General features: G+C 38.8%; 2 protein-coding genes across 2 annotated transcripts; one reads left to right on the top strand and one right to left on the bottom strand.

The window, feature by feature from the left end:
• Positions 1–14,145: 14,145 nt before the first annotated feature.
• On the bottom strand, positions 14,146–15,088 carry LOC126470018 (gem-associated protein 2-like). Its single transcript, XM_050097495.1, has 2 exons — positions 14,442–15,088; positions 14,146–14,353 (listed from the first exon to the last, which is right to left on the bottom strand). Exons 1-2 carry the CDS (start codon positions 14,810–14,812, stop codon positions 14,284–14,286), a joined length of 441 nt encoding a protein of 146 aa, XP_049953452.1. The 5' UTR covers positions 14,813–15,088; the 3' UTR covers positions 14,146–14,283.
• A 23,515-nt stretch (positions 15,089–38,603) lies between these two features.
• Positions 38,604–115,014, top strand: LOC126470019 (vang-like protein 2-B). Its single transcript, XM_050097496.1, has 9 exons — positions 38,604–39,095; positions 39,175–39,292; positions 50,421–50,615; positions 61,381–61,641; positions 67,366–67,518; positions 72,995–73,204; positions 94,606–94,813; positions 105,175–105,383; positions 110,334–115,014. The coding sequence occupies exons 1-9, from the start codon at positions 38,983–38,985 to the stop codon at positions 110,550–110,552; spliced, it is 1,686 nt and encodes a 561-aa protein (XP_049953453.1). The 5' UTR covers positions 38,604–38,982; the 3' UTR covers positions 110,553–115,014.
• Positions 115,015–144,179: the final 29,165 nt, after the last annotated feature.

Genomic DNA, 144,179 nt, shown 5'->3' on the forward strand with positions numbered 1-144,179 from the left:
AGTTTGAGCTTGGTGTGCATATGTCCAAAAGAAAAGGCCCTTCAGTGCAGACGCACACCAAGCCCAAATTCTTACAGGAATCAGTGAGATGCTGTGGGTAATGAGGAATAATTTGGAAGGAGCACTACATTAGTTGCTTGTGGATAAGTTGACAATTTGGGTCTCAAGGGAGGCATGCTGGGGTAATCCATGCAGTTGCGTGATCACTCTATCTGGATGGCGCAGTGGTCAGTGCACCTGTCTAGTAAGCAGATGACCCAGGTTTGAATCCCGGTCCGGCATAAATTTTCAACTTTCTCCATTGATTTAAATCAGTGTCCACTGGCAGCTGATGTCTTTAATTCTTTGTGTCCACAAAGTTTAATTAGAGTGCAGTTGTAATAGAAAGCTTAGTTTAGGACTATGACATGACAATGGATTTAAATGGTATCTCCAACTTCTCCACCATGGCTACAATTTTCCAATTATGTGTCTCATAACAACACCATCAAACAAACTAATCTCCGAACATCATTGTGATAAGATATTTTTTGGTATCCAAAACAGGCTTGTCATATCACATCTGTTCTTGACACCTTACTATACATTTCACATTACTCATCAACTTTGCAGCAATACATTTCCTATGCAGTCATGGGCCACTGTTTACTCTGCTGAATTTAATTGTATTATCTATTAAACTCTTTACATCTCTCGGAATGTGGTGAAAGGCATTTATGGCCGGATGTCTCACTCCTTTCTGTGTCACACTAATGCAGAGTGATGGATAGTGTAAACTTCATAGTGGAGGAAATGTACTATGAGGCTGCTGTCAGCATGCCAAAGTTTAAAGAGCTGTATACAACATGTCGTAGAGTGGACATCACATATAATCCTTATTATATGCTTCTGTGCAACACACACTGCTATTCTCAATGAAGAATTACACCAGATTTTGCCAAAATCTTGTATTATCCAAAACACAAAAGTTGCATTGTGTAGACGTTTAAGATTGTCTGCAACATTTGACTTCCAGTTCAAATACTTATCAATTTATACACCTAAGAATTTGGAGTATTCTATTTGATTTTCTGATTTACCTCCAAACACTACTTATAATGATGTGGTCAGGCCTTGTGCAGTACTGAATTGTGTGTATTGTAGAAATAATATCATGTAACACCTTAAGCTGCTGTTCACATTATTCAAACAATGGAAAATCCAGGATGGAATGACGACAATATTATGTACAGGATAGAGTGCTACTCATCTAATAGTGGACATGTTGAGCAGCAGACTGGCACAACAAAAGGCTTATAAACAAGTGAGCTTATGGTCAAAAGGCCTTCTGTCATTGCTTATCACAATTTTCATGTTTGAGAGGTTCCAAATAAAGACTTTGGTAGGTCATATTATATTTATGGTATGGCCATGGCTGTCTGTACCTGCAGTAAACATAGATTGGAGAGTGTTGAATGTGTAAATCTGTGGTTTAACGGCCATGGATGTCATGAAAATTTTACTGTAACTGGTGATTGTACTGTTTATGAGCATCATCATCATTAAAGGTGGCCTTGAACCTCTATCCCTCCCGTGATTAGTCAAAACACATTGATCTTGCCAAACCTGAGAAGTGTGTGTTGTCTTATTTCAGATTGTCTTTTGGCTGAAAACTCACTTGTTTAACAGGCTTTTTGTTGTTCAATTTATTCTTTATTGTGTGACTGGTTTCAATCAAAGACTATTATCCAGCACACAAAAGGTGGGTAATTGCTATCAACTGGATGAATTCTCACCAATTCACAACTCTTCAGCATTCTAGCGTCTTATTTGATGTCATTTCTACAGTTTATAAGAGCTGTGAAACACAACCAACAAATAAATTTTTTCACATATTGTGTTCTATATGAATTTCGTGACAGTTCATTTGCAAAGCAGCACTTATTAATTTTCAGCTGTGGAACACAACCAACAAATAAATATTTTGCATGTATTGTGTTTTATAAGGATTTTGTGACAGTTCATTTGCAAAGCAGCTTTTCTTAATTTTCAAGAACATGTCGTATGTTTTCAGGTATTGAAGTTACTCAAGTAGGCTTGATTCTAATAATAAATTCCACTACAGTTGTAAAAATTATTTGTTACTAAAAAAGGAAAGCACTACCCAGTTTCAGGACATGTGTCCCATCTCCAGGTGCACATTAAAATGCGAGTCCCCAAAGGATGCATAACTAAGGGTAAAATAGGTTAAAGATTACATCACTTTTCCATGATGAATAATTTTTACAACTGTAGTGAATTTTATCATTGACACTGAATAACAGTTGTGGATGTCCCATCAAGAGAAACGTGTGTTGATTATAATACTTGCATCATCAGCAAAGAGAACTGTTTTTGCTTCTTGGATATACGATAGAAGATCACTTATACGTAACAAGAGTGAGTCAGTATCTGTCCCATTGGTAAACATGTATTGATTATTTCCCCCTTTTGTAGTTGTTGTTTCATTGTGAACACTTCCAGAGTTTCTTAATGGACACATTGTGTCTTTTCATTAGATACAATGAAAATCAGTTAGCAGCAAGATCTCTGATACCACAATATTTTAGCTTCTCTGTATAATGCTGTGAATTATACAGTGAAATGATTTTACAAGTCACGATTAATACCAGCTGAATAATCATTAGTGAATTAAAAATATCCTATAGTAAGATTCCTTAGAAGTCAAAATTGGGACCGATTAAGTACCTTGTTTCAAGAGAGATGTGTTATGGTTTCCTGAATACATATTTTTTCCAATATCTTCAAGGAGGGGATAAGTATACTTTCTTTCTTTTAGAGGGATTTGACTGTAGCACATTTCTGTCCATGTGGAAATATAACCTGTGGTAGTGTAGTGTTGCATGAGTGACTGAATACACTGCATATATGTTTAGAATTGTGTTTTACTTGAGATATTGTTAACTCCATGTGAGATTTTTGATTTTCTAAATCACTTCCCTTTAACACAGCATAGACTTTTTCTTCTAGCATGTAATCACTCCTATTTCTCTGTTTTTACTGTTTCAAACAATTTCCTTTTTGTTGCACATAACATTTTGATTCTTTCTTTTAATCCAGAGGGTGTCTTACCTGCACTTAAAAGATATCCTTATACAAATACATTAAATTTTGAATTGACATTGCCACATTACACGCATCCCTCTAGTCAGCTTCCAGTAAGGCTGCCCTGAAATTTTGTTGTCCATTAATATTTGTATTCCATCTCCACAATGAATTTTCACTCTGCAGTAGAGTGTATGCCGATTTGAAACTTCCTGTGAGCCACACTGGATTTGAAACCAGTTCTTCATTATAATGTAAAAAATGTTAACAAACACACTGGAAGAAGTAATACTGAAAGGACAGTCTTCATTTGTGTTTGGATAGCTCAGTTGGAAGAGTCCAAAAAAGGTGAAGGTCCTACATTTGAGTGCCAATCTGGCATATCATTTTAATCTGCCAGGAAGTTTTGGTAATCTGTTTTTCGTGACACAACAACATTATCATCAGATAAGTTGCTTGGTATGGCTAGTCATAGAGGTCATTCAGTTTTGGATTGATATTTATGTCACTAAGTGTTTACTTTCAAATTTTTTTGTGTATTAATGTAGTACTTTCCTGTGTAACTGTGGCGGGAAAGTTGACAAGACACCACAGCTTTTAAGTATTAAGTAACATTTTCAATTCATTCCTTTTATCTTAAGTTTCCAGAAAATTAAGATTAAAAACTCTGCAGTCAATCATCTGCGTATTTTTGTTTGTTATGAGGTATAATGTGTGAAATTTTTGTAGGAATGTTTGTTTGCAAGTTTCTCAGTTGGGGTCTATATGTTGTATGGCCATAAATGAACTACAGGTAGAAAATGTATTTGAGAATGAAGTCTTTTGTGATGGCACTGTTGCAGAAAATGTTCTCAGACTTCTTGCCATGTCAATTCAGGGTAGAAACTCATGCTTTTAATTATCACATTTATCATCTTCATAAGGATCAACTGACTATCTGATTAGCTAAACTTCTGCTGTAATGGCCATATACAGGGTGTTACAAAAAGGTACGGCCAAACTTTCAGGAAACATTCCTCACACACAAATAAAGAAAAGATGTTATGTGGACATGTGTCCGGAAACGCCTAATTTCCATGTTAGAGCTCTTTTTAGTTTCGTCAGTATGTACTGTACTTCCTCGATTCACCGCCAGTTGGCCCAATTGAAGGAAGGTAATGTTAACTTCGGTGCTTGTGTTGACATGCGACTCATTGCTCTACAGTACTAGCATCAAGCACATCAGTACGTAGCATCAACAGGTTAGTGTTCATCACGAACGTGGTTTTGCAGTCAGTGCAATGTTTACAAATGCGGAGTTGGCAGATGCCCATTTGATGTATGGATTAGCACGGGGCAATAACCGTGGCGCAGTACGTTTGTATCAAGACAGATTTCCAGAACGAAGGTGTCCTGACAGGAAAACGTTCGAAGCAATTGATTGGCGTCTTAGGGAGCACGGAACATTCCAGCCTATGACTTGCCACTGGGGAAGACCTAGAACGACGAGGACACCTGCAATGGACGAGGCAATTCTTCGTGCAGTTGATGATAACCCTAATGTCGGCGTCAGAGAAGTTGCTGCTGTACAAGGTAATGTTGACCATGTCACTGTATGGAGAGTGCTACGGGAGAACCAGTTGTTTCCGTACCATGTACGGCGTGTGCAGGCACTATCAGCAGCTGATTGGCCTCCACGGGTACACTTCTGCGAATGGTTCATCCAACAATGTGTCAATCCTCATTACAGTGCAAATGTTCTCTTCACGGATGAGGCTTCATTACAACGTGATCAAATTGTAAATTTTCACAATCAACATGTGTGGGCTGATGAGAATCTGCACACAATTGTGCAATCACGTCATCAACACAGATTTTCTGTGAACGTTTGGGCAGGCATTGTTGGTGATGTCTCGATTGGGCCCCATGTTCTTCCACCTACGCTCAATAGAGCACGTTATCATGATTTCATATGGGATACTCTACCTGTGCTGCTAGAACATGTGCCTTTACAAGTACGACACAACATGTGGTTCATGCACGATGGAGCTCCTGCACATTTCAGTTGAAGTGTTCGTACACTTCTCAACAACAGATTCGGCGACCGATGGATTGGTAGAGGCGGACCAATGCCATGGCCTCCACGCTCTCCTGACCTCAACCCTCTTGACTTTCATTTATGGGGGCATTTGAAAGCTCTTGTCTGTCTATGCAACCCCGGTACCAAATGTAGAGACTCTTCGTGCTCGTATTGTGGACGGCTGTGATACAATACGCCATTCTCCAGGGCTGCATCAGCGCATCAGGGATTCCATGCGACGGAGGTTTTTTTTTTTTTTTTTTTTTTTTTTTAGGTGCGCAAAACTTCTATGGTCATTAGCGCCCAGCCCGTGACGTAGGAAACAGGAAAAAAACGAAATTTAAAATCAGCAGCAATGGGAACAAAGTCAAAAAATTTGAGAAACTAAAGGCAGAAGGAATGCTTAAAAATCCACTCTAGAAAGGGGTTGGTTGTCCCCAAAAAAAAAGCTTCAAATGACTGACGTCATTTCACTGTCACTAATAAACTGTAGAACGCGGTCAGCTGAGCGCGTGTCATCTGCTAAAATCGACGATAGATCAGGCGATAGCTGTAGACGGGAGCGTAACGGATTAAAATAGGGGCATTCAATTAAAAGGTGTCTGACCGTCCACAGCTGAGAGCAGTGGGGACAGAGTGGGGGAGGATCACCGCTTAAAAGATGTCGATGGCTAAAAAGACAGTGCCCTATCCGGAGTCTAGCTAAAATTACCTCCTCCCGACGACGCGTTCGGGAGGAAGAGGTCCAAGTGCAAGGAAGGGCTTTCACTTCCCGCAATAACGCGACGGAGGGTGGATGCATGTATCCTCAATAACGGAGGACATTTTGAACATTTCCTTAGGACATGTTCTGAGGCATCAAGGGATCACCAATTTAGTATTGGAGGGCAGCGTGGAGGGTAAAAATCGTAGGGGGAGACCAAGAGATGAATACACTAAGCAGATTCAGAAGGATGTAGGTTGCAGTAGGTACTGGGAGATGAAGAAGCTTGCACAGGATAGAGTAGCATGGAGAGCTGCATCAAACCAGTCTCAGGACTGAAGACCACAACAACAACAACAACAACAACTGTAACAAAGTGTTTGAAGTCACGCTGGTACGTTCTGTTGCTGTGTGTTTCCATTCCATGATTAATGTGATTTGAAGAGAAGTAATAAAATGAGCTCTAACATGGAAAGTAAGCGTTTCCCGACACATGTACACATAACATATTTTCTTTCTTTGTGTGTGAGGAATGTTTCCTGAAAGTTTGTCCGTACCTTTTTGTAACACCCTGTATAGCCTGTAGGCAGCTTGTGACTGATCACTAATTACGTAATGCTGTCGCAGATCTTGTTAACATCTGCATTGGTGGTACCACCGCTCCCGTAGTAGTGTTAAAATTGTGATGAATATCTCTGCCTCTTCTCTACATGTGTGAGTTCACTACCATGCACCACTAAGATTATATCCACTGTAACAGTTTAATCTCTTCTCATGTGTTCTTATTTCTACAGCCCCATCAATTACAGAATCCAAGTGTGTAGGAGCCTGGGACAAAACTTTTTTTTTTTTTTTTTTTTTTTTTTTTTTTTTTTTTTTTTTTTTGCCTTCCTGTGAAACCACATTTTGTGTTTGTTTCTAAGGCTGTACTCAGCAATGACAGATTTCTCCAGTTCTTGATTTTTAATATGCCTTTTTTGTTCTGCACAGTAGTTGGAAATGGGATGGACTGACCAACATAATTGCTACCACACCCCAGGAATCCTGAGGCTTAGCATCTTTATCTTCTTAGGAAGTCAGAAAATAAGTCTTATACCTCACCTTGTCAGGACTCGGCCTATTTTGCTGGATATAACTCCACAGAAAGGAAGGAATACCATTGGTGGTTCAATATGTGAATGTACAACATTTTCAAGTTTTCTTTCCTAGGAGAACGCTGACCTCATATCACAGGAGCCATAGCGGTTCTTTTGGAATGTGTACTTCAGATGATTAATTTTGGAATCAAAGTGGTCCTCATCAGAAACAGTTTTGCTCTGTGTACCAATGTATTTAAAACTGGACTCTTCTGGACTGTATGAGAAAACGTTTGGTGCTACGATCTAAATCAGTGTGCATCGACCTGTGGTACATGGAGTGACCAAGATGTCCATATGACCTTTGTTGTACCGAAACTTCTAAAAAGGCAACCTTTCTTTTTTCCTGTCTTGACAGTGAACTGGATGCTTTGCTGCATGCTGTTCACATGCTCAAGACCTTCTATACCGTGTGGCCAGAACATAAATGTGTCATCACCATAACCATAGAATGAAGATGGGCGAAGGGAAATCAAATGTAATTCACACTGTTCAAAATGCTCCATATTAAAGTTGGATACTACTGGAGACACTGGAGAACCTTCTGTCATTTCATAAAACTTACTGCCATACAAGAAGTTGGTGGTCATCATGACATGACAGAACAACTTTATCATTTCAGGTGGAAAATGCTCTGCCTACAGTTTCAGTGCATCCTCCACAGGAACTTTTGTAAATAGTGAGACCACATCCGGTCTGACTGAAATATCATTTGCACCAAAACTACTCTGTTTTATTTTCTCAATTAACATGTGAGATTTACTGACGTGTGACGTTCACAGAAGCCAATTATTGAAGTCATTAAATTAGTTTCGTATTTGGCAAGCCTGTATGTAGGAGACCCAATAGTGTAAACAATTGTCTTCCTTGTGAACTTTAGGTAATCCGTACAGTCTGGGAAATATAGGGGCACAGGCTCTAAGATTTTTCATGACATCCTCTGATAGACCAGAATTCTTCAGGAGATTCACCATTTTTCTGCTTTAGGACAGAGTTGGGTTCCATTTCATGGATTTGATCCAAATATTTACGAAAGTGCCTGAGGAGGACACAATGAAACTGTAGAGCTGAGAATTTTCCTCCTGAAATGATAAAGTTGTTCCATCACATTATGATGATACCTATTTCTTTACGGCGGAAGGTTTTATGAAATGACAGATGGAACAGCTATTGGTTCTCCACTGTCTCCAACTTTTTATAGAACATTTTGAGGCATGTGGATTAAATTTGGCTCCCCTTCATCCATCTTAATTTTATCGCTATGTTGACATGTTTATGGTCTGGCCACAAAACGGTGTAGAAGTTCTTGAGCACTTCCTTGAATGTATGAACAGCACGCACCCAAACATCCAGTTCAATGTAAAGACAGAGAAAGAATGAAAAAGGCTGCCATTTTTAGATGTTTTGTTACAATGAAAGGTGGATGGCATTCTCGGCTACTCAGTATACTGCAAGCCGATGCACACTGAGTTGGATCTCAGTGCCCAGAGTTTTCATCATCCAGTCCAGAAGAGAGCAGTTTGAAATACATTGGTACACAGAACAAAAACTGTTACTAATGAGGACCAGTTGGATTCCAAAATTAATTATCCGAAGCATATGTTCTGAAAGAATGGCTATGGTTCACGTGATATAAAGTCAGCAGTCTCCAAGGTAAAATTTAAAGAAAAAGAAAGTGAGAATGTTCAACATTCATGTGATGAGCCACTGATGGTATTCCTTTCTTTTTACAGTGCTATCCAACAAAATATGCAGAGTCCTGGTAAGATGAGGTATTTTCTGATTTCCTAAGAAGGTAAAGGAGATGATACATTCTGTTATGGTCAGTCTTGGCCTCAGGAGCCCTGGAATTCATAATATCCCTTGTGGTGCAAAGGCAGTTACATCTGGTCAGGCCATCTGTATTGTTCCTGACAACTGTGCAGAACATCAATGGCATATTAAAAAGCGAGACTTGGAGAATTCTGCAGTTTCTGAACAAAGCCTTAGAAAAAAACACAAAATATTATTTGAGATAACAAAAGTTTTGTTCCAGGCTACTGCGTAATGGGATTCTGTAATTAGAGAGGCAGTAGAAATAAGAATGTATGAGCAGAGCTTAAACTGTGACAGCAGATGTAATCTTATTGGTGCATGGAAGCAAGCTCTTGATGGTGAGAAGAGGCAGATATTCGTCACATTGTTTACACTATTACAGGAGATGTGGTGCCAACAGTGCAGAGAGTGACACCATCGGTGACAGAATTATATAATTACCAACCAATCATAAGCTGTCTACAGGCTATATAAGGCCACCACAGCAGCAGTTTAGACAGTCAGTTGCTCCTGACAAAGATAATGGAAGCAATCATCAAAAACTTGAGGTTTTACCATGAATCTATGTGGCAAGAAGTCAAAGAATGTTTTATTCAGCAAATATATTTCATAATCATTTCTTGAATATAGCAGAAAAGTATTGGGACAAATGGTTCCAGAGAAAAATCACAGCAGTATGTTAAAAAAGTAGCTCTCACAAATTTCAGTCATATGAATGTATTACCAACTTCTCCTTCTGAAATTAAGAAAGTTAGATATTCTCTCAAAAATAAAAACTCATCTGGTTTTACTGAGTACAAAAGATTTGTTCCCAAATAATAAGTTCTGTCTTATCTGAACTATGTAATGCATCACTAACTCAAGGCATTTTTCCTTGGAGACTGTGTTGTCAAACCCCTATTTAAGAAAGGTTTCCAAAATTTTTGAGGAAGTGATGTATTCTAGAATATTATCTCGCCTGAGCAACAATAATATCTTCAGTAAATCACAATTTGGATTTCTAAAAGAGTAGCTGCACAGAGAATGCCATTTATATGTTCACTCACCAAAGTTTACAAGCAATAAATAATAAAATAGTGCCAATTAAAATTGACAAACTGAAGTTTTATGAGATTGATGGTATAGCCAACCAACGAATGTCATACCTAACTAAAAGAATGTAGGAAGTTTGGATATGACATTCAGATTGAGCCTTGGAAAACTAAATTGATTTATTTGTCAATGGACAACTGTGATGATGTATAAGGCATCATCAATACATATCTGGTTATATAAAGATTAACCTATATAAATTATATTACATAGATATTGCGTATCACATGTTTTGTTACACAGATTATGTAGGCTACATATAAGGTTGTATTCACTGGCACATTAATAAAAGTTCACCTTTTTTTTCATTTGTGTTATAAACTGCTTTTTCTTTCAGCCATATATCAAGCAACATTTAAAATTTATTTTCATGTAATTCCCTTGTGCTATAAGGTATACTTTCAAAAAATGTTTTGTCAGCATGTAAAAAATTATTTTTGGCTTTACTTAACCGAGTCTAAGGAATGTCCAGTAAGTTCACATTCCTGGTACCAAATAAGTGCACATCTGAACTTCCCTACTCATGGACATTCAGTTTAGCATGCATAAGTACCCGAGTATGTACCTGTGTTCAACAAAGTATTGTTTACAAGAAGTTAATTTGCTTAAGCCAAATCTGATGACCTTTTTCTACCAGATAAATAGCTCTTTTGCTCCAGCAGAGTTTCCCCAAAGAAGTATCCCATAATGTAAGTCCATATGGAAAAAGACATATAAGCATGAGCTCTTTATTCACACAATCCTTCAGTTTCCTTAAGAGATACCCAACTCTTGGCACTTTACTTCAGAGCTTTTCTGTATGGGTAATCCAGCAATTTCAATTTCTCCCTCGTATATCAAATGCTTGTGATCTATTATCTTAATTGTATAGGTCACTTTTCATCAGTATCGATACCCCACCTTTTTCTGTATTTGATCTAAAACAGCCAGTTAAAATTTTATAGTGAGCTACAATATACATAGTATGTTCATGTTCCTTCAGCCAGTGCTCATTTAGGCACAGCACATCACACTGAAATTCTTCTAAAAATAGTTAAAGTGCTTGAGGTTTATTTCCCATTGACTTTATATTTAAATGGAAGAAAGACAGACATCCACAGTCTTTAGCTGTTAATTGTTGCACAGATTAATAATTATGTGACTGTGTAGTTAATGATGATGACAGTAATTTCACTGATCAAAACTTGGCTGTACATGGCTTGATCATCACTGTAAGTTTTCCTGGGACAGCCATTCATGTTCCATACTACGGATGGTGTACATAGATTTTAATTTGTCACTAAAAACTTTTTCAATTACATTGCATAAAGCAAGTTTCCCCATTGCAGTTAAGGTGCTGGCCAAGTTTTGTGTATTGGTCCCTTGTAGTAGAGCTTGTACTGTTTAGCGTCACATTATTGAAATGGTCACAGATTTCTTTTTCCATCAAGTCATGTTAATTCCACTGTTATGGCATTTGTATATGTGAGGCTCTCTAGTGTTCTCTTGGGGGCAGAAGTCACATCACATGCACGATTTTTAAAGACATCATTTGATCCTCCTCCTATTACAATAAAATTTTTAGATGACAATTTACATAAGCCCCTCTTTTACCCACAACATTACTCATACAAACTGCAACTTTTGTAAACTCTTCTACTTCAAACTTCAGGGGAGAAACTCCATACGCGATTTCTCCCCAATATTAGGTCCACTATTGTTCCTCGTATATGTAAACGATCTTCCACATAAACAACCAGAATAAGTTGTTTTTGCAGATGATGCAAGTATTGTAAATCCAAACATACATACAGAAACAGTAGAAATGGTACACAGTGTTGTTAAAAGTATCAGTGATGTTATTCTGCAAATAGTCTCACCCTCAATTTCAGTTCTGCATATCTAGGGGCAATACACCAATGATAAGTGTAACACATGGTGAGGAAATAATAAATAGGGTGGAAACTTCAAAATTCTTGTGTGTCCATAACGATGAGAATTTAAAATGGAAAAAAACACTTTTTTTCAACTCCTAAAACAACTTAGCTCAGCCACATTTGTGTTTGGAATAATTGCAAATCTTGGAGAGAGACAAACCAGTCAGTTCACATATTTTTATTCAATAATGCCATATCGAATAATGTTCTGGGGTAACTCATCTTAAGAAAGTCTTCATTGTTCAAAAACATGCTGTAAGAATAATATATGGTGCTCACCCACAATCATCTTGTAGACATATGTTCAAGGAGTTGGGCATTCTGACTATTGCTTCATGATACATTTATTCCCTCATGAAGTTTGCTGTAAACAATCCCCTCCAGTTCAAAAGGAACAATGATGTACACAATTAAAATACCAGAAGGGAAAATTACATTTATTTCTCCACATAAAAGTTGCCTTTAACACGAAAAGGGGTGCATAATGCTGCAATTATAATTTTTTTATAACTTAGGCAGTGATGTAAAATTCCTGACAGACAGCAAGTAAAAGTTTAAAACAAACTGAAAAATTTCTCCTTAACAACTCCTATTATGTAGAAGAATGTCTACTGTTGTAATGTATAAAAGGCGGCAGGTAGAAATTACAAACTCTGAATTTTTTTTCAATAAATAAAACAAAACTTTATAAATGCTCAGCATGTAGCCATATTTACAAGTTAATTTGCAACGTGAATGTAAAATGACTCATCCCACATCATTAAAATTTACTGTGCAAAAGATCCATGGAACATGAAACTAATAAACAACTATAAATGACTTTTCTGGTAGTAGCAAATAAGAAGCATGGGCTTCCAATTTTTGATCTAACCAAAAACCACTGCTACCATTATATTTGAGCCTGATTTTATGTACATTATGATTTCTCTTTTGTCCATATTTTACCAACAAAAATAGCTTGCTAATTGTTTGTCTTCAATGTTTACAATACAGATTCCTGTATTTAGATGGTGTCCAGACACATGTAATATAATCTAATATATCACCTTCCTTTTGATCTTCTAAATCATTTTAACAGATAGAAAGTTTAACTTTTTTGTCCATTTTACATTATGATGTAAAACAGTGCAGTTACTTTTGAGTATGACAATTTATCTGGACCTCTTTTGCAGCAGTCTGTCTAACTGAAGTATTTAAACCTCTCACACCTATAATCAGAGGGATTCTATCACTGGTGACAGTGCCCCAACCTCCTATATTTTTAGCTATCAGTCCAGCCCATTTATCTTTCTCCTTCCTATTTAGTTTACGTCATGACACGTATACACCTATCTCCAAATACCAGCAATTGGCACAGCACCAATCTGAGCTTCATCCAGCCAGCAGCAACTTGGTCAGTTCCTGGTTAACAGCCATATAACACATTTTATTACGAGTCAAGTGGCAGAGTAAATACCAATCTGTCATAGTAACAGTATCCCTGAAATTTATAATGAAAATTTGCTTTGTTCCCAGAACCCATTTAATAACATGGGCTCTATATAAAACGAAGTGTGGTGAGCATAAAATTAATTGGTATTTCTATCTAATTACCAATGCTGTGATCCAACAAAAATAGTATGTAGTAATGCCCTGACAAACTCATATTAATTTGGAAAATTAAGAGAGCTGCTCACTTCCTTTCACAAGACACTATATTATGCTGGGCACAAAATAATATACATGGTTGCAAGGGGAACTGGCAAACACGATAGTATTCATTTACTGAGTCCCTTAAGATTTAAAATTCAAGCACTCTCTTGTCATGATAAAACTGGATCATCAAATGCATTGCATTGCACATTACATTAACCACAATGTCTCATTACATAAAAACGATCACAACAAGTTATTGAAAAATATCTACAATGACTGACTAAACTAATAATGATATTTGCCATTTAAAACGGGGTGTAAAACAGTTCAGTGTTTAAATTTGTTGCCTTAACAAATCATCAGTACTCAACTCCAAATGTCATATGTCTCGGTTGGGATCGCACTTTATACGAATGCACAGAGCGCTTCCTTTCAAAATTTAGTACAGCTAGCTTCGTAACAAATCAACACTAACGACTATGACTATGACTGGCACCTGTACACCTTATTACACGCCAATAGAAAAACGTTCCGATTTACAAATATCTTCACTTGCCATGTAGACCCTTGTCTGAATAACACTCTTCCTCTTTATTTACACTGAAGTTCACTTTTAGTTCTGGAAACGTGTGCAAATTACAGTAAATTATTATTCATTTATTACGTCTGCAAGATCCGATTGCTGGAAGTATTTGGCAACTAAACAGATGAAAAGATTTAGTGGTGTTACTGCAGGCTCTTCGGTATGACTTACTTCATAAGCACGAATTCTTGCACATTCTCGCGCTATCGCGCGAAGGCTGCTGCAACTTTCTCTAGTGAGTGGCAAATCTATGCATGCCATTAAAGCATACACCCACCTTCCTTGATTCTTGGACAGTTGTTCCGAATTCGATAACCATTCCGCGTTGCACTGCAACAGCCACTCTATCAGAAGTTGCGGCAATGGCAAAACGACACTCAGTAAAGGAGGTATTTTGTATTCTACACAGATAGCGTACCAAGCTTTCTCGTCGCCTATTTCTGGTACACTTTCTTGCGTATTGCTGGTTTGTGGTGGATCTTTGTTCCTGTATTTTGATACTCTCTTTCTCACTGCTGAAAAGTGCTCAACTTGTAGCTGTTGCCATTCCATATCTGGCAAGAATTGTGAAGGGACCTTCTCACACTCAGGCAATACATTGACAACACCTCTGATCTTCCGTTTCTCCTCATCAATAACTGCAGTCACCACGGGGGCACATTGCGAAGCTTCCCAACGAACCTGCTGCAAATAATGCACCCCATCTACTGGGTCTGCAGAAGGATCGAAGTCTTCTGGAATATCGTCAACAACGAAAGCCCTTCTAAGGAAGTTCCAATTATCGCCCATTTCTTAACAAAAATAAAACTAGTTTGGCATCTCTCACAGAACTACACAACACCCAGGAAACGTATCTTCTAAAGTTTTGACACGCACACTATGCAAATCTCTAGGTAGCTGAACTTCGTCGGGAAACGCTAGATTGACGCCGACGCCGGTATGCCACTTCTCATAATAAACACTCCTGTTCTACACTTCTCCGTGACGTCACTATGGCGTATACATACGCATCTTCAATCGGTGAAGTCTATCGATTTTCATGGTCGTACCGAGTGCTGAGATCTGTGTCTAGGGACAGCCGATCGGTGGCGCTCGGCTGGTCTCGGGTCTGCAGCTCGTAGAGCATCCTGGTGGTCAATGTCTGCGCCAACGAGTTAAAATTTTAACTCGTTGGTCTGCGCACATCAGATCTGCGCAGACAGATCGTTGCGTGTGGACAGGAGTTTTGCACCAACCTGTGTGCAAACATGGAAGTTGGAGTTGGAGGTTTGAGCGAAACCTCTCAAATCTGTGGGTTCAAACCACATCTGCGCAGACAAGTTGGAGCGTGTGGACAGCAGATCGCCTCAAATCTGGCGCGAAACAGCTGTTTGCTCAGTCTAGTGTTTGTATTTGTGCGCACAGGGCATTAAAATGGCTGATACTCGTCAGTGTTCTCGAGAGTTTGTAAGTGAATTCATTGAAATATATATAAACCACCCATGTTTGTGGAAGATTAAAAGTAAAGAATATAGTGACGGAGACAAAAAGACAGCAGCATACAATGCTGTAATTGAAAAATTGCCGGCAGTTGCCGCCACTGCAAACAGAGAAACAGTAATAAAAAAATTCGTTGCGAACTCTGTCTAGAATTCAAAGTGGAGTTTTGCATCCTGTAACAAAAGTTTGTAACAGGTTGCTTCTACACAGTAGCGAACTGAAAATGCCTACTCAGAAACAAAGTAAACCATAGCTCATTGGTCATGTAGGTATATAATCTCTAATAATATAGGCCTACTGTGTTTCAAACACGTCTACAACATTAAAAATATTATCTGTAACTTTGCAGACTTAATTTACTTTACTTGCCTTCATGAACTCATCCTACAGCACAGCGTAAATAGCTTCACATGTGTTGGGTATTATTTCACTCAACGCTTGTTTCGATATTGCCGTTGAAAATTCCAAATCATTGTAGCTCCTTCCTGTTGCTACAAACCTTAACGTTACTGCCAACCGTTCATGAGGAGAAATTGCCATTCTCATGAAGTATTTTTTCTCATAATATGAGGAGATACAAGCTTTAAGAGATAATTATAAGTTTCGACATCCATCCGCAAATAATTTCGACAGTCGTTAGGTTCGCCCTGCAACTCTCGCAGTAAATTTACGTGAGAAAACTGCTTTCGCTTTAGCAGCCACTGTCTACACCATTTTTACCGCTTTCTGTTTCCTGCGGTTGGTCTGAATGTTTTTTGCAACACAAGTTGCGAACACAGACCACAACAAAACTTCCTCCATTTCTATATTTCAAAATAACTGAATTAAACTTTTGACGTTTACGGAGAGCGTAGTCGCTTGCCACTGATATTTCTTTTCTACACCGACAGATGGCGGGCGAGTAGTAGATTGGGGTTTGTGTCGTGTGAACACACCACATTTGCAGCGATCTTTTGCATGTACAGACACGTGCGCACGTGCGTCTCGCGGGCCCCGAGGAATCGCTTCATGACGTCATCAGTAAGGCTGAAAGCGTGACAGCGCTGCCTGGTGACTAGACCTGTAAACAACTCTGTTGTTTTTTCCGTGATTGAAAAGCTTTAACGCACACAAATCCCGCCATCATACACAAATCCACAAGGCATCAGCATGCCATGTTCAAAGAATATCCGCGTTTCGAAAACTACCAGCGATATTGGCTTGCATGAGAGACGACGTCATGCCATGATATGACGTCATGATTCCTCGGGGCCCGCGAGACGCTTCTGGCGCACGTGAGAAGCGTCTCGCGGGCCCCGAGGAATCATGACGTCATATCATGGCATGACGTCGTCTCTCATGCAAGCCAATATCGCTGGTAGTTTTCGAAACGCGGATATTCTTTGAACATGGCATGCTGATGCAGAAGCGTCTCGCGGGCGCCGAGGAATCATGACGTCATATCATGGAATGACGTCGTCTCTCATGCAAGCCAATATCGCTGGTAGTTTTCGAAACGCGGATATTCTTTGAACATGGCATGCTGATACCTTGTGGATTTGTGTATGATGGCGGGATTTGTGTGCGTTAAAGCTTTTCAATCACGGAAAAAAATTGATAATACTTGCTGCAAAAGGACGTGTTTGCAGACGAGAAAGGATAGTTTATATTCCAGACAATGGACGGTAAGTAACTTCCGTTAGTAATCTTATCATGCGCAAGAAAAGTAAAATGTATGGTAAATCTACAGAAATTTCATTCTTTGTGCCTATAGTATTCTGATGCATTATGTTACTCAGTAAAGTTTCTTTCAATGCATCTATGTGGATTATTTGTGGTAACGGCGTATTCTCATAACAAATGGCTTCGGTATTTAAGTTGCAATCATCGTAACTTTTTCCTGATCAAAAATTGTGTAGTAACTGTATTCTAACAGTAACCTGCACATTTGAAAACTTTTGAATGTTCACAATTAATCATTGTTCATAGTCAGTATTTTTGACAGTAAAATAGATATGAATTGCAGTGACTGAATCCAGTTTTGTGCGTGGTGTAATGTGTTTTTGTAATGGATGTTTCAGAGTTTCTGAAGTGAAAGTCCAAGGAAGAGAAGACAACGCAACGAGAAGTAGCTTTTTTGTCTGTTTCATGGTTTATAGGCCTACTGGGGAAACTCGCCATGTAAAAAAACGAGTAACGCATCCAGCTTGGTACCTCCATGGTGATGTGGAAATCCGAGCATTGTTAATAAAGAAATTAAATCTGTGTGTGTCTTTCTTTTGATTCCTTTATCATGTTGCTTATAGTAGACCAAATTTAATTAAAATACCCAGGTGATAATTTCAACATAAATTGGACTATGTGCGTAGCTGCTTCTCACAGGCAAAGTATAAATATTCACCATCCTATGGCATGCGTGTTCACTAGTCAGTTATGGCAAAAGAAATCACTGACTCAAAGCATAATTTGCTTGGTAGACATAATTGGACATGGCCTTTTTAGTTGTAAGTTTACATTATTAGATTATAGTACTCCCTGAGAGATTATCTTCTGCATTTCTTGGCCCTGACATGATTGGGTCTGGAATACAGCATTAAGTGTGCTGCTCTGCTGTCAGCAGCATGGTAGTCAATGTGTTAAGCAGTCGTTTAGGAACTAGTGTGAAGTATATGCGTCTGTACAGCCTTGGCTAAAAAGATACAGCTAGAATGCTAATTACTGCTTCAGGAATTATCCTTTACACAATTAAATATATTATGTTAAATATGTATCTAAAACTGAATTCATGGATAACTTTGTAGTCATTTAAATAAAAATACCGCAAACCGAAAAATTGTCTTGAAATGGTAAGGGATATCAAATATAAGTAAATATTTTTCCTCGGTAAGATTAAAGTTTAAATTGCTGATACCTGGTTGTTACCATGAGATCAGTGCTGGCCCCGGCAGAGCAATCTGCTGTGACCACCGGCACCTTCATGCCAGCCAACGGGTTAATACACAAAACAGGGCAGTGCAAGACTTGGTCCGTAATTGTCATTGGTTGAAGCAACTAAAATTAAATTTCTGAGGTATGCTGCAACTGTGTTATTGGTATATTCCCCAGCATGATTTAAAATCTTTGCATTGAAATGGCACTGACAGTGTGTAATATATTTTGCAACCGAGAATAGATAAAAATTTATGTGGGAATATATTTCAAGAACCCCTTTCAAACCAAACCTGACGATTATATTGACACACCAGTAAACCCACCTGAATGGCACATTGGGTTACACAAGCATTAGCTGCAGAATAGGTAATTTACACAGAAAACTTTTCATACAAATTTTATTGTAAAGCACACTGAAGTTAAGGGAAAGATGCAATGCCTAGATGAGATAAGTATGGACACACAATAACTCGTTTTGCTCAGATATATGGAAAATTAACTGTAGTATTATATGATGTATGATATATATATGACATATAACACATCTGAGGTGCAAATTTGTGGAGAGGAGAGATTACATTGAACCTGTTGTGTATGGTGCATATTTTGTTGCAGTGCTGGGATGATGTCATCCAGATTTCAAAATTAGGGGTCTTGTAATGAAACTCTCATCAGTTTTAATATTTAAAAATAAACACGCCTGAAAAAGGAAGCTGAATAGGACTTTAAATTAAATAGTAAAAATTTTCTTGTTTTGCACATTCACTGCAGCTGACAGTTAAAAGCTCTCATTGACCTTTGTGTCAGCCACAGTGAACATGTTGAAGATTTTTAAGTAACAAAGTAGTTGTTGACATTCTGGTAATAATGGATGGCAGCAGGAAACACAGCAATGAAATAATGTGAATGACTTAAACCAGGAATTAAACAAGTCTACATAGCTTTGAACACAGTCATTTCACACTTCTTAGTCACTGCATATTTGTGTGCTGTAACTAATACAGCAACCTTTCATTTTCTCATCTTTGATCTGGGACACATGTCACATCTTACTTATTTTCCTAGAGCAACTCTAGGTTTACTAGATCCACATTTCAGAGTTCTGGTAATTGTAGTCCTACTTCATGCTGAAAGTGTGGGTTGATAGCTGTCTCTTCAGATATGATCTCATCAACTGCCACTTCAGAAACTTGAAGGAAAAATTTGATTATTAAATTTTCTGTCAGTGATGAATATATCACTAATGTATATACCACACAAATATTCATGATGCTATAGAATAGTGCAGGGCCATCTTCTGGAGCACCTGCTGGGTAGACTAAACAGTGCACTTCGCATCCAGTGCATCAATTTCTTCATAGGTAGTATCATAGTACACTACTATCTCAGGCTTGATTGTTGCGATGCTCAATGAAACAGCATTATGCCTTGAAGACACTAAACTAACAGCCTTCTTAAGTTTTTGAATGAAGGATATAAGTAAGTAATATATCCAAAAACAATTAAGTTTTACATTTTGCTGTAAGAAACTCGTTTTGAATCTTTCCTTTTACTATTTTGTACATGTGTGACCTTTTTGTGTCCTCTTCCCAGTTTGACAAGTACATCTGATTTACTTAATGAGGATATTTATGGTTATAAACAAAAAAAAGAAAAAACATGTGGTGACAATGCAACCTGCGACCAAAGATCATCTTCCAAAACTTTACGAGCCTCCTGCGAACAAAGATCATCTTCCAAAACTTTACGAGCCTAGGAAGTAAGCACAATGATTTGGACATAACAGCATGTTTTAATAAACCAGATGTTTCAGTTATTACTGAGCACTGGTATACCAAAAAAGAACCTTATTATGCACCAATTAACAAAAAATTTCTGCTCGTCTTTCAGTAGGGATATCAAACCTTATGGTGATGTTGCAAAAGTGCCAGTAGTTGGTGCTCAATTCCTTACATGTTGAAGGTATTACTGAACTTTCTGCGATAAGCTATAGATGGGAAAGCTAATCTCTATCAATTGCTTGTAGAGAGAGATAGTAAATACTCTGGGAAAACGGCTGGGTAATAATGCTGATAATTGTTCACAGTTTAATAAAACCTTATCTAACACAAATCAGTTTTCACTCTTAAGAACGGCGAGTGGGATACACTGATCTAAAATTACTGACATGTAATACAGGGTACCCAGGACTTTGTACTGGGATACTTTCTTTTGTCGATTTATGTAAATGACAAAATACTGCTCCCCAAATTCAAGGATAGTTCTGTATGCTGATGCTACATATATTGCATGCAAGTGTAAAAGTCATGAGCAACTACAAAAACTATGAAACTGTATTACAAATGAAATAATTCAGTATTTCTATGAAAGTCATCTCATTGTCAGCACAAGATAGCAGCAGTAATGGATTTTCACCCCACAAGACAGATTTTGAAATTCAGTTGTGCACTGGAACTGATATTGTCATCAAAGAAAACTACTGCTTGGTTACAGTTAAACTTTCTATATTTAACATGTTATTACATGGAAACTAATTACTGTACAAGAACACAACTTGGTAGCATTAATGTCAAGGACATGAGCAAGAGAAATAATGCAGAATCAATTCAATTGAAACACTTTTAATGTTTCCAGAATGAGAAACATCCCCCAGGCTGTGGCTAAGCCATGTCTCCGCTATATCCTTTCTTTCAGGAGTGCTAGTTCTGCAAGGTTCGCAGGAGAGCTTCTGTAAAGTTTGGAAGGTAGGAGACGAGATACTGGCAGAAGTAAAGCTGTGAGTACCGAGCGTGAGTCGTTCTTCGGTAGCTCAGATGGTAGAGCACTTGCCCGCGAAAGGCAAAGGTCCCGAGTTCGAGTCTCGGTCAGGCACACAGTTTTAATCTGCCAGGAAGTATCACTTTTAATGTGCTGCTACAGTACACCACACCAGTACCATTACTGGTGACGGTGATGGTGGCTGCTATGAAAAGCTTGCGATTTTATTCAAATCTGATGTGGCAAGTTAACAAAACTTTTTATCCATGTGAGTAAAATTATTGTGTAAAATTGAAAGCGCAGCTTCTTACAAAAGTCTTTTCAGAGCCCTTCGGAGTCTTTCACTTACATGTAACATATTTACTCCCTAAAAGTATTTGTTGTTCATAATAGGGGTAATTTTACTCTGTTCAGTGAAATGAACTTGCAAAATACTGGAAGTAAAAACAATGTCCATGTAGGCTATACATCCCTGCCTACGATTCAGAATGGAATATCACATTCTGATTGAAAGTCTTTAACAAGTTGCTGCTAGATATCAGGCAGAAAACTGAAAATCCTAAAGTAATAAAAAAATACAAAGTAAAAAAAATATTTTATTAGCTTCTCCTTCTATAAATATAATTAAACATAATGTTTCGACTCACGAATGCAATTGCTAGTTAATGTTAACACTAAGGTTCAAATTAACAGGATTTTAATGTTACCATTATATGAACAGCTGACAGTACTCATTGTCAAATTATGAAATGACTTGTATAAAGTATGAGAGAAAAACAGCACTTAAAAAAAAAAAACCTTTCTAGCTTTCAGGGTTGTTACTTCTTTCCTCTGGGAAGATGAATATAGTTTGTGACTGGAAATGAGGGGAAGATCACTTACACCACCCGTATGGAACAATTATGTGACACATTCATGAGTACTGCACCAATGTTTGAGATTCAGATCAGATTTAAGCAACACATTGAAGCAACTCAGAGTCTGGATGCTATATAAGTTATCAGTAGTTTCAAACTATGTGTGAGTATAATGAGAATCCCTGGAGGGAAAATAATGTTCTTTTTGTGCAACACTATTGAGAAAATTTAGAAGGCATGAGAAATCTGGGTTCGGATGGTAGATAGCCTTTCTTCCCTCTCTCTGTTTGCGAGTGGAACAGGAAAGAAAATGATTTGTAGTGGTACAAGGTACCCTCCACCAGGTACCATTTGGTTGCTTGTGTAGTATGTATGTACATCAAAATACGGAAGAAAATTGTGACTGCCTACTACATTAAGAAGTAATAGTTGAACTAACCTAAGCTTTGTGATTTACTTCAAATGTTTTGTCCCACTGATACACTCTGACAATCAGTGACTTGCATTTATAGCAGTCTGACAATTTGGAGATGTCAGTAGGCTTACTGCTGGGATCTATTAATATTCCCTCATTGAGCTCTTTTTATCTTAAGATCACATAAACTGGATTTTTGAGAAACTACATACAGGGAGATGTGATTGGCATATAGCCGTTTGTTTACAGAAAAACAGCGATCAAAATTTAAGCATATCGGTAACACACACTGGGCAAGAGCACATATCTGGGCTAGAGCAGTATACTGGATTTCGCCCCCTTCCCCCCCTTTCCCTAGAAACCTTGGCTGGAGTAATAACTATTTGTAGCATAGTCTGAGGTCTACATTAGGTTGAAAAGCGATAATTTCGTCGACAGTTGTGGAACACAGCGAATGAGAAATAACGGTTGCGATAACAGACAGACGTGTGGCTTTGCCTAATATTTGTTTGCGGCGTATTTAAATGCACTTTCCCACATTTAATGCATTTCTCATAATAAGAAAATAAAACTACTGGGTCATCCCAAAAAAACATATATTAGAAAATGAACAATCATCCGACGTGTTTTGATGCATATTACTTACAGATATCGTACACAAACTGGAAAAATGGAATGCGCGTTCCACTACATATTTAAAGACAAATTCGTGCTGCAAACGTCTCAGTGGTAGTTAGCCTACATTGTAAAGCTGCAGTTAATGCGTTAAAAACATTTATACACATTGTCCTCAATGCGTAATATGTGTTTTGCCTTTCGACCAATAATTTGTTATCAGTTGTTATCACGTACGACTCTAATATGTAACTTTGACTATGCTGCGGATTTATCATGTCACTATAATCCAGATTATTCGCATTCAAACCTTCTTTCTACATTTAATTATGTTAATGGAAGCTTCATTAAAACAATCTGGATTGATTTGACGTTCCAAAACGACAGCTGATGGCAAGTCTGTATAAACGCTGTGGCCAACGTGTGACGTCACTTACGTCAACAGAGTTGTTTACAGGTCTAGTCACCAGGCAGCGCTGTCACGCTTTCAGCCTTACTGATGACGTCATGAAACGATTCCTCGGGGCCCGCGAGACGCACGTTGCTGATGCAGAAGCGTCTCGCGGGCCCCGAGGAATCATGACGTCATATCATGGCATGACGTCGTCTCTCATGCAAGCCAATATCGCTGGTAGTTTTCGAAACGCGGATATTCTTTGAACATGGCATGCTGATGCCTTGTGGATTTGTGTATGATGGCGGGATTTGTGTGTGTTAAAGCTTTTCAATCACGGAAAAAAATTGATAATACTTGCTGCAAGAGGACGTGTTTGCAGACGAGAAAGGATAGTTTATATTCCAGACAATGGACGGTAAGTAACTTCCGTTAGTAATCTTATCATACGCAAGAAAAGTAAAATGTATGGTAAATCTACAGAAATTTCATTCTTTGTGCCTATAGTATTCTGATGCATTATGTTACTCAGTAAAGTTTCTTTCAATGCATCTATGTGGATTATTTGTGGTAACGGCGTATTCTCATAACAAATGGCTTCGGTATTTAAGTTGCAATCATCGTAACTTTTTCCTGATCAAAAATTGTGTAGTAACGGTATTCTAACAGTAACCTGCACATTTGAAAACTTTTGAATGTTCACAATTAATCATTGTTCATAGTCAGTATTTTTGACAGTAAAATAGATATGAATTGCAGTGACTGAATCCAGGTTTGTGCGTGGTGTAATGTGTTTTTGTAATGGATGTTTCAGAGTTTCTGAAGTGAAAGTCCAAGGAAGAGAAGACAACGCAACGAGAAGTAGCTTTTTTGTCTGTTTCATGGTTTATAGGCCTACTGGGGAAACTCGCCATGTAAAAAAACGAGTAACGCATCCAGCTTGGTACCTCCATGGTGATGTGGAAATCCGAGCATTGTTAATAAAGAAATTAAATCTGTGTGTGTCTTTCTTTTGATTCCTTTATCATGTTGCTTATAGTAGACCAAATTTAATTAAAATACCCAGGTGATAATTTCAACATAAATTGGACTATGTGCGTAGCTGCTTCTCACAGGCAAAGTATAAATATTCACCATCCTATGGCATGCGTGTTCACTAGTCAGTTATGGCAAAAGAAATCACTGACTCAAAGCATAATTTGCTTGGTAGACATAATTGGAAATGGCCTTTTTAGTTATAAGTTTACATTATTAGATTATAGTACTCCCTGAGAGATTATCTTCTGCATTTCTTGGCCCTGACATGATTGGGTCTGGAATACAGCATTAAGTGTGCTGCTCTGCTGTCAGCAGCATGGTAGTCAATGTGTTAAGCAGTCGTTTAGGAACTAGTGTGAAGTATATGCATCTGTACAGCCTTGGCTAAAAAGATACAGCTAGAATGCTAATTACTGTTTCAGGAATTATCCTTTACACAGTTAAATATATTATGTTAAATATGTATCTAAAACTGAATTCATGAATAACTTTGTAGTCATTTAAATAAAAATACCGCAAACCGAAAAATTGTCTTGAAATGGTAAGGGATATCAAATATAAGTAAATATTTTTCCTCGGTAAGATTAAAGTTTAAATTGCTGATACCTGGTTGTTACCATGAGATCAGTGCTGGCCCCGGCAGAGCAATCTGCTGTGACCACCGGCACCTTCATGCCAGCCAACGGGTTAATACACAAAACAGGCCAGTGCAAGACTTGGTCCGTAATTGTCATTGGTTGAAGCAACTAAAATTAAATTTCTGGGGTATGCTGCAACTATGGTATTGGTATATTCCCCAGCATGATTTAAAATCTTTGCATTGAAATGGCACTGACAGTGTGTAATATATTTTGCAACCGAGAATAGATAAAAATTTATGTTGGAATATATTTCAAGAACCCCTTTCAAACCAAACCTGACAATTATATTGACACACCAGTAAACCCACCTGAATGGCACATTGGGTTACACAAGCATTAGCTGTAGAATAGGTAATTTACACAGAAAACTTTTCATACAAATTTTATTGTAAAGCACACTGAAGTTAAGGGAAAGATGCAATGCCTAGATGAGATAAATATGGACACACAATAACTCGTTTTGCTCAGATATATGGAAAATTAACTGTAGTATTATATGATGTATAACATATATATGACATATAACACATCTGAGGTGCAAATTTGTGGAGAGGAGAGATTACATTGAACCTGTTGTGTATGGTGCATATTTCGTTGCAGTGCTGGGATGATGTCATCCAGATTTCAAAATTAGGGGTCTTGTAATGAAACTCTCATCAGTTTTAATATTTAAAAATAAACACGCCTGAAAAAGGAAGCTGAATAGGCCTTTAAATTAAATAGCAAAAATTTTCTTGTTTTGCACATTCACTGCAGCTGACACTTAAAAGCTCTTATTGACCTTTGTGTCAGCCACAGTGAACATGTTGAAGATTTTGAAGTAACAAAGTAGTTGTTGACATTCTGGTATTAATGGATGGCAGCAGGAAACACAGCAACGAAATAATGTGAATGACTTAAACCAGGAATTAAACAAGTCTACATAGCTTTGAACACAGTCATTTCACACTTCTTAGTCACTGCATATTTGTGTGCTATAACTAATACAGCAACCTTTCATTTTCTCATCTTTGATCTGGGACACATGTCACATCTTACTTATTTTCCTAGAGCAACTCTAGGTTTACTAGATCCACATTTCAGAATTCTGGTAATTGTAGTCCTACTTCATGCTGAAAGTGTGGGTTGATAGCTGTCTCTTCAGATATGATCTCATCAACTGCCATTTCAGAAACTTGAAGGAAAAATGTGATTATTAAATTTTCTGTCAGTGATGAATATATCACTAATGTATATACCACACAAATATTCATGATGCTATAGAATAGTGCAGGGCCATCTTCTGGAACACCTGCTGGGTAGACTAAACAGTGCACTTCGCATCCAGTGCATCAATTTCTTCATAGTACACCACTATCTCAGGCTTGATTGTTGCGATGCTCAGTGAAACAGCATTATGCCTTGAAGACACTAAACTAACAGCCTTCTTAAGTTTTTGAATGAAGGATATAAGTAAGTAATATATCCAAAAACAATTAAGTTTTACATTTTGCTTTAAGAAACTCGTTTTGAATCTTTCCTTTTATTATTTTGTACATGTGTGACCTTTTTGTGTCCTCTTCCCAGTTTGACAAGTACATCTGATTTACTCAATGAGGATATTTATGGTTACAAACAAAAAAAAGAAAAAACATGTGGTGACAATCCAACCTGCGACCAAAGATCATCTTCCAAAACTTTACGAGCCTCCTGCGAACAAAGATCATCTTCCAAAACTTTACGAGCCTAGGAAGTAAGCACAATGATTTGGACATAATAGCATGTTTTAATAAACCAGATGTTTCAGTTATTGCTGAGCACTGGTATACCAAAAAAGAACCTTATTATGCACCAATTAACAAAAAATTTCTGCTCGTCTTTCAGTAGGGATATCAAACCTTATGGTGATGTTGCAAAAGTGCCAATAGTTGGTGCTCAATTCCTTACATGTTGAAGGTGTTACTGAACTTTCTGCGATAAGCTATAGATGAGAAAGCTAATCTCTATCAATTGCTTGTAGAGAGAGATAGTAAATACTCTGGGAAAACGGCTGGGTAATAATGCTGATAATTGTTCACAGTTTAATAAAACCTTATCTAACACAAATCAGTTTTCACTCTTAAGAATGGCGAGTGGCATACACTGATCTAAAATTACTGACATGTAATACAGGGTACCCAGGACTTTGTACTGGGATACTTTCTTTTGTCGATTTATGTAAATGACAAAATACTGCTCCCCAAATTCAAGGATAGTTCTGTATGCAGATGCTACATATATTGCATGCAAGTGTAAAAGTCATGAGCAACTACAAAAACTATGAAACTGTATTACAAATGAAATAATTCAGTATTTCTATGAAAGTCATCTCATTGTCAGCACAAGATAGCAGCAGTAATGGATTTTCACCCCACAAGACAGATTTTGAAATTCAGTTTTGCACTGGAACTGATATTGTCATCAAAGAAAACTACTGCTTGGTTACAGTTAAACTTTCTATATTTAACATGTTATTACATGGAAACTAATTACTGTACAAGAACACAACTTGGTAGCATTAATGTCAAGAACATGAGCAAGAGAAATAATGCAGAATCAATTCAATTGAAACACTTTTAATGTTTCCAGAATGAGAAACATCCCCCAGGCTGTGGCTAAGCCATGTCTCCGCTATATCCTTTCTTTCAGGAGTGCTAGTTCTGCAAGGTTCGCAGGAGAGCTTCTGTAAAGTTTGGAAGGTAGGAGACGAGATACTGGCAGAAGTAAAGCTGTGAGTACCGAGCGTCAGTCGTTCTTCGGTAGCTCAGATGGTAGAGCACTTGCCCGCGAAAGGCAAAGGTCCCGAGTTCGAGTCTCGGCCGGGCACACAGTTTTAATCTGCCAGGAAGTTTCACTTTTAATGTGCTGCTACAGTACACCACACCAGTACCATTACTGGTGACGGTGATGGTGGCTGCTATGAAAAGCTTGCGATTTTATTCAAATCTGATGTGGCAAGTTAACAAAACTTTTTATCCATGTGAGTAAAATTATTGTGTAAAATTGATAGCGCAGCTTCTTACAAAAGTCTTTTCAGAGCCCTTCGGAGTCTTTCACTTACATGTAACATATTTACTCCCTAAAAGTATTTGTTGTTCATAATAGGGGTAATTTTACTCTGTTCAGTGAAATGAACTTGCAAAATACTGGAAGTAAAAACAATGTCCATGTAGGCTATACATCCCTGCCTACGATTCAGAATGGAATATCACATTCTGATTGAAAGTCTTTAACAGGTTGCTGCTAGACATCAGGCAGAAAACTGAAAATCCTAAGGTAATAAAAAAATACAAAGTAAAAAAAAATATTTTATTAGCTTCTCCTTCTATAAATATAATTAAACATAATGTTTCGACTCACGACTGCAATTGCTAGTTAATGTTAACACTAAGGTTCAAATTAACAGGATTTTAATGTTACCATTATATGAACAGCTGACAGTACTCATTGTCAAATTATGAAATGACTTGTATAAAGTATGAGAGAAAAACAGCACTTAAAAAAAAAACCTTTCTAGCTTTCAGGGTTGTTACTTCTTTCCTCTGGGAAGATGAATATAGTTTGTGACTGGAAATGAGGGGAAGATCACTTACACCACCCGTATAGAACAATTTTTCCCGCGGGCATGCGGCTTTACTGTATGATTACATGATGATGGCGTCCTCTTGGGTAAAATATTCCGGAGGTAAAATAGTCCCCCATTCGGATCTCCGGGCGGAGACTACTCAAGAGGATGTCGTTATCAGGAGAAAGAAAACTGGCGTTCTACGGATCGGAGCGTGGAATGTCAGATCCCTTAATCGGGCAGGTAGGTTAGAAAATTTAAAAAGGGAAATGGATAGGTTGAAGTTAGATATAGTGGGAATTAGTGAAGTTCGGTGGCAGGAGGAACAAGACTTCTGGTCAGGTGACTACAGGGTTATAAACACGAAATCAAATAGGGGTAATGCAGGAGTAGGTTTAATAATGAATAGGAAAATAGGAATGCGGGTAAGCTACTACAAACAGCATAGTGAACGCATTATTGTGGCCAAGATAGATACGAAGCCCACACCTACTACAGTAGTACAAGTTTATATGCCAACTAGCTCTGCAGATGACGAAGAAATTGAAGAAATGTATGATGAAATAAAAGAAATTATTCAGATTGTGAAGGGAGACGAAAATTTAATAGTCATGGGTGACTGGAATTCGAGTGTAGGAAAAGGGAGAGAAGGAAACATAGTAGGTGAATATGGATTGGGGGACAGAAATGAAAGAGGAAGCCGCCTGGTAGAATTTTGCACAGAGCACAACATAATCATAACTAACACTTGGTTTAAGAATCATGAAAGAAGGTTGTATACCTGGAAGAACCCTGGAGATACTAAAAGGTATCAGATAGATTATATAATGGTAAGACAGAGATTTAGGAACCAGGTTTTAAATTGTAAGACATTTCCAGGGGCAGATGTGGACTCTGACCACAATCTATTGGTTATGACCTGTAGATTAAAACTGAAGAAACTGCAAAAAGGTGGGAATTTAAGGAGATGGGACCTGGATAAACTAAAAGAACCAGAGGTTGTACAGAGATTCAGGGAGAGCATAAGGGAGCAATTGACAGGAATGGGGGAAATAAATACAGTAGAGGAAGAATGGGTAGCTTTGAGGGATGAAGTAGTGAAGGCAGCAGAGGATCAAGTAGGTAAAAAGACGAGGGCTAGTAGAAATCCTTGGGTAACAGAAGAAATATTGAATTTAATTGATGAAAGGAGAAAATATAAAAATGCAGTAAGTGAAGCAGGCAAAAAAGAATACAAACGTCTCAAAAATGAAATCGACAGGAAGTGCAAAATGGCTAAGCAGGGATGGCTAGAGGACAAATGTAAGGATGTAGAGGCCTATCTCACTAGGGGTAAGATAGATACCGCCTACAGGAAAATTAAAGAGACCTTTGGAGATAAGAGAACGACTTGTATGAATATCAAGAGCTCAGATGGAAACCCAGTTCTAAGCAAAGAAGGGAAAGCAGAAAGGTGGAAGGAGTATATAGAGGGTCTATACAAGGGCGATGTCCTTGAGCACATTATTATGGAAATGGATGAGGATGTAGATGAAGATGAAATGGGAGATATGATACTGCGTGAAGAGTTTGACAGACCACTGAAAGACCTGAGTCGAAACAAGGCCCCCGGAGTAGACAATATTCCATTGGAACTACTGACGGCCGTGGGAGAGCCAGTCCTGACAAAACTCTACCATCTGGTGAGCAAGATGTATGAAACAGGCGAAATACTCTCAGACTTCAAGAAGAATATAATAATTCCAATTCCAAAGAAAGCAGGTGTTGACAGATGTGAAAATTACCGAACTATCAGTTTAATAAGTCACAGCTGCAAAATACTAACACGAATTCTTTACAGACGGATGGAAAAACTAGTAGAAGCCAACCTCGGGGAAGATCAGTTTGGATTCCGTAGAAACACTGGAACACGTGAGGCAATACTGACCTTACAACTTATCTTAGAAGAAAGATTAAGGAAAGGCAAACCTATGTTTCTAGCATTGGTAGACTTAGAGAAAGCTTTTGACAATGTTGACTGGAATACTCTCTTTCAAATTCTAAAGGTGGCAGGGGTAAAGTACAGGGAGCGAAAGGCTATTTACAATTTGTACAGAAACCAGATGGCAGTTATAAGAGTCGAGGGACATGAAAGGGAAGCAGTGGATGGGAAGGGAGTAAGACAGGGTTGTAGCCTCTCCCCGATGTTGTTCAAGCTGTATATTGAGCAAGCAGTAAAGGAAACAAAAGAAATATTCGGAGTAGGTATTAAAATTCATGGAGAAGAAATAAAAACTTTGAGGTTCGCCGATGACATTGTAATTCTGTCAGAGACAGCAAAGGACTTGGAAGAGCAGTTGAATGGAATGGACAGTGTCTTGAAAGGAGGATATAAGATGAACATCAACAAAAGCAAAACAAGGATAATGGAATGTAGTCTAATTAAGTCGGGTGATGCTGAGGGAATTAGATTAGGAAATGAGGCACTTAAAGTAGCAAAGGAGTTTTGCTATTTGGGGAGCAAAATAACTGATGATGGTCGAAGTAGAGAGGATATAAAATGTAGGCTGGCAATGGCAAGGAAAGCGTTTCTGAAGAAGAGAAATTTGTTAACATCCAGTATTGATTTGAGTGTCAGGAAGTCATTTCTGAAAGTATTCGTATGGAGTGTAGCCATGTATGGAAGTGAAACATGGACGATAAATAGTTTGGACAGGAGGAGAATAGAAGCTTTCGAAATGTGGTGCTACAGAAGAATGCTGAAGATTAGATTGGTAGATCACATAACTAATGAGGAAGTATTGAATAGGATTGGGGAGAAGAGAAGTTTGTGGCACAACTTGACCAGAAGAAGGGACCGGTTGGTAGGACATGTTCTGAGGCATCAAGGGATCACCAATTTAGTAATGGAGGGCAGCGTGGAGGGTAAAAATCGTAGAGGGAGACCAAGAGATGAATACACTAAGCAGATTCAGAAGGATGTAGGTTGCAGAAGGTACTGGGAGATGAAAAAGCTTGCACAGGATAGAGTAGCATGGAGAGCTGCATCAAACCAGTCTCAGGACTGAAGATCACAACAACAACAACACAGAACAATTATGTGACACATTCATGAGTACTGCTCCAATGTTTGAGATCCAGGTCAGATTTAAACAACACATTGAAGCAACTCAGAGTCTGGATGCTATATAAGTTACCAGTAGTTTCAAACTATGTGTGAGTATAATGAGAATCCCTGGAGGGAAAATAATGTTCTTTTTGTACAACACTATTGAGAAAATTTAGAAGGCATGAGAAATCTGGGTTCGGATGGTAGATAGCCTTTCTTCCCTCTCTCTGTTTGCGAGTGGAACAGGAAAGAAAATGATTTGTAGTGGCACAAGGTACCCTCCACCAGGTACCATTTGGTTGCTTGTGTAGTATGTATGTACATCAAAATACGGAAGAAAATTGTGACTGCCTACTATATTAAGAAGTAATAGTTGAACTAACCTAAGCTTTGTGATTTACTTCAAATGTTTTGTCCCACTGATACACTCTGACAATCAGTGACTTGCATTTATAGCAGTCTTACAATTTGGAGATGTCAGTAGGCTTACTGCTTGGATCTATTAATATTCCCTCATTGAGCTCTTTTTATCTTAAGATCACATAAACTGGAATTTTGAGAAACTACTTACAGGGAGATGTGATTGGCATATAGCTGTTTGTTTACAGAAAAACAGCATATCGGTAACACACACTGGGCAAGAGCACATATCTGGGCTAGAGCAGTATACTGGATTTCGCCCCCTTCCCCCCCCCCCCCTTTCCCTAGAAACCTTGGCTGGAGTAATAACTATTTGTAGCATAGTCTGAGGTCTACATTAGGTTGAAAAGCGATAATTTCGTCGACAGTTGTGGAACACAGCGAATGAGAAATAACGGTTGTGATAACAGACAGACGTGTGGCTTTGCCTAATATTTGTTTGCGGCGTATTTAAATGCACTTTCCCACATTTAATGCATTTCTCATAATAAGAAAATAAAACTACTGGGTCATCCCCAAAAAACATATATTAGAAAATGAACAATCATCCGACGTGTTTTGATGCATATTACTTACAGATATCGTACACAAACTGGAAAAATGGAATGCGCGTTCCACTACATATTTAAAGACAAATTCGTGCTGCAAACGTCTCAGTGGTAGTTAGCCTACATTGTAAAGCTGCAGTTAATGCGTTAAAAACATTTATACACATTGTCCTCAATGCGTAATATGTGTTTTGCCTTTCGACCAATAATTTGTTATCAGTTGTTATCACGTACGACTCTAATATGTAACTTTGACTATGCTGCGGATTTATCATGTCACTATAATCCAGATTATTCGCATTCAAACCTTCTTTCTACATTTAATTATGTTAATTGAAGCTTCATTCAAACAATCTGGATTGATTTGACGTTCCAAAACGACAGCTGATGGCAAGTCTGTATAAACGCTGTGGCCAACGTGTGACGTCACTTACGTCAACAGAGTTGTTTACAGGTCTAGTCACCAGGCAGCGCTTTCACGCTTTCAGCCTTACTGATGACGTCATGAAGCGATTCCTCGGGGCCCGCGAGACGCACGTCATCTGCGCCGATGTCTGCGCAGACAGATCGCTGTGTGTGGACCGGGCTTTAGGACAAGGAGGATTTGATTCGTTCCGCGTGAAATTCAAAACTGTACATTAATTACTGAAGTTTTTAATCTCATGTACATTGTTACAGGCATCACATCACAATGTTTCGAAGTGCCTAAGCCGCTCATGCGGTTTTTAGGACCTATAGTTTACGGTAATGAAGCACTTTACAAAAAATTCCTCGAATATATATCCCACAACTAAAAACATAGATAACTTGTCCGTAAACTACGAGTAATTTTTCACAAGAAAAATATTCCAGTTCTTGTTATCTTAACTGACTAATACTACACGTTTCTGACTGCAGTGGTCTACACGGATAGATTGATCTGTATCCCGTGTTTACCGCCAAAGGTTGCACAATCGCCTGACATTGGTTCCCTTCATTAACCAAAAGCATAATTTGATCCTGAAGATGTTGTGTAGTTATCTCGAAAAGTTCGGATCAAACTACAACAGTTTACGAGCAGCTATGTATTTTTATGTAGCATTCCTTTCAGCGAATTGAATTTGCCAGTAACACAAACACTAGTAAATATGTTGCACACTCCTGGAGGTGCAGGAGTAGTTATTAATGTATTGCACAGGCGTAGAGAATCAGAAAAAGTTGACAGATTTTGTAATGTCAGCTAGTTAGCGTAATGATCCTATTATTAGAGCACGATCTAAACTGTATGTATTTTCTGTCAGTGTATGAAATACCGCATTTTAAAAATTCGGCAAACTGTTTTCAAACGCATACTGATATAGGAAATTTTCTTGCTAAAGATCTTTCAGATGAAGAAGTTTGCCAGTAAGATGCAAAATGTGTTGCAGTAATTCAAGATTATTGATTGTTAAACTTACTTTAGTATCGTACAACAGTGTGAATTGAAAATAAAAGCTGCTTGTGTGCTTTTCATTAGTGTTTTTGCTGATAAATAAAAAGCAAATGAAAATTGTCACTGTTAATGAAAATGAGAAAAGTAAAGCAAAATGCCAAAGCACGTTTTTAATGGTCAGAACCATGACAAAGTAGGTGATAGTTTTTTTTTTATGCGAGATGTAAACTTACAAATGCGTCAGAAATGAGGTATTTAAATTGCAAATGCAGAAAATGAGACATTCTACACTGAAGTGCCAAAGAAACTGGTCCATCTTCTAATATCGTGTAGGGCCCCCTCGAGCAAGCAGAAGTGGTGCAACATGACGTTCCATGAACTTGATTAATGTCTGAAAGCGTGGTGGAGGGAATTGAGACAATGAATTTTGCGTGGCTGTCCATAAATCCGTGAGAGTACGAGGGAGTGGAGATCTCTTCTGAACAGCACGTTCCAAGGCATCCCAGATATGCTCAATAATGTTTATGTCTGGGGAGTTTGGCAGTCAGTAGACGTGTTTGAACTCAGAATAGGGTCCCTGGACCCACTCTGTAGCAATTCTGGACGTGTGGGGTATCGCATTGTCCTGCTAGAATTGTCCAAGTTCGTCGGAATGAACAACGGACATGAACGGAAATGATCAGACGGGATGCTTACGTACGTGTCACCTGTCAGACTTGTATGTAGACGTATCAGGTATCCCATGTCATTCCAACTGCACACCATCACAGAGCCTCCACCAGCTTGAACATTCCCCTGCTGACATGCAGGGTCCATGGATTCATGAGGTTGTCTCCATACCTGTACACGTCCATCCACTCCATACAATTTGAAACAAGACTTGGCCAACCAGGCAACATGTTTCTAGTCATCATCAGTCCAGTGTCAGTGTTGACAGGCCAAGGTGAGGTGTAAATCTTTGTGTTGTGAAGTCATCAAGGGTACACGAGTGGGCCTTAGGCTCATATTGATCATGTTTCGCATACTGACACTTTTTGATGGCCCAGCATGGAAATCTGCAGCAATTTGCAGAAGGGTTGCACTTCTGTCACGTTGAACGATTCTTTTCAGTCGTCGTTGGTCCCATTCTTGCAGGATATTTTTCCGGTCACAGCAATGTCGGAGATTTGATGTTTCACCAGATTTCTGATTGTCACGATAAACTCATGGGAAATCACCATTTCATTGCTACCTCGGAATTGCTGTATCCCATCGCTCATGCGCCGACTATAACACCACGTTCAGACTCTCCTAAATCTTGATAACCTGCCATTGTAGCTGCAGTAACCAATATTACAACTGCAGCGGACAATTGTTGTCTTATGTAGGCGTTGCCGACCGCAGCGTCGTATTCTAGCTGTTTACATATCTCTGTATTGTATACCAATTTCTTTGTCGTTAGTTTCGATTTTGATGAAATTTGGTATAAATTACACATATGAGAAGTCCAATATTTAGTATGAGGTTAGAAGAACATCGTGGAAACAGCGTTCTTTCCCTAATGTTCTGGTATAGCAAGGTTTATGGCATTCAAGATTAAAAATTAAGGCGAATGATCTAGAAATGTAATCTGTTGTAAGAATTTGCAGGTTAAACGGAAACCTCTATACCTTAGTTTCTCTGCTAATTTTTACTCTCCTAAATCTTCATCATTAATTTTTACGAAAATTTTGGCTATCATTCCTCGATCTTCGACAATCTGGCGATGTAAGCCTTTAATACTGCCATATCTTGCAGTGCACAAATTACAACTATATGTTTTCCTGCTCTGAGCTGCTGACCCAAGGCTAGCCGAGCACACCCGATCGGTACCAAGATTTTCTGTCCCTAGACACGATTATACGATTATATTTTTCAGGTTTGAAACTACTATGTATGTCCTATGGATATAGGCTGCTTCAAGTATCGAAGATCTCTCGAAAACGCGTCGCTGTTGGTAAGATTTGTTATAAAATGGTTCGAATGGCTCTAAGCACTATGCGACTCAACTTCTGAGGTCATCAGTCGCCTAGAACTTAGAACTAATTAAACCTAACTAACCTAAGGACATCACACACATCCATGCCCGAAGCAAGATTCGAACCTGCGACCGTAGCGGTCACTCGGCTCCAGACTGTAGCGCCTAGAACCACGCGGCCACTCTGGCCGGCTAAGATTTGTTATAATTAAATATAAGGTAATAACATAACGACAGATGAAGTCTTCATGGTGTTTAAATTTAAAACCGAGTTGGATGTTGTAAGGCTCTATAGTGGCGTAGTGATTCAAGTGCGTGGTAGTATCAAAGAAGTCTAGCTAATATGTCGGTTCGCATTGTGCTACATCTAAAAGTGATTTTTTTTTGTCTTTTCTAAAAAAAATTCAAGGACCTTATTAACTGAAGAAAGTATGTTCTGTAATGTTTGATATTATGTACGGAAAAGAGCGCTCTCTCCCAGGAGTTAATTGTATTTCTCAATAATTCTCAAATTAAGGATGGAACACGCAAATGCCAGTAAATGTTCGAATTATGTTGATGATCTAGTAAAACAAAGTAATTACCACTCAAAGTAAAAAGCATAGAAAAGACATATATTTGAAAAAGCATTAAAACGTAACTTTTCCCAGCCTCCTAAAAATAAAAATTTAATCGCTAGTTGCTTAAGTAAACGTTTTCCAAACAATAACATCATAATACTATACAGATGTAATTTATTCTGATATTAGAGCAGGAATGTAATTGCAACTCATTTTTTCTTGTTATTTCTGTTACTTTCAAAAGTGTAAAGGTAGGTAAGTTTTCTCGCAGTGAATTGTAATTTTTCGCATATATTACAAAATATTTAACACAGCCATCACTCTTTTATCATTGGGAAAACTTAACCTCAAGTATTTATCGTAATACATAATTATGGTTTAGAAATAGCCAGTATGAAGTTGGCAGGTTCACACTTTCAAAGAAAAGGCAAGAATAGTTTTCAAAATTAAAATGATTGTACCAATTGAAGATATGAATTGCTGCTTTAATTCGTGAGCAAGAATGGCTACCACAGTCACAGTACTCCATACATACAATACTTTTACGATTTCGGAAGAGTGTTACAGTAATACTACATTTATTAGCCTGGTATTCAAAGCATGCATGATTTTGTCTGTATAACTAGACAAAATTACATTATGTATGTGGTCCTCAAATGAACGAACAATTCAACTAAAACAAACTCGATAAACATATCACCGATACACAGCCAGTAAATCCGTTTCAATTTTTTAATACTAATGGGGCACACACAACGATTGGCTATTTGCTGACCATTCCTGAGAATAATATAACTTTGTTATCCACACATTACTTTCAAGCTTGTAAATAATTAGATATTGACAACAGCAACCAGTCACATTACTTCAGATAGGTAAACTACTAAAAAAAATGTTCCCTAGCTGGTGGCATGCATCAATATGACGATGGGTGCAAGTCCCACTCCCAACTGAAATCATGATGAAACTTCCTGGCAGATTAAAAGTGTGTGTCAGACAGAGACTCGAACTCAGGTCCCGAAGTCGAGTCTAGGTCCGGCACACAGTTTCAGTCTGCCACGAAGTTTTATATCAGTGCACACTCAGCTGCAGAGTGGAAATATCATTCTAAAATCATGATACCTATTCGTCCAGGGGCCACACATTGGGGACAACGTTGGTGCTAATAGTGTTCGTCCAGTGCGTGGATCAATGAAACAGCATTGGAACCAACGTTGGCTCCAATGTTGGTACGACTCCATTGCTTGTCGGTATTTCAATGGAACAGCAAAGAACATTTGACTAATACCGCTACGCGGACCACAGATTGGCACTTTCATTCAGTTCTATGTCTTTGTCATTTCGAAACCGTTGGTTTGTTATTTCGTCGTCATCTTTGTAATCATTTCTAAGTTGAGATTTTCGAAAATCTCAGGAACAGTGGAGCTATATTGTTTACACTCTAAACCACAAAAGCACCACCCGCTACCTGCAAGTCAGACAAATTTATCTTGGTTTTATACGAATTCAACTGAATGTTGGCTCAAATGTTTGGGCGCTGTCCCACAAATATTTGCCAACGTTGGCACTAATGTGTGGACGTAGATTAAGAACAAATTGGATGACAGTTTCACGAGAAACTCGCAGCGCCCAGACACAATAGGATCGGGAAAGTCGATAAACGTTCCCGATGGTCGGAACTTGGCAAGTACACGTGATAGTGACGTCACGGAGAAGTTTGCCGTGGTGAATCTAGCGGCTACCAAAATTTGACATTCTTCGATAACGACCAAGTTTTCGACCTCACCGCAATGTCGTACTATCGATGTATGAAATCGAACTATTTCTGTCATATGATCGATACGTACGCAAAGTTCATAGACTTTCAAGACAACGCTGTTTTGTATGTGATGTGTTGATGTAGCCGAATAAGAGAGGAAGTTATAAATGTTGCGCGTGTTGACGAAGCTGGAGGGAAAAGCTCCAGGTTATTCCCATTGTGCTACACTTGTAGTGTATTTGACATGTTGGTTCAGAAGCAATATAGTTTCACGAAATAAGGCATTGTTTGACAGCAAACGATGCAGTCGCGTACTCAGGTCTGATTATTGGGACGTGCGATTAGCGTATATGGGATCACTGAGTCTTATACGGTGTATTGAAGTTGGTGCTAAAATAAAACTACTATGAGTGCATACAGGTCAGAACAGACGTGATGAACAATTTACTGCTTTCCGGAGCTGTTTAATTTCTTTAATGTAGCTAGTAATGGAGACGGAGTCTGTGAAGTCGGCTGTGAGCGAACAGAGTACCAGATCCAGGAGATCGCGAAGTCATACTCACAGGAACAACCACAGACTACATAATAATCATAGCTTAAGGTAAGATGAAGTGTAAATCCTATTAAGTTTTATGTCGGCAATTTATTTCGTTTTTGTTCACTTCGAGACATTTTCCTAGGAGCAGCCGAAGTAACAGGAAAGCAGAGGATTCTATGGCACCCTTCCAGACGTCTGTCACTCTTAGAGATGAAAATCGGGGTGGTCAGGAGGTGATTGAAGTCCAGATTCTTCCGCAGGTAGGACTGCAAATAGAGTTTTACAACTTGGACCATAAGTGCGCTATTTGGCACCCTTGTCCAATTCGTTCTTGGTGCATTATAACATGCATGGGGCTTGTATGCAGAAAATCAATAACAAAAGTTACTTTTTGATAATACTTAGTTGAGTCACATGTTAGAGCTTGCTACAGCCGTACATAGTATGTTTCTGTCAAAGTGGATTATTATCTGAGTGAATAACCTGATGCTGGGGGTGTCTAGGAGGATGAGAGCAACAACTTAATAATAATATGCTGATGGTCCAGAGCATTGTGTGATTACAATGTGAAATGCAGAATTTTTGTGCTGGTGTACCACTTTAAGTTGTCACACAGATCATCATCTTATTTCTATTGAAACTAACTCTGTATTTGCAAGTCATTAGAGAAATCAATGTGGTGCTTTCCAAGAATTAGTTGAGTCATATCACTGCGGCAACAAAACCAAAAATCAAGTTTGCTGTCCCAGTTATTGAACCATGGTGTTTGTTTTGTTTGCAAAACATTTATTGGCCTGATAGCTAGATTCTTCTGAACTCAAGTTCAGAGTTGTGGCCTCATAACTCATATGTTATAAAAAAATTCTCTTGTGCCCTGTCTTATATATGAACGAACAGTCTTGATTCACATTCAAGAGGAATAATTTTCAGATCCTCATTTAGGCCTACTATGGATTTTCTATGTTACTTGAGGAGGGCAGCATTCTCTGCTGTTTCCTACTGTATTTTTGTACAACTGAGAATATTCTTCCTATCTTATGATGTCAGTTACATTATTAACTACAATCTTCCTTCCTTCTCTTTTTGTATTTCAGAGCAGTGAGGTTCAAATTCCAGTTTAGGTTGTTTGTCGGTGCCCATAAGCTCATAAAGTGACTGCTGGTATGGTACCATATACTGGCCGAGACCTTTGCTTCTGCTGCTGAGCCAGTGTTCCGGTGGCATTATTGTTTGTGAGATGCTTAAAATCTAACCTTCCTTCTTAAGTGCTTGTAGAATTTGTGTGGTGTAGCTTTTTGTTGTTAAATCTTTTTGCCAAATGTTTGAAATATAGATTTTTAGTAATGAACACTACACCTTCTTTGCGAGTATTTGACAAGGATATGTGTTTCCCAAGCTTTACTTTCACTTACCTTGGTTGATCTGTGTAAAATTGGCACATTGTCTCCCCGCCTCTCCCCCCTCCCCCCTCTGCATTTTCCAGTATGGCTCAGACGTAAATATTAGGCTTTGCTGCCAGTCAGTTTATTAATAGAGCTAGATTTTCTGTGTTAACTTTCGTTGTCTTCACCAGCTCAGAACCAATTTGTCACCTTCCAGTCCGACCTATACCTCAGGCTGCACTACAGATCACTCTGTCATCACAACCAAAAATTTTTTGGGGTGTGGGAGGTGGTCCAATACGGCGCCATGATGATGATCTATTATGCAGTTGATTTTGTATGTAATTACTGCAGTCAAATCCATGAAATGTTCTATGAATTACCTTCCTTTCTGTGTAGATATGAGTTCTGCTCCAAAGCATTGTTCTCGGATTATTGCCTTACCAAGATGTTTTATTTTAGTAATTTTAGAGTGAAAAATTTAGAAAAATTAAAGCTTCTAATGCGGTTTTGGCAATCTTACCTTATAAAAATTTTGTGTCTTGTGACTTGAAGAGAATTCTTCCCCTTTCAGGGCTGCGTGGTGTGATATGATATGCAGTTGCCTATGACTTTTTGTCAGAAATTCCTAATTTGTTAGGTTTATTTCTTGAAAGTTTGAAGAATTATTGGATCAGTTTTAGTGGGCAATAACAACTTAGCTGCAGTGAGTTTAAGAGAGAAATATACTCAGTGTCCTAAACTGGATTAATTAAGGCCTTCAATACCTCTTTGCCTACTCTCTACCAAATTATCAGCTTTCTACCTACCAGTGACCACAACCTATATCTGAAAAAATAGTATAGGCCTAGGTGGAGAAAGAAAGTCAGTGTTCTGTTCTCTTCTTATTGGCATATATTTGATATCACACACAAATCATCATTGCATCACAGGATAGAGCCAGCATCTGTTGTTGGTACATTCAGTTGGCCCAAACTTGACTGGGCTGCTCATTGGCTTCTGCTACAGCTACTAGATGTATTATAGGTTACACAAAGTCAGACCAACTGCCAAGTAATGATATTGATTACAGATTTACTTTTTCTACTGGCATGCCATCAGGAAAGGAACTGGTTGTGTTGATTCTAGGCTCGTTACCTTGGAAGCACTCAAATGAATTGCATCTTAGGGAGATATCATTTTCCAAGTATATGTATGCAATTGTAAGTGATAGAGCATCTTAATTTGGTAAAAACCAAATGAGCTAATGTATTTAAGACACTGGTCTCTCAGATTTGGGAGGATGGAGGATTATGCTCTGTTAGGCCATCCTGATTGATGTTTTCCATGTTTTTCATAAATAATGTTAGGCAGATTCTGGGCTGGCTATGAAGCCAAGGCCTTGTCTAGTTACACACCTGTATGCATCAGTGTGACGGGATTCTTTTTTATTTTTTTTATTTTGATGATTTTTTTGAGCTGGAAGCCCCCATACTGGTTGAGCAAGTTATGCGAAGTATATTTTCACAGCTTCCTGGACCACTGAATCTACTGAATACTATCCTGGATGCACACTGAGGATTATGGAATAATGAGGTGTTACCCAGTCCAGTTGGGAAGAAAAGATATTCATGGTACAACTTGACTAAAGGAAGGGATCACTTGGCAGGTCACGTGAGGCATCAAGGAATTGTCGATTTGGTAATGGAAGGGAGAGAGAGAGTGAGTTGGTGTGTGTGTGTGTGTGTGTGTGTGTGTGTGTGTGTGTGTGTGTCAAACCAGTCATCAGACGGAAGACCACAACAGTGTCAATAATACTAGATGAGATGTATAATGCAATTTTAGGTATGAATCAAAGAAAGAGCACTGGAGATAGTGGTGTTTCCATAGAAGTGGCCAAAGCTGTAGGCAAAGCAATATGTTTCTCCTTTTAAGGGGTTATTACAGAACAACTGCAGAGTAAGTCAATTCTCCCAAAGTGGAGGAGCATGCTAATTGTTCAACTTCATAAGGAAGGTGACTGACAAGAGAGGAATAAAATACTGTACTTTACTGGGAGTCAGTGGTTTTGAGAATGATTTTCTATTTTCTGAAGAAAAAAGGCATTTTTCAGCATATAATAATATAGAATATAGTGTCAGCATTGCAGCTGCCAGTTGTTCATTAGGAGAGTGAGAAGTTCATTACTGAGATAGTAGTCAGGCAGGGAGTGTCCATACCACCAGAACTATTGTCCGCCCCCGGTAGCGGAGTGGTCAGCGTGACAGAATGTCAATCCTAAGGGCCTGGGTTTGATTCCCGGCTGTGTCGGAGATTTTTTCCGCTCAGGGACTGGGTGTTGTGTTGTCCTAATCATCATCATTTCATCCCCATCGATGCGCAAGTCGCTGAAGTGGCGTCAAATCGAAAGACTTGCACCCGGCGAACAGTCTACCCGATGGTAGGCCCTAGTCACACGACATTTACATTTACCAGAACTATTCTCAGCAGCCCTAGTGGATGTTTCCAGAGTCCTAAACTTGGAAAACTGAGGCGGACTAAATATTAATGGAAAATATCTGTTGACAACTTGTGTGGTTTGCATCTAGTGCAGAGAAAGTTCAACAGTGGATGGAGCCATTTAATACAGCTAAGTTGAAAATTGCCTGAAAATCTGTTATAATAAGACATAAATAATCCACAAGAAATGCACTGAAAAAAATATAGCAGGCCATCACTTAACAATGAAGTCTTTTTAACTGTATGATTAGTTTTTTTTTTTTAACTAGGGCAACTGAAGACAGCAGCTGGTTGCACAGGGAAAAAAGTAAACAGGAGACTAGAAGTGACCTGGAGTGCTGTTGGTAAACTACACAGTTTTTGTTCTTAGCTTTTGAATGTGTCTAAAAATGAAACTTCGCAGTTATTGTGCATTTCCAGTTTTGCTTTATGACATGGACATGAAATGTGAAAACCATTGAAAAACAGGATAGCTTATTGAGCTGCAGAGACATGTCTAAAATTATTGGGAGGGATGGTAAAGAAAACGTGCTGTGGAAAAGACATAATTACAACTGAAATTAAATTAAGAAAGACATTCAGCCAGGTAAATAGGTGGTAGCAGAGATATGGGAATGTGAGTAGATGATGATTGAAAATGTGCAGGAGTGACATGGTTTTGGCATAGTTCATATCAATCAGGCAGGCTAGGAAGAAATCTTACCTTCATAGTCTCAGATGTTGTTGAATTTAGCATATGTTAAAATGAAGGACTAAGTAAGAAACATGTATTTTTTTTTTGTTTTCTCCAAAAAGTTTCTGCACAGAGATACAGCCCTCCAAAGATGACACTGTACAAACCATTTTGAACATGCGAATTTTGGAAAAAAAATTTAAATGCTTTATCTCTGGAACAGTTCTAGTTGTTTTGTTGAGATTTTTTTATTTGAAAGATAATTGCATTACGATTACAAAGAAATCCTCCATTTGGACTTATCTGTTAAAGTTCTTCTACTATAGCATTCTGAACTTTCTTTATAATTTATGAATTTTTTTTAAATGCCAGTCCATAAAATTTTGACTTTTTTTCTGTTGATTAGTACCATATAGTTCCGCATTCCCAGAAAAGGAGAGCTTCCACTTTGAGGTTGAACAGGTTTTATAAACAATTGAAATTTTTGCCATACATAAAACCTATTTTATTACCACATTATCACATAACAGATTCATAAAAATCAAAACTTAGCCTTATTTAACATAATTTTAGTTTTGGAAGAAACTCATTTTTCAAGCATTTTTAATGATTCCAAAATGTATGTGAAAGATCAATTTATACAACTTCTGTGCACTCTGTTTTGTGCCGAAATTAGCCAGTCAATGAACTAAAAATGTGTTCCACTGCTTCAGTATGGTCCTTTGATATAGAGTGATGCATTCCTATTGAACCAATAGGAACTGGAGTACTTGACAATCTTCAAAACATTTTGAACAGGAAGTGAGCACTGTTGGTGTTGTTGCTGTCCTTCAGCTGGAAACCTATATCCAGCAGCTGGTCCATGTGGGAGCATAAAAGTTCACTACAGTTTCGTTTAACTCATAACTGGTGTCCGTAATCTCCGCAATCCACACACACACACACACGCACACACACACCTCTTCTCAGATTGTGAATCTGAATATTGAAATGAAATGATCGTTTGGCATTGTTGGCCAGGAGGCTCCATGCAGGGGAGTTCAGCCTCCGTATTACAAGTCCTTTTTAGTTGATGCCACTTCGGCAACTTGTGAGTCGATGATGATGATGATGATGATGATGATGATGGGCACACAACACCCAGTCGTCTCAAGGCAGGCAAAATCCCTGACCCTGCTGGGAATCGAACCTGGGACCCCATGCGTGAGAAGCGAGAATGCTACCACAAAACCACGAGCTGCAGACATCTGAATATTATCCTGCTGTTTCTGAGGTGTTGGCCGAATGAACGAAATTTCTTCTTTCTTGCTCTTTAATGTGTGTGCAGTATGAGTTTGCCCATCATGTTGAGTCCAAAAATGTGTCTTCTGAATTCCTTTCACAGGAGTAGTTTCTTTGGGCCATTCTTCTTTTTTGTGCTCATGGAACTCTTTGATATCCTCTTTGGACACAAGAATGAGATGGGTGGATGTATAATATTTCACAACTCTTGTAAAATCCTCAGCATTCTGAATCACAGCTGTATTTGGTCTGGAAAGATTGTTTTGTAGCATGGTGCTTCAGCAGGCCGCCTCCACCGTCACAGTGCCACTTCCCGTGACCTGTAGCACTTTATACCCAATCAGTTGGTACAAGCGACTTACTCAATTCATACAGCTGGTAATGATTTTTAAAAAGACTAGGAGCACCATCAGAGATAATGATCTTCTTCTCTGCCCTTGTTTGCAGTTGAAACTGCAATAATTGTAGTTTTGTCGTGAAAATGTCACTGCTGTAAAAATTGAAACCTGGCCATTACTCCAACAATACCCTTGCACTTCTTGTGGGAGAATTGCAGACTGGTTCTCAGAAAAATCACAGTGAAGCACTAAGCATAATTCTTCAGTCTGTAAAGACCCTTCCACTTCTGCAATGTCTTGTTCTTGCAATTCCTTCAGATGCTGGCGTGTTACTGCTTTCACTGACCATCTGCCAAGTTCATCAATGAAACTGTCAAAGGCAACAGTTTTCTTAATTAGTTTGTTTACCTCCCATGTTGCATATGTAATTTCTGCAGAGTTTTCTGCTGCATCTTCTAGGCCAAGTTATCTGTAAAGACAGTCCTTCCTGTCCAAGGCAGTCACCACATTCTTGATACAAACAAGTCTCTCGCTTTACGTCACAGACTACTGATGACTTCACACGCCCAACCAAGATGTCACATATCATGTGCTCCAGTAATTTCTCCAAAGTTATCACACAAAGTTCAAAAGCCGGCCGGTGTGGCCGTGCGGTTCTAAGCGCGTCAGTTTGGAACCGCGTGACCGCTACGGTCGCAGGTTCGAATCCTGCCTCGGGCATGGATGTGTGTGATGTCCTTAGGTTAGTTAGGTTTAAGTAGTTCTAAGTTCTAGGGGACTGATGACCTCAGTAGTTAAGTCCCATAGTGCTCAGAGCCATTTGAAAGTTCAAAATTTGCACAATACACACTTAAATATAGACATCTTTAGGTGGATGTGGAACTACCCACTTGGGTTGTAGTGCATAAAATTTTGATCTTACAATATGTGAAGTTGTATAGTTGCTCTTATAAATTGCAAGAGTTTCTTTAATTCTGCGAGTCATGTACCTCTTCACTTTCACAACTTTTTGAGCTTCAACTGTTACAGTTACAGTTGCAGTGTCAAAAAATAAATTGTAACTGTAACAGTTAAAGGTTGGCACTCTGGCGAGTACAGTCCCATTCATCTTCCAGATAAAATGACTACAGTATTTGAATGTGAGCTGCTTCTACAGTATCAGCATAATAGGGACCTGGTCTTCCAAAGACTCCTTTTACAGACATCGCATTACTTGATTTTTCTACCACGTATGTTGATACTGATGGAACATGGTTCCAAATTGTTTTCTTTGAAAATGTCTCTGGAATAATAGTTAAAACTTGCACATTTTCACTTTAGGATGCACAATATTCAACACCTCAATTGATGTTTGTGGAAAAATTCCTGGCAAGAGGTGCTAGAGTGCTTTGGTTCATTTTCTTCTGAAGATGGAATTTCTACTTTGAAGAGTGTGGTCAGTTGTGTTACAGTATATTCATCCATAACTTTATTATTTTCCTCTGTGCTGTCTTGATGCATAGAGCTTATGACTCGACATCACTGACCACGGTTTCTTAACTGGACTAGCACCTACCCTGTAGTTGACTGATTCAGGGTATTTATTTCTTCGTCTATCGATGCAAAATTTGCAGCATCTGCACCATGGGAGTCTTCACTCTTTTCAGATACTATAGTTTTTATTCTTTCAAAACATTTCAAACACAAAAAGTCGTCACTGGAAACATCTTCACTTTGAAACAGAGTCTTCAAATGAGAACACTTATTCCGAACCTGGACAAAGTCTGTTTTTTTTTGTTTGTCTTCTATATCACACTTTTATGGATATGCAGATAGTTGGCACACTTTACTCTCCTGTGGCCCCAGTCGAAAGACATTTCAAAAAGTCCTTTTCACAAAACGCACTGCAACTGTGTCAATTGGCAAATTCCTCATGGAAACAGAACTCACTGTATGGTCTCAGATTTCCTAGAAGCCTCTTCCGTAAACAAATTAGCACTGAACAACTACAATACAGAAACCTACAATGAACAACCATGACAGAGAAACTGACGAGAAACTACAACAAAAAGAAATAACTGCAACAATGAAAGTGAAGAGAAATAACTGCAACAAAGACAATAGAAATAAACATTGTAACAAAGAAATTAGTAAGAAACAACTTCAGTGAAGACATACATTACCTTTGGGGGGGGGGGGGGGGGGGAGAACCAGGACTTTTTAAAATAAAACCTGTCCAACTGAAAAGTGGAAGCTCTCCTTTACGGAGAATATAGTACTACATGGGGGAAAAAATCTAACTATTGTGGATTGACATTTTTGGAAAAAAAACATTTTTTCTGTAAATTATAAAAAAAAATTCAAAAGCCGACAAGAACTTTGACAAATATGTCCAAACGGAGGATATCATTGTAATTATAAAGCAATTTTCTTTCAAATAATAAAAGAAAGCTAACAAAATATCTAGAACTGTTACAGAGAAATTCGCATCTTCAGAATGGTGTTCACAGTGTCATCTTTGGACGCCTGTATCTCGGGGCAGGAATTTTTTGGGAGAAAACAAAAAAATATGTGTTTCTTACTTACTCCTGAATTTTAACGTATGCTAAATTCGATAACATCCATGACTATGAAGGTAACCCCCCCACCCCCACCCTGCGCCTGAAGTGATGCGTATAATGCCTTTTATGTAACTGAAGACCATAATGTGTGGAAAGTCTCGAAGCCTTTATCTAGCAGTGGGTATCAAATGACTGATGGTGGTGATTATGGCCATATGCAGAAAGTACAGACTACCATCAAGAAAACTAAGGCCTCCATCTGGAGTGAAAGGATGTGTGTGAGAGGCATATACCAAGATGAGAAATAAAATTACACCAAAGAAAACAGAGTGTGAAACTTCGTTACTAGCATAAGAATAACAACGAATGGGAATATTATCAGTGAGGAAAGACTAGAAATAGTTCCTGCTATTTCTGAAATGCTTGTTATCCATTAGTTCTGGAAAATATTTTTAGGGGCGTATTTATAACGTTATGATTCAGAAACAACACATGTTTATAAAATTAGTAAAGAAGATAGATATTGAATGATATGACACCTGAGAGCTAAGCTGAAGAAGGACAAAGTGTATGAAAGCACATAATTAACAGCTGATTGTGTCTCAAGTGTAGCAATCTGTGTGGACAACTTCGGACTTCAAAGACTAAAGTAAATGTGTTTATTGTCTGTAGCTATATGCCAACTAATAATGAGACAGCATCAAAAAGCATGTCAAATTAAATTTTCAGCTCAGAAATAATTTATTATGATTAATTGAAACTGAGTAACTTTCCACCAATTGACACACCTCGACTCCAAATCTTGCTTGAGAAAATATTCAAGAGAAGATAGGAGACAAATGACCTTGATTTTGTGCACTGCATATGGAAACATTGGTTTTGATCCTATTCATCTCACCAACTAGAAATTTTTGTTAAAGTCATCTTGTATCCTCCTACAGTCACTCAGTTTCGACACCTTACGACACACCACAGCATCATCAGCAAACAACCACAAATTGCTGCCCCCCCTGTCCACCAGACCATTTACATATGTAGAGAATAATAGCACTCCTATCACACTTCCCTGAGACTCTTCTGACAATAACATTGTCTCTCAAGAACACTTGCTGTAGAGGAAAACATACTGTGTTCTGTAACTTAAGTAGTCTTCCAGCCACTCACATATCTGTGAATCTACTACATGTGCTTGTACATTCTTTAATAGCCAGCAACGGGGCACTGTGTCGGACACTTTACGGTAATCTAGAAATATGGAATCTGCCTGTTTCCCTTCATCCATGGTTCATAGAATATAATGTGAGAAAATGGCAACCTGAGTTTTGCATGAGTGATGCTTTCTAAAACAAAGTTGATTCACAACCTGCGAACCTCGCAGGAGAGCTTCTGTAAAGTTTGGAAGGTAGGAGACGAGATACTGGCAGAAGTAAAGCTGTGAGGACCGGGCGTGAGTCGTGCTTCGGTAGCTCAGATGGTAGTGCACTTGCCCGCGAAAGGCAAAGGCCCCGAGTTCGAGTCTCTGTTGGGCACACAGTTTTAATCTGCCAGGAAGTTTCAACGGAAACATAGTTTGTAAAGAGAATGTTGCCGAGTTCTTTGCGGACTCTGTGCTAATCTTCATCATCAAGATAATTAATATTGACAATTTCATTTCCAGAAGACTGGGCAGTCAAACAATTTTCCTCGAGAAGCATAAGAGACTGATAAATGTGCCAAAAATATTGTCAAATAGACAAGGCACTGAGCATTGGATAAGCACTAAGAAATGACAAAAAATTACTCACCCCAAAATGTTGGCATTCTTAGCAGCTTATTCACAATCCTTCACCACAGCTATTGTATATCGTGAAGTCATGACAACAGCCTCTGACCTAATATCATAAAAAAAGAAAAATCACATAAAGCTAGGTCAAATGATTGTGGAGAACTTTGAGTAAGATGACAGCATGTTTATATGCATGGCCAATCAAAAATTCTGGAAATTAATATTTAAAATGACTACAACATATGTATGAAAGTCAGTTGAAGTGTTGTCATGTTTCAACATGAAGTCATCATTATCTTCAAATAATTAGAATGTAAGCCAGTCTCATAGCATGCCTAGGTGCACAGCAGTAACAATTCTCTCTACAAATAAAATGATCCATATACTTTGAGAAAGGATGTGACAGAAACACATACACTTGAAAGGAAATGGCAGGGTGTCTCCTAGTCGCATGGAAATTTCTTAGATACTTTCTCAAAAGGCGAGGGCCCACATTCAGGTCGTTGCAGCACACAATTTTAATCTGCCAGTTCGACAAGACTGTAGACTAAGTTGCAGAATGAGATATTCATTCTCATTCCATTTTTTTGATGATATGTAGGGGCTATAGAACCACTACTAGCCACCTTTCAACATCAACACAATTTTGTCATTCTTCCGTTCTTCGTGCTGTGTGTTTCTCGCAGTTTGTCATACAAATGCTACATACAATCAATTATTCTCTGGTTTGTAACAATGTTATTAATGCTGTCTGAGAGTGGCACATATTGGTGGTGGTGGTTTTACTGAACATAGTCATTGTTCTTTTTTACTTATTGTAATGTGAGTGTATGATGTGGTGCTACATTGTGCATAGGCCTAAGAATTAATTGTGACTGCACTAGAAATATTGTGATTACACTACATTTTTAAATTATGTATTTTCATATAGGATGACAACTGGGGCGAAAACACTACTGCCTTGACAGGCAACACTTCTGAGCAGTCAGATGCAGAGGAAATGGCTGTGAGCCAGTGGAATGGAGAACCTGACACAGGCTTTAGTTTCATGTGTCATCGGTATCTGGGATCTGCCCTTACTGGATTTGTGTGTGTTGCAGCTTTCCTCAGTCCCCCTGCAATGGTGGTATGTATTCATTTTTACTGTGAGACAGAGTAACTATCCCAGCAATGATTTGGCATATTGTTAACTGTACTACTATTACTACCACCACTACTACCACTACCACCACTACCCTATTACTACCACCACCACCGCCGCCACCACCACCACCACCACCACCACCACCACGACTACTACTACTACTACTACTACTACTACTACTACTCTTTTTACCTTTACTACTGATGTCTTTGTGGTGTAATGTACCTACTGTTACACTTGGTTCGTATTATTAGGTTAGATAATGATACATCTTTTTTTTTATCAGGAAGACCTACACAGATGAGACAATACACTGTTACGTTGAATGCTGTGTAATGTTAATGGTGCTACAGGCACATGATGCAGTAAAGAAAGTATGTATAAGCAGAGCAGAGATGAATGGGAATTATTATATTGATGATACTACCTCAAATGGGGAAATGCACTGACGTAAGTGACTTTGACCAGAGGTAGATTTTTATGGCCTGGTGCCTGGCATTGAGCACCTTGGAAATGACTGTTCGCATGCCACTGTTGTGAGCATCAATAGAAAACAGTTGGAGGATGACAAGGTGTTGGATGTCGATTCCTCATTACAGGACATGGCGGTCACAAGCTTGCTCATACTGTAAAGCAGGATAGGCATCAGGCAGTCTTTGGCAGATCTGACAAGAGTACAATGCTGCTACATACACAAGTGTTTCAAGAGTGCTGTGTTGAGTACCCATTGTTGAATATGGGGCACTGCAGCAGGTGACTACCTACATGTTCCTGTGCTGACCGAATGACATCATCAGTTGTAAGTGCAGTGGATGTATGATCATGGAGATTGGAGCATAAATCAATGAAAACTTGTATCCTGGTTGTATGAATCTCTTGTTACACCAAGTCGATGGCCGTATCTGGATACACCATAATCCAGGTGAACAGCTGCTTGAATGGCATTTTCCAGCAGAATAACTGGATGTCACATGGTCAGAATTAAGCTACGGAGGACTGAGGAGCACGATTGTGAACTCATGTTGATGTCTCGACCACCAGATTTGCGTGATCTGGACCCGATGAAATACGTCTGGAACACTATCGGGTGACAGCTCTGCACCCACAAACCACTGGCCTATCACTTACACTAATTGTGTGACCTGTGCATAGACATCTGGTGCCACATATCTCCAGTAACATACCAAAGTTTTGTCTAAGCCAGCCACACAGAATCTACTAACTGCATAACACAACTGTCAAATTCACCATATGGTGTCATAGCACACCACATGTCTTTTGCGGTTCTTGAAAGTCAAAGATATGGGCTGTCACAACAAAGATTTTGCTTCTTTATGTTTTTTTATTTATTTTTATTAAAACGAGCACTGCCTTTGCACTGCAAGGTGTACAGTGATCTTTAAATGCTGTCTGGTGACCAGTAAGTCTTCCTGTGTGGCATGATGCTGGCAGCCCCAGTGGTGTGGTCATGTTTTATGCTCTTGTGGAGCCTTCACAACGGTATTAACTTCTACATCCATTTGAATGTTTAACAGGGATATTAAAGGTGTTAGTTCGGGTTTTGTTGACAAGGAGTGTACAGCTTTCTCAAAATCTATAAATATCAGGCACCACAGTAATTCACACTCGTTGCTACATTGTATGAATTCATTCCCAACTAGTAAGATGTCCAATGTGCTATATCTTTTCCTAAACCCAATTTGTTTGCTAATTACCTGTATACCTAGCAACAACACCCAACTTTACGAATGAAAGTGTGTGATTCCAGAGTTCATTGCCTAATTTGATATGTATACTATATAGACAAGTACATAAAGTACATATAACAACAACTGGAGTCTAACAAAGAAGAATTTAATTTTGATAATGTAATCCAAATACAACTAGTTCCGAAGCCACAAACAACAAAAGAAATCACAAAACAACTTAAAAATAACAAAATATTTGGAGAAGACAATATAGTTGTTGAATTATGGAAACACTCTAGTGACGACTTTATTATGTGTTTAACTAGAAATCGCCCACCCCATGGACCTTGCCGTTGGTGGGGAGGCTTGCGTGCCTCAGCGATACAGATAGCCGTACCGTAGGTGCAACCACAACGGAGGGGTATCTGTTGAGAGGCCAGACAAATGTATGGTTCCTGAAGAGGGGCAGCAGCCATTTCAGTAGTTGCAGGGGCAACAGTCTGGATCTGGCCTTGTAACACTAACCAAAATGGCCTTGCTGTTCTGGTACTGCGAACGGCTGAAAGCAAGGGGAAATTACAGCCGTAATTTTTCCCGAGGGCATGCAGCTTTACTCTATGGTTAAATGATGATGGCGTCCTCTTGGGTAAAATATTCCGGAGGTAAAATAGTCCCCCATTCGGATTTCCAGGCGGGGACTACTCAGGAGGACGTCGTTATCAGGAGAAAGAAAACTGGCATTCTACAGATCGGAGCATGGAATGTCAGATCCCTTAATCGGACAGGTAGGTTAGAAAATTTAAAAAGGAAAATGGATAGATTAAAGTTAGATATAGTGGAAATTAGTGAAGTTCGGTGGCAGGAGGAACAAGACTTCTGGTCAGGTGAATACAGAGTTATAAACACAAAATCAAATAGGGGTAATGCAGGAGTAGGTATAATAATGAATAGGAAAATAGGAATGTGGGTAAGCTACTACAAACAGCCTAGTGAATGCATTATTGTGGCCTAGATAGATACGAAGCCCATGCCTACCACAGTGGTAAAAGTTTATATGCCAACTAGCTCCGCAGATGACGAAGAGAGTGATGAAATGTATGATGAGATAAAAGAAATTATTCAGATAGCGAAGGGAGACGAAAATTTAATAGTCATGGGTGACTGGAATTCAATATAGGAAAAGGGAGAGAAGGAAATGTAGTAGGTGAATATGGATTGGGAGGAAGAAATGAAAGAGGAAGCCGCCTGGTAGAATTTTGCACAGAGCATACCTTAATCATAGCTAACACTTGGTTCAAGAATCATAAAAGAAGGTTGTATACATGGAAGAAACCTGGAGATACTAAAAGGTATCAAATAGATTATATAATGGTAAGACTGAGATTTAGGAACCAGGTTTTAAATTGTAAGACATTTCCAGGGGCAGATGTGGACTCTGACCACAATCTATTGGTTATGAACTGTAGATTAAAACTGAAGAAACTGCAAAAAGGTGGGAATTTAAGGAGATGGGACCTGGATAAACTGACTAAACCAGAGGTTGTACAGAGTTTCAGGGAGAGCATAAGGGAACAATTGACAAGAATGGGGGAAAGAAATACAATAGAAGAAGAATGATTAGCTTTGAGAGACGAAATAGTGAAGGTAGCAGAGGATCAGGTAGGTAAAAAGACTAGGGCTAGTAGAAATCCTTGGGTAACAGAAGAGATATTGAATTTAATTGATAAAAGGAGAAAGTATAAAAATTCAGAAAATAAAGCAGGCAAAGAGGAATACAAATGTCTGAAAAATGAGATTGACAGGAAGTGCAAAATAGCTAAGCAGGGATGGCTAGAGGACAAATGTAAGGATGTAGAGGCACATATCACTAGGGGTAAGATACATGCTGCCTACAGGAAAGTTAAAGAGATCTTTGGAGAAAAGAGAACCACTTGCATGAATACTCAGATGGAAACCCAATTCTAAGCAAAGAAGGGAAAGCAGAAAGATGGAAGGAGTATATAGTGGGCCTATACAAGGGTGATGTTCTTGAGGACAATATTATAGAAATGGAAGAGAATGTAGATGAAGATGAAATAGGAGATATGATACTACGTGAAGAGTTTGACAGAGCACTGAAAGACCTAAGTCGAAACAAGGCCCCGGGAGTAGACAACATTCCATTAGAACTGCTGACAGCCTTGGGAGAGCCAGGCCTAACAAAACTCTAGACAGGCGAAATACCCTCACACTTCAAGAATAATATAATAACTCCAATCCCAAAGAAAGCAGGTGTTGACAGATGTGAAAATTACTGAACTATCAGTTTAATAAGCCGCTGCTGCAAAATACTAACACGAATTCTTTACAGATGAATGGAAAAACTGGTCGAAGCCGACCTTGGGGAAGACCAGTTTGGCTTCTGTAGAAATGTTTGAACACGTGAGGCAATACTGACCCTACGACTTAACTTAGAAAATAGATTAAGGAAAGGCAAAACTATGTTTCTAGCATTTATAATCTTAGAGAAAGCTTTTGACAATATTGACTGGAATACTCTCTTTCAAATTCTGAAGGTGGCAGGGGTAAAATACAGGGAGCGAAAGGCTGTACAGAAACCAGATGGCAGTTATAAGAGTCGAGGGGCATGAAAGGGAAGCAGTGGTTGGGAAGGGAGTGAGACAGGGTTGTAGCCTCTCCCCGATGTTATTCAATCCGTATATTGAGCAAGCAGTAAAGGAAACAAAAGAAAAATTTGGAGTAGGAATTAAAATCCATGGAGAAGAAATAAAAACTTTGAGGTTTGCCGATGACATTGTTTTTCTGTCAGAGACAGCAAAGGACTTGGAAGATCAGCTGAACGGAACGGACAGGGTCTTGAAAGGAGGGTGTAATATGAACATCAACAAAAGCAAACTGAGAATAATGGAATGTAGTCAAATTAAATCGGGTGATGCAGCAGGAATTAGATTAGCAATTGAGACACTTAAAGTAGTAAAGGAGTTTCGCTATTTGGGGAGCAAAATAACTGATGATGGTCGAAGTAGAGAGGATATAAAATGTAGACTGGCAATGGCAAGGAAAGCATATCTGAAGATGAGAAATTTGTTAACATCGAGAATTGATTTAAGTGTCAGGAAGTCTTTTCTGAAAGTATTTGTATGGAGTGTAGCCATGTATGGAAGTGAAACGTGGACGATAAATATTTTAGACAAGATGAGAATAGAAACTTTTGAAATGTGGTGCTACAAAAGAATGCTGAAGATTAGATGGGTAGATCACATAACTAATGAGGAGGTATTGAATAGAATTGGAGAGAAGAGAAATTTGTGGCACAACTTGACTAGAAGAAGGGATTGGTTGGTAGGCATATTCTGAGGCATCAGGGGATCACCAATTTAGTATTGGAGGGCAGTGTGGAGGGTAAAAATCGTAGAGGGAGACCAAGAGATGAATACACTAAACAGATTCAGAAGGATGTAGGTTACAGTAGGTACTGGCAGACAAAGAATCTTGCACAGGATAGAGTAGCATGGAGAGCTGCACCAAACCAATCTCTGGACTGAAGACAACAACTAGAAATCATTATTGAAATCTGGAGAGCAAACAGCATTCAAGCGGAATGGACCTTTGCATTAATACATCCACTCACAAAAAGGAAAAGAAAACAGATCCTAACAATTGTAGGGGAATCTCCCTCTTTCCAGTGATGTGACAATATTGTTATTCATTCTTCATTACTAGATGGGTATTCTGTTAGTAAAAGCATGAATGGCCTTTCAGACCATGATGCACAAATTTAAACACTAAAAGGCTTTTGTACTCAAACCGGTGTCATATTTAATTACAAACTATGTAGGAAAGTTAATACAACAGCAATAGAGAGTTTTTTAAAGCTTGCCAAGGAACAGGAATGGCAGGAAGTTTATAGTGCTGATAACATAGAAGACAAATATAATGCTTTCATTAACACATTTCTCATGCTCTTTGAGAGTTGCTTTCCACTAGAACATTCTAAATGGGGTACTAGCCCGGGTGGCTGACAAGTGGGATAAGGATATCTTGTAGAACAATGCGGGAATTATATCAAAATGTTAGAAGTAGTCACAATCAAGCTACAGTAGCCAATTACAAACAGTATTGTAAGCTGCTTAAAAATGTTATTAGGAAGGCAAAGAGTATGTGGTATGCAAATAAAATAGTAATTCATAGGATAAAATTAAAACCGTATAGTCTGTTGTGAAGGAAGTGTCTGGTCAGCAGCACAAGGCTGACGATATAAAGTCAGTCCAGAGTAAAAATATTTCTGTTACTGATAAATCAGGTATATGTACAGTATCGAACAATCATTTTCTGAGTGTTGCTGGTGAATTAAATAAAAATTTAGTTTCTACAGGAATTCGTATAACTTTCTTGGCAAATGCCGTTCTGAGATTGATGTCTGAAATATTCGTCTACGATACAGACAAGAGGGAGATTGAGTCAATAATTAAATCGCTGAAGACTAAGGACTCTCATGGATATGATGAAGAGTCTAGCAGAATATTAAAGTACTGTGCTGCACATGTTAACCCTGTATTTAGCCATATTTGTAATTTTTCCTTTAGGAATGGTCTGTTTCCTGAGCGATTAAGTACTCAGTAGTAAAGCCACTTATAAAAAGGGATAATGTAGATAATTTTATACCTATTTCTATGCCATCAGTGTTTGCAAAAGTTATTGAAAAGGCTGGTATATAATGATAATTGATCATTTTATATCACACGATTTGCCATCAAATGAACAGTTGGGACAACAACTGAAAATGCTATATTCTCTTTTCTCTGTGAGATACTGGATGGTCTCAACAAAAGGTTTCGAATGCTAGGCATATTTTTTGATTGAACTAAGGCATTTGATTGTGTTGATCACAAAATATTGCTCCAGAAGTTGGACCATTACGGAATACAGGGAGTAGATCACAGTTGGTTCATCTCTTACTTCAGCAACAGGCAGCAAAAGTCATTATTCACAATGTTGATAACAGCTGTGATGTGGGGTCTGAGTGGGGTACTGTCAAGTGGGGGGTGCCCCAGGGATCAGTGTTGGGGCCACCTTTGTTCCTTATTTATATAAATGATATGTCCTCTAGTATTACGGGTAGCTCTAAAATATTTCTGTTTGCTGATGACACTAGCTTGGTAGTAAAGAATGTTGTGTGCAACATTGGCTCTGTTTCAAATAGTGCAGTTCATGACAGAAGTTCATGGCTTGTAGAAAATAAACTAATGCTAAATCACAGTAAGACTCAGTTTTTACAGTTTCTAACACAGAATTCAACAAAACCTGACATTTTAATTTCACAGAATGGGCATATGATTAGTGAAACTGAACAGTTCAAATTCCTCGCTGTTCAGATAGATAGAAAGCTTTAAGGATATTTTTGGCTCAGAAAGTTGTGGTTCAGGCTAGAAGTGGTGTAAGTTCATGAACCTCTTTTAGTCCCCCGTTTTTGAGTCTGGGTATTTTGACATTGGCCTCTCAATATATATATATATTCCTTACTGTCATTTCTTGTTAACAATATTAGCTTATTCTCAAGAATAAGCCGCTTTCACTTGGTTAATACTTGGCAGAAATCAAACCTACATTTGGATCGGACTTCCTTAACTCTTGTGCGGAAAGGTGTGCAGTATACTGCTGCATCCATTTTCAATAAGCTACCACTCAAATTCAAAAATCTTAGTGGTAATCCATGCACTTTCAAATCCAAACTGAAGAATTTCCTCATGGGTCACTCCTTCTATTCTGTTGAGGAGTTCCTTCAAAAATTAAGCTGATTCTTATTGTATTTTGAATGTTGGGCTCCATAGGGTTCCCTTTCTGTGCAGCAACCATGGAATATAAAATATAAAATTATAAGGAATGTGGCAGCCAGTCACGGAACCATGATTTGTTTGTGTTGTTGCAGGTCGGTTTTGACTGGTATCGGTTGTCATCGGTGCATTTTTCTAGCCGGTGCATGCTGTGGGTGGGTGTGCTGTCCTTGGCAGATTTCTATCATGATAGACATCTGCCAAGACCAGTGCTTCTACTTGTGGCATGTGTCAGTTGGGGGGATGCGCCGATGGTGGCTGGTGTCGGTTGAGGTCAGTTTGCAGCGTGATGGGTGAATTATGTTTCTGTGACTAGTTGCTGCATTTTTTATAATCTTATTGTATTGTTGATTACGTTCACTTAAACTTGTGGACTGGCTTTTTTGGGGTTCATAAACATTTATTTTTGTCTGTTATTACTTTTATGTTGTAATTTGATGTACTGACACGTTCCATGACCTTGGAGATTTGCTCCTCAATTCGGTCCTACGGAACTTGACGTGTAAATAAATAAATCTCGTCCATTGCACTTTCAAGGAGAGCTGAAAGGATACTTACTCTGAACTAGAAGAATATCAAGCAGAATTTTGGAAGGCAGGGTCTTGCACAAAACAAATATTAAATAAAAAAATACAGAGATGAGAAAAATCAGAAACTTGAAATATAAATTTTGCAGATTTTAAAAATGCCTGTAAATCATACAGAAATGCACTAAACATTGTAAAAGAATTTGGGATCAATAATAAAACCACAGAAATAATTAAAGGAACTTTAACAAACACAACGCCAAAAGTAAAGTTTGTGGGGGTACTATAAAAACATACTGAAATAGTTGTAAGACAAACAGATGGTGTGTGACCCCCTACGTTTCAGCTGTGTGTTTGATAAGGTATTTAAAGAATGGAGGTAGGTAATCCATCAATATTAAGGATGAACAACTAGGCAGAAATAAAAAAATAAAAAAAATAAGAAATAGATTATCCAGCTTTTGCAGTCAATGTGGATTTAATTACTGACTTGCTGGGTTGTGCCAAAGAACAAATTACAGAGCTATGGAAATAAACAGCTGAAATAGGACTGAAATATGATTTTAAAAAGCATAGTTCATGACAAATGTCAGTGATGTTTGTAAAATCTTGACATTTGTAATGGCACAATATATAGAAATAAATTATTTTAAATATGTAGGACAATAGATATAATGAGCAATACAAAATATAGTGCATCCATGGGAAGAGCATTACATGTGACAAACATGTATAACAAAAAATCTTTGTCGTGGAACACACAGTCAAAACGCTATCAAACAGTGGTAAGGTACAAAACAGTATATGCATCAGAAATGCTTAAACTAGCAAGATATGAGGATCTTGAAAAATTGGAAAGAAGAATTCTAAGGGAAATACTGGGAACTAAAAGTAGTAGTAATGCTGAATACAAATTGTGATGAAAGAAAAGGCTCTATTTGAAAATGTAAACTTTCACTAATGTAATGAGAAAAAGAAAACTAGTTTTATGGACACACAAATGCCGAATGGCTGGTAGCAGACTAACCAAGCAGGTCTTCAACTTATTAAGCAGCTGGAAATAAAAAATCACATGATTAACTGAAACTGCCAAAAATATGAAAAACTCTGGAGTTAGAATGATCATATTAAATAACAGAACATTTTCTAGAGAAACAACACAACAGGAAAGAGAGAGATTGGTAAATGGTATTAAGTAGACACAGGTAACATAGGAATGACACTCTCAAAGGATTAAGGAAATCTGGGAACAAAGAAATCAAAACACGAAGAAGCATTGTCAAAGTTGATTTACTCTACCCACCAAATCGATGAATAAATTAAATAAATAATACTTTGGAAGGGGAAAGATCAGCCTTGGTTTAATAACTGTAGTAAGGAGTTATTAAAAGCTGAATCACTGATCCAAGAAAATTGCTACCACCACTGAGAAATAAATGCTGAATTTAGTTATAACAAACACACAGAGAGGAGATGGGAGGGGATGTTTCTCAAAACAGTCATTCTCAAAATGTCGAAGATCTGAATAAGTTTCAGCCGTTTGAGAGTCAGTTAACTTGTTGAAATAATCTCCCTGATTACCCACTGAGAATACTGGTACTGTGAAATAAAGTGAAGGCAAAAATTATGAATTGTTTCATAAAAGAGAACTCTACCATAGCCCATTCTTTTGCTCACTGTGTGGACACAGGTGAAAAATATGGAAAAATATATTTAATGGTAACTGAATGTGACTGAATGCATGTTGTAAATATGCAGATTACAGGTTGCACAACAGAATGGTCTCTTTTCCTAGCAGCTGTTAATTTGGAGGTAATTTAAGCAATGGATTGCCTCTCATGACGAGGCACAGGTCATTTCAGTTTTCGTGAGGGTCACAGGAGTGAAACAAAAACTCAGTGAACTATATTAATGTCAATTTGTTATAGAACTGTGGAAAGTATTTAGTTCACCTTTTTGGTGACTGAACAGTTCCACTGTAGGGACCAGTACAGTTTTCACTGGCAACATTCCTGCACAGCACAGCTGTTTCTAGACCCAAAATGCTGTAGGTAACAGTGTTCAGTTTATGTTATATTTCTTGGCTGCTGTGTACTCTTTGATAAAATTCCCCATTGCCAATTCATAAACACATAATATCCAAATAGAATCAGTAGATCATTCACAGTGGAGAAACATTGTTGGAAGTGTAATTAGTGTTAGTGTTAACCAAAGATATTATGATAGGGCCATTATTATTACTTGTATTTCTAAATAAAATGTAAGACATTATGCATAAACAAGTGTAATAAATAGGGGGAAAAGGGGTGGGGGTGGGGGAGATTCTTCAATTTCCACATTCTGTCCACAAGTAGATTATAAAAAAGAAGTTGGCAATGTTTGTGTGTGGACTCCAAATGTTGATGTAACTTGTTGCTTAGGAAATGTAGTGCTATTTTGAGAATAAATGTGCAATAGCTTGTGTAAAAAAAAAATTTTTTTTTTAATGGTTAGCAGTATTTGGAAATTATTCAGATGCCAAACTATTAATATCACAATGCATTTACAAATCATTAAAAAAAACCTATTAAATGAGAATCAGACATAGACTATATCTCACAGAGAAGGTATGCAGGTATACAAAAGGCAGAAAAGTATTCCATTGTTCTATTTTATAACAAAGCTGCTTTGTAAATGCCTCTGTTCTTTGTGGATTTAGGTATTACCACGACTGCCAGGGCTGTTACCGATGCCACTTCTGCCTAGTCACCAGCAGTCAACACTGGCATGTGGCACTGAATGCAAGGGTTTGCTTCTAGCTCTTGCTTTCAAGTTAGTGATACTGGCTGTCGGTGCATGGGCACTCTTCCTCAGGCGACCACCCAGAGCTACTATGCCTAGAATATTCCTGCTGCGGGCAGCAGTCAATGGACTAGTGTTAATTTGCACGTTTGCTTACTGGCTGTTTTATGTTGTGCAGGTAAATAACTCCAAAACTGGAAAAAGACATCAAAATAATTATTGTATTACTGTTCTTTGAATTGATATATTGCTGTTGCCTTCAGTAGTTAATTGTTGGGATACTACTCTTTCCTTTTTGCAAGTGGTATGTATCTATTCTTAGCAATCTGCAACTTATGTAAAACACGTTACCTTTTAAGTTACTTACCACTAAATGCTAAAATTAGGATGTTCCAAATAAGAATATTTGTTATAAATATGATCAGTGCAACATGTAACATAAACCAAACCATCATGCTATATTCCGTAATCTTGTTTCAGGTTCCATAATCTTGTTTCAGAGAATGATTTATACAAGATTTTTTTTCCGATTATAGTGTAATTGTTATATTTGATTCCTGCATCTGAACATAATGCGAGATATTTTTCAGCTGATGATTACCCTTTCAGATTTGATTACTGGAGGTGTGCTGTCAGTAATGACATTAAAATGCTATTGAAATAGTATTAGCAAATTGCAAATTGCTAGATGTTGCTGAACTTGGACAGTTGATAAGGGAATGATTTTAGCCTTAGCATGCAACATGACCCAATGGTCAAGACACTATACATGTTCTGTAAAATTTGGACACGTGTAACTTGGCAGCGTGATATTTTGGCGCAGAGTCTCCTGGCTATCTTCAGGTGAATACACGATGCATGTTCTGGTGGGGTCTTAAATTTGTGATCTCAGTGCATTTTTGTCATTATTTACCTTCAGGTAAATAATGACAGAAGACTCTGTGCCAAAATATCATGGCAGCAAGTTGCAGACATCTGGCAGTTCACCCAAAATTTTATGGAACCATCTGTATTCCATTAAAGTTTTAAATTTCACAGTATACATGTGTTTGGGATGGGGCTCAAATCCCTATCTGGCCATACTGACCTCAGTTTCCATAATTTCCCTACATCACTTTAATAAAATACTGAAATAGTTTTTTTGTGAAAGGCTATGGCTGTTTTCCCACCCTATCTTTGTCCTGTCTTAGCTTTGCGCAGAGTCTCTAATGACTCCTTTGCTTCAAGGCATTAAGCTTTAACCTTTTTTCTTGGTTATCACTCACAACAATCTTCCATTGGCAAATGCTGTGTGTTGTTAGGTTCATTGTTAGTCACAGATGTTTACAGGAGCATAAACGCCACTTTTGGGTATTATACAGAAACATGATGCCTTTGTTATCAGTAAACACTACTGCGCACATGTCATTGAGTACTGTTTGCAGGTAGATGACTCTAGTTATACATGAGAGTAAATGGTAAATAACTGTGGTAACTAAATGAAATAATACTACAGACTCAATAAGAGGACAAAACTTGAAAATGTCCAATAGTAACAAAGACTGTTACAGAAAGAGTAACATAACCCAATACTGACCACATCTAGATTATGTTAGTTAGGTTTTCTGGTTGTGTATTCATGTTAGTAACTACTTGAAAATGATTCTGATACTGTTATATCATCTGTAAGATAGCCTTCATGAAATTTAGTGCCAAAGGAATGTTTGGTCTCTGTATAAAGATCAAACAAACTGGTCATACTCTGGCATGTATTTCCCTACTTCAGGCAGTATAACTGAAAAATATTTGTCTACACACACACACAGAATATTCCACAAGCCACCATATGGTGCATGATGGAGGGTACCTTGTATCACTACAAGTCGTTTCCTTTAAATAGAGTGAAGCAAAAAGACTGTCTATATTCCTCTATACAAACCCTAATTTATCTTATCTTGTCTTTGTGGTCCTTACACAAAATGTATGTTGGTGCCAGTAGAATCATTTTGCAGTCAGCTGCAAATGCCAACGAAGCGTCTCCATAATAATTGCATGCTGATCGAACCTATCGGTAACAATCTAGCGTTACGCCTCCAAACTGCTTCAGTATCTTGCTATAATTTGACCTGGTGGGGATCCCAAAAACTTGAGCAGTACTCACAAATGGGTCGCACTAGCATTCTATGTGCGGTCTCTCATATAGATGAGCTACACTTTCCTAAAATCCTCCCAATAAACTGAAGCGAACTATTCGTCTTCCCCAATACCGAATTTGTCTGCTCCTTCCATTTCATATCACATTGCAGTGTTATGTCTAGATATTTAACCAATGTGACTGCATCAAGTAGCACACCACTAATACTGTGTTAAAGGGAACATTTTTCCTATTCATATGCATTAACTTACATAAACACTTGCCTTCAAGGACAACATATTGGGTTCTGTTACTGAAGTAGTCTTAGTCACTTACATATCTGGAAACATACGCGCAGAACTATAAGTCTCCAACATGGCACCATGTCAAATGTTTTCCAGAAATCCAGGAATATGGAACCTGCCTGTTCTCCTTCATCCATAGTTTGCTGGATATCAGGCAAGTTAAGTTTTGCATGAGTGGTGCATTCTGAATCTGAGCTGATTTGTGAACAGAAACTTTTCTGTCCCAAGGAAATATGTTATATTCGAACTTAGAATATGCTCAATAATTCTGCAACAAATCAATGTTAAGGATACTGATCTGTAATTTTGTATGTCCTTTCTTTTACACTTCTTGATCATGGTGCCCCACAAAGAAGTTTACACTGTTTGAACTTTAATAACTCAAACAAAATAACAAAAACTGTGAATTTTTAAGTCACGTGGATGGTCACGTCATTACTGAGGATGTTTTACAGTTGAATATGTCAAAATGTCCCCATCAGCAGAAGTACGGCATCTACAGTGCTGCAGAACAGATTGCCACAAGTGTTATGGAATGGATTCACAGGCAGTCACAATCACCTCTCTCATGTCATCCAGCATATGTGGCTTTGTGCTGTTGACGGTGTTATTCAGAGCTCCTCACAGTAAGAAACGTATCAGTATGAGATTGGCAGAGCTGAATGGAAACACAACCCCTCTTCATCGTCTCAACAAATGTTTCACCCAGGAATTGCCACACAGCATGGTGATAATGTGACAGTGCACCATCTTCTTGAAAAGCAACAGTCTTCACCTCGGTACCAGTGGTGAACAGCTGGTACAATTTGTTTCCGCAACATGGAAAGCTACTTTACACCTGTCACTGTTCCTTCAAAAAAGAATGTCCTGCAGGTCCTCTGACGGACATACCACGCTGTACTGATAACCCAGGAAGATTAACACCTCATTTTTCCATAAATTGGGGATTATGTCTTGCCCAGTACACACAGTTGTGGTGATTGATTGTTCCATCCAATTTAAATGTTACGTCATCAGACCAAACAATGACATTATTGCAGATCCAGTCACAAAATTCATGACATCTATCCAGATTGTCCTCATTCATCATGTGAAGCAACCTGGGAATGTTGGATTTAAACTATACTTGTTTTAAAATGTGGTGAACACTTGATTTGCTTAAACCTGGTTCACACGCAGCTTGCCGTATGGGCTTCTTTGAGGATCTTGTGAAAGCATGTACCGTAGCGTCCACCACTTTTTCGTCCACTTCTGATTTCTTCCTGCCACATTGTCCCATCTTGAGATCACACACACTTCCTTCTCTCACAAACTTGTCTTGTAGCTTCATTACTGTCACATGTGATGGTGGTGCAGTATCAAACTCTGCCAGCCATCGTCCCTGCACTACTTTCATATTTTTAAAATTCTAATAACACTTCAAAATAAATTTTCTTTGCTCTGTGGGCAATCTTGTTGTTATAAGTAATCACTCGCAACTGAAAATGAACAAAAGAAAAACAAATGAATGGCTACACACACTAGTCATGAGAGCACCATATAATCACAGTTGGATCAAGTTATCATTAATACTGCCTCAGACATTAAAGTTCAAACAGTGTAAACCCTTTTGTGAGGTACCCAGTATACATGAATCATGTTCTCATTTTTCCAGTCTCTTGGGACAATTCAGTGGACAAGAAAGTCATGATCAAGGCAAGCTAAATAATGAGCTGATGTCAAAGAGCAATCTCTGTAAAACTGAATTGGGATTCCATCCATACCTGGCAACTTACTTGTTTACAATTCTTTCAGTTGCTTCTCAGTGCCAGGAATGCCTATTACTCTGCCTTCTGTGTTGGAATCTGTGTGGCTGTCAAACAATGATAAGTCTGTATGATCCTCCTGTGTGAATGATTTCTTATGAGTGAAATTTAAAACCTCAGCTTTCTTTTTGCTGTCCTTTATTGCCACAGAGACTGGTCAATAAGTCACTGGATAGAAGCCTTCACTCAGCCTAGTGCTTTTACATAGGACCAGAATTTTCTAAGTTTCCCAGCAAGATCTTTCTCTAAGGTATGGCCATGGAAATTGTTGTATGCTTCTTGCATTGATCTTTTTGTAGATGCATGAACTTGTAACTTTTGTCTGTTATCATTTCCACATTCTTTTTTGAACAGTGTGTGCAACAATCTCTGTTTCCACAGTATTTTCTGAATTTTGTTACTACTGAATTTTGTTACTAACTCCCAGTGGGTCTTTTCCATTTTCAATCCACTTATTTGGCACACGTTCCTTAAGAGCACGATCTACAGTCAGTTTAAACTTTGCCCATTATTCCTTCATTTCCATCATATCGGAACTAAATGATGTTCATTCCTTGTGTAAGTAGGATTCTGACAACTACTCACCTGCTCTTTCAAGAATAAATTCTCTCAGTAAAAAAAAATGAATAGCTACACGCACTAGTCATGAGAGCACCCTATAATCACAGTAAAAATGTTTGATGATTAAGTTGAGTTTACCTAGGTAGATTACACAAATCCAGAAAACTTGGCAGTTAGACTCAATGTTGACCTCAATAGACAAAATATTTTTGTTGACTGCAATGAACACCCACCCTTCTATAGTGTCTAATCCATCTTTTCGATACATGTTTCATGCCTCATTAAATGTTTTAGAGCATTCTACTTCAGGTTTCATCCAGCTTTCCATTTATAGTTTGAGTATGACAAGTTTCCTAGAGGACAGTAAATTGCATGGAATCTTAACATAGAAGAACACTATATTTCTTTTCTCAAGTGTTGGATAAGTCAGGAGAAATATTACCTATTAGTTTTTTTCAGCCATATAACTTTTCGCGACTGTCATATGTAATAAGAGGAAATAGATAAAATCCAAAGAAGAGCAGCATGTTTTATTATAGGTCCATTTAGTAACCGTGAAAGCATCACAGAGATATTCAGCCACCTCCAGTGACAGATGCTGCAAGAGAGTCATTCTCCATCACTGTGTGGTTTACTGTTGAAGTTGCAAGAGCATACATTCCTAGAAGAGTCAGCCAATATATTTCATGTAAAGGCCACAAAAGTAAAATCTGAAAGACTTGAGCTCACACAGAGGCTTACCGACAATTGTTTTCCCATGAATCATTTGCGACTGAACTGGAAAAGGACAAAGTGCCAGTGGTTCCCAAAGTACCCTCTGCCCCATATCCTAACGTCACTTGCAGGGTATTGATGCAGATGTGGTAGTAATGTTATCACCAGTGCACAATCTTGTTTCTTCATAATCAGTAGCCCTAAGTGTAAACTCTTAAATATTAATGCAGAGTGAATTGGTTTTAATTTTATTAAGAAGATATTGACACACCTTGTTCTGCATTAAGGCTGTACAGTGAATTATGTTACTTTCAGTAAATTTACTTATTTTGATCAGTTGTTGCACTATACAATATCATAATTATCATGTAATAATGGTAATGCTTTTTTTAAATTACTTCCAGGTCACAGAGGGTGGACTGACAGGTGGAGAGGCAGTAGAATACAGAGGTCTTGTATCTTATGCTGGAAGTTTGACGGACACACTGTTGTTCATTCACTATTTGGCTGTCGTATTAGTAGAACTTCGACACTTGCAGCCTATGTATTACATTAAGGCAAGTATCTTTTGTTAAGTAAAATAAGTCTCATTAGAATTTCATAACATAGTTGTGATGATTATTCACTAATTGTTAATTCATCTATGCACCAGTGCTGCATTAATTCCTTCAGTCTGGTGAAGCTAAACATTATTTGAATAGCTTTTCCTTGATTGGTTAGAGGAACACCAGACCAATTCCAGGTCATTAAATTACATACATGACAGCTCACAGTATTTCGCACACTCAAACGGCGGCTGGAAGGGAACATCCTTTCATTGACTACATGTTGCAGTGAATCCTATATTGCCCCATTTACAGAGTGGGAGCTCCTCAGTGCCCTTGCGCATTGCCCCGACACAGCTCCTGGGCCTAATCACATCCACAGCCAGATGATTATACATCTCTCGTCTGACTACAAGGGACACCTTCTCATCACCTTCAACCGGCTCTGGTGCAATGGCATCTTTCCATCGCAATGGCGAGAGAGCACCATCATTCCGGTGCTCAAACCCAGTAAAAACCCACTTGATGTGGATAGCTCTCGGCCCATGAGTCTCACCAACGCTCTTTGTAAGCTGCTGGAATATATGGTATGTCGGTGGTTGGGTTGGGTCCTGGAGTCACGTGGCTTGCTGGCTTCATGTCAGGACAGCTTCTGCCAGGGTCCCAGGGTCTCTCTACCACTGATAATCTTGTGTCCATCGAGTCTGCCATCCGAACAGTCTTTTCTGGACAGCAACACCTGAGTGCCGTCTTTTTTTACTTACGTAAAGCATATGAAATGACTTGGCGACATCGTATCCTTGCCACATTGTATGAGTGGGGTCTCTGGGGACCACTTCCGATTTTTATCCAAAGCTTCCTGTTGCTCCGTACTTCGTGTCCAAGTTGGTGACTCCCATAGTTCCATCCATATCCAGAAGAATGGAGTCCCGCAGGGCTCTGTATTGGGTCTCTCTCTATTTTTAGTGGCCATTAACGGTCTAGCAGCAGCTGTCGGGCCCTCCGTCTCACCTTCTCTGTATGCAGATGACTTCTGCATTTCGTACTGCTGCTCCAGTACTGTTGTTGCTTTGCAGCGCCTCCAGGGAGCCATCCACAATGCGCAGTCATGGGCTCTAGCCCACGGCTTCCAGTTTTCAGCCGCAAAGTCGTGTGTCATGCACTTCTGTCAGCGTCGTACCGTTCATCCGGAGCCCGCACTTTATCTTAATGATGATCCACTCACTGCAGGGGAGACATATCAGTTCCTAGGACCGGTTTTCGATGCTCTATTGACTTGGCTCCCTCATCTTTGTCAGCTTTACCAGAAGTGCTGGCAGCACCTCAATGCCCTCCATTGCCCCAGCAACACCAATTGGGGTGCTGATCGCTGTACGCTGGTGCAGCTCTACAGAGTCCTTGTCCAATCCTGAATTGACTATGCAAGTGTGGTTTATGGTTCGGCAGCGCCTTCAGCATTGCATTTACTCGACCCTGTGCACCACTGTGGGGTTTGACTAGCGACAGGAGCTTTTAGGACGAGTCTGGTGACCAGCTTACTGGTGGAGGCTGGTGTCCCTCCACTGCAGATCAGACATGCACAACTGCTGCCAGTTACGTAGCACACATTCATAGTTCCCCTGAGCATCGGAATTACTGTCTCCTTTTTGCGCCCGCAGCAGTCCATCTCCCGCATCAGTGACCCAGATCAGGGCTAACGATTGCGGTTTGTGTGTGTTCCCTTCTCTCCGTGAATTTGTGAGAGAACAAGGCACTAAGTAGATAGAATCTCGATAAGCATTAACTGTAAACCGATACTTTATTAACTGATGAGAAATTTACTTAGACATTAAGCTATTAGATTAAAACCACGTATGATCACCGCTATGTTGTATGGTTCTGCACGAGTTCATGCGGGGGATGAACAAGGTTGTGTGTCCATAATGCGAGAACTTCTCAGGGTTAGGAGAAGGCAGAAATAAAATAATTTCCATTATACATGGAGTAATATGTCAGTTTGTTAATGCGAAATTTGACTAACATTATGTTATGGCACTACATTACTACGTATTTATGATTGACTGGGTGTGTAAAGCTTAGGGCATCACTTATGACTTTATGCACATATGGTCAACGTTGTGTTTAGGAAACCTGTAAAAACTTGTAGTCACAAGGGTGACGTGGAATAAAACTCACCTGCGCGCCACAGTCAGTTCTAACGTAGTGTCGGCGTCTAACCGACTGCTTTCCACGAAGTGGGAGTGGGGCTGTTCCTCAGCTAAGTAACATAGCTTGACATGGTACCATGGTACTTCAGCTTTTTATGTTTGACCGTGCCTTATTCTGGCATGTATTAGTTTATTTTTTGCATCTGAAGAAGGCTAGATTACTCTAGCTGAAACCTGGGTAAAGACCAGTAACATTTCGCAACTGAGGCGGATTTTTGACATATCAATTTATCACAGTTGCTGACAGGGCTGCAACATGTTAAAAATTGTTAGATTATTATTTTCAGCTGCCTAATCCATCAGTGCTCGCGCTGTTTTCTGTAGTCACAGTAACAAAAGCATCAACTGTTAGTACACTCCTGGAAATGGAAAAAAGAACACATTGACACCGGTGTGTCAGACCCACCATACTTGCTCCGGACACTGCGAGAGGGCTGTACAAGCAATGATCACACGCACGACACAGCGGACACACCAGGAACCGCGGTGTTGGCTGTCGAATGGCGCTAGCTGCGCGGCATTTGTGCACCGCCGCCGTCAGTGTCAGCCAGTTTGCCGTGGCATACGGAGCTCCATCGCAGTCTTTAACACTGGTAGCATGCCGCGACAGCGTGGACGTGAACCGTATGTGCAGTTGACGGACATTGAGCGAGGGCGTATAGTGGGCATGCGGGAGGCCAGGTGGACGTACCGCCGAATCGCTCAACACGTGGGGCGTGAGGTCTCCACAGTACATCGATGTTGTCGCCAGTGGTCGGCGGAAGGTGCACGTGCCCGTCGACCTGGGACTGGACCGCAGCGACGCACGGATGCACGCCGAGACCGTAGGATCCTATGCAGTGCCGTAGGGGACTGCACCGCCACTTCCCAGCAAATTAGGGACACTGTTGCTCCTGGGGTATCGGCGAGGACCATTCGCAACCATCTCCATGAAGCTGGGCTACGGTCCCGCACACCGTTAGGCCGTCTTCCGCTCATGCCCCAACATCGTGCAGCCCGCCTCCAGTGGTGTCGCGACAGGCGTGAATGGTGGGACGAATGGAGACGTGTCGTCTTCAGCGATGAGAGTCGCTTCTGCCTTGATGCCAATGATGGTCGTATGCGTGTTTGGCGCCGTGCAGGTGAGCGCCACAATCAGGACTGCATACGACCGAGGCACACAGGGCCAACACCCGGCATCATGGTGTGGGGAGCGATCTCCTACACTGGCCGTACACCACTGGTGATCGTCGAGGGGACACTGAATGGTGCACGGTACATCCAAACCGTCATCGAACCCATCGTTCTACCATTCCTAGACCGGCAAGGGAACTTGCTGTTCCAACAGGACAATGCACGTCCGCATGTATCCCGTGCCACCCAACGTGCTCTAGAAGGTGTAAGTCAACTACCCTGGCCAGCAAGATCTCCGGATCTGTCCCCCATTGAGCATGTTTGGGACTGGATGAAGCGTCGTCTCACGCGGTCTGCACGTCCAGCACGAACGCTGGTCCAACTGAGGCGCCAGGTGGAAATGGCATGGCAAGCCGTTCCACAGGACTACGTCCAGCATCTCTACGATCGTCTCCATGGGAGAATAGCAGCCTGCATTGCTGCGAAAGGTGGATATACACTGTACTAGTGCCGACATTGTGCATGCTCTGTTGCCTGTGTCTATGTGCCTGTGGTTCTGTCAGTGTGATCATGTGATGTATCTGACCCCAGGAATGTGTCAATAAAGTTTCCCCTTCCTGGGACAATGAATTCACGGTGTTCTTATTTCAATTTCCAGGAGTGTATTTCAGCTCCAAGAGCTGCAGATACTTGGCTGTTTTGATTGGAGATTCTATTCTTTGAAAGATTCCACGTCAGTGCTGTGGGATTTACGTCTGGATTGTATGATAGCAATTGGAGGTGAACAAAGTTGTTTCCTTGCAAAATTTTGTGTCTGGAATAAACATGAGAAGGTTTTTGCTCCTTAACTAAGTTCAACTTTTTTATATCTGGCTCAAGATGTATGGGATGCTTGGCCAGCCAGGACTGCATTTCACTTTCTAGTGAACTATAGGAAGATGGTTTACTCTCTTGCTTGTTGTGATATGGAGCATTATCAAAGTAATCCATGTCACCGCCTGTGTGCATAGCAATTAAAACAGTCTGGCTATCTTGTTTGACAATTCTAATTGTACACTGTCGCTTTGCAAATATTTATTTGAAGAAATGTTGTGGGTTTGAATCCACATTTCTTCTAAATAAACCACTTGCTGCTTTGGTTATTATGCTCCATTTTTTTCTGTAAATATCTTGTTTGCACATGAGTATTCATTTATTTTGGCAACTTTGAAAATGAAATATTTTAATAGAACGAACAATTTCGATCATAGTTCACTTGTTAATCTTGAAGTCAAGTGCTGTGAAGTTTTCACAAATTTGGGATTTTTTGTGTTCATAATATTGCAGAAATTGCTGCCCAATGACACATTTATTTCTATCTACAAATGAGTATTTATTGTGTGCACTTCTTCTTTCTAGTAAATCTTGAATATCATTGTACTTGGTATCATGTTCCTCCTCGCATAATTTGTAAGCAGTCAGTGTACTCGGCATAAACATTTTGTTTGCAATTACACCTCCTTCTCCATCAGTACTGTCACATTTTTCTCCTTTTTAATGTCAGTAAATTTAAAGGCATTAACAGCAATCCATTATACCTGAGCAGGAAGACATTTTCTGCAGTCAAATCCCAAAATTTTACTCTGAGTTAATGATGTGCACTACTTTTGAACTGGAATGTGGTGGTACCTAGTCATGTGACCAAGTTATTGTTTGCAGTGACCATGTTTGTATTTCTCTGTGTCAAATAATAGTAATTGTGGTGCTTCACATTTCTCATAGCAAAAACAATGAATATTGGAATACCTTTCCCTAGAAGTAAATTCTTATGACTACCAGAAACATAAGCCAGGCAGTAATAGCAGTAGAAATGGCTGACCTAATGGGTATATGTAAATCAATTAATGGAAGCTGCTGGTAAGAATTTTTGTGGGCTGAGACTATGATAAAGTTCTGGAATGTACACAAATGTAAAGGTGTAACAAACTTGAACTCTCGTATGACCTAATCTGTGACTGCATTTTGCACCTATTTATTATCTTTCTGTATTTTTGTCTGTATCAGTATCCTGCTAGTATAACATGCTGTTTAATTAGTGACCCATAGCCAAGTTGCATTTGGTCATAAATTGTGATGTACATTGGATAATTCAGTGCGTCTCTAATTGTTCACCCATATGTCATTTCTAGATTGTACGAAGTCCTGATGGTGAGAGCCGTTCCTATGCTATTGGACAGCTAAGCATTCAGCGTGCAGCTGTTTGGGTGTTAGAACATTACTACACTGATTTTCCTATATATAATCCATATCTGGAACGGTTACCAGTTTCAAAGTCGCACAAAAGTGGCTCAAGTTTTAAATTCTATGATGTAGATGGAATCAACAACACTTCAGTGCAGGTAATTACTATAATTTTCCAGTATATTCACACACTGTGCATGTTGTATTGGTTTCTCTCTCATAGATAATTGTGTGCCTTGTTTTTAGATATGTTGGAAACTGATATTTAGCTCATTTTATATCAAACCTGATAAATTTAACTCTAGATAAAAAGAGTTGTAGGGCAGTAATTATAGGTGAGGCAGTGTACACAGTGAGACATAAAGACAGCTGCACTCTTATACTGGAAGATGTGTTTGCCATAGAATTTGATGATCAGGAAGAGCATTTCATAATACACACAAGATGGTGCAGTTGTACTTCTTATACAAACCGCGTATTGAAATGGTTTACTCTGAGGTGGCAAAAGTCATCGGATACCAGTATGCACATATACAGATGGCAGTAGCATCATGACATAAGGTATAAAAGGACAGTGCATTGGTACTGCCATATGTACTCAGATGATTCCTGTGAAAAGGTTTCCAACATGATTATGGTCACACAACAGGAATTAACAGGCATTGAATACGGAATGGTTGTTGGTGTTAGACACGTGGGCATTCTGTTCTGGAAATTGTTAGGTAATTCAATGTGCTGATATCCAGTGTTAAGAGTGTGCCAAGAATACTAAATTTCAGGCATTACCTCTGATGGACAATGCCTTGGCTGTTGGCCTTCACTTAACAACTGAGAGCAGTGGCATTTGCATAGAGTTATCAGTGCTAACAGACAAGCAACACTGCACAAGATAACAACTGGAATCAATGTGGGACGTATGATGAATGTATCTATTAGGCGAAATTTGGCGTGAAATGGCAGCAGACAACTGATGCAAGTACCTTTACTAATAGCACATCACCTTCAGCACCTCTCCCGGGCTCATGACCAGACAACCTAGACAACTGAAAAACTGTGACCTGGTCAGATGAGTGAGGATTTCAGTTGATAAAAGCTGACAGTAGGGTCTGAGTGTGGCACAGGCCCCACAAAGCCATGTATCTGAGTTTTCAACAAGGCACTGTGCAAGCAGGTGGTGGCTCCATATTGGTGTGGGCTGCGTTCAGATTGGATGGATTGGATCCTGTGGTCCAACTGAACCAATCATTGACTGCAAATGGTAATGTTCGGCTGCTTGGAGACAATTTGCAGCCATTCATGGCCATCATGTTCTCAAACGATGATTGAATGTTTATGGATGACAATGCACCATGTCAGAAAATTCTGGACAGTTCGCGTGAATGATTTGGCCACCTAGATCATCCAACATGAATCCCATCAAACATTTATGGGACATAACCGAGAGGTCAATTCGTGCACAAAATCCTGCACTGGGAACACTCTCGGAGTTATGTATGGCTATAGAAGCAGCATGGCTTAATATTTCTTCAGGGGACTTTCAATGACTTGTTGAGCCCATGACACATGGAATTGCTGCACTACACTGGGCAAAAAGAAGTCTGACACAATATTAAGAGGTATCCCATATCTTTTATCACCTCATTGTAAATACGGTGAGTCAGTAGCCTTTAGTTCCGCCATGAGTTGTGAAACCATTCATATGTCATTGTGTAATATGACCCCTCACCCCCTTTTTCCCCCTTCTTTTTGCTGGAGATGTATAGTTTATATTATATATTGGGCCTGGCCTATGAAAATCTTACTGTTGTTTTCAGTTAGCTTGTTGGCTCTCTAGTAGATGATATCACCTAAGTCTTTGCCAGTATTAGCATTATGTAATGATTTGCTTACTCAAATGCAGCTGGTTGGGACAAATAAAATCACAGTTTAAAACATACTTTATTCCAGCTAGAGTTCGCATCCAAGTTCATATCCACACTGCAGCACTGCCCCAATGGTAAAGACCCCCCCCCACAACATCCGCCTGGACCGCTCACTACTTGCGCTGCGTCCGCCACATTTCAGACGTACAAAGTGGTCTCTCCAAAATAACGATTTCCACTACTTTCTCACATTCTGGCATTATAAGATTATTGTTTAATAACAAATTACACTGTTCTTAATGAAATGTCATTACTCTGTTTTAGTTCTGAGGAAAATTTGTCAAGATGTGACACATGGATACAATATTTAGGAGTACAGATTTCCAGTGAAAACAACAGACATGTGGAAATAATATCTTTGAGTTACTTTCAGAGAGTCTTTAGATGTCATTTATCACTAACCATCAATGTTATTGTAATGTTATAATTACCCTCCCTCCTCCTCCTCCCCCCCCCCCCCCCCCCCCGAATTTTTGTCAAATCACAGATGAAGAATAGAATCTCTCAATGGCTAATCTGAAAGACTTACAGTTTAAAGTAACACTTAAAAACAATCCCACCGAATGAAAACATATGTTCCCAGTGATCATTCCAATATCGATAACTGAATAGTTAATTACACATAAGGCTTGAAGAAACAAGTAAATATAACTAAAATATGTACAAAATATACAGGTAATCTCAACCTATATGCCAGAAATGTGGAAGATATGTAAACTTACTTTCCATACCATATTAAATACCCACATGCAAAAAATGCAAATTTCTCTTTTAAATTGTGTAAGATTGGAAAAAAAAAACAATGAGCATCTTAAAAATGCATTTACTCTTATGCTGCAGGTGATTTTTCCGAACAACAAATGTGTGACATGTTTTTGTCAGTTTCATAATGAACTTTTCTTTGTCCCTGTAAAACATACATATTTCCTACTGTGATATAGCTGTCCCTCAGCATCAATAAAATGAACTCCAACCCCCACATCTCACAAGAAAGTTATCCGTTAGTCTCCAACATGTAAATGAAATGGCTCAATTTATTCTCCTACTGTGTGTGTAACAACCACATACAAATTAAAATCCAAGCAACAACAAAATTCTTAAGTGTGCACTTGACAGACTCTCACAAAATATTATTACATGGCCACTGATGAACTAATACCCATTATTCAGGACTACTATAGAATCTTTACCCTCAAAAGCAGCACACGCGCGCGCGCGCACACACACACACACACACACACACACACACACACACACACACACACACACCCTCTCCTCTCCCCTCCCCTCCTCTCTCTTCTCTCTCTCTCTCTCTTTCTTTCTTTCTTTCTCCCCCCCCCCCCCCCCCTTACTTCAATATATTCTGTCTTTGTCTCCTTGTGGTGTTCACTTGACTTCTCCTTAGTTCTTGCCAACAACAGATCCCCAATTCTTATTTCTGTCACCTTCACCTTTCTATCACACTTCTATCATGTCTTTGCTTTTCTTGCGTTGCTCTTCTCTCCATGTTCTCCTTTACAAATGTTTCTAACTCCCCTTTCATCATCTCTTTATGTGGGGAAAAATCAGTATGTTCAGACATCAGGTTTGGTGGCTTTATGTCTAACTCCACCTTCCATGGTAATAACTCCATTGAGCTGTGCCTCACACAGCTCATTAAAGTTTCAAAATCTTTTAGATATTGCACCCAGGAGCTATGTTTATTGCCACAATATGTCCTGCTGAGCCATCCCAATTCTCTCATATGGGTCAGTCCATACCTGGTTGCTTGAGCATCTCAGAAAAATTTTATATTTGCTGGGTGAATTCGCCAGTGTTTAGTAGTCACAAAATATTTTTGTTTTTTTTATTTATTCTTTATTATTTTGAAATGATGGCCATATTTGTTCCAGGCCGCATGTGTTTTTTCGTATTTGCAAGCATCTACATTTTTTACAATTATTCTGTAGTGGATTGTCCTAAGCCATTCAGATAAAATGCATTTAGTTCAACACACACTGAGCTACAAATTAACATCATTATCACTTAGCTGAATGTATTCTTTAATATATTTTTAATGGTTAAAAGTTATCAGCCACAAATAAAAAAACTCAATTTTTTAACAGTAGTTTTCCAAAGAAAGATTAATTTCTCAGATTTAATATTTTTTCTGCTATTACATTGTATAGTATAGTTACTTTTTATAGAATGTCAATGGTGAGCAGCTTACACTTAAAAAATACACTATTTTAAAAAATAGATTTTATTAATTTTTCCATTTTGTGGCCTGCACTATCTTTGTTGGGGACCAGATAAAAATCTGAAAATTTCACAGTTAATAGACCTTTATGAAATCGAACTTCAGTATAAATTTCAAGATTACTTCTCTGGTATTTAAATTGCATGTATTTCTAATTTCAACTCTTTGAGAGATGTCAAGTTGTTTTTGTGCTCATTTGACCAAATTATTGAACATGGCATTTTCTGTATTTCATTGCATTTTTAAGTCCACAGAGTGTGCATAGCTCAAGTGCACATGCTGAATTAAATCATTGACATAGTCCTCTGGAAGACATAACTTCCACTCATCACTGTTTTTGTTTTCCCTTCTGAATAAAATTCCCTTACGTATCTTGTGGTGTTTATCCAAATTTTCCTCCCCTCTAGTTCCCAGGCTCCTCTTCATCTGTTATAGCTTGAGATCCTGGTCCCTACATACTCCCAATATTTTTCTCACTTGGCAAATCCTTTATGTACAACATTTTAAATTCTTTATTTTCATCATATTCCTCTCATAAAATATCCCTGTTTCCCACTGGTGATCATGAGAAAACATCAGCCACAACATTATCAGTACCCTTTATGTACTGGATGCTGTAATTAAATTGCTGCAGGAACATATCCCGCCTCATTAGTCTGCTGTTCAACAGTTTACATTTACGTAAATAGCCGCTCTTCGGTCAGTGAAAACAATCACTTTGTGATCCAGTGGATGGTTCCAGAATTTGGCGAATACCCTCACAACTGCTACCGACTACTTTTCAGTGGTCCCATAGCACTGCTCATGTTTGGGAAGTGTCCTTGATGCAAAAGCTATACTCCTCAAAGCTTTATGTCCACTTAGCTTTATATCCACTTACCTTTTTTTCTTTTTTCCTCAGACAGTGACACTCCAAAACCATAACCACTTCTGTCAGTGTGTAAGCAGAAAGGATAGGTTGGATCTGGGTGTTACAGCAATCCGCTGTTACTCAAGCTGTCCTTTATTTGCTGAAAATATTGGGTGCAGTCCTGTGTCCACATCCAAGATGGATGTTTCTTCAGTACTTGGTCAGATTTGGTGTGTTCAGACCTTGATTCCTGATTATCTTTTGGTAGAAGCTACACATTCCTAAAAAGGACTGTAATTAGTTCTTTTTATTAGGAATGGGGCATGTAACTGTAGCCTGTATCCGGCCTTTCTTTGGCATCTTTCCAGTGGGTGTGGCAACGTATCCTAAGAATTCTGTCTCCTTCCTTGAAAACTCACACTTGCATAGTTTTAGCTTCATGCCAGCCTTTCTAAGACCACTTAACACTTCCCTCAGTTAATGGCATTGACTTTCCCAGTCAACAGATGCCATCAATATATCAGTTTGCTCATAAGTTTTCTACATCAAACAATTGACTGCTCTTATAAAAGCTGCCATAGCAATTTTTCAGACCAAAGGGAACTACCTTAAACTGGTAGCATCTGCTCCTACACGCGAATGCTGTATACTACATACTATTCTTGAGTATAGGAATTTGCCAGAAACCAACGTCAAATCAACACTGACTTTATTTAGACACGGTGGAACTGATAGAGCAGATCATTCATATTTTCTAGATGGTCTGTTTCCCCACAGACTATGGCATTCAGCTTTCTGCCATCGAACATTAGTCTCACTGATTTTTCCCTCCTCTTAACAGCTAGTGGATTGTTATATTGACTGTTGCTTCTCTCCATTATCCCTGTCTGCGGCATTCTTTCTCTGGTACCGCGCGCTGCGGAATTTTAATCCCCGCCAGACGTCATTGGTGTCGAATACTCCTAGAGGTCTCTGCACCATCGCGGCGTAAGCTTTGGTGGTGCGCGTCTCCTGGCCCGTATTTAGTGTGAGGGCGTCACAGTGGAACATGTGGTTCCAGCGGTCAATAGCGGCGCCCCCGATAGATTATTTAAGCGCCTGCCTCTCGCTCAGCCAGTCAGTCTAACCTTGCGTACGTCTCTGGACGCATCGCCTCGCCTTAGACAGCTTATTTACAGCCAGGTTGCTGTGTTCACTAAATTATTTACTTTCTTGTTCTGTGTACGAGTGGACGTGTTGTTAGGTTTTCTTGTGACTCCATTGTTTCGATCTTGTTGTTGTTCGTTCTGTCCTTCGTTGGTCATGTCCGTGCTCCCCCGTTGTGTTGTTGTTCGTGGACCGTTCTGCGGGTCCCGCCATGCTTTCTGTCACTTCAACCCCGTGACTTTTCTGGTCGGCATTACAACACTTTCCAACTCAGTTTCAGCTGCCTTCTTTAGAGTAATAGCTATATGGTATGATCTCTGCATGAGTTGTTCATGTGGCTTTTTATAATGCATTCAAAGTCGTCCAACTTTCCTGGCACATCAGAAAAGCTCTCTAGTTCTGTCCCCCCACTGCTCACCATTTTCTCTTGCCCTTTTATCCATTACAAGGGATGCTGTCATTTTCCCTCGTTATACTGGATGACCAAATTAGTCCCACTTCCTTCTGTTCATAACTGGTTACTGTTGCAGTGTACAAAAGCTATTACATCATTCATCTAATCCATTCCAGTAACAACATTTTACAGATTTCAGATATAACCATACAGTTGTAACAAAACTCTGTATCACCTATCTTAAAACACAGCATTACTTGTGTCTTAACAAGTAGTTGTTTTTTTTTTTTTTTTGGGGGGGGGGGGGGGCGTGTCACATGGCCAAACAGCGAGGTCATTGGTCCCATCAGATTAGGGAAGGGTGGGGAAGGAAGTCGGCTGTGCCCTTCCAAAGGAACCATCCCAGCATTTGCGTAAGATATGGGTTGCATATCTAATCTGTATTCCAATGAATGGCAATTCCATAGCTTGTGTAATAGATACTCATAAAACAGCTCGGAGACACCACTAACCTCACTACCTGAATCCAGAAGTGCTTCAGTCTCAAACCCCCAACACTCACTTCAATTTTTGATTGTAATATTACCACACTGTTACTTCTAAAAGGTTCTTTTTTCTAACAGATCCTTCTCAGTGCTTTCAAATTCATCTGTAGCATCTTCCATGGTTGTAATGTTGAATTCTCCCTCTGTATGATTTATTGCTTTATTGCTACTCCCAAAAGTAACTTTACATTTTAATTAAACACACTCTACACTGACATGTACATCTCCACAACTTGTATCCGCTGCTGTATTGACATCATACTGCAAAGCTGCCCTCTACCATATCAGTTTCATCAAAATGTTCCTCAGTAGTTGCCAATAATTTATATTTATTTCACTTCACCACAATAAATTTTTTTCTCCACTGTGCTTTAGTATCTCTGACTGCCAATTCTTTTCTTGTGGCTCTAAACTGCTGACTACGTTTACATATTCCCCACTAATTTCATCTAGTCCTGACTTTGGTACCCAGGAAAATGAAATTCCATTTTGTTTACAATTTTCACTCGTGTCCTTAACTGACTGCTGCCTTAACATCGTCATTTGCATTAGGTATGTCTGCTAGTGCCTCCTCTCTAGAATAAACTTCATCTTATGTGCATAAAGAAATAGTTACACCAGTAACATCTACACTGTGGTGCAAAAAAAATTGGTCTAGGCATGCATATTCAATTACGGAGATCTGCAAACAGGCAGAATACAGTGCTGTAGTAGGCAACACCTATATAAGACAACAAGTATCTGGCATAGTTGTTACAAGGTGTACAACTTTGCTTCCGCCGTTTGCCAATAGGTGGCGACAACAGTAAGTAGCGGTTGAAAGAAACAGATCGCAGACATCAGGCAGTTAGCTTGGACCTTGATCAAAATAACCTGATTCAAACATTAGTCAATTTGTGTCTGCATCATAAAGTTGTTCCTGACTTTAAATGTCAGTTTACGAGCCTAATTCTCGTCATTCGTGGGAGGTGTTACTGTTCTGTTTCAATATGAAGAAAACAACAGCTGAGTCTTATCAGATGCTCTCAAGTACGTATGGTAAGGATGCTATTAGTGAAAGAACATGTCATGAGTGGTTTCAACGCTTCAAGAAAGTTGATTTTAATGTCGTAGACCGGCATAGTGGTGGAAGAGAGAATGTTTTCGAAGATGCAGAATTGGAGACATTGCTGAGTGAAGACTCGCGTCAAACTCAAGAAGAATTGGCATGATTAGTGGGAGTGACACAGCAAGCCATTTAAAAATGTCTCAAGGCTATGGGCATGATTCAGAGAGAAGGAGCTTGGGTACCCTGTGAGCTGAAACCAAGAGACGTTGAACGGCGTTTCTGTTTGTGAACAGTTGCTTCAGAGGCAAAAAAGGAAGGGATTTCTGCATCGCATTGTGACCGGGTATGAAAAATGGGTTCATTACGATAACCCTAAACGCAAAAAATCATGGGGATATCCCGGCCATGCTTCCACGTTGATGGCCAAATCGAACATTCACGGCTCCTAGGTCATGCTCTGCATTTGGTGGGACCAGCTCAGCGTTGTGTACTATGAGGTGTTGAAACCAAGTGAAACAATCACAGGTGCTCATCAAATGCAATTAAAGCATTTGAGCAGAGCATTAAAAGACAAACGGTCGCAATGCAGCGAGAGGCACGATAAAGTGATTTTGCAGCACAACAATGCTTGACCCCACGTTGCAAAAGAGGTCAAAATGTACTTGGAAACGTTAAAATGGGAAATCCTACCCCACCCACCATATTCTCCAGACATTGCTCCCTCTGACTATCATCTGTTTAGATCAATGGCGTATGGCCTGACTGACCAACACTTCCCATCTCATGGAGAAGTCACAAATTGGATTGATTCGTGGATCGCTTCAGAAGATGAACAATTTTTTTGACGCAGGATTCATACACTGCCAGACAGTTGGGAGAAATTAGTGGCCAGCAATGGAAAATACTTTGAATGATACATGTGTAAACAATTTGTTTCATTAAAGCCTCAAATGTTGGGGAAAAAATGGCGGAAGCAAAGTTGTACACCTTGTAGATTGGTTACTGCTGCTACAATGGCAGGTTATGAAGATTTAAGAGAGATTGAATGTGGTGTTATAGTCAGCGCACGAGAGATGGGACACAACATGTCGGAGGCAGCAATGAAGTGGGTATTTTCCCATATGACCCTTTCATGAGTGTGCTGTGAAGATCAGGGTTCTAGTAAAACATCAAATACCTGACATTGCTGCAGCCAGAAAAATATCCTGCAAGAACTGGACCGATGATGACTGAAGAGAATTGTTCAGTGTGACAGGAGTGCAACCCTTCAGCAAATTGCTGCAGATTTCAATGCTGGGCCATCAACAAGCGTCAGCATGTGATGCATTCAATGAAACATCACCAATATTGGCTTTTGGAGCTGAAGGCCCACTCATGTACCCTTGATGACTGCACGACTTGAAGCTTTATGCCTTGCCTGGGCCTGTCAACACTGACACTGGACTGTTAATGACTGGAAACATGTTGCCTGGTTGGACAAGTCTCATTTTAAATTATATTGAGCAGATGGATGTGTACGGGTATGGAGACAACCTCATGAATCCCTAGACCCAGCGTTTCAGCAGCAGACTGTTCAAGCTGTTGGAGGCTCTGTAATGGAGTGGGACATGTGCAGCTGGAGTGATATGGGACCCTTGATATGTCTAGATACGGCTCTGACTGGTGACACGTTCGTAAACATCCAGTCTGATCACTTGCTTCCATTCATGTACATTGTGCATTCTGATGGACTTGGGCAATTCCAGTAAGACAATGCAATGCTCCACATGCCCAGAATTGCTACAGAGTAGCTCCAGGAACACTCTTCTGAGTTTAAACACATCCGCTGGCCATCAAACTCACCACACATGAATGTTATTGAGCATACCTGGGATACCTTGCAACATGCTGTTAAGAAGAGATCTCCACCCCCTCGTACTCTTATGGATTTATGGACAACCCTGTAGGATTCCTGACGTGAATTCCCTCCAGCACTGCTTCAGATTTTAGTTGAGTCCGTGCCACATTGTGTTGCAGCACTTCTGTGTGCTTGCAGAGGCCCTGCATGATATTAGGTAGGTGTGCCAGTTTCTTTGCCTCTTCAATGTATGTTACACTTATATCTGTCCCTGCTGTACTACTGAAACATTGTTCCCAATAACGACTTTGGGAAGCCCTCCTGTAAAAACACTAACACCATTACTATTATGTGGGATCCACTTTCACTATCCCATTTATTTCAACCTCTAGACTAATATCATCAGTGACAGTATATGCATATGCTGCATCTTCCTTGAAACAAGGTTCAGAATTCACGTCAGCATCAACAACATTTGAAATATCACATACAGAATCAGCACAAGGCATATTAGCGTATTAAGGATCCACCCTCCCAACATCAATATGTAAAGCAACACAGTTGCCTGTAACTTCACTTACAATTGTCTCATGCTGCTCACTAGTATCAATATGCACTCTGTCAACATTTTTATCAGCAGCTGCAGTACAAGAACAAACACACTATCATACCTCAAAATTTTTGAACTAACATTTCCATTATCATTCACATTTGAATTTTCGCCATTAAATCCATCATTTGATTCAACCCACTGAAACAGTCACTCACACTATCATTTACAATCTTTTCTTTGAATTTTCTCTCCCTTTTCATACCAGCAGTTTCAAAAACTTCTTTCCAAAATTAACCTTCCCCCCAAAAGTCTCTCCACACAGAATGAATTAAACTGCCTTCATATGGGTTCCTTCGTCAGCATTTCTCTTTTGGTCTAGTCTTTATCTTAGACCTTACCTCAGGTGGGATACCAGCTCGTTTCCCCAGTTGTGAGGTCTGTCTGACACCCCCTCCCCTCCCCTCCCCCCCTTACTGTAATCTCTTCTATCATTTGGTCTCCAATTTCTCCTACCATCATTCCTAAAATCTCTGAATGGTTCTTGTGGTCTTCTCTGTAATCCCTTCTGTCCCACTCATCATTATTTGTCATTTTAGAATTTTTTTCTGTTTCTAAGTGGTAAAATAGTGTCCATATTTCCTACATATACATTGAATGACTCCTCTTTGAAGTGAATATGATAATTAATGGCCCCATTAGCTTGTCCATATGTGCCATTCTTTCAATTTACTTAATACAAAAATCTCTCATGTTTCCCTTCCCTGGTGTATATACATTACCACTTAAAAATCATGTTGAATTCTAGATTGTTTCACCTCTCCCCAATATTTATTTGACAATCCCTTCTCAGAGTCTTCATATGTCTCAAAATTATTCTGATTTTGGTTTGTCCATGACAAAGTTTCCCCTCCCGTTGCCCGTTTTGTGTTTTTAATCTGTTTTAAATCAACCATTCCATCCACAAATCTATCCCCACAATATGCAACAAAATCAGCAGGATGATATTTTCCATCATCTATCTAAAATTGTGATCATTTTTTATGAGCAGCATATTAATAATATTACTAACATTTCCATGTTACATCATAGTAACCTTTGACTCTTAAGTCTTCAGTTTTTGTTTTTATATTGTAGTACTGACATCAACTTTTAATGTAGTCGGTTTACTATCTGCTGCACAAACCTTTTCCATTATGCCACTATGACTCTTTTCCAATTTTCTTTTGAATTGTTCTTCAAATTAGGAATTTTCACCTGTGTATATTTCATCCAGCTTAACAATTTTGTCCCTTACCTCAGCATTTAATCTGACACATTTATGTTCATTTCTGTGTATTTGTAATCTTAACTTGCCTTCCATTTCTGACAGCCCCTGATTTAATCTCTCCTCCACAGACTGTATACTTCCCCCCCCCCCCCCCCCCCTCCCCAGACATGCTACTCTTAGCTTCTTTTAATTGTTCTTTCATTTGGCTCTCTTGGGGTTTTAATTGCATGTCTTCTGCTTGCACACTATTTTGAACATCATATCATTTACACTTTTCTGCAGTTGTGCAAAAAAATGGCTCTGAGCACTATGGGACTCAACTGCTGTGGTCATAAGTACCCTAGAACTTAGAACTACTTAAACCTAACTAACCTAAGGACATCACACACATCCATGCCCGAGGCAGGATTCGAACCTGCGACCGTAGCAGTCGTGCGGTTCCAGACTGTAGCGCCTTTAACCACTCGGCCACTCCGGCCGGCTGCAGTTGTGCAAGAGAGTTCAAAATTTCTTTGAACACACTTACATCAATAATGTCTTTTTGAACAATAATATTCTTGTCTGTACTATGTCTAATGACACCTGATACCTGCTTTCTAGTAATCATAAAATTTGTCTCTTAATCTGATCTGTCCATTTTCATCCCATTTATAAATTTAGTACTGCAACATAAATTATTTGTGTATCTCGATCGTTAAAAGCAGAAACATTTCTTATTAACTATTATATATCCGAGTATCACATCTTGGTATCAGAAAAAGAAATGTGTAAACCGAGAGCAGCCCTGCACAGAGACAACGATGTCCACATCCTCTATATGCTGCTTCTTCAATGTCATGTTACCTAAAATCATTTTTCAGGTGGTTTAACAAGTTGTGGAAGAAAAGATCGTTGCTTCGGTTAGTTTCTTGGGTTATGCATGAAGTGTCAAACTAGTGAAGCACGTTTTGTTTATCCGCATCACTGACATGCCTCAATAGATTTATGTTAACTGTTAGAGATTTTCAGTAACTTAGAGTACTTTCAATCCTTTTTATACTGATTTACTTCCCTACCTACCTATCCAGTAGTCATGGTCCTGTAGACCGTGCCCTGTGTCAACACTCAGTCTCCACTGCAATCTGTCTGGTGCTATTTACTCCCAATTGACTACATTCAAAGCTTTGTATCTACTTTTGTAGGTCAGAAATAGAGAAAGGAGGAGTTGCCACATTCACCAGGAACTGTCATAAATTTAAGAAAATAGACATTTATAAATTTTGCCTAGAACAGTATATGGAAGCATGTGCAACAGAAATAGAATTTCACAAAAGATCCTTCATAATATTAAGTATATATCGAGCACCTGCAGGTAACTTTAATCTGTTTATAAACCACCTTGAAGCTGTACTGGCCCATTTAACAACCAAAAACAAAGAAATAGTGGTTGCTGGTGATTTCAATGTAGATTTCCTGAAAGACTCTCCCAATAAATACTTATTTGAGTTAGTAACACTATCATTCAACTTAATTCCCACTGTAAAGTTCCCCACTAGGGTAGCCAATAGCTCACAAACAGCCATTGATAATATCTTTATAGGAAAGTCCAATGAACAAAATTATATTACAAAACCAATAGTCAATGGCCTCTCAGATAATGACATGCATTTCCTTCTGTTAAATGTTAACACTGAACAGGATATAAAATCTGTTAAATCTGAGCTCAAGAGGGTAATCAATAAGCCAAAAATTGATTATTTTAGGACACTCCTCAGAGACATTCACTGGACTGATGTTTACAGTGCTCATGGCATGAATGAAAAATATAACACTTTTGCTAATAAAGTGCTTACCTTATTCGAACAATGTTTTCCCAAAATATTTACCAAGGTTAGAGCAAAGTCTACAAAGAAGCCATGGATTACTTAAGGAATAGGGGTATCTTGTAAAACAAAAAGAAAACTGTATCTGTCAATCTGAAACAGTTCCGATGTTGATGCTATAGCACATTACAAGAAATACTGCAAAATATTAAAGACTGTAATATGGACATCAAAGCTAATATATTACAAGGAAAATATAGTCATATCAGATACCAAATAAAGACTATATGGGATATAGTGAAGGAGGAGACCAGTAGAACCAGACATGAAGAGGGACAAATAGCATTAAGAGTAAATGATACATTGGTGACAGATGTGTATAGTGTTGCAGAACTTTTTAACAGACATTTCATAACTGTTACTGAAAAGATGGAGTTGTCCGGTTCTGTAGATGCTGCTATGGAATACCTCAGACCAGACATTTCAAGTAACTTCCATAATATGAATTTGACCCTCACTACCCCAGCAGAAATAATGTCCATCATAAGATTTTTAGAATCAAAGACATCTAGTGGTTATGATGAAATATCAACAAAGCAAATTACAGAATGTGATTCTGAGTTAAGTAACATATTAAACTATCTGTGTAACAAGTCATTTATCAGTGGAATATTTCCTGAATGGTTAAAATATGCTGAAGTTAAGCCACTGTTTAAGAAGGGAGATAAAGAAATAGCATCAAATTTCCGTTCAATTTCACTTTCGCCAGCATTCTCAAAAATTTTGGAAAAAGTAATGTTCAATCGGCTTTATAACCATCTTATCTCAAATAACATACTGTCAAAGTCATAGTTCGGATTTCTAAAGGGTCCTGATATTGAGAAGGCTATCTACACTTACAGTGAAAATGTGCTTAATTCATTAGATAAAAAATTGCAGGCAACTGGTATATTTTGTGATCTGTCAAAGACATTTGGCTGTGTAAATCACAATATCCTTTTAAGTAAATGAGAATATTATAGTGTAACAGGAAATGCTGCAAAATTGTTCAAATCTTATATCTCTGGCAGGAAACAAAGAGTGTTATTAGGAAAGAGACATGTATCAAGCTATCAGGCATCATCCATCTGGGAACTAATTACATGTGGGGTCCCACAAGGTTCCATTTTAGGACCCTTACTTTTTCTTGTGTATATCAATAACCTTTCATCAGTAACATTACCAGATGCCGAGTTCGTTTTGTTTGCCAATGATACAAACATTGCAATAAATAGCAAATAAAGTGTAGTCTTAGAAAGATCATCTAATAAAATATTTGTGGACATTAATCACTGGTTCCTAGCCAATTCTTTGTCACTAAACTTTGAAAAAAACACACTACATGCAGTTCAGAACTTGGAAGGGGTGTCCCACAAGTATATGCCTAACATATGATGATAAGCAGATAGAAGTGGACAGTGTTAAATTCTTGGGATTACAGCTTGATAATAAATTCAACTGGGAGGAGCACACCACAGAACTGCTGAAGCGTCTTAACAAATCTCTATTTGCAGTGCGAGTTGTCAGACATAGGGGATATAAAAATGAAAAATCTGGCATACTATGCTTACTTTCATTCCATAATGTCATATGGGATTATTTTTTTGGGTAATTCATCAAGCCAAGCTAAAATTTTCTGGGCACAAAAACATGCAGTAAGAGTTATATGTGGTGTGAACTCAAGAACATCCTGCAGAAGCCTGTTTAGGAAACTAGGGATACTAACTACTGCTTCCCAATATATTTATTCTTTAATGAGATTTGTCATTAAAAATATATCACTTTTTTAAACCAACAGCTCAATTCATGGAATCAATACTAGAAATAAGAATAATCTTCACAAGGATTTAAAGTCGCTTAATCTTATACGAAAAGGTGTGCATTATTCAGGAACACACATTTTCAATAACTTGCCAGCAGCCATAAAAAGCTTAACAACCAATGAAATTCAGTTTTAAGAGAAGCCTAAAGGATTTATTGGTGGCCAACTCCTTCTACTCCATTGATGAATTTCTCAGTAGAACCAACTGATTTTTGTGTGCATATATGCAAGTACAATATAGCTTCTGCACAATTTCAGTGCAGTAATCTGTTCATTGTAAATAAATATGTGTGTGTGTGTGTGTGTGTGTGTGTGTGTGTGTGTGTGTGTGTGTAAGTACAATCTAACTTCTGCACCATTTCAGTGCAGTAATGTGTTCATTATAAATAAGTATTATGGTAGTTGTATTACACGTTTATTATCTTATAAATAAACAAAAAAACTTGTTATTTTAAATTCAGTGCATTATTATTTGTAAAATGATTCTTTCATATAGTGTTCATTAAAAAATGACGATCATTCCACTTGGGACCTGTGAAATGGTACATTACCTTATTTGTTTGAGTTGTAAATATTTGTCATGTATTGTTGTTTTTCTGACATGTTCTACATCCTGGAGCACGTCCTCACTACGGATCAATTGGAATGAAGTAAATCTAATCTAAATATCTAATCTTCCACATCTTTATGTCATCTTCCTATGTGTTTCTTGGCGTACACTAGGGTCATGAAAGCTTGAATAGGAATTCACATCCCTGGCATACGGATTATCTGACGTGCCCATTGAAGTTGTTTACTCTTGTGATATTCTTAAACTTTGCGCTGGTTCATGATCTCATAAATTTTATTACTTTTTCTTTCTCTCGAAGTATCTCCATCTCTCATCAGGCATCATAATCTTCTCATCACTTGTCTTTCATATGTTAGAAGTTTTGCATCTCCTTTTTTGTTAGTGTCCAGCTTTCTGAACTGTAGGGGACAATGGAGCATATAATGGCATTGTAGAGCGTCATTTTTACAGCATGTAATATGACTTTAGACTTGAACATATCTCTGAGGGCATATAGCCATCTGGAAGCAGCATAAATTCTTTCATGTGCATCTATGGGTATTTGATTATAATAATTGTATCAAATTCCCAGGTACCAGAACTGATCAAAAGACTTGATCTTATCTCTGCCCAGATGTGAAGTGCTCTTGTGCGTATTTAGTTCTGATTACTTGTATATGTTCTGTTTTTTGTTTGTACTATGACAATCCTTTTGTACATCTCCCTAAGATCTTGTTCCACTCTCGCCAAAACTTACTCTGTGTTGACTGTGTAAGCAAAGATCTGAAACCTGCCACTTTCCAATCATAGCCTCTTACACTCTTTAACATTGCTCTTGCTTATGACTTTCTCCAGGTTCAGATTAAACAATATGCATGACAGTGCATCTCCCTGTTTTAATCCAGTTCTCATGGGGAAAGGCTGTGAATATGCTCCCCCAGTTGTTACTATAAAACTAGATTCCCTCATACAAACATTTCAGTGCATTTATTTGGGATTTGGAACTCCTTCAAGGTTTTATAGAGGCTATCTCAATTAATACTGTGATAAGCTCTTTGAAAATCTATGAACAATACCTGGTTTTCTTCTCCTTCCTGATATTTCTCAAGAATTTGCCTAAGAGTAAACTTATTGTCAGTAGTTGAATGGTTTGGATGGAGTACAGTGTGATATTTTCCCATGATACAAGGTCTGTTCAAAAAATTCTATAATTTTGTCCGCAAAATTTTTCTACAGTTTCCTTTTATTTATTGTGAATGGTCTCCTTCAAAATACTCTTCTCCTCAATTGATACACCGCTCCCAACACAGATACCACTTCCAGAAACAGTCTTGGTATGCCTCTTGCTCGTTCATGCTAGGTGCCATTAACAAATTTTCTTTTACCTCATACATCATTGCAAATCTTGGTCCTTTCAACAGGTTTTTTACTTTGGAAGAAAAAAGTCCACAGGGGCCAGGTATGGAGAGTACAGAGAATGAGGCAGCACAGTGATTTCGTTTTTTGTGCAATAGTCACACACAAACAGGGGTGAATGTGCGGGTGTGTGACCGTGAATTGTCTTGCCACATTTCAGGCCATTTGCACCTCACATTTTCTCACAGGTGTCAGAACACATCCCAATAGTACCATTGATCAACGGTTTTCACAAATTCATGATGAACTAATCCTTCATAGTTAAAGAAAACTAACAGCATGGCTTTGATGTCTGACCTGACCTGACGAGCTTTTTTTGATCTTGGAGAACCTTTCTGGACCCATTGTGAAGGTTGAACCTTGGCCTCAAAGTCGTAACCATAGACCCACATGTCATCACCAGCTATGATTCTCTTAAGGAACATCTCATTCTCATTTGCGAGATCCGAAGACTCTTCACAGACTGCGTGGCAAAGATCTTTCTGGTCTTGACTCTTGAATCATAGGACAATCTTTGCAGCAACACAATGCATTCCAAGATGCTGTGTCAGGATTTCATGACATGATCCAACTGAAATGTTATGTTCTTCTGCAATCTCTCAGACAGTCACTGTTCAGTTGGCACACACAATTTCATTGACACTTCTGACATGAATGTCATCGATAGATGTCCAAGGGCATCCTGAACGAGTGTCACCTTTAATTTCTGTCTGACCATTTTTAAACCGTGTGAACCGTTCATAGTGCTGAGTAAGGCTTAAGCACTCTCCACCATAGGCTTCCTGCACCGTTTGTGTGTCTGTAAAGGTTTTCTCAAGTTTTATGCAAAATTTAACACAGACACGTTGCTCCTCTGACTCTGCTTTCTCGAAATTCACAAACTGTTTGACACAATGTTCTACTCAATACAACACTGAAGAAGAACTGACAGACATAAAACAATGAAACTTCCAACAGTTACACATTAAACACAGGCATGTGCAGGGATGCCAACTGCATTTCGCTCCAACACACCATTGGCAAGAAATTATGAATGTTCTGGAATTTTTTGAGCAGACCTCATATTTTCTGCAAATAGCTTTAGCTTTACTAAAATAATTTTAGAAAGGATCTTGTATGCCTTATTACATGAACTGATTCCTCTGCAGTTAGAGCAGTCCATCAATAAACAAATTGAACATCTTGGTCCTTTTTATGCTGTTCAGTTTATCTATTGGTAACCACTTTTATAGGGCATCACAGTAGTCTTTCTTTTGTTCTGTTGGTGCTGCATTCTATATTCACCCACAGAATCTGTCATTAGTCACTGTTGTTGTCGTTGCTGCTGCTGTTGTGTCATCTCATGTGGTCTATCCTAGTGTGCTTGATCTTCAGCTGTACTTTCACCCTTCTTGGCAGTTCCTGTCTTCTTTCCTCTGGCTGGTGTTCCTGCAATGTCCTCTTGATTCAGTCTCATAAGAGACTGTGTCTCCCTGAAAAATACTTATGTGACACTTGACTTGTTTAACACCTCATTCCCTGACTGTCACGTATACTTTTGTCCGTGGACATGCACCTTTCCCGTTCTTCTGTGACATATCTGTGCATTGGAAATCATGATATGCTCTAGCGATCCAAGCTGTCCATGGTCGTTTATATCACCGTTTTATTTTTTAATCATTTACAGGTACAGTAGAGTATTGACTATCCGAATGTTGGTCAACCAAATGACGACTTAACTGAACTATTACTCACTCATCCTTGCTGCCCCCCCCCTCCCCTTACAGTCTTGCCCTCTCCCACTCCTCCCCCCGTATCAATGCCAAATTGCTGAAAATAACAACTGTTTGCACTCTATTACAATAATTTGTGTCAACTTTGCTGTGTAAAGTAACATTATGGTGTAATATCCCTAAATGTGCTGTCCTTTCTATGAGAGATAAATAAGATATTAATAAAAGGTTAGAGGAAGGTGAACCTGCAACCAAGTTATCTAATGAGTATGAGGTTGGTAAGTCAGCAGTTACATGTTAAAAAAATTACAAGCATCACAAATTTTATATCTAACCTTGATTCTTCTGATGGATCGACAGTCCGTAAAACTGAAGTTTGCCATAAACACGGGTATAGATGATGCTGTTTGCAAGTGGTTTACACAGAAAAAAATCACAAGAAGAGCCTATCTCTGGTCCCATTCTACGTGAAAGACCAACTCAATTTAGTGGAAACCTGGGAGGGCCTTCGAATTTTAAAGCAAGCATAGGCTGGTTAAAATTCTTTAAATCGATGTATGGCATTCATGAGCTTCAAATAAGAGGAGAAAAACTGCTGATTCTTTCAAAGTAAAACTAAGGGGTATATTGGGGGAGGAATATTATGCTCTGATAAAAGCTTACAGTGTTGACAACACTGGACTCGATTGGAAAGCTTTGGCAGAAAAACTCTTGCTTCCCGTCATGAATAAGTGGCACCTAGGCCTAAAATGAACAATGAGCATATTATTGCTTTAGCTTGTGTTAATGCTGGCAGTAGCCATTGATTGCCTATTCTCATCATTGCTAAAAGTAATAAACTGTGTTGTTTCAAATGCATTAAAATGTCTGTGGTGCCTATTGTTTACATCTCACGAAAGAGTGCCGGAATGGATAGCAAGATTTTTCACAGAATGACTTATGGAAGTTTTTGTGCCTTCTGTAAAGCTCATCAGTTAAAGAATGGGAAAAGGGAGAAAACATTGTTGCTCCTGGATTGCAAACCAACTCTTCCATCATGTGATACCTTAAACGAAAGGATGCATTCATAAAAGGGATGTTTCTCTCACCTAATGTAACCTACCTAATACAGCCCATGGATCAAGGCTTTATTGAGACTTCCAAACAGTATTACTGAATAGAATTGTTTTATAAAGTATTGTTGGAAAGAGAAGGGAAAGGAGAATAAACTCTGTTAAGAAATCATAGAAATATTGATTTGAAATATGCGATGTACTTGCTCGGAGCAGCACGGGATTGTCTAAAGGAACAGAATTTGAAAAAAAATCTATAATAAAATTTTGGATATGGCAGAAAGTTCTCAAAGTCTAATAGAAAATGACAAACAGATTGATATATCCAAAATGCTCAATATGCTAAAAGAACTCAATTGTCATGAATGTGATGAACAAGACATTTAAAAATTTATGAGTGTTGATGATGCAGATCCAAGGCATCAAATCATGTATGATAGCGAAATCATAAATCTCACCATCGATAACACTGATGCCACCAGCATCTCATCAAATAATGATCAATAAAATGAAGGTGAAAGTACACCAGCTTGTTCTGAAGCATTTATATGTTTAGATTCTGCTGTGCAATGGTTTGAATCTCAAGATGAAAGCAACAAATATAAAATATCTGTCCCGAGAAAAGTGTGTGATGTAGCTCCTTCTAAGCAGGCGGACTTGGTTAGACAGATGAAAATTAAGGATTTTTTAAATCATTATTTCTTTACATATGTACTGTATATACACAATGCAAATGTAGTACATACTTTCTGTTTACTAGGTTGTTCTACATACATCTCTACTGTGCTTGTCCTGGTAATAATAAAAGATATCAATTTTGTTACAAGTACATGCAGCTTTTATTGGTAAACTGCTAAATAAAAGTATATGGGTGGATTATCTGAATAAATCGGTTTTCCAAACTCCCATGTACCCTAATTACTTCAAATAGTTGACACTTTCCATTGATTGTGGCCTGTTATTGGATATAAAGTGGACAAGCCCTCTTCCAGTACTGCTGCTATCTCAAGCTTCCTTCCACTCTCTCATTAACTTGTGCCTTATTTCTAACTTGCTACCAACATCATTGTCCACAATGTCACAGACATTCTCCATCTGTCTTTGGAACCAATACACCACGCCTGTACATCTTATGAGATAGTCAGTTTATTGTATCTCTAAAATCAGTTACTTTGCCTGCTTCAAGTGTGAAGCTAAGGAAACATACAGGTTATTTCTTATACTGAGGAAGTATAATTATGTGAATTTAGTTTTTACAGTTGTGTAATATTAAGGAAATTGTTAAAAGTGAGAAAAATAAAAGAATTATAGAATTGAACAATTACAAAGGTTTTATTTGAACGGAGACTTGTGATTAAATTACAGAGTCAATCTCGGGCAGTGCTGGCAGCACATGCTAGGAGAAGAGACTCTAGCCACAATGAACGTTTCTATGAGGAACATGACTATGAGCGGAGGGTGAAAAAACGAAGAGCACGGCTGATAACAGCAGCCGAAGAAGCATTTACACACATCAAGAGGCTGCACAATGATCAGGGAGATGCGTTAAATAGGCATGTTCTGGCAAATACAGGTAAGATATTAATAGCTTTTTTGCTTAACAGAATTAAGGTGGAGTATGATCATTTGCTTGAGAAACTAAAGGCAATGATTTTTGTTGAGTGGCATAAGCATTGTGTACCTCTTGCCTACTAGGGCAAGTCTCCGTGGGGTGTGCCATAAATTTTGGGTGTCATGTCACTCAAATGGCCACAAGAACAACACAGATATTCTCATTTTTAATATATTGTAATATAAGTTATGAAAATGTGTTGGTCTTTATTTTATGAGTCTCTGGTCACTGTTCAACAATGTGAAAACATATTAAAAATATCTTTAATGAGTAAAGTAATTTAAGATGAAACAGTTTGGCACATCTCTGCCTTGTCGTCGATATGATGTAAGCTGATACAAACTCAAAATGCTATAAAATTCATATCTAGGTGTGCTAAGTACATGAGCTACCTGTTCTCCATATGAACAGATCATACACTTCTTATGAAATGGAAAGTGCTTTTGGAATCTTAAATGTATTTCAATTTAAAAGATTGAAAATTTTTGCTATGGTTAGGATTGTCCCACCTCACTGAAGTGTAAGTAGTTGCTGCAAAAATGTATTTTTGCCATAATGTGGTAGTGTACACAGTGTACTTGTTGATACATTAACTTAAAACAGTTTTGTTGTTAAGAACTTACTCAACCTTTCTCCTCGTTCTTCCCTCTCCAGAGCCCGTGAAAAAATTTTGTATTGAAGTAGTTTCCTCCCATCCACATCGGTACACTTGTTCAGAGTCCAGTTCTGTCAGAAGACAATTTGTATCTGAATTTTCTGCCTTAGACACATTGCAGTTAATGCTGTGTGGTTGAAGCCCCAGAATTACTTTATGACCAGCTTTCTACTCACACTGCTCAGTATAAAGCTGGTCTAGTCATTCATTTCAGTCACCATTTCATTATCTTCATGCTCCTGTCAGACAAGGCAGATGCTGAGGAAAAGCCATGTAAATAGTGGCCTGAACATGTACTTTTCACATGCATTTGAACATTTCAGTATCCAGAATTGTCACTGTGCTGCTGATATCTCGATACCAGTGATCTCAAAAACCTTTGCAGGCAACCAGTCTCTCAATAGTACAATAATTATCCGCCCACAAATTAAGGATGAGTAGGTGCTGCAAGAACCTCATAGAATTTCATGCCATGAGGGCAAGTAGTCATTTTATCCTAAAAGGGAAACATGAAAAGACCATAAGAAAATTTGAAATAAATCCTCAAGCCACTGATTTTTCTGAGATGTATGAGTTCCTGTAAATGCTTTCATACAATTTTCAAGGTACTCTGCAGTTATTGTATTAAACTGGGTGTGTCTGCCTAAAATTTGGAAGGTTGGGGGTAATGTTCACCACATCCATGCCATTCAGTAAAGCCACTTGGCTCATATGAAATGAGAAACCCCTCAGGGAACTCATTCAGTCTAGGCTGGTTATGGATTTCATTATCCCAAGCTTCCAGAGCTAGGATCTGATGAGCACCACCAGTTATCTGTAACTGCAAGCTATGGGCATGCTTCATTGTTCACTGTGTAGTGAGGTACTGGAACTTTGTGTGTCACAGGGTGCTGGAATGTTGTTCTAACTGCTGAGATTGGAATGATGATGCAAATATCTCAAAGAAAGAAAGAAATCAGCCTCAAAGCATTCTACATGCCAACATAGTGGATGGATTTTGAGATGAAAAGTAATTAGTGGGCAACTTCTAGGGCACCTTTTGCACCTCGGTTGTATCTTGCTTGTCCAGATAAGGCAAGGCCTTGTTTGGACTGACCTTCAATATCCCAGCTAAACATGAATGTCGATAACTTTCACAATTCAAAACTTCACAGTGGACTGAATGGACCGTTGGTTGGAACTTTCATCCAACCACCAAAGGGAGCTCGATAGACCAATCCTCCACACCAGTCAACAGCTAATGTTAAAAATTTGGTTTTTAACAGTTTATATCTCACCTTTCTGTAGAAAGAGACCGAGACTCTAAAGATAGTGAATTTTCCGTGGAATGGGGCACTGCTTATTCAAACATAATCATCTGCTCAATCTGAACAGCTGCTCAAATGCAAAACATTAGAGAACATAAGAGTGTGTCAGAAGAAACACAGTTCCTGTAAATTAAGAAAGGGTGTGGATTCTTAGCATGACATGAATATTGCCACAAAGAATTTTCTGAAGAAATGATCTGATGAAGGGGTAACAATTTAGGAAATATTATGAAATAAGTCAGTTGTCAGCTTTAGAAGAGTGCTGCTCATGTTCTACCTTCTGAATCACCAAATTTTGCAGACTACATGAAGACATATGTCTGTTTTCGAAATGCTCATATATCCGTACGAAACAGCTTCTACTGTTAGAGTTGTCACTGCTATAGCCACAAGACATTTCAGTGTAATGCACACGGAATGTGTGGCAGATTTGTTAAAGCATACCACGAAGCTGAATTCACATGTTCATTCAGTGAATTCTGTGTCAGTTGTTCTGTTGATCATTCTTTATGGAGCCAAAAATGCCAAGGTAAAAAAGGAGTGAGACGATGATGTCTTAATACTTAGGCTAAGAAGATATATAAATCATTAAATGTCAATATTTAAGAATGCTACTACCACAGTGAGTTTCAGAGAGAGCATTAGTGAATGATTGACAGGGACAGGGGAAAGAAATACAGTAGAAGACGAATGGGTAGCTTTGAGAGATGAAATAGTGAAGGCAGCAGAGTATCAAGTAGGAAAAAGCTGAGAGATAGTAAAAATCCTTGGGTAACAGAAGATATATTGAATTTAATTGATGAAAGGATAAAATATAAAAATTCAGTAAATGAGGCAGGCAAAAAGGAATACAAATGTCTGAAAAATGGGATTGACAGGAAGTGCAAAATGGCTAAGCAGGGATGGCTAGAGGACAAATGTAAGGATGTAGAGGCATATATCACTAGGAGTAAGATAGATACTGCCTACAGGAAAATTAGAGAGACCTTTGGAGAAAAGAGAACCACTTGTATGAATATCAAGAGCTCAGATGCAAAACCAGTTCTAAGCAAAGAAGGGAAAGCAGAAAGATGGAAGGAGTATATAGAGGGTCTACGCAAGGTGAGGGCAATGTTATGGAAATGGAAGAGGGCGTAAGTGAAGATGAAATGGGAGATGTGATACTGCGTGAAGAATTTGACAGAGCACTGAAAGACCTAAGTGGAAACAAGACCCCGGCATTAGACAATGTTCCATTAGAACTACTGATAGCCTTGACAGACAAAACTCTACCATCTGGTGAGCAAGATGCATGAGACAGGCGAAATACACTCAGATTTCTAGAAGAATATAATAATTCCAATCCCAAAGAAAGCAGGTGTTTACAGGTGTGAAAATTACCGAACTATCAGTTTAATAAGTCACAGCTGCAAAATACTTACACGAATTCTTTTCAGACGAATGGAAAAACCTGACCTTGCAGAAGATCAGTTTGGATTCCGTAGAAATGTTGGAACACGTGAGACAATACTGACCCTACGACTTACCTTAGAAGATAGGTTAAGGAAAGGCAAACCTACGTTTGTCATTTGTTGACATAGAGAAAGCTTTTGACAAGATTGACTGGAGTACTCTGTTTCAAATTCTGAAGGTGGCAGGGGTCAAATACAGGGAGCGAAAGGCTGTTTACAATTTGTACAAGAACCAGATGACAGTTATGAGTCGAGGGGCATGAAAGGGAAGCAGCGGTTGGGAAGGGAGTGAGACAGGGTGGTAGCCTATCCCCGATGTTATTCAATCTGTATATTGAGCAAGCAGTAAAGGAAACAAAAAAAATTTGGAGTAGGAATTAAAATCCACGGAGAAGAAATAAAAACTTTGAGGTTTGCCGATGAAATGGTAATTCTGTCAGAGACAGCAATGGACCTGGAAGAGCAGTGGAACGGGATGGACAATGTCTTAAAAAGCGGATATAAGATGAACATCAACAAAAGCAAAACGAGGATACTGGAATGTAGTATAATTAAATCAGGTGATGCTAAGGGAATTACATTAGGAAATGAGACACTTATAGTAGATGAGTTCTGCTATTTGGGGAGCAAAATAACTGATTATTGTTGAAGTACAGAGGATATAAAATGTAGACTAGCAATGGCAAGGAAAGCGTTTCAGAAGAAGAGAAATTTGTTAACATCGAGTATAGATTTAAGTGTCAGGAAGTCTTTTCTAAAAGTATTTGTATGGAGTGTAGCCATTTATGGATGTGAAACATGGACGGTAAATAGTTTAGACAAGAAGAGAATAGAAGCTTTCAAAATGTGGTGCTACAGAATAATGCTGAAGATTATATGGGTAGATCATGTAACTAATGAGGAGGTACTGAATAGAATCGGGGAGAAGAGGAATTTGTGGCACAACTTGACTAGAAGAAGGGATCGGTTAGTAGGACATGTTCTGCGGCATCAAGGGATCACCAACTTAGTGATGGAGGGAAGTGTGGAGGGTAAAAATCATAGAGGGAGACCAAGAGATGAATACACTAAGCAGATTCAGAAGTATGTAGGTTGCAGTAGTTACTTGGAGATGAAGGCGCTTGCACAGGATAGAGTAGCATGGAGAGCTGCATCAAACCAGTCTCTAGAATGAAGACAACAACAACTACAACTACAACTGCGACTACAACTACTACTACCACATTTGATATATCATATGTTAACCTGACCAACTATGTAAGAATTAATGCATGCTTTTCCAAGAAATTTTGTAAGGCAGCTGTTCCTTTCCTTCAAAACTGCAAGCTGTATCAAAACTAAGTACCATACAGAATTCAAGTAGTCTGCCGAAACTCTCATCCTCGTCAACATCACCACTGCAGGATAATTGCCAAGTGCACAATCAGAAACGTAATGAGGTGGGTCAATAACCAACAGACGATACGGCATTTGAGCGATGATTGATGAGACTAAAGAGAGCCCATCCACCAAGGTGATGGAATACAAGGTGTACCAGAGGGAACTCACCAGTCCCTCTGAATCATTAGCTGCCATACAGTTAAAATCTTGGTGAAACGATGAAAACACTGTGGCAGCGGGTGGGCATGCAGGAGGCAGTTGCGAAGGTCTAATGACAAGATGTGAAGTGGTAATCAGCTGTTGAAGCGAGTCTAACTTTTTGTTGAAACTGCTGCTGCAACTGTAACAACTGAACCAACACCGAATCCATTATAGTCGCAGAATAAGTGCTGAAATGGAACAACCTTGTCGCTAAAAACTGTAGGACCTACAGGTCTTTATTACAACTACTAATTACAAGAAGCACAATGGCAGTGACAAAGCACCAGAATGACATGTGAGAACAGTAACAAAAGACTAGCATTCCAGGCCAGTTCTAATAACATGCACTGTTTCCCATACAAAATGATAGAAAATAGTCCTAGTCAGTGAGTGGAACCTTCATTGAGAACAATTGAGGCTAGAGAGAGCAAGGCCATGCTGGGAACTTGCCACCTGCACTACTTTGCTGGTGGTGGCAGTGACAGCGAGAGAAGTGGGCGCTCTTCTTTCAACTTCCCACTGGTGGTGCTGAATGTGAATTCTGCAGTCACAGTGGCAGCGTACATGGATCCATCACCACACTTGGCAACAAGGCGAAGGAACGGATTTAGAAAACCTTGCTGCTGGTTGTCATACTACAGTGAAACATAAATCAGTTCAGGGCGCATGGGAAGGAGCTGAAAGGACAATATCCCAGTGTGTAAAAGAGACAGTTCAGAGGTACTGGAATGTTCAAAGAGAAAGTATACATAGAAAGTAGACCTTTGACATTAGAGGGCTAAAACTGGTTTAACCACCTTTATTAATAAAATTTTTCACACCTCATATCTTCCCCTTACTACCTCCTTGCGTATAGGTACCATAATGGTTGTCATGCCATAACTCTATTTCCAGTACCTGCTTCTAACTCCACAGCAGACGAACAGGCTTTCATAGAACTCGCCGCACAACTGACAGAACTGTAGTGGGCTTTAAAGTGTTCAGAAGAATTTCATCACTAGATTGTGTTTGTTCTCCAACATGGATCTCTCAATATGCTCTCCTGCCTTGCTGGCATTGTTCATTGGGATACGATTAATGATATGCCCTCCATTGACAGCTCACTGATCTGTATACATATACAGGACAGATAAGGCAGTTTCCTAAAGGAAGCTGCAAAATATATGCTTAGCTGGCTTAACTGAATGTGTACAGCCAACTCACTGTATCTGAGCACTGTGACAGCAACTGACTGATGCAACCATCTCTGTGTTCAGTCCAGTTAAAAAACCCTAATCAATGGTTAACCATTAAGTGGTCTGGGTACTAGTGACATGGATCCTTACTAACTGCTGTCTGTGTTGGTAAGGCGGGATCAATGAGAAGTTGACAACTTTACCCAGCTGAGGACTGCTATATAGCACTACCTGGAGGCATAATAATCTCAGGTAGCTCCATCAGTGAGACTTATGTGGTTGTCTGCCTGTATTCATTCAATCCTTTGTATCACAACACTTATTTTGGTATCAAGTTGGTGAAGTCCTGACTGTCAAGTATTAACAGATTAATGAGGAAGCTTGTGATTGTCATCCCCCCCCTCCCCTCTCCCAACGTATCTCGGTTGTTATGACAGACTTATCAGTTTTGTAGCCTGAGACCTAGGTTTGGCTTGTTAAATTCAAGTAAGCTGTTTTAGATAATAAACAAATTTCTGCTGAGAATTTTGGTGTTATTATTTACATATGTCAAACAATGGAAACTCCAAGGTGAAATAACAACAATATGGAAAGGATAGATTGCTACTTGCCATGTGAGGAGGCATTGAGTCGTAGATAGGCACACTGAAAAAGATTCCTAAAATATCGAAGCTTTTGGACAAAGTCCTCCTCCTGCAGTAGAAAACACACTCATTAACACAAGCACAACTCTCACACATATGTGTTTGTGTGACTGTGTGTGTTTTCTACTGCAGAAACTTTGAAAGCTTTTATATTTTTGTGGTCTTTTTCCATTGTGCCTGTCTGAAACTCAATGCTTCCTCTATGTGGTTATTTATATATGTCGTACGTAAACTGTAAAAAATGCAACAGAAGAGCTACTGTGTAACTCTTACCAGAGAATTCATCAAGGAAACAAACTAAGGTGTTGCGGTATCCAGGGGAAATTTACAAAATGTCTTGTGATTTAGTCCCATTCCTTGAGATGCAGTCACCTCAGCCATGTGATGTTTGCAAGAATATTGCCTAGAAGTAACATACAAAAAGCTGCAACTGTTAAAGTCGACCATTTGTCTGGAGCATACCTCTACGCAACTACTCTGGCTAGATGAGGTATTTTTAACTCCGATTTAGATAGGGTGCAGTTCACTAAGACATGGTTTTATGCCCCAGAAAGGGGACCATCCAGTGTGCAATGCTTGGTGTGTATGAATTGTAATCCACTTTATTTTACATGATAGTGTGTATAAAACATTTTTCTTCCCTCTCAGACAAAAGGCCAAAGGTGAAATCTGTTCTGCGCAGCAGGCAAATTAAATGAATATGGTACAAATCTGAAGATTCTTGTCAAATCCCCAATCTGCTCCATTCATCTATCACAGTCGATCATGTAACATGATTTTGTGTACTTCTGTAAGGCAATGCTTCAGTGTTGCACCTCACAGTTCTACAGATGACTGTAGGTCTCAGCTTCAGTACCGCCAATAGCCTTTTGCATTTCACAGTTGAAAGAAAGCTGGTAACAACATTGCCAGATGTCAGTTTTCCTTGCACCATACCAAGTACAGGACACTAATAACCTTGGATGAATAAATTACTAATACTTTTAAGCACTTACAATTTCCCCCCCCCCCCCCCCCCCCCCCCCCGCCCTGCCTCCCTCCCCCTCACACACACAAAGAATACATTATTACATGAGATAAACAGGGTAATTCACTAGTTTTTATTGCCTTACACTGACACTACAGGGTCATGGAGAAAGTCATTTGAAATGTCAGTTTCTCCAAGGGTGTGTCACATAAATGTGATTTTCTCTGAGAGTCTGGAAATTGATAGCATTCCATTCCTCATGAGGACAATATTCAGTGCAGAAAATTAAACTCCAAGGAAACTAATCAGAAGACATACTATTATAATCTTTTATTTATTTATTTTAATTGCTGAGAAGATACTTAATTGGTTTGTGTATTACAGCTCTTCCTTCTGCTTTGCATCTTGACATAGACAACTAATTATCTAGTCAACAGAAGATTTGACAGAGCACTATGTGTTTGAGTTAACAAATGATTTTTTCCTCTGATTATTCATGCTTCTTTTTAACATGTTAGTATTGTGGCCAAGGGAACTGTTTTCAGTTTTTAAAAAATCATTTAAGCTCCCCTTTAGAGCCAGTTCCACACCTGCTCCCCATCTGAAACTGTGAGCCTACATTTGTTATCCAGCAAAGACTTTTCATGGGGTAAGTATACAAAGATTTTGCCTTACCAAGTTTACTGGTGTATGACTGTCAAAATACTGCATCTAGACTAGATTTTAATTTCTGATTTTGCAATATGTGAACCATAATTTGTTATATCACTGTGGCATGCATTAATATTTGCAAACAAGTGGTTATTCAAGGACTTAACTTTAACAAACAAATTGACAGTGGTACGTGTGTAGACTCCAAACCTGTGCGACACACTTAAGCTGATAGGGCTTAATCAGACAAATATTAAATCACTGATTAACAGGGCATCATCATACTTCTCCAGCAAATGTAAAGGAAACAGGTTTTAATATCCTCACTTCTAAGGCTCATGGAAGTCCAGGACAGTGTGGTAGCTGAACAAATTACCACATACACCTTTAACGAAGAGTTTAAGACCGTTCTTTACCACATCATTACCTCACTGGTGATGTGAAAAGTGATACATGAGTGGGAGGCTTAATAAATGGCAGTGAGGGAAGTAACCTGCCCTGTAATCTTAAGTCCTTATCATTTAGAAGGAACGAAAAGTTTCTGATGAGCCATCTAAACTATTCTCATTATATAATGCATCCTGTCATTGCAAGGGGACCCCACAAGCTCTATACACTGATAAGCCAAAACATTATGGCCTCTGCCCACTGCGACATTGGTTGCCGCCTGATGTTGTTGTGGGCCTGTGACATGGTTACAAAAGTGTACAAGTAAAGCAGACATAAATGGGGGATCACCCCAGCAGAGATACATTCTGCAAATTGGGAAATCCATTGAGATAACAAAGGGCAGTTATTATTGCGAAGGCTCTGTGAATGAGTATCTCGAAAATGGTGAAGCTGGTCGAATGCTCCCATGCTACTGTCTTGAGCATCTACAGAAAGAAGTAGGAGGACAGTGAAAATATCACTAGGCGCTAAATAGTTGGACGTCCATGACTCGTCGTAGAATGTGGGGTTTCAAGGCTTGTCTGCCCAGTAAAGTAGGATAGATGGTGACTGTGGCATCTCTGCTGAAAGAGCACAGTGCTGGTGCACGCACAAGTGTTTTGGAGTGCACCGTTCATCATACATTATTGAACATGGAGCTCTGCGGAAGACCAAACTTACATAGTCATATGTTGACCCGACAACATTGTCAATTAAGATTTCAATGAGCAGGGGACCATCAGGATTCGACCGTTGATCAATTGAAATGTGTTGGCTCTTTGGGTGAATCACATTTTCTGCAATAGGTCAATGATTGTCTTCACAGATGCCATCATTGAGGTGAACCGCAGATCTAAATGTGCAGCATGCCCCGGACGCATTCTGGTAGTAGTAGTATTATGCTGTGGGAGACATTCTCCTGCACTTGCATGAGACCTATGGTAATAATCGAAGACATACTGACAGCTGCGAACCACCTGCATCCTCTCATGCTTGATGTCTTCCCCAATGGTGATATCATTTTTCAGCAGTATAATTGTCCATTTCTCTGAGTCAGAAATGTGCTACAGTGGTTTGAGGAGCATTATAGTGAACTCATGTTGGTCTCAGCAACCAGATTTTCACCTGATGTAAATCATATGGAACCCATCTGTGTCACTATTGGGCACCATCACCACGTACGCTGATCAGCAGCCCGTTATTTGTATGAATTACATGACCTGTGTGTAGACATCTGATGCCACATACCTCCATGAACCTACCAACAAGCTGTCAGATACCTGACAGGCATACTCAGTGATGTATTTTGTTCCAAAGGTGGACAAACAAGCTATACAGCAAGTGGTTATAATGTTTTGGCTCATCAGTGTATCCTTGCAGTCTGCATAGTTCTGTATGCTAAATTTGAGAAAATGTTTTTTCATCTTGTTTATTTCATTAATACAGCATATTGTGTCTTTAGTTCCAGCAATTCCAATGGATCCACATGAAGCAGCCCAGGCTGTTTTTCCATCAATGGCACGGGCATTACAGAAATACTTGCGCATCACCCGGCAACAACCACGGCATTCAGTTGAATCTATTTTAGCTCACTTAGCAAAGTGTTTAAGTCATGATTTCACACCCAGGGCATTCCTTGAACCTTATTTGGTGCCTTCTCCAGTTCTGCAGGTAAGTACCACAAACATAAAAGGCGTCTTCTGCTTTCAGCTTTTTAATCTCTCATATTATTATTATTATGTGAATTCACAACATAAGTTAAAATTAATGGGTATCATGTGCTCTATAGTTCTTTGCTCTTTGTGAAAAAGAACATTTATTTTTGTGGCTGCACTAACGGCATTGTACTACAACCACACTGTATATCCTCCAGAGGAGTGAATAAAGGCAACAACAGTGATAATCCTATATCAGCACAGCCATCATAGGCTAAATAGAAATATGGTGTAGGTACATTCAAAGCAAAACCAGTTAGTAGCACAAGACCCAGTTCTAGAGTTGAAAGTAAATAGTGGAATTGCAGTCAATGGTTCAATAACTGGCGAAAGGAGAAGGTATAGACTGCATTTATTGTAAACACAATAATGGCTGGACACTGGCCCTTTACCACATATCATCACAGAGGTGTTGTACATAAGATGCAGTAAGATGGGTGGTTCATGAGTCTTGCATGGATAGCTCAGTTGGTAGAGCACTTTCCCTCAAAAGGCAAATGTTCCAGATTTGAGTCCTGGTCTAGCACACAGTTTTAATCTGCCAGGGAGGTTTCAAGGAGCAGTAAGATTGGTACTTGAAGCAGCATCTAGAGTCTCTCAGTTGTAGTGCTCTTGGTGGTGCGTGACTAGTTACAAGCTCCATCTCACTGTCTGATGAAGATGTGAAATGCATGAAAATGCATGAGCTCCAGGAACAGCTGCTGAGATCTCTGCCAGAGATACCTGTGTGGAAGTTTTCACCAAAAGTAGTGCTGCTGGCAGTTTAAAGAGTCCACTACAAGAAACATCAAGGACATTGGCAATGCTGATGGGATCGGAGGCCTCCATATGTGTCCATACCTACAGTGATAGGTCATCATGGTCCCAAGGAGTTTGCTGAGGAGGTAACAGTGGTGAGCAGCATCACCGACCTTGCAGGTTTTTTTGGTGGTGTGGTTAGGCCACCAACACCACCATATGGCATGTGGGCTGCCTGGGATCCTGATGGGGTGTTGGATGTTGTTTGGAGGCATTCTCTCATGGTTGCAGCCTCAGCTGGTTCTAATCACACACAAGGGTTTCGCCTTGGACCTTGATGGAGAACATGTATTTGGCCTTTATAAACAATGATCATGCCAGTATCCTTGTAGGGATTTGTCCAGATTTTCAATTCCAAATAGGTACCTCAGCTTGGAAAAATGACTTCTTGGTGTGTGTCACTGGAGGGTCCAGCAGGGATCGATTGTGGTGGCTGTAAGTAATCTTGACTGGACTTAACCCTTTGATGGTTAATATGCATAACACCTGTAGGTAGGCAAGAATACTGTCAATGCTTCATTCTTTGTTGTTACCAGTAGTCCCTTTTACATTTGGAACTTGAATGCCTCACAAATTGCTCAGCCTTCGAGTTGGATACGGGATGAAAATGAGTGGTTGAGAGCCACTGAATTCCATTCCTGCAGCAGAAAGATGTAAATTTTTGACGATAAGCTGACATGTGGTGGTAGTGGCACCCTTTCTGGTGAAAATGGTTACCATAGCTTTCATGGTCCCTACAGTTGTTGTGGATACCATGCAGGCCACAACTTGCAAATTGGACAAGATGTCCACCACGAGGAGCCACATGTAGCCCAAGAAGGGCCCTGCATAAATAATGTTGATGCACTCCCATGATTACTATAGGGCTATTCGTAGTAAACGGCAGCATGCAATGATGGTCGGTTATGTGCACAGGCTATCCATTCATAGACTTGGCAGAGTGGTTCTGTAGCCTACCATTTCAGTAGGCAGCAGGATGACACTGTACGGTGTGTTAAGGTGATAGTGCATGTAGTAATAGTTCATAGAGAGGGTGGAACATACACTCATCAAAAAAAAATTTTGCATCACTCTGTTTCCCAGAACTCCTGAAGATAGACGTGGACTGTGGATATTGTATCACAGACACAATCCCTTTGACTGTTCAGAGATGTCACTAAACCCACCCAAAGATGTAAACAACCATGCATGAGCAGCACCTATTAGATGGAGAAGGTTCGACAGCCGATCAGTTCCAGTCATTCCACCAGGAAGGAGGTACACAGCTCATGTTGTCTGTAGTTCAACCATGCGTAGGTGGTCAGTACTGCGGTTAGATAATGGCCACATTGTTATTTTGTGCCAGGAAGGGCTCTCAACAAGGAAAGTGGCCAGGCGTCTCGGAGTGAACCAAAGCAATGTTGTTCGGACATGGAGGAGATACAGAGAGACAGGAACTGTCAATGACATGCCTCGCTGAGGCAACCCAAGGGCTACTATTGCAGTGGATGACTGCTACCTATGGATTATGGCTCAGAAGAACCCTGACAGCAATGCCACCATGTTGAATAATGCTTTTCGTGCAGCCACGGGACATCTTGTTAAGACTCAAACTGTGTGCAATAGGTTGCATGATGTGCAACTTCACTCCCAACGTCCATGGCGAGGTCCATCTTTGCAACCACGATACTACGCAGCGCAGTACAGATGGGCCCAACAACATGCTGAATGGACCACTCAGGATTGGCATCACGTTCTCTTCACTGATGAGTGCCGCATATTGTCGGAAATGTGTTTGGAGGCAACTCAGCCAGGGTGAACGCCTTAGACACACTGTTCAGCGAGTGCAGCTAGGTGGAGGTTCCCTGCTGTTTTGGGGTGGCACTATGTGAGGCCGACGTACGCTGCTGGTGGTCGTGGAAGGCACCGTAACGGCTGTTGCATACGTGAATGCCATCATCCGATTGATAGTGCAACCATATCGGCAGCATATTGGCGAGGCATTAGTCTTCATGGACGACAATTCACGCCCCCATCATGAACATCTTATGAATGACTTCCTTCAGGATAATGACATCACTTGACTAGAGTGGCCAGCATGTTTTCCAGAAATGAACCCTATCTAAACTGGGATAGATTGGAAAGGGCTGTTTGTGGACGACGTGACCCATCAACCACTCTGAGGGATCTATGCCAAATTGCCGTTGAGGAGTGGGACAGTCCGGACCAACAATGCCTTGATGAACTTGTGTATAGTATGCCCTGACAAATACAGGCATGCATCTGTGCAAGAGGACATGCTACGGGGTATTAGAGGTACCGGTGTGTACGGCATTCTGGACCACCACCTCCGAATGTCTCACTGTATGATGGTACAACATGCAATGTGTGGTTTCTTGAGCAATAAAAAGGGTGGAAATCATGTTTGTGTTGATCTTTCTTCCAATTTTCTGTACAGGTTCTGGAACTGAGGTGATGCAAAACTTTTTTTGGTGTATGTGTGTAGAAAGATGACATGACCACCCCTGCAGGATGTAAGTGAATGCTTATTGTAGCAGTGGATCCTTTGTACTGGCAACTGCCATTTTTCAGGATTTCACAGTAAAATTACCCTGTGACTCCTGTAAATTTAGGTCCAGCTTCAAGCAAAGTGCATCTGTAGATTCAGAATCAATATTTGAGTCAGTTGGAATGCATGATAAAGATAACATTGGAGTGTTGCACCATGGCCCAATGATGAACTGAGTATTTGAAATTGTTTTGATAGATCTCCCATTTTTACTGTCACTCCACCTCCCTTTTTAGGAGGCAAACAGGATTGACCTTAGTGTACAGAAACATGGTAATGCGAGTAACTTCATTGTTATGTAAGCTTCGAAATTATTAGCACAACCTAACCCAGTTCTAAGAGTGTTATCATTTCAACAAAGAGATGCCCGTCGGGCACTAGACAGGCACCCTTAATTGAGGCATGGGATACAGACTCTTCTGTTGTGGAATCAGCCGTGTAACATGCAACCATACACTTTATCAACAACATTGTGTCTTATTCTCTGCTGTAGTCATTGCAGATCATGGCAACACTCATTGTTTATGTACCCATTTATAGTATACTCATGTCTGTAATAATGTATTAGATGGAAAAAAATCTTCTGGATGATAATTCTCTTTTGAGACAGCGTTATTTGTTTCCTTTTTGGTGTTTTATAAGTGTACCATAGGTTCTGTCAGCCACAGATTCATTATCCCATGAATGTAGTTGTGCACCAACATCTGGTCACTAGCAATTAACATATATATGTAATAACACAAGACTGGGGGTCTATGATGGTAGCACCAAAACTCTCTCTTGAAAGTCTCCTTATGGTCTCTAAATATAATGCCATTGGTGGTGAGCGAATAAAATCCTCTTAGTTTGCAAGCCACATCAGCCGAGTTAAAATTCTCAATTTTTTAGCAGCTGTTACTGCCATAATTGCCATGTTTTAAAACTATGGACTGTGAGAAATGGCAAGGTATTATTTTTATACGCATTAAGAAACAAAATCTTGAACTTTCCCAAGATGGGTCAAATCTACACATGCAATGTGAGTCAAGCAGTAGATGGAAGATCCAATCCACCATGTGATGTTATGGACCTGAACAATTTCCAGAACTCTCTCTCGCACCCTCTATAACCATCCACAAATGTTTGAATGTTTATAACATAGTGCTCCTAGTGCCCCACCGTGGGTGCTAGTAACTTCCATGTGTGATAAGTAGGAGATCCCAATTTGGGTTCTAGCTTGGCACAGATTTCTATTGATCACAGTATATTCATTTATGGATGGTTTTATTAATGATGAAAGCTGAAATTGCAGCTGTTGCCCAAATCATAATGCTATTTAAAACCTGCATTTGTGTATGCACTTTATAATTGTTTAAAATTTTATGATTAAGTGTTAAAAATGTATTTTTCGGTCCTTTGTTCAAGAAATTGTGTGTGAAAAAAATGAATGGAAAGCAAAATGATGTAGTTTAAATAGTACAGTGAAAATGTAGTGGACTTGTTTGTGTATTCTTTCTTTGATGACCCACTCAGACAGGAAAATCACAAAGTTAATGTTGGCTGATGCATTATCTTTTTCAGAACGAAAAAGAACAAAAGTCAGTTCAGACATGGGCTTTGATTTGTGACGAGTTGCTGTCACGATCCATTACTGATGGCACGTGCTTCCAGCTGCGTCAGAATGATGTTTCTCTTCTCTGTAATGTGAAAACATTACCACATTTCAATATAACTGAAGAAGTTGTGGACCCAAAATCGAATAAATTTGTGCTTCGTCTAAATTCAGAAACATCAGTGTAATATAAGGATTGACAGTATTACTTTTTTTACTTTTGTATGTATTACTTCATATTAAAATAAATGTTGCCTTTACTCTTTGCTATTCAGACTTTTTATATAAAATTTTTTTGTAATGTAATATATAAACATACTGTGCTTCATGTATAGTGCATCGCGTAACAACAGACAGCTTATACCATAAACCTGAAAACTTTTGGACTGCTGTTGTCATTTTAAAGGGTTCCTTATGACTGAAATAATTGACACATTATTTGTGGATAAATGACAGCATGTAACCTATATGTTTAGTAATTACGGTGTTTATGATTTGTACATTTTGAGAAAGACAAGGATGAAAGATTCTTCTTTGTTGACAAACGTGATTCTAAAGTAAACTTTATCCAATTCATATAGCACATATTGGGTTTTGATACTGAAAACCATTAAGACATTATACTGCTCAGAATAAGTTTTGTGAGCCTGTTCAGTCTGCATTATGTGAGTAATGTAAAGCATATTTTAAGCAAAACTGATTTAAAAGTTTCTTGCATTTTATTCTTAAATTGCAGTGCACATTCACATAGAATGTGTATTTGTACTGATTAGCATTAGTTAGCAGTTTTGATTTATTAAACTGATGGTCTGTTTTGCGCAGGTGTTATTGGAGTACTACGCAGAACAGCGTTTTGCAGAACTATAGGCACAAAGTTAGTTTTAGTGCAGTTCCAACAAACTTCAAGTGAAAGTGTGCCGCCTAGGGCTTTCACCTATTTTCTGTTTTTGTTATTACTTGAAATAGATGTTTAATGTGCAATTTCTGGCAAATGTTGGAAATGCAGAATAATAAAAGCACAAAACAAAATTAACAAATAATATTTGTTTACATGCTTCCTATATGAACTGTACACTCTTATCGCCTCACTTCAGAATGCTGTAACTAGTACTCAGTTTTGAATATTGAATTAATTTAGGTATGCAGCACTCAAAGACTGCAGCAAACTGAACAGCTTTAACAAAATTTAAATATTTTTTTGTAATTATATGTTGTGGAAATATATATAATGTATAAAGTTTAGCTAGTGATAACATTGTTCTCAGAGTGATGTGCTTGTGAGTGTGACTTTTGTAGAACATTTGAGAAGTGTAGTGATTTTGGAGAATTGAGTGATAGATATAAAAATTTCATTTATTTTAAGTGTAGTGAACAGTCGATTGATACAGAAACATCAATTTTTGTGATACATTTCATTCCTCAAAATATTTATGACAAAGTTTTGTATTATAAAAGGATACACTGGAGTGCCTCTGATTCCTCAGGAGTTTTAGCAACATTGAATCACTCATATGGAAGAAAAGAACTAAAATATATTATCTGTATATTCATTAAAGCACCACTATGCAGAGTGAGAATATTGTAATTTGTGAGAATTATTGTCTGAAGAAGACCTGATTTGCAGCTTTAATACTTGACTTCTTCTCATCAAATGAAGAATAATGTACAGTTTTTTTAATAAAGAATTTTATATTGTGATTTTGTTTTTCGAGTTCATGGAAACTTGAACACTGTAAGTATGAGGTGTGCCTAAAATGTAATGGGACTGATTTCCTAGAAATACCTAAGCTACAAATTAACATTTTTGTGTAGAAATGTTTGCCTCTATATAATGACATTGTTGTTAACAGACCACCAAATATTAGCAAAAACAGTTCCATTGAATCTCAGTGTACTTCTACTCTCAGGGCTTCAGCTCCCTGTAAGAATGTTGGAAATAGGCTTCTCAGTTATTTACTTTTCAGCCCTTCAAATGTCCTTAGTTGCAAAACATTTGCTTATTGGGTTGTTTTTAGTTTAGTTAGAGGCTCGAAGCTATTGTTTTGGCTCATAGGTGGGAATTGGCTATCATGCAGAATTGAAACTGTAACCTTCCTGCCAAAATTTATCATTATATGAGCTGCCTTTGCTTTAAATATGATGCTAGCTCATATTGAAGTGCAAACTAGTGCTTGAAACACTTTTTTTGTATATACTTTCTAGTATAGCAACTGAAGTAATGAGTTTGTTAGTTAGTTTATCCTTTCCTGTTCTACACTCATACCTTTAATCTATAAATATTTATTTGGTATCAAGTGTATGTTTGCACCTCATTTAGATAGTGTTTGTGGATAGTTTACTCTAGTGGCTCCATACCCACAGTTCTTCAGATTTATCTCCTGTCTCCAGCCATCCTAATTTAGGTTTTCCGTGATTTCCCTAAATCGTTTCAGGCCAATGCCGGAATGGTTCCTTTGAAAGGGCATGGCCGATTTCCTTCCCAATCCTTCCCTAACCCGAGCTTGCGCTCCGTCTTTAATGACCTCGTTGTCGACGGGACGTTAAACACTGACCATCTTCAGATTTATGTATTGCTGAATATGCCCAGTTTTTTTATTATTTTTACTTTTCCTCTTTATCTGATGTATACTTTCTGAATCCTCTTGTTCTCCTCTCTTCAGCATTCAGGCCATCGTATCATACTATTTAAAGTGTGAATGTAAATTTTACAGTATCTTTGGTTTGGTTCAAGAAGTTCTACTGGGGGCATTAAATAGAAGACCTGTTGTTCTTATTATTTCCACGATCTTATCATCATCCTTCACATAAATAACACAACATAACATGAATTTTGTGATTTCTTCTAGTGGATAACCATTCACTGTAATATTGTTCAATTCCGCGCTCTTGCTAATTATCATGGTCTTTGTTTTTGCAGTTTCATCCCAATTTCTTTCATGAGTAACTCCTCTAATTACTGTGATTTTTTTGTTTTTGTTACAGTCACATTCATTCTTTTATTTGTCAGCTTTTCTAAATATTATGGTTTCGTTTTTTCCATGCTTGTCCCCATTTCATTCTTCACAAACCCCTCTAATTATATGGCCTTTGTTGACATCTCTGTTACTTTGTGTGTCAATCTTCTACACACATATTGATATAAATTTGTCGATTCTATTCATTGAGAGCTTTTATCATATGACCAGCCACAAATATGAGGCTGTCCAGCCACATAGTTGGAGTAATTTGTTTCTTTACTCTACCATGACATTGCTTTATAAAGTCTCCAGTGAGTGAGAGAGAGAGAGAGAGAGAGAGAGAGAGAGAGAGAGAGAGAGAGACCAGTAGATTGAAATTAGTCATGACTGACTCCTTGCTTTGTAATATGCTCAGTATTCTAGTAGTATCCTGTTCCCACATAATTCCTGTGTTTCCTTTATAGACTGCTAATGGAAAGACACAAAGCTTGACTGAAATCATATCCCGTTGATATAAGTGTGATAATGGAAAATCCTTGGTGGTATACAAGTGATGGAAGGAGTGAAAGTAACAACTCACCTGATAACACAAACATTGCATTGTTAACAGGAACATAAACAAGACTGAAAATTTGTGAAGCTTTTGGGCTAGTTGCCACTAGTACAGAAAACACACTTGCTCACTCACTGTGCGTGCGTGCGTGCGTGCGTGCCTGTGTGTATGTGTGTGTGTGTATGTGTGTGTGTGTGTGTGTGTGTGTAGGAATGTTGTGCACTGGTTAGCTCTAAAGGGGGACATGGTCCAAAAGCTCATAACATTTTCAATCTTGTGTATGTGCCTATTGGCTACTCAGTGCCTCAACTATAGAGAGAGAGAGAGAGAGAGAGAGAGAGAGTTATTACCTTTACTCCTTCCATTAATTATATTCACACTGAAATGCATAGAATTTTGCTCCAGGAACCCTATCAAAACCTTGTATGAGATTTGAAAAATGCAATTTTCCATCAATATTTTTGCTAGTCATTGTAGCTTCATAAATAAAATCTTGGGCGCTTCTTCCAAGATCCTTGCAAAGAATTTTGCACTAATAGCAGTGAAATGCATTGATGGTAGTTACTTTCTTAGTGGTTCCCTGACTCAAAGATGGAGCTAACAGCAATTTCCCAATCACTGAAGTTATTTTTGTGTTACAAACATGTGCCAAACCTTGAGTAGTCAAGTGTCTTGCTTTCTGTCATATGCTTTTAACCATGCCCAGGTAGAACTCAAGATTCATAATCCCACTACACTCTATTGGATATTGTCACAGTATTGCTATGAAGTATGGTTCAGAGTTCCATTTCATAATGCTGTGAAGTGTTTCATCATAATTACATGAAATACACTTACCTGTAATTGCGTACTGGATAAAATATTTCTCTGCCACAAGCTGCTGGTGCTGCCAAAGGGGCAATTCAACAGTATTTAGAGTCTTGTAAATTAAAAGCTCAGTCTCATTCACTTAAACACACCTTATATACAACTTAGAAATTTTGTTGATGTTAGAACATGTATTCATAATGTTTTACATGAATGACGTTTTTGCTCAGAATCTCAACAGTATGATTTATTACAAGATATTTATCTCAAAAGTATTTCATGGCATAAATATTGGTTATCTGCAATAAAATTGTGTCCTCAGCAACTGTTGTTCTAATGTATTATATTTATGTAATTAATTATAGTTTTCATCGCATAAGACATGCTTGCATTTGGAATTTTAGTAAGGAAAGAATTTTATGGAAAGTTAGAGAATCTAGTCATGCAGCAGAAATGTGGAACTTTCCCTTCAGTGCTGTGTCATGTCAGAAAGCTAGTGCTCTCTCTCTCTCTCTCTCTCTCTCTCTCTCTCTCTCTCTCTCTCTCTCTCTCTCTCTCTCTCCCCCTCCCTCTCTCTCCCCCCCTCCCTCTCTCTCTCCCCATCTCCCTGTCTCTTTCTTTCTTTCTCCAGACAGTAGACTTTACAAGATGCTGCTGTTTCCCTTCCTACTCATCATGAGTCTAATCTAAATGACTTTCTGTTTATCATCCCCACATGTATGTATTCCAGACATTGCGAGAATTGGGGGGTAAAATCCAAACAGTGATGATTGCTTGTAAAGTATTTATCAGATGACCAGTTTTACAAAGACAATATTACAATCTTCAACTTTACGATTTGTACAAACTGCACCATCTGCTCTTTGTATTGTGTCACATCACAAATGTATGTATGAGGTTTGTGGAAGACAAGGGATGTTGGCATGTCATAATTAAAATAACTGTATATGCAAAACATAATATTAATGCTCTGACTGCCAGTGTTCATGTTCATACCACAGCTAAATACAGACTAGTCTGTATTACCAAACCAGTCTTCTAAATTTTGGACTTTCTCCGAAGTTCATTCCCCACGTCTCCTGCAGTAGTAATACCTATAATCATGTTAACTAGATTGAATAATGTCAATCGTGCACACCATGAAGGCCTATTAACAGCTCTGTGTGTCCTTGATGTAGAAACCATTTCTAAAGTGAAACGAATGATTGAAAACTACAAATATTGCTAATGTTTGCAGCCATTCTTTCTGAGTTGCTACTTCAGTTATGTTTATCCTGTAGATGAGAATGCATATTGTTCGTCAGTTGCAAAAGACAGATAATATATACTCTTATCTACATTATAAACACATGTGAAAACTGTATTACCATATCTAAAAATTAGGACAGCTGTTTTATGGGCTATGGATCTCTAAGATTTAAGATAAAATGAAGGTTGAACTTTGGTAATTGTCTGTTCCTTTGTTAGGAGCTAAATGATGCAAGAGAAAGATTACATTTTGGAAAGTATTACAGATAATGGCAAAAGGTAAAAATACACAATAATTTTCCACATCCCCAATTCTCTATATTCCTCATCAAATACACTATTTCAGGTGATTATATCATGTGAGTATCAGGGCTGTTTTGTCTAATACTTTCTTTACATCTGTCAAACAGTGCATTGAATAATAGCATAATTGCAAAACAGAATTATTCGTGTTGGAAAAGAAGAGATACAAGAAGAAAAACAATAAGACACTAACACTTGAAATATTTCCTGTTTGAATTTACTTTAAGGCACATTTTCTGGCATTACTAGCTGTAATTGTATCAACTGCTTTTGCTACATTTCATATTTAGTATTCACATTATGAAAACTAACACTCCCACAAAGGAGATAATTATTGACACCAATAATAGGAAAGGCAAGTTGCACTGAACAGAGGATAGGCCATGTGGCCTTTGAAGTTTGAATCTGTGCTTTCAGTTGAGAGATTTGCAGAAATGGGATATGTTTTGTTCGAATTAATATTCATGATTTCAGGATACTAGTAGAATTCAAATGAAGGCATCATACATCTTATATGGAAGATGTAATGTGCACACGTATAATTCACTGTGTGTAAGTTTTAAAAGTCCTAGAGCAGGAGAATATCCTTACGTTATTAAAAAGTCACTGTAGCATTTGCTTTACATCCATACTTTGCCTACTTGAATTTCATTTCCTAATGAAGGCCCCCTGTTGCCCAACAACTTGAATTGTTTAAATGATTTAGGTCTACACATTACTTTTGTTTCAAATATAAATCACAGTTTGGAAGGTTTTTCAGAGCAGATTAAATTGCATTTTGTAACTAAAAAAATGTAGTAAAGTTAATGTAATTATATGTTTGAATGATGTTTGATTCTGATGTACACAAACAGAAGAGAGATGTGAGTTAAGAAATCTAAAGATTACCTAAAGAATCAAATTTGCATATACAAAGTAGATTCAGACATCTGATTATATTACAAATTATTTTGTGTGTTAAATATTTGACATTAGCTTGTAAATGAGTAGTTGTTTAGAAAAGATGTGAAGTTATGTTTAAAGTTTGCTGGAAGTCACTAAGGGCTTTCATTGTCAAACACTGGATGGGTATAATCTTGGTGATTTGTGTGCCATTTTAAGCAATATTTAGTTTTTCGTCCATCTCAATGTTTGTATGTGATATCTCCTGAACTGTGTGTAGTACAATGATATAACGTTGCACGCTCATTCAGTAGTATATGTGCATACTGGCTGAAAATGTGTTGCATATAGAGTGAGTAATAAATTGAATCATCATACCTGGTGGTGAAATTTTTAATAGTATGAACAGCAAAAATGCAGTAACTGATAAACTTTTATTTTCCTTTCGTTTTTTTGTGTGATGGGTAAGTGAGAAAAAGTTTCCGAGTTCAAATTATTTGTAAAGTTTGTTGGAAGTGACTCTGCTCATTCTCAAATACTGGATAAATGTAGTCTGGGTGATGTGCACACCACTAATTATGCTACCTCAAGACACACACAGTTTTTAACTAATACTTGGCTTACTGTGTTAAACCTTTAACTTAATGAGTAGATCATGACAGCATTCCAAATTTTCAATTTGCTCGATAATTACATGAAATATTGGAAACCAAATTTTTTGCTGCCCATGGAAGGTGTTTGATAGGTAACCTGGAACTGGGACTGTGTCATTTAGTAATAAAGATAAGTTATAAAATGTATGTATAACTAAAACAAACAAGATATGTTTCAGATCATACTTTCACTTCTCAGTGTAATGTTGTCATACAGTGAGACAATTGCTGCAGTGTTTTCCATGTCCATGAAACCATTGGCATTAAATTCTTTGCAGTACCACCTGCATTAGATAATATCTTCTCTTCCTAAAGTTGCATGCTGAGTATGTTCACCAGAAAGATGATGATTTAACATGACCAAATAAATAGAGTACTGTTATAAGTCAAGGCTGCATAGAAGATGCTGTTTGATAGTTTATAGCATTGTTTCATTTATTCGCAGTAGGTATTCGTGAATTGTCATTCAAGAGGAACAGGAGTTTGGTAAAGGAGCATGGCCACTTCAAAGAAATAAAATGGGTAATATGCCTTCATGATAGCAACTGAAATGCTGTGACACCAGTCCCATTATGTGTTTTGTTATGGTTCAGAACGTACAATGCAATGACAGCAGAGATGTGTGTTATGAAGTGAGCATTCAGAGGGAAGACCATAGCAGTAACTTCACTGTCTTTAGTGATCATCCTGCCTGTTTTTATTAAGTTCTCAGCCTATTACACATTCATATCTATGCAGTCTCTGTTGATCATCCAACAGGATGTTCCTCCTCAAGGCTTCCCTTTAGATAACTGTTGGTTGTAAACAGCTTGATCTAACTAGTCCATTTCTTCATATATGGAAGACATTCCTTATGAATACTTGTATAGTGCATGCTTTTTGCGTATAAAGATCAGCAACGTAGTGCTGCTCAACTGTTGCACACTCATTCAGTGTAACTGCCACCTCCCACTGCTTTCTCACATTTGTAAAAATCTGTTTACTATTGTCAGGTACAATAAATTGCCACTGTGCTTATACTGTCATGTATGGTGACAATCATTGATCTTTATTCAAACGCATGGTACCTCATACTAATTTGTAACTTAATGACTTTCTCTTTTAAGTTTGTTGTGCACATCAGTTAAAAGAGTGCTTTGTTGCAGCTCTGAACTCAAAGTGTGTCTTGCAGAAGTCTTTTCGTACCTTGATAACTACTGTGCTCTTCATCTGTTTGAACATGTTACTGTATTCAAGCCTCGATCTCAATCATTTTTACACACACACACACACACACACACACACACACACACACACACACAATTCTTCCCAGTAACAAAATAACTACTTCTTGGTGTCTTAAGATGTGTTTTCTCAACCAGTCCCATCTTTCAGTCAAGTTGTACCATATGCCTCTTCACTCCTCAATCTGCTTCAGTATCTCGATATTAGTTATTGGGTCTAAGCCTCTAATCTTCATCATTCCTCTTTAGCACCACATTTCAAAAACTTATATTCCCTTCTTGTTTGCACTCATTATCAACTGTTTCACTTCCAAATAAGGCTACTCTGTAAACAATTACCTTCAGAATTGTCTTACAGGCACTTAAATTTATATTAGGTGTTTACAAATTTCTTTTATTCAAAAAGTAATTTCTTTCTGCTGTAAGTCTCTATCATCAGTTATTTGTGTACACAAATTTAAAAACTCGTATCTACTTTTAGTGCCACATTTCATAATCTAATTCCTTCAGCATGCTTTGAATTAGTTTTTGTTGATTTTTATCTTATTATCTTTGTAAGACTGTCTATTCTATTCAAATGTTCTTCTAAGTTAGATGTTGTCTCTGACAGAATTATGATATCATCAGCAAACCTTTTTTATTTATTTCTTCCTTTTCCAGATTTCTCTTACTTTTTTAAAATTTTTGTTCCATTTAAAAACTGAATAAGATGCAGGACAGGCTACAATGCTGTCTCACTCCCTGCCGGCCGGAGTGGCCAAGCGGTTCTAGGCGCTACAGTCTGGAACCGCGCAACCGCTATGGTCGCAGGTTTGAATCGTGCCTCGGGCATGGATGTGTGTGATGTCCTTAGGTTAGTTAGGTTTAAGTAGTTCTAAGTTCCAGGGGACTGATGACCTTAGAAGTTAAGTCCCATAGTGCTCAGAGCCATTTGAAGTGTCTCACTCCCTTCTCAGTTAATGCCACCATTTTATGTTCTTCAACTCATTCTGGTTTCTGACCACTTGTAGATAACCCCTTTATCATGTATTTTATGCTTTATAACTTCAGAATTTTGAAACGTGTATTCCACTCAACAGTATAAAAAGCTTTTTCATTTTTTCAGTCTATCTTCGAAGGTAAAACTTAGGGTCAGTATGTCATATGTGTGTCTGCATTCGTGTTGAAACCAAAATGGTCTTTCCTCAGGTTGGCTTCTATAATTCTTTCTGTTATTCTTCAAATAACTTGTGTTAGTATTTTGCAACCATTAGTTATAAAACTGATGTATTGGTAATACGAACAAATGTCATCATATGCCATGGAATTATAAATACTCCTTGAAGTCTGATAGTATTTTGCCTGTCTGTTGAATATTGCATACCAGGTGGAACAGTTTTCTCATGGTTAGTTCTCCCAAGGATCTTAATAATTATTAGGGAATTATTGACCCACCCCAGCATCATACAGGTAGCACGAAGTATCTACAGGTGGACAGCATAATGGTAATAAATTATGTACACAAACATTCCTTGTGAATCAATCGGTCTATTAGTGAAAAAAGTATCAAGAGCCCTATAGTAGTTCCTGGCATTAGCTTTCACATACATAAAGAAAAATGCAGCAAAGGGTTTTTAGGTTTATAATACGTAGTAACATAGTCTATTCCAAGTTCATGGTTTTGACTTTGTTGATTCACTTCTCTGGAAAATTCTCCTTGTGGTATCATATCTTCCAACAGATCTTCATTACTTCTTCCCCTCTTTCCATAATATTTTTTTTTTTAAAATTGTATCTTTTGTGCAGACCTTATATATAGTCTTCCTGCCTTTTTGTCTGTGCTTAGTATTGGCTTCCCATCTCAGTTCTTGATGTCCGTACAGCTTCTTCTTTTTTCTCTGAAGGTTTCTTTAATTTCCTACAGGTGTTGCATGTCTCCACAGCCTTGCGTGGCTGCTTTGCCACATAGCACTTCCTGTCAGTCTCATTTTTTAGATGCCTATATTCTATGTTGTCTTTTCGTTTGCTGCATTTTTATATTTTCTCTTTTCATCAGTCAAATTCAATATCTTCTGACTTATATTAGGGTTACTGGTAGACTAGTCTTTTGCATAGTTTTTCTTCAGTTGGCTCCACTACTTCATGGATTAAAGCAACCTAAGCCAAATTTTGATTCCTCTGTTTCTGCTAGTTGTTTGCCATCACTCTCCTTGAGACTCTCGACAGTCTCAGGTTGTTTCATCTTATTCCAACCTCTTATTTCTTATCTTTTTGTGCAGTTTTCAGCAATAGTTTGTATTGCATTGCAATAAATTATGGCTGTAGGAAACATCAGCCCATAAAATCTTTTCATAATTTAAAATCTGATATCCAAATTTGCCTCCCCTTTATATTATCTATCAGAAGCATTCTGATATCTCCATGACTCCACATACATGGCCTTCTTTGATGAAACTTAAGCAAAACGTTTCCAATGATAAAATTGTACTGTAAAAAATTATATCAGATGGCCTCCCCTTTCGCTCTTTTCACCCAGTCCATGTACTATTACCATTTTTCTTTCTTTTATTAGTACCATATTTTGGCCCCCCATCACAATTAAATTCATTTTGCATTGAATAGTTCTTACATATCATCATACATTTTTTCTATTTATTCCTTATCTGTAGAGCTCATAGATGCGTATACTTTTACTACTGTGGGGTTGCCTGCATTTCTATTTTATTGTTCATTATTAGATCCATCTGTGCATTACCCCTATTTAATTTTGCAGTGGTAACCCAGTGACTTCCTATCAGCGCACTTAATTAAATACCAATATATCTAACTTCATCATGTCCATTTTCTTCTGAAGTTTTCTAACCTGCCTGCATAATTAACAGTTCTAACATTCCACACTCCACCTCTTAACACCCTTCCTGATATAATGACAGCTGAAGATGGCAGCAGCCCTTTAAGTACTTGCAAGACTTGCAGTCTGGACATTTTTATGACCTGGACATGTCATGGTTGTGGTGGTGATGATGATGATGATGATGATAATAGGTTACTTTCAGCTTCCTAAGGAGCAATCAGTAAGTGGTTTTATAATACATTATGACAGGCAAGGGCAGTTGCAAACTGTACTAGTTATCATATTTTACTGTCTTTACTATATTCTGTTACTAGACAGAGCACTGTTCAGGTTATGTGGTATTGTTCCAAGGGCACCAATGATGACATTGGTTTCAACATTGCACCATTGCACCTTCTACTGACTTGATGCTCAGATCCTAATTATTATTATTATTATATTATTATTATTAACCCCCCCCCCCCCCCCCCCCCTCCTGAGCTGTCTTCTCATTGATGCTTCTATCACGTGACAGTGAGACATTGAGTAAAAGAGGTATGCTCTTTCATCTGGTTGACATATAAGAACACTGGGCTTTTTAGTTCCAACTGTTCAATCATTACATATTTGTTCATCATACAGGATAATATTACATACAGCTGTCAGGATTACTTAGGATGTGTTTGTACCATTTGTCGGAGAAATCTTGTACTCCTAAAACTTGGCAAGAGCATACTTCATTGCGTCTCTTGAGGTATTTTGTCGAGACAGGGCCACCTCACAGTGCAAACCAAGTCAACATCTATTGTCTTGAGTAGTTTCCTTTATAACTTTGCCATAGTTCTGTCTGCAGGGCCTTATCCTGTGCATCCACTATAAGAGTTGCTTCCTCGATATTCAAGTTCTACGGGTGGTTTGGGTACTGATCCTACAGAGATTTCTCTCTCTAGGTTTGTTTTAGCTCATTCCAAGTTTCCATTTTGATATTTCTTTGCAGAAGTAATTAGTAACAGTACCTTCTGCACTCAAATGAGATCTTTCATGCAACTTTCTGAGCTTGGAAAATAATTCTTCTGTTTCTATTTGCATCTCAGTCTTTATTATTTGATGCATTGGTGGGTCATTCATTTGATGGGTCATTTAACTGCCAAATCCGTCCATGACTTTATAACAAACTGCCTCTATTTGTCTAAGACTTTGCTGCCATTTCGTATGTGCTACATGTAGTCCTTTGCTCTCAGATCTGACATGCAGTACACCACATGAGGTCTATTAGACCAGTTACATGACCTGCTAGTGGTCCTCTTGCTGTAGTTTTGTCCTCGGTTGAATTCTGTTTTTATGCACCAGTTTTATTCTCTTATAGTATTCTTGAAAAACTCTTTTTTTTCAATGCTTCTTGTGGACTTTCATTAGTTTCCTCTGTACAAAGTTACTTGTAATCCTCTGCAGGTTCAAAATTTCTAATGCTCGTATCTTCATCCAAGAGAACTCTGCCATCACAGATTGCCTCTAACTGTGCATAGTTTCTTTAATTTGTCAGTTCCAGACTGCATAAAAATGTTGTCATTGAATGTTTTAATAATACTTAGCATTTCATTTAGGGTCATGTCATTTCTACAAATAGTTGGTAGTCATTCATTTAAAAAAAAAAAAAAAAGACTAAATAATATCTTGTGATGCTGCTTGTAACTAAAAGTGTGTGTATTTAGCCGTATGAAGAGTGAAATCAGGTAAAAAAAAAAAAAAAAAAAAAAAAAAAAAAATGCTGCAAAATATTTCATTGTTATCTGCATTTATTTATGAGTGTAAACATTTTTGTTCGCTATCTATTTACAGCCTGGTGTTCCATCTTTCCGTGCTATTCTTCAGAACCATAACATTTGTGGATGTACATTATAGAGTTTAAGACATTTCAGTATCCAGTCATTTGGTACATTACCATACGCCTTTCCCTAATCTTACTATGTCACACTTGATTTTACCCATGTTATGTGGCATTCAGAAGTATTATTTTATACATGATTGCCATCCCTTTGCACCCATATGATTCCTTATGACAGCCTTTCTGTTCGACTGGTAGAAGATCATATTGGAGCACATGCTTGTAAATTTTACTTCTTGGCCACTGTGGTCACATTGTACAACACTGGTGGATAAGTTTCATATCTGTTGTCATTACATAATCTGCTGTCATCACTTTTGTGAAGTAAGTGTCTCACACCAGAGGTCAGGCACTTAAGAGGGTCTTTGTCCTTGTTCAAGACACGATACACTGCCGTAGTTAAATGTAGATACAATGCGTCATTTTTTAATCCAAAAACTCGTATTTTATCAATTGCAGGGGATTCCCAGTTCAATTTTTTAAATTATTTGCTGCATATTTGTTCTTTGTTTACCCATTGGGCCTCACTGTTGAAGCTTTGAGTTATCTCAAGTAATTACCCCAATGACTTTTCTGTATTCAACACACACACACACACACACACACACACACACACACACACACACACACTCCATCTCTCTCTCTCTCTCTCTCTCTCTCTCTCTCTCTCATTGTATGATTGATGTCCTTCATTGTTCTTGCCAAGAGGTGTAAGTCTTTACTGACAGTAGTGATGCATAGATTCATCGCTTTCACCCAAGTTGATTCTACAGTCATTTTTCTTTGGTATCTTTGGAAATGAGTTTGTTTTATTTCTGCTGAAGCTAGGTCAATTATTACCGATCATGTAGCATCGTAAACACTGTGGTTGGTCAAGAAGAACTTTGGTTTACAAATTGTCACGAGCAGCTACAACTCTAAAGGTATGTGTGTGTAGGGACAGCTGAACCCGTCAAGGAAGGGCAGGTTAGTGTCATTGACAAAGAAATGTGCTCTGCCATCACTGCAAACAGTGCATGGGAGGAAGCTGCTATTGAACTGCCAATAGGACATGGCCTGACTGATGAACAGTTTCAGTGAGTAATAGCCATTCTGTATCAGTTTTTGTATGCATCCCAATCCAGATTGGAGAAAAGATAGACCAAGCAGCCCATGACAAAACACTGTATCAATACAGGGGACCAAACACCAATTAGCTAGTGCTCATATAGAGTATTTTCAGCTGAATGATGGATAACCCAGGAGGAAGTGGAGAAAATCCTGCAAGATGACATCACTGAACCCTGAGAAAGTCGATGATTCTTTCCAGTTGTTCTTGTGAAGAAGGATGGCAGATGGCACTTCTGCATCAACTACCAATGACTGAAGAAAATCACAAATAAAAATGTCTATCCATTTCCACGTGATGATGACATCCTGGACTGCTTGAAAGGAGTAATGTATTTCTAAACTATGGACATAAGGTTGGCCTACTGGCAGATCAAGGTTGATGAGGCTTATTGGGAGAATACTGCATTCATAACGCCTGCCAGGCTTTTGTGTGTTTAAAGTTTTGCAGTTTGGACTATGTAACACACTAGCTGCCTTTGAATGCATGGTGGACAACCTTCTTTTTCAAACTGGAGGTCTCTGCCTGAATCCAAAAAGTTCCTCTCCGTTGCCCAATAAATAAAAATCTTGAGCAGAGTCACAGATTTTCCATCTCCTCAGCACATTTGTGATGTGAGAAGTTTTGTCATCTACATCTACAAAGATACTCCACAAGCCCCTGTATGGTGTTTGGTGGAGGGTACCCTTTACTTTTACTAGTCATTACCTTTCTTGTTCCACTCACCCATAGACTGAGGGAAACAAGACCGTCCATATGCCTCTGTATCAGCTCTAATTTCTCATATCTTATCTTCATGGTCCTTACGCAAATGCCAGTTCTCTAAATTTTCTCTATAGTGTTCCTCAAAATGAATGTCGCTTTCTCTGCAGGGATTCCCATCTGAGTCCCTGAAGCATCTCCATAATACTTCCATGTTGTTCAAACCTACTGGTAACAAATCTAGCAGCCCACCTCTGAACTGCTTCAATATCTTCCTTTTTCTGACCTGGTGCACATCCCAAACACTGGAGCAGTATTCAAGAACAGATTGCACTAGCCTCCTATATACAGTCTCCTTCCCAATCTCTGATTTAACCGAAGTTGGCCTTCCCTACCATAATACACATATCCTCATTCCAACATTATGCTCAGATATTTAAACAATGCATCCAAACTTTATGGGTTTGTTTTTCCTACTCATCCACACTGAATTACATTCTTCTAGATTTGGAGCTAGCTACCCTTCATCACATCAATCCTATAGCCACTGAACTTCAGCACCCCCCCTCCCCTCCCATACACCGCAGTGACATGACCCTGGAGGCATTAACTGGGATAGATACCAGGGAAAACATCAGACAACACTCGAAGGCCAATACCTTGAATACGTGGAAGTTGTGGGGAGTATGGGCAGGCACCATTTCTCTAATAAAAGTTTTTTTTTTACCTTTAAAATTTTAAAACCTTATTAATTTGATTTTAAAATAGTAAGTGAACATTTGTTATCATGAACAGCAAGATCCTCAATATAGTTCCTTAATGAAAGTTCCTGAAGTGTTATTTAACCAACAGTCTCTTGAATAATAACAGACCTCAGAATCAATTTACAATGCTTAAAACTCAAAATCCCTTTTCAAGCAAAGAAAAAAAAAATACAAATTGCATAATACAAGATTAAATAAAAGATTCTAACACCACATGGCAACACCAAAATTTTCCTAGATATCACCTGTGATCTCTAAAGGCAATAAGATATTGATCACAAAATTTTAATTAAATCAACAACTTAAATGCAATAAAATCTGATTACTATTAACGTACACTCAAACCCCATAGCCTCTATGATGTGCACCATATCACAAAACATTTTCATGATGTGCACCATATCACAAAACATTTTCCTTCCTTTTAAACACTTTACACCATAAGCCTACCTACATGTGATACATACAACACCCAATGAATTATGACACACAAATAAGCATAGATGTTGTAATTAACCAGGTATGTAAATCTTTTCCTTTCAAAATAAATTAAAAAAATACAGAAATGAACTCTTAAGCTCAGTGGTTATATCCATTGAAAAGTAATGTAAAATAAATATCTTTTGATTTCGTTGTGGTCATGCTCTGTTGTGCACGATGCTGTCCTTCAGGATCACATGCAGCATGGGAAAAATTTTCCACTGTGTACAAAATGTTAACAGGGCGCAACCAACTTACACAAATTGTGTACTGGGATTATACGTCGATATGGATGTGACTCGCAAATCTTAAAACGGGCGAGGGAGTAGATGCAGTATTACAGAACACTTCGACTATACCGCACTGCACCAAACAGCAGTATGGTGGGATAGACAAGGGACAAACCTCAGGAAAGGCAGTAAGAAAATATTTGGGGCCTTAAACTCTTGGGAGTGCCACACCAAACCACAGAATGATGTCCCAAGCCAAATTATGAAAATACTATTGACAATTTCGCCACGAAAAGTAGAACCGTAAAATATCATGATAAGTGAACTGCAATTAACACGATTCATAAGCGTCTGACTGAAAAGTCCACATCTTTCCATTACTACAAAACACTTAACAGCACCGCCACAGTTCACTTGTGGACACTACCAGACTGTTAAATTACTGATTATAACTGTAGATAACAGGGTTTAACATGCTGGGGGCCAACTTTGGTTTCTTAATAAGACAAGTAATGATTCGGTCCCTCACTAGGACCCACCTTCGATCCAAAAAAGTCATTTACTTTAAAGTAGCTAAATAGATGACAATGCCGATATCAATACACTCCTCCCAAGCAGTGCTCTAACTGGAGACTGCAGTACCGAAGCAAAGCTTACACCACTCACAAATCTGATATCTGTGCATCCAATGTGCACCTTTATAGAGTTCTTATGTTCAGCTCATACACCAAACTTGCCATAATTCTTTGTCAGAAACAAAGGGCAGAACTAAGAAATCACTTCCTAGCCCTTGAATGACCACATGACGACCACCATCGGTCTGATACTGGATCTCCACACTAGGATCTTCGAGCCCACGGCATTCCGTCCCCAACCAACTGCTTCCATGGGGCCCACTGACAAACGGTCTTGCCCTCTGACACCGATGTTGCTCCTCACACACTGTCCAGAGCTAACTCACAGCAGCCCCCTTCTTCCTCGTTCTGACATCTCACAGCATGTGGGAAGCCAACTCGCCAAAGATATGCGGCTACTAGAGACTCCAATCCAATCTCGATATTGACATCGCATTGAGTACTGAGAAGACGGATGATTTCAAAAACAAACAAAAATTTAAATAGCAAGCCATACCAACTCACACAGCATCATCAGGCAACAACTACAGATTGCTGCCCATCCTGCCTACCAAACCATTTCTGTACATAAAAAATAACAGCGATCCTGTCATACTTCCCTGGGTCACTCCTGATGATACTGTTCTCTCTGATGAACACTTGCCATTGAGGAGAACATACCGGGTGATGTATTATACTCTTGATACAACTATAGAAGGGGATTTTACTCGTAACCATCCTCAGCTATTTATAGTGCGCTGAGGAGAAAGAGGAGAACACTGAAATGCTGATAATGATTACTGACAAGAACGCACACATTTACTGAAAAATACTCAACTTTGTACAAATCGGCTTGGGCAGCAGATCCTACAGTTTGACTACTATTCCGGAAGCTAAGAGTGGATAGTAAACAGTTCTTGTCCCACTACGATGTGCACTGAAGACAGTCCGGTATGGACTTGCTAGAAGCATACAATGCCGTGTGAAGTACACAAGTGGAAGGCGATCTTCTCAGCAGGCAAGCTGACTTGGAAGTGCCCCTCTGCTGTGGTGCCAGCACATATCACTTCTCTGGCAGCACTACTGCTGCAACTTCTTGGTATGGCAATATCTGTGCTATACACCATCTCTGGAGTGGGTTGTCGACTTGTCAACACCTGTGATGCTGCCTGGTGGTGCGTGCTATGCTTATGACACCACACTTGCCCCCCCCCCCCCCCCCCTCCCCTCCTGCCCTCCTCAACAATCTCCTGGTGATGGTTGTATATGGTTGTGGTGCCAACTGACAGTGAGGGGAGGTCTGGGTGCAGGTACAGCAGATGGGACGTGAACCAGGACTGAAGCTGGCGACCATCCGCGTCCCAGCATTTGCTTGAGCCCCCCAGGGGAATGCCTGGAAAACTGCAGGGAGGGTGCACGCCTACATCCAGGGTCAGAATTATGAATGCTCAAGAACCCCTGCGGAGTGGTAGTGGCAGTGCGCAGAGGCATGGACTGGTATGGTGATGGCATCGGGGATGAGATTGCATCTACTTCCATGGGAAGCACCTCAGGCTGAGATGCCATCTGGCCCATGGCACATGGCCACAACCCTGGCTCATGGCTGCATGCTGAATCTGTAAAACAAAATGCAGTGGCATGATCATAGAGTCTCAGAGGGTGAAGCCAGTTCCAGTGTCTTTTGAGCAGCAATTGTGTAGGACAAGAAACCAAGAACATGTCTTGTCCAAGGACACACAGAATGGTCCCCTCTTGCCACAGCTGTCCAGGCCAGAAGGTCCTGAAGAGTACTGTGTCCTGGATCTGAAAATGAGGGTCTTTATACTGAGCAGTATTCCTCATTGGTGGGTGCAGCCGATGAAGTAGGATATGATGCCTGCAGCTGTGTAGGAGTTTGACTGGGTAAGGTCCACCTTGAGGCATTGCGTGGTAGATGGACATGAACAGTTGCTAGGCCTGCTCCCATGAGTGAGTTCCATGGAATTTACTCATCTGTACCTTGACTGTTCACACAAAATGTTCAGCTTCACCATTTGATAGCAGATGGAATGGCTTTGTAGTCGCATGTTCAGTACCGTTGGCCATGCAAATTCCTGTCAGTTTAACTGTGGTCCATTGTCAGACACTAACACTTCTGGTAAGCCATCAATGCAAAAAACTGAAATAAGTGTTCTGATAGTAGTGGGCGACATTTTAGAGTTTATCGGAACCACATTTGCTCCATGCAAGTGGTGCAGCAGGACATCATGTATTCAATCTGGGCATCTGTCCCTGCCCAAGAACAATGGCGTCAAGCAAGCTGCTTTGCCCTCACAATACCCTAGCATCCCTGATGAAACAACCTAAAAACATCCTGCTGAAGGGTGCATGGGATGATGACTCAGGTCTGGTCATTCTGAGTGTGTAACAGTGAAACACTGTGCTGTACTGACAAGGCTAGATGGTGAGCGAAGTATTGACGTGCTTCCCGCCAAACAATGTCTTTCACTCTCCTTGGCCACCCTGTGTGCATGTAATTCAGTACAGTGCATCTGCAACTGTCTTCTGTGCAATGCAACAAAAGTCCATGGGAAAATTGTGAACTGTGGAAGCATCCAGAGCAACTATCTGACAACACAATGCATCAGAAGAATTGAACTGATCATCCTTCTCCACTGGTAACCTCAACATCATGTCGGAATCTTGAGCCATAGGGTTGTACAAGATTTTGTAGTTGTAGTTCGACAACCATAAAGTGCATCATTGAAATTTCTGCACCATGTGCAGTGGGACAGGTGTTTGGGTGAAAGACTGAAGTGAGTGGCTTATGATCCATGACCAAGTAGAACTTCCTTCTGTAGAAGTAATGATGAAACTTGGATACACCATAACTGGTTGCCAATGCTTCTTTTCCAATCTGACTGTAATTTGCCTGAGTCCTAGCCAAAAGTTTGGAGGCCAATGCTATTGGACGATCTGTTGATCTGACATAATGTGACAGAATGGTGCCTAGGCCAACAGAAGAATCATCATCAACCACTAACACCACTGGTTTAGCTAGAGCAAACTGTATGTCGCGCGTTTTACTAAGTAGCATATGTTTCAATTGATCTAAAGCCAACTGACATTCCCTGGTCCATGGAAACAGAACATCCTTACAGTGTGCCTGTTAAGGGGAGCTGCAATCTGAGAGACATGGGGATTGAATTTGAAGTAGTATCAGTTTGTCTAACACTGCTTGCAGCTCCTTCAAATTTTTGAGAGCCGGAAAATCTCTGATAGCTCACAAATGAGTCTGTATGGAGTGAATACCCTGCACATTAATGACATATCCCAGATATTCTATTTCCAGCTGGAAAAAGAACCCTTGTCTTTGCATCACTTGAGGCCTGCTGATAATAGTACTTGAACAAGGCACTTGAGATTAGCTTCTGCAGGACATCAGACATGACAATGTCATCCATGTAATTTGAGACACCTTGGCAGTCACTTGTTCTAAAAAGCACTGAAAGATTGCAAGTGCTGAGGCACTAGAAAAGGACAGGTGTTGAAATCCAAATAATATTGAGATGTTAATAACCAAAAATTTCTTTGAGTAGTTTTCCAAAGGCAATTGGAGGTAACCATCCACCAAGTCTATCTTGGAAAAATAATGACTCTCACCTAATCTGTCCATTAGTTCCTCTGGGTGGGGCTAATGGTACATGTCTATTGCTGTTTGAGAGTTCATAGTCAACTTAATATCAACACAGTCGAAGTCATCCTCAAATTTTGTGAAGGGTGACTCGTGGGGAAGACCAATGACTTTCACTGACAGGCTTGATGAACCCATCAGCTTGCCATTGCCATAACTGTTCAGTGACCTATTCTCTAATGGCAGTGGGAACTTGCTTGGCTCTACAAAACTTTGGTTGTGCATTGTCTTTGAGTCACAAATGAGCTCAAAAATTGTTCACACAACTGATACCATCACTAAAAATTTCTCTAAATTTGTCATATGCAGTTTAAAGGTTGTCTGTAGGCACAGCTGTTGAAATTTGCAACACTGACTTGTGGACTGACAATCCAAAAATTTCAAAAGAATCTAAGCGAAACATATTCTGTGAAGATTTGACAGAAAGCACAATGAATAAACTAACTTTGTTACACCTAAAAAAGCAGCTGTCATTCTGAAAGTTCCTAAAACTGTTATAAGCTGACAACATATGCATAGCTGGACTCAGTATTGGTGAACCTAATCATTCATAAATAAGTTTGTTCAGAAGTGTTACTGAAGAAGCAGTGTCCAGTTGCAATTTGACAACTTTCTTAGCTATTGTCAAAGTAACAAACCCCTTGTCTCAACTACATTCCACATCTAAGAGTGAACTATCACTTCCTGACTATTGCTGTGAGCTACTGCGCATCAGCTTGACTTGTTTGGCACATGAAAATCATCCAACTGGTGTTTGCCAAGTTTTGTACTTGGGCAACCTTTCACAACTTTTACCAGGTCACTCTGTTTAGTGGATGGCTGTGCCATGACAACATTAATGATTTGAACTGGTTTATTGGCATGTTTTTTTGGATTTTTTCCCCTCCACACAGCTTTCTCATGCACGCTGGTTGAACATGACCTTTTACATTGCAAAAGTAATAAATAGCATGGTGACTTTGGCACTGAGGATTCTTCTGGTGACTACAGCACTTTTGGCAAGACTTTGCAATACTTTTCTGTCTACCGGCATTCTGCCGGTGTAGCAGGGCACTGTTTGTGTCTGCATGTGATGTCACACACTGTGTCACACAGGCTGGGTGGGCACAGGACTGTTTTCATTTTACCGTACTACTAACACTGTCACTATGCAATTCATTAGTATTTGACATTTGCATCTCTCATTTAGTTATAAGTGTCCTGAACCTCAATTAACTGTGACACTGTATCTAAAGAAGGATCATTTTGTTTCAAAATAGCATTATGAATTCTATCATCACATGTCCACAGTGACACAAAAATTTGTAATGCTTAGTTAAACCTTGTAATTCAGTGATACTCTGTTTGAGTTTCACCTGCTGCCCACTGAAGGCTGAAAAACTTGAACCTTGCAGCAGCCATGAGTGTTTGTTCATCAAATTAAGTGGTTATCTTGCTAACTAAAGCCTCAAACTTCTGGTTGTTTGTGAGGAAACAACTTCACTATGAGCCTGTAAACTTCTGTGTTCTTTATAGAAAAGTGCTTTGGTCTTCATACCTTGTAATTGGTATGCACCCATATGATTCATCACTTGAGCTAAGTATTACGACCAGTCTTCATGCTGTTTGTTGAAAGTATGGAATGGTGGAATGGCTGATGGAGGCTGCAGCTGAGGCTGCTGAGCTGCTTGTAGATTCTTCTGTCATTGTTGTTGTGTTAGCTGCATTATAGCTTGCAACTACTGCTGGATTTGTTCTCTCTGTAACTGAATAACACACATTAGAGAACCATCTTGTGATGCTGAAGCAATGACTACAAGGAATTCAGATTAGATGCCACACACAAAATAACATACTAATCTCAGTACTAATACCTGTCCTGAGTCAAAAATCCACACAGTAATGCACTAGACATATAAAAAGAAATAGCAAGCAACAAGGGTGGGTGGGCAAAAACAAAAATTAATCCCATAACTTGCTCAGATCCTATCTCTCATCAGTGCCAGCTGTTGTATCATACTTTTGATATAACCACAGAAGGAGATTTTATTTGTTGCCACCCTCAACTATTTATAGTGTGCCAAGGGAAACACTATGAGAGGAGAATGAGGAGAACACTGAAACTCTGATAATGATTAGTGACAAGGACACATACTTTTATTGAAAAATACTGAACTTTGTACAAATCACTCAGGTAGCAGTTCCTGAAGTTCATTTACTATTCCAGAAACTAAGGCTGGATAGTAAAAAATTCTCATCCCCTTACAATATTCACTGAAGAAGGGCTGATGTGGGATCACTAGAAGCAGATGATGCTGCACAAAGTGCACAAGTAGAAGGTGGTCTTTAGTCAAGCTGACTTGGAAGTACCCCTCTGCTGCGGCACCAGTGCATATCACTTCCCTGATGGTGCCACTGCTGCAACTTTTGGGGCAGCAATCACTGGGCTGTACACCATTTCTAGAGAAGGTTGTTGTCCTATTGACACCTGTGGTGTGTGCTGTGCTTATGACGGGTTCTGTTAGTTAAGAAGTCTTAGAGCTGCTTAAACATCAGGAAACCTATTCCATGTGCTCGTACCTTTGTGAACAATTGGCAGTAGGGAAGTATGCCAAATATGGAATCTGCCTGTTGCCCTTCATCCATAGTTCACGGTACATCATGTGATAAAAGGACAAGCTGAGTTTCACATGAGCAATGCTTTCTAATATTGTACTAATCCATGAACATAAGCTTTTCAGTCTCAAGGAACCTGATTATATTCAAACTCAGAATACATTCAATAATTCTGCAGCAAACCAATGTTAAGCATATTGGTCTGTAATTTTGTAGGTCTGTTCTATTACCAGGAGTAACGTGCCCTTTTTTTCCAGTCTCTCAGGACTTTTTCAGAATACTACCAGGCATTCATAAAAGACTTCTATATCAAGACATGTCCTTTGCAAGAACTACCATTCTCTGTGCTGGCTGACTAGCCTGAAGGATCTGTTGGTTCAACTGGTGAGATGAGAACAGAGGCTTCAGGAGAATGATATCACAATAGTATACAAAAATGGACACAATTGTAAGAACACTGATTGCATTTCAAGGAACCTGTTGGCAGAACACAGGACTATGGATGAAAACTCAATCATTGCTGCATTAAATGATACTGCTCCTGAACAGTGAGAAGATCCAGCATTGCTGAAAACGGTAGAAGCCTTGTAGAATGAGGAACTGACCAAAGTATGATTCCAATTAATAAATGATATATTATATAAGAGCAACTATGATCCGATGGGGTGGAAATGGCTGCTTGTCATCTCAGCAATCCAGAAATATTTCCATGACGCTGTGGCATCTGGACACCTGAGATTTGTGAACACTCTAAACCAGATAAGATGCAGTTATCGCTCGCCAGACCTCTGCTGATGCATTACACACTATGTGAGCCACTGCAAGGAATGCCTACAGCAAGAGCAGACAACGCGGCTACCTCCAAGGCACCTGGTACCAACCCTGTCTGCAGCAGTGCTGTTCCACTTAACTAAAATCAATCTCTTGGGGAGGTACCTGAAGTCAACAAAGGTCTGGACTGACTACCTCACCCCAAAGATGTACCAACAGCTGAAGCTCCAGAAATTGCAAAGTTCCTTGTAGAAGACATCATTTTGAAGCATGGAGCATCTATTGTGATGATATCTGATTGTGGAAAAGTTTTCCAGTCAAGACTAGTAGTAGAGGGAATTTCACATTGTGGCATCCATCACCCACAGGATGACAAGTGCCTACTGTTCACCTATGAATGGCCCCACAGAATGCTTTGATAAGATGTTGGCAGTTATGCTCTTGATATGTGTTAATGTCGAACAGAGAGACTGGGTTAAAGTGCTGCTCGTCGTGACATTCACATAGAATACAGTGAGCAAGATACTACAGGCTTCACACCATTATTTCTGCTTCATGTTCATGAGGCCAAAGCAACAACAGATACACCATTTCTTTCTTCAACCAGGTGATACTCAGTATGACTATGTGAATCAGCTTATCACAAAGCTCAAAAAAGTAAGGCAGGTGAGGTGCATATGCACCCCGGATACCCAGGATAAAGACTGAGAGTGCTACAAGTATAATGCCAAGTACTGGTCAATGAGATGCAGTCTGGGAGACTTGGTGTGGATTCTTATACCTGTACAGAAAGTAGGGCTATGGGAAAAGTTAGTAAAGCACTACTTTGGGCCACATCGTAGCCTTTGTTGCTTCTCAGATGTCACTTCTGAAGTTTAGGATTACAACCCTTCATCAAGAAGAAAAAAGCAGAAAGACATCATCCATGTCCTCCATATGGATCCCTACTACAAACCAAAGTCCACAGATTGACAGTGAGAGGTTCAAAGACAATCGCGAAGCTTTAACAGGGGGGGGGGGGGGGGGGGCTGCGCTACCTTCGACACTCCTCATAGTGAAGAGGAAGTAAAACACGACCAGTGCATGCTGCGGGTTGCTGGTGCAAGCCTGACCATCAGCAGTTATTTGTTATTTTGTATTTATAATTTCTGGAATGTTCTTGAAATAATTTATGCTTATATAAATAACTTCCCTCTCTGTCCAGGAGGTCAGTTCTGTTGTAGTTGTCCTTTGGTGTCAGTAATAAATGTGCTTTCAGTTCTGAGTGTTGAACTTCACTGACAACCCTGCTTTTGTATTTCTACATGATTGTGGTTTAGATTGTGATTTGGGTGACATAATAGGTCAATGAAGTCCAAGGCAGATATAGATAGGACAGAGAAAACATGACATTCCTTATTCAACCCATCCCAGATAACCCTAGAAACCCTTCACTTTTGAGGGAATTCAACATCTATATAAAGTACAATGTCTTCACTTTTCATAGGGTATGACTCACATGAAGCAACTAGAAGTGAACTCCCATATCTCAAACAAATATTAATGGTTTTCTTTTATAATTTGTATGTGTGTAAATCAATTGTACACGAGTGTGTCACACTAACAGTGTAGTAAGTAATGGTTCATTGAGCAAAGCATGAAATCTGACACAAGAGCTCAGAAACTGTATACCAAAATTAAAAGTTGTGCATCAGTCATAGAAGCAACTACGTACAAAGGGCGTTCAAAAAGTTTTGCACAGTCGTCTGTAATTTTTTTTTTATTTTTTGCAGGAGGAGAATGAAATTTTTTGTGAACATACTTGGAACATTTAGCTATAAGTTGGTATATAAAAGTATTTTATTTTATTTACAGGTGAAGTAGATGTCAGGTTGTGATAACAGTCAGTGATGGAGTTCCTCTTCAAGACCGGCAGTGACTCTGTCACATCGATTCACAGGAAGTTTCTCCCTGTTCATGGGGAGGATGCAGCAGATCACAGCAGTATCCAGTGGTGGTTGCAGAGGTTTAAAGAAGGTGATTTCTCTCTACTGGACAATCCACAATGCGGTAGACCATCAACAGCAGCAAGTGATGTAAATAAGTTGACCATTGATCAAATCATCCAAAATGACAGGTGTGTGACAACACGACAGCTTGCTGAAATGACTCATTTGTCATGGGGTAGTGTGGTATCACTGGTACAGTCAGTTCATCAGACTACACCATGACAATGCCAAACCCCATACAGGCCTTATGACTCAGGAGAAAATCAGGAAAATGGGTTGTAAAATTGTTCCTCATCCTCCCTACAGTCCAGACTTGGCTCTGTCTGATTTTTACCTCTTTGATCAACTGAAGGCCAACCTGTGCAATAAAACATTTGATAGTGAGAAAGACCTTATTTCCTGTGTCAAAATTTCATCACTGGTGCGATCTGTTAAAGATGACCTGGGCCTGCGTAAATCAGGTGTTTACAAAATTCCATGTGAATGCGGCAAATCATATATAGGGCAAACAACACGAACTGTGCAGGAACGCATTGTGGAACACCAACGGCATACTTGCCTTCTTCAACCCACCAAGTCTGCAATAGCCGAACATTGTATTTACACAGACCATTCCATGAATTACGACGACACAAAAATTTTGGTCCATATCTGAAACTTTTGGAGCTCGATTATCAGTGAATCTGTAGAAATAAGATTGTCTGACAATGAGACTCTCATCAATCAAGATAGCGGTTATCAGCTAAACTCTGCTTTGAATCCTGTTATAGAGAAACTTCGTAGTCGACATAGTTATCTGCTTAAAGATGAAAATCGACCTGATATCGATATGCCAAGCTTTCACCATGGATGGCGCAAGGCGCAGCGCACGGAGTTGTTATGAACGCGCACGCTGAGCAGCGCATGCACAATGTCACCTCAGTATGGCTTTAAATAGCGGAGCTCAGTGCGTACTCGCCAGTACTACTACAGTGTACTCACCTGAAGATGGCCAGAAGACTCTGCGCCTAAATATTGTGGCAGGACGTTACTGATATCCAGCAGTTCTCCCATGTTTTTATGGAACAATCAGTTAAATTAATTTTAGAAACGAATCATCAATGTGCTAGGTGATCCATAAACTATTCAGTACAGCGAAGTGGAAAAGAATTAATAACTGTTTGTGTGTTAACTGTAACTTTAAAATTGGCACAATGTCTGATTTTCCTGTTTGAAGTTCATGTAATCACAAGGGGAGATGCCCATTGACTTCCAGTAATGGATTACAGTCTGTTGAGTTGAGAAGCAACTTCATCACAAATGGTGTGAGATACTGGATGGGCATGGTGAAACTTTGGTTTTTTGTTGTCCTTCAGTGTAATGTGCACTTGAAATGTCCTAATGTACCATCAAACAAATGTTTGTGTTTTTCATCCAGTTTATCAGTGCTGGCATGTGAAAACTGATTATCAATAGCATGCACTTTGTCCAAACCAAATGAGTCACATGCAGCCATACCAAAAATATTGGGACTCAGGTGTGAATGAAGTACTGTGAATGGCATTGATGTACTCATATTTCTATATTTTGCTTGCAAAATGCACATCCGAGGAACAGATATATTTTTGCTGTTGTAGACTGTGAGGTGCAGAAGTGATTTCTGTAGCTGAGAGTGTCCAAAGTGCTTGAAAATAGTTTGATTAATCAATGTGATTGAACCATCAGTGCCTTTTGATTGCCAATCTGTAAAGATATGAGCAGTTTTTGATTATTCCTCTGGCTATGATTCTTAAGACTGTATTTATCCCATCCGTGAGTGACAGAGCATTTTGCTGATTTTTTTTTATTTTTTTAAATTTTTTTTTAATTTTTTTTTCCCCCAGACATAGTTGCTGTGTGTGTCTCATCCTCTGAACCTGTTGCCATTCCACTTGATGGAAGAAGCAATGTTTGTAGTCATGCATTACATAATACTTAACAGAAGACTTCAGAGCATGTGAATTTGCAGACGAATAGGTTGGCAGCTTCATGCGCTGGTTGCACTGGTGTTTGTGACTGCAGTCAACATAAGCCATGCAGGATTGCAACTGTTTGGATCTGTCCACAGTCAATGTTGAAACAACAGGCAGTTTAAAGTCTAGTTCTGCAAAGTCTTTCACTTTCTGAGAATCAGTCACTTTTAGTACATCAGTGAAAGCAGCACTGTGATGCTTTAAAATCTCAGCCTGTATTTTATTATCAGTCAGGTACTGAATAATTGCATCATGAAGCATCTTGTCTTGAAAAGGAGCTCCATAAGTGCAGCTAAATTTATAACTTCTCATCATGCCCTTGAGGTCAGTGACCCATCCCTTGTAAGTTTCATTTCCATGACAACAGGTATGGGAAAATTTTAAACAAGCAGCAGTTACACAAATTTTGGCATTGAAAAATTTGTCTAATTTCTGAATGACTTCCTCATAGGGTAGGGTATGCAGTCCAACCTCAGATAACAACTTACAACACAGCCCAAAAACTGACACTCCTACCCAAGGAAACAAGAAAAGATGTCATGGGATGCCCCCCCTTTGATTTTGTAAGCTGCAAAACGTTCATTGAGGTGTGATTTGTATTCTGTCCAGTTGTCTTGTCTTTCATCAAAGGGACAGAAATGAGGAAGTGGCACCTGTCCTCCAGAATTCTGTACTTCAGTCATAGGCTGCTGGTCTGCTTGCTGTGCATCTAGCAGTCTAGTTATTTCTGATTATAATATCTGAATTTATTGGCTCTGAAACTGAATGAGTGCAGTGAGTGGTTGCTCTCCTGTTATTTCCATTTCATTCACAAATTAATACACTTTGGTACACAAGCAACAGAGAAAGAGTAAAATTCAAAACTCTGATACAACTCGGGGAAAAAAGTGTTGACTAGTTTCATGATACTCAATCCTGGTCAAGCAAATATAAATATCTAATGTGTCCATATGTGAATGAGGTGGCACAGACAATTGATTAAATGATTAAAACATGAGGATGTTTATTTTTAATATGTACAGATGAATAATACATATACATAATTTTGTTATTCTTGTGTATGACTGTTCCACACTCTGATAATTTGATAGTGTTGCAGATCACTGGCTATCAGTATAATTTTAATCACTTTCTGACTATTATCAGATTAGTAACATCATGCTGGGTCCATCTGTTTTCACTGTCAGTCTTCTGGAATGTGGACTGGAACATGGTGCATAATAACTTATAAAGACATGCGGAGGGCTACATTTGCTTGCAGTAAGTTGAAGTGATGATGGCGTCCTCTGGTGTAATTTTTGGAGCCACCCATCAGAGGACTGAAGCTCTGGAGAGAGCATGGCCTACAGGGGTACAATGGCAGGCTATTTATAGTCTTGTTTTCCGCATCAATGTGCGTCGCTCATGGTACACTGTGAAACAGTGTTGATACTATAAGGTAAGTTGTTGTTATTTTGTTTTGCTGCATTTGAATTTGCTTTATCCATTCAACAAAGAAAATAACAAGGTATCATAGCTGCAATGGGGAAGATATGATGGAGATACCCATAAAGAGTGACAGTGAATATGAATTACTCAATGTTGATGTAAGTGATAACTTTCCCACAGATTCTGAAAGCAACAGTCATGAGGTGTAATACGGTAGTCTTACATTCCAACAAGAGATGTAATTGATAGTTTTTCCAAATCCAAATGATCTGAAAGTGATAGTAACTTTCAGTGTGGATTAACAAAATTAGATCAGAAACTATTGAAGAAAAGCCATCTTTAAATCTCTGTGGATTTGTAACAACTTTAAATTCACAGAAAAGCTCCAATTCTAACTACTTCTTACATATACAATAGTGTTTGTCTCAGCAGTGACAAATCATAGAGCAAAAAAAGGAGACTTCACAGAAAGCACTCCATAAATATTCAGCACAGTGTGATACAGGTTGCTCAGTTTTCCCCAGCCCAGTTAGAAATCCAATTGCAGTGTGTTTACTGAAGGATGCATTAGGCAATAAAGACTCAGCACTCATTTCAGCACGTAGCTAGCATGTCTGTAGCAGCCAAAGGGCTAAATATTTATGCACATAGAATAGAAATGTTACACAGTGTATTTGAAAATAAATTAAAAGAAAAAGCTACAACTCATTCTACCTTGATGATCTTTTGCATGTTTCAGTCTCTATCTGGTGTGGAGAAGAACAGGCAATAGCCGTCAATGGAACTCCTGTGTTTGAAACATTAGATTTTTCATACAACTGCATGAAACAAGAGCATTTTTATCAGGGAATTTGCTGGAGTTTAAAAATTTTCATGAAAAGACCTATTGTATTTATCTTGCAGGCATCAGATATATGAAATCACTCTGAGAAGCATTTCCAAGGGAATGGAGAGTTGTAGAAACACAAGTCCAACTATATACATTTTGCAAACATTTCAAAATACTTGGCCTGGAATCTATGTTAATAAATTCTAATTGGAACTGATCATTGAAGGATTGGGGAAACTTGATCAAGCTGACATGTCTCAAATTCTCAGTTTTGTTCAAGGTACTTTGAATGAAGAGCAGCCTAAAGAGGATTATTCTGAAATTTTAAAATGGTCTGCGATCTTTTTCATCAAAACACCACCTCATAGATAATCTTTGCATGCTCCATGTGCTATCCCTCATGCAAGGAGAATGGCAAAAGCTGTTTGTTGCTTGAAAATTTGTAAATTCATGATGAATTTGAATGTTTACAAGAAGAAAATATATTTTTTTATATTTGTATTTTCCTTGTCGCTGTATGTGTTGAAGCCTATTTTGATGCCTCTGGGCCACTTGTGGAACCAAAGCAGAGTATTTATATTTGATTATTCTGTTAAAATCTTATAAATGTCTGACTGTTGATTGTGACATCTCTCCTACTGCTTTACAAAAATTGAAAAATAATTTATGGTTCCTGTCTTCCGTCCCAACACATTTGGCCATCTTCGATCCTAATTAGTCCCCTGAACAACAAAGTGAAAATGGTCAATGTATTGAATGGTGAGGCAGATGCATCAGATGGAAATAATAAAATGATTAAAGAAGGAATAGATCAAATGCCAGAAATTATCACTAATTGAGCAGTTGGTTTGTAATAAAACAAGAGTATTTTTACTGGACTTGATTCACTTTACAGTTCACGGTCTTCATTTGAATGCATTAGGAAAAGGAGGTACTTATGGAAAAAATGTTTACTTGTATTACGCGGTGCAATGAAGTACCCAGGACAAGTGGAAATCAATTGCAAGTAACAAAGCATTCTTTTCATGCAGCGAACAATATAGCCATCAATCAGTTTCAAATCATGAAATAGTTTAAAACCATTAGGCGAGAAAGTAACATTCAAGCTGGGAAACAACACAAATTATGAAATGGTTCAAGCCAAAAAGAAATGAAGCACAAATTTTGCAAGCTCCAAAAATACTGGAAGACAAACAAGCTGCTGTATGTGTGTCTTCCAGAAAAAGGAAAGCTGCAGAGAGGAACAGTGATTTTTTATGGCTGGCACCAGGGAAATCACTTCAGCACCGTCCAGATCCAGTGCCATCAAGAATGTAACTATGGATGTAAGTACACAACATTAAAGTGACAGAGAAATGTACAAGTCAAGTGAGCAAGCTGATGGGCTGCTACAGAAGAGTCCAGACCTACCCTTTTGTGAGGATGCCTCATTAATAAATATTAGGTCTTTAAAAAATAAAATTGATGATCTTAGTAGTAACTATACAATGCATTGTAATATAAATGTTTTAAGTGCTGAATACTCATGTGACAGAAGCTCTAAGTTCGATGAGCTACAAGTTTTTTTTATCTGAATTTCTAAATGTTAAAGTAATTTGTTTAAACGAACACTGGCTTAGTAGTGATACCATAAAAATCTTAAATAAAATTCAAAACTTCAAGGTAGCTACCAGCTTTTGTACGATAAATAAGTCACGAGGAGGTTCATACATACTCATTAATTCTGATTTAGATTACCATGTAAGATGTGACTTCAACTGTTTTAATGAAGAGTGTATTTGTGAGGGTTGCTGTGTTGAGTTAAAGGACTTAAATGTTGTTATAATATCAATTTATAGAATCCCAGGGAAGGCGACAACTGAGCATTTCCTAAGTAAATTTCAGAGTTTGTTAGAATACCTCAGTAAAGAAAAGAGGAAAAAATTGTAGTTGCTGCTGATTTCAACATCAATGTGTTGAATGAAACATGTCAGGTATCAAAATTTACAGACTTAATAAAAAAATATAGCTTCAAATTAAATTTTTCTGAATCTACAAGAGAAAATGCTCAGTCAGCTACATGCACTGACAATATTTTAATGAATTACGTATTTGAAGATGGATATAAATTTTGTCTAGATCTAGGAATTTCTGATCATTCAGCATTATTCATTGAGCTACCCAGAGCAGGTAGAGAAGCTCCATGTAAAAAAGCTTATGTAAAAAGGATCTTCAACCAAGAAACTTTGACTCTATTCCATGATAAGCTGAAGGAGACAGAATGGCACATTGATAAAAATATTTCATGCACAGCAAATTTTAAAGCATTTCTAAGGGATTTTCTAAGTGTTTTCAATCAAATGTTTCCACAAAAAACTTATTTTAATAAAATGACAAAATTAAAATGGATCACTAAAGGTATAAAAATCTCCAGTGCTAAGAAAAGGCAGCTACATAAGGAACTAAGACATAATAAAAAAATGAATTTATTGAATATGTTAAACGATACAAAAGTACATTTAAGAAAGTTATCAAAGCAGCAAATCAAATGACAAATAATAAATTAATCTTAAAACATGAGAAGAAATCAAAGGCAGTGTGGTCAGTTGTAAAACACGAATTAGGTATCAAAGCCTCTAGACATGGAATTAGTACAATTAAGCTTGAAAGTGAGATCATAGTAAATCCAGCTCAAATTTCAGAATGCTTCAATGAGTTCTTCATTAATGTAGTGAAACCAGAGGTTAATGTTGCAGACTATGAGAACAATGTATGTCCATTTGGACTAAATCAAAATTCTGAATGTCTCGCAAAATTCAAAACAGTTTCAACAATAGATGTAGAAAAAATTATATATGAACTAAAAAGCAAAACTTCTGCAGGTTGGTATGGAATACCAGTAAAAGTCCTTAAATTTGTGTGTAAAATAATAGGATACCCACTATCTAAAATAATAAACCAATCCTTTGAACAAGGAAGCTTCCTAGAAGTACACAGAAGTAACACCCTTGCTCAAAAAAGGGTCAAGAGAGGATATGGGGAATTATCATCCCATCTCCCTCCTTCCAGTCCTATCAAAAATCTTTGAAAATGCTGCTGCTATGCAGATTCAAAATTTTATGGAGAAATGTGATATTATTATGGAAAACCAATTTGGTTTCCAGCGTGGCAAAAGTACTATTAATGCAATTAGCAAGTTTATCAACAAGATCAGCACATCATTAGACAACCATAATAAAGTTGCAGGAATCTTTTGTGATCTCACAAAAGCCTTTGACTCTGTAAGTCATGTACTGCTCAGCTATAAGCTTGACAAGTATGGGATCAAAGGTAATGTTCT

The sequence above is a fragment of the Schistocerca serialis genome, chromosome 3 (assembly GCF_023864345.2).
Source record: "Schistocerca serialis cubense isolate TAMUIC-IGC-003099 chromosome 3, iqSchSeri2.2, whole genome shotgun sequence".
Taxonomy (NCBI): Eukaryota; Metazoa; Arthropoda; class Insecta; order Orthoptera; family Acrididae; genus Schistocerca; species Schistocerca serialis.

What these genes read in the sequence shown, in the direction of transcription:
- LOC126470018 (XM_050097495.1), bottom strand. Translation starts at nt 14,812, where the DNA reads ATGGGCGATAATTGGAACTTCCTTAGAAGGGCTTTCGTTGTTGACGAT. An exon ending in ATAGGCGACGAGAAAGCTTG is followed by an intron (nt 14,354 to 14,441) that starts GTACGCTATCTG and finishes TGGCTGTTGCAG; the next exon opens with TGCAACGCGGAATGGTTATC.
- LOC126470019 (XM_050097496.1), top strand. Translation starts at nt 38,983, where the DNA reads ATGGAGACGGAGTCTGTGAAGTCGGCTGTGAGCGAACAGAGTACCAGA. An exon ending in GGCTGTTTTATGTTGTGCAG is followed by an intron (nt 61,642 to 67,365) that starts GTAAATAACTCC and finishes AATTACTTCCAG; the next exon opens with GTCACAGAGGGTGGACTGAC. An exon ending in TCAACAACACTTCAGTGCAG is followed by an intron (nt 73,205 to 94,605) that starts GTAATTACTATA and finishes ATTAAATTACAG; the next exon opens with AGTCAATCTCGGGCAGTGCT.